The following is a 144,179-nucleotide window of genomic DNA, read 5'->3' as shown; positions in this document are numbered from 1 at the left end:
CATCTGAATTAAATTTGCCCACTCCTGTCCGTTTTAGTTTACTGATTCATATGATGTTGATGTTCATTCTTGCTATCTCCTGTTTGACCAAGTCCAATTTACCTTGATTCGTGGACTTAATATTCCAAGGTCCTATCCAATATTGTTCTTTACAGCATCAGTCTTTACTTTCACCACCAGACACATCAACAACTGAAAATCATTTCCACTTTGGACCAGCTGCTTCATCTTTCTGGAGCTATTTGCAGTTGCCCTTTACTCTTCCTCAGTAGCATATTGGACACCTTTTAACCTGTGGGGGTCATCTTCTGGTGTCACATCTTCTGGTCTTTTCATACTTTTCATGGAGTTGTGTGGCAAGAATACTGGAGTGGTTTTCCTTTCCCTTCTCCAGTAGACCATGTTTTGTCAGAACTCTTCACTATGACCTATCTGTCTTGGGTGGCCCTGCATGGCATGACTCATATCTTCACTGAGTTATGCAAAACCCTTCACCGTGACAAGGCTGTGATCCATGAAGCAGTGCATTTGGTTAAGTACTCATTTATAAATACCAGTCTAATGGATGATGGGAATAATAGAATCTGCTTTCATTCCCAGTCATTGTGCAAAAATGAAGAGTGTATACCATGTGTAAAATAGATAGCCAGTGGGAAGCTGCTATAAATCACAGGAAGTTCAGCTCAGTGCTGTTTTGATCGAGAGGGATGGCCTGGGGAGGGAGAGGGAAGGTCAAGAGAGAGGGTACGGGTATTCATATGGCTGATTCATTTTCCTGAACAGCAGAGACTAACACAACATGGTAGAGCAATTATATTACAATTAAAAAATGAACCCTGTAGACAGATAAATGTGTATTTTGTGGTCCCTGGTTGAAGTATCTGTGGATAACTCTGAATGTCTAGTCACATATAACCAGCACACTGCTGATGAGAGTTACTGAGACAATATCAGTGGGAACTAGTCAGGAGAGAAAAACAGAAAACAGATGGATGACAGGTAAATCCAAGTTGAGACTCATTTTAGTTTTTTGATTGAAACTCCTTAAAGCAAAGAAGTATTATAAAATGAAAAGGACTGAAAATAAATTTTAAGAAACCATCTAACTTGAGGCTTTAAGCATGATCAGTAACATTTTTCTTTTCCTATTATTTTTCTTTTTAGAAATATTGGCTGTCACAAAATCAGAGAGCTTGAGTAGTGAGTGACTCACTCCAGGCACCATCTCTAATTTTTTAGGTCTTGTTTTTTTTTTTTTTTAAACCAGATTCAAAATTAGTGGGAAAGGCACAGGTATGAGTTAACTTAAATTCAGCGTGCATTGGCATTACTTACAGTGATTTGGAGAGCCTTTGAACAAAGGAGAAGAGATTACTTCACTGACAGTGAAATCAGAGAATTGTGCAAGCACATTGTGTGGAGTTGACAGGGAAATGTTTGTGCTACCCCTGTTTTATGCAAATGGTACAGTAGCAGGAGAAAATCAGTGAGGCAGGATTGTTCTCAGTTGTTTTAAAGGCAAGGGGTCATGGAGACAATGTAGATACAGGCTTGTTTTTAATGGATTTAAAATTCATTTCTAACCTATTGAAATCTTGCACAGCATGTGCAATGACTCACTGAGTTATTGCTGAGAAGGAGCCAGATAATGGAAAAAGCAGAAATATTCATGTTCTTTCTCCAAGGGGCCTCCCACTGCCCTTGACTGTTCACTATCTGTCCTGCAGAAACCTCATGATTGCCTAAATTAACAGCATCATCAAGGATTGAGCCTTAAACGTCAGCCAGAGAGGGTGTTCCATCCCCAAATCTGACTTCTGGCCCAATTTTTACAAGTTATACACTTGAATAATCCCTTTGTCATCCAGTTGCTATGAGGCCAGATGTTCTCCACTGAAACAGAATCATCTTTCTATGTTCTCCATAAACATGCTGGTTGGGAAGCAAGAGCAACTGCATTAAACCAGAAGGAATTCAGTGGGAAAATGATTGATTAGAAAGAGACCACTGCTCCCCGCCAAACTTGCATGGTTTCCATCAGATTGATTATTTCTAACTTTTGTTAGTAAAAAACTCAAAATGACCAGGAATATGAAGACAGTTGAGAAATTAAAGACTCTACGGCAAGATACATTTTTACGCTTTTCTGCTATTTTTTAAATGTTATGTATTAACATCAGCCCAAATTTTCCTTGTTGGGTGAATAGATTTTTTAAAATGTGGTATAGTCTGCGGTTCATGGGGTCGCAAAGAGTCAGACAAGACTGAGCGGCTGAATTTAACTGAACTGAACTGATAGTCTTACAGTAGAATACTACACAGCAAGAGAAGGAAATGAGCTATGGATAAATACAACATGGATGAATCTCAAATACATTATGGTAAGTGACTCCACATAGACCTTCTCTGAAAGATTATGGGGAAATGGGATCAGTGGTTGCCAAAGGCTGGAAATGGATGAAAAGAGCTGACTATAAAGGCACAGTAGATTATCATTTGAAGTGATGGGATTATTTTACAACTTAATTGTGGTAGTGGTTATCTGACCAGGATCATATATTTTAATTTGTCAAAAATCATAGAATGGCATATCAAGAAAGAGTGAATCTTACTGTATGTAAATTATACATTAATAAACTTATTGATAGGGCTTCCATGGTGACACAGGGGTAAAGAACTCAACCTGCCAATGCAGGAGACACCAGAGATGTGAATTTGATCCATGAGTTGGGAAGATGCCCTAGAGTAGGAAATGGCAACCCACTCCAGTATTCTTGCCTGGAAAATTCCATGGACAGAAGAGCCTGATGGGCTACAGTCAATGGGTTTGCAGAGTCAGACACAACTGAGCACACACAAACCTTATTTAAAAATTGCTCTTGGTTGAAAAGTACATTTTGTTTTCACTTTTTAGAAGAACAGCACACCACTCTTGTTTTCCATAGCATGCCACATGCACATGGTACATGCTATAAGGTGGTATGGGTCAATGGTCTTTCTGAGCTTACAGGTGTTACATGTTACTTTGACTTGCTGATGTGGGTAAGAGGAAATGAAGGTCATACATAGTCTTTTTCTTTCATCAGTAAAAGGCAATTTTGTTGAAGACCCTCCTGCTTGCTACTAACACAACCTACTTAGGATTCAATGTAACTAAAATTTTTGAAATATGTCCCTTATTGTTTAACTTTTTTAGAGCTTTTCTAACTATAACCAAAACCTGCTCCAAACTAGAATTATAAAAGAAAAGTTGAGAGCTAGGATTAATAGCACAATTTGCAAAAGAATCAATATGTCATGATGTTAGAAATGTATTTAAGCGGTTTGGATTCTTCAAAGAGATTAATGATATTCTGTTGGTTTAAAACATGGTGTAGATTCTTTGACACTATTCCCTTTAAAAGGTAATCTGTGTACCTTCTTCTGTTTTGATCAATACAGTAGAGCAGAAGTGACACTGTGGCTTCTGAGGCAAGGTCACTGAGGGCTTTGCAGCTTCTATGATGTTGTGCTAGAACACTGTGTATGAAGTCCAGAGCCTAACTCCTCTGAGGCTGTCATGTTGTAAGGGAGGCTAAGCAATATGGGAGGCTTGCCAATATGGCAAGGCCAATAAGGCAAGGTGTGCCAGTTGACAACCACAGCTGAGTCCAGTTTTTGAGTCAGAATAGTTCAAGTAGCAGATGTATGAGTGAAGAAGCCTTCAGATGATCCCAGCTTTTAACCATGTAACTGAAGAGACATCAGGCATCACAGAGCAAAGACAAGCCATCCTCACTATGCTCTGTCCATGATTCTGACCTGTAGTATCTGTGACCATAATTAAAGGATAGTGGTTGTTACTGGCATTAAACCACTAAGTTGTAGGGTAGCTTGTTGTGCAATAGTAGATAACTGTGACAAGGCATGGGACAAAAGGTCAAACAAAACAAAATAGCTTAAAATCAGAGACCATTTGTTTGGATTTAAGGAGACTTAAGTAAACTGAATACCAAGGAGAGATAAGACAGCCTTCTTAAGCAAACAGTGCAAAGAAAGAGGGAAACAATAGAATGGGAAAGACTAGAGATCTATTCAAGAAAATTATAGATACCAAGGGAAAATTTCATGTGAAGATGGGCACAAAAAGAACAGAAATGGTAAGGACCTAACAGAAGAAGATGAGATTAAGAAAAAAATGGGAACTGTGGCAGACTTTATTTTCTCGGGCTGCAAAATCACTGTGGATGGGGACTACAGCCATGAAATTAAAAGATGCTTGCTCCTTGGGAAAAAAAGATATGACAAACCCTGCTTGCTTGTGCTTGTGCTAGTGCTAAGTCGCTTCAGTCATGTCCAACCCTTTGTGACCCTATGAACGGTTGGCTCCTTTGTCCATGGGATTCTCCAGGCAAAAGTACTAGAGTTGGTTGCCATTTCCTCCTCCAGGAGATTGTCCCCACCCAGGGGACAATCCTGCATTGGCAGGCAGGTTCTTACAGGTAGCACCACCTAGGAAGCCCCTATGACAAGCCTAACAGTGTATTAAAAATCAGAGACATCACTATAGGGACCTTATAGTCAGTTCAGTTCAGTCACTCAGTTTTGTCTGACTCTGCCACACCATGAACCACAGCACGCCAGGTCTCCCTGTCCATCACCAACTCCCGGAGTCCACACAAACCCATGTCCATTGAGTTGGTGATGCCATCCAACCATCTGATCCTCTGTCATCCCCCTCTCCTCCCACCTTCAATCTTTCCCAGTATCAGTGTCTTTTGCAATGAGTCAGCTCTTCGCATCAGGTGACCAAAGTACAGGAGTTTCAGCTTCAACATCAGTCCTTCCAGTGAACACCCAGGACTGATCTCCTTTAAGGTAGATTGTTTGGATACTCTTGCAACCCAAGGGACTCTCAAGAGTCTATTCCAACACCACAGTTCAAAAGCATCAGTTCTTTGGTGCTCAGCTTTCTTTATAGTCCAACTCTCACACCATACATGACTACCATAGCCTTGACTAGACGGACCTTTGTTGGCAAAGTAATGTCTCTGCTTTCTAATATGCTGTCTAGGTTGGTCATAACTTTCCTTCTAAAGAGTAAGTGTCTTTTAATTTCATGGCTGCAATCACCGTCTGCAGTGATTTTGGAGCCCCCCAAAATAAAGTCAGCTATTATTTCCACTGTTTCCCCATCTATTTGCCATGAAGTGATAGGACTGGATGCCACGACCTTAGTTTTCTGAATGTTGAGCTTTAAGTCAACTTTTTCACTCTCCTCTTTCACTTTCATCAAGAGGCTCTTTAGTTCCTCTTCACTTTCTGCCATAAGGGTGGTGTCATCTGCATATCTGAGGTTATTGATATTTCTCCCGGCAATCTTAATTCCAGCTTGTGCTTCTGCCAGCCCAGTGTTTCTCATGATGTACTCTGCATATAAGTTAAATAAGCAGGGTGACAGTATACAGTCTTGACGTACTCCTTCTCCTATTTGAAACCAGTCTGTTGTTCCATGTCCAGTTCTAACTGTTGCTTCCTGACCTGCATACAGGTTTCTCAAGAGGCAGGTCAGGTGGTCTGGGATTCCCATCTCTTTCAGAATTTTCCACAGTTTATTGTGATCCACACAGTCAAAGGCTCTGGCATAGTCAATAAAGCAGAAGTAGATATTTTTCTGGAACTCTCTTGCTTTTTCGATAATCCGGATGTTGGCAAGTGGATGTTGGCAAGCGGAATTTGGCAATTTGATCTCTGGTTCCTCTGCCTTTTCTAAAACCAGCTTGAACATCTGGAAGTTCTCGGTTCACGTATTGCTGAAGCCTGGCTTGGAGAATTTTAAGCATTACTTTATTAAGCTGTGAGATGAGTGCAATTGTGCAGTAGTCTGAGCATTCTTTGGGATTGCCTTTCTTTGGGATTGGAATGAAAACTGACATTTTCCAGTCCTGTGGCCACTGCTGAGTTTTCCAAATTTGCTGGCATATTGAGTGCAGCACTTTCACAGCATCGTCTTTCAGGATTTGGAATAATCCAACTGGAATTCCATCACCTCCACTAGCATTGTTCATAGTGATGCTTCCTAAGGCCCACTTGACTTTGTATTCCAGGATGTCTGGCTCTAGGTGAATGATCACACTATCGTGATTATCTAGGTCATGAAGATCTTTTTTGTACAGTTCGTGTGTTCTTGCCACCTCTTCTTAATATCTTCTGCTTCTGTTAGGTTCATACTATTTCTGTCTTTTATTGAGCCCATCTTTGCATAAAATGTTCCCTTGGTATCTCTAATTTTCTTGAAGAGATCTCTAGTTTTTGCCATTCTGTTGTTTTCCTCTATTGCTTTGCATTGATCGCTGAGGAAGGCTTTCTTATCTCTCCTTGCTGTTCTTTGGAACTCTGAATTCAAACGGGTATATCTTTCCTTGTCTCCTTTGCCTTTCACTTCTCTTCTTTTCACAGCTATTTGTAAGGCCTCCTCAGACAACCATTTTGCCTTTTGGCATTTCTTTTTCTTGGGGATGGTCCTGATCCCTGTCTCCTGTACAATGTCACGAACCTCTGTCCATCGTTCATCAGGCACTCTGCCTATCAGATCTAGTCCTTTAAATCTATTTCTCACTTCCAGTGTATAATCATTAGGGATTTGATTTTGGTCATACCTGAATGGTCTAGTGGTTTTCTCCATTTTCTTCAATTTCAGTCTGAATTTGGCAATAAGGAGTTCATGATCTGAGCCACAGTCAGCTCCCGGTCTTGTTTTTGCTGACTGTATAGAGCTTCTACATCTTTGGCTGCAAAGAATATAATCAATCTGATTTTAGGGTCAACCATCTGCTGATGTCCATGTGTACAGTCTTCTCTTGTGTTGTTGGAAGAGGGTGTTTGCTATGACCAGTGCATTCTCTTGGCAAAACTCTATTAGCCTTTGTTTTGCCCTGCTTCATTTTGTACTCCAAGGTCAAATTTGCCTGTTACTCCAGGTGTTTCTTGACTTCCTACTTTTGCATTCCAGTCCCCTATGATGAAAAGGACATCTTTTTCGGGTGTTAGTTCTAGAAGGTTTTGTAGGTCTCCATAGAACCATTCAACTTCAGCTTCTTCAGCATTACTGGTCAGGGTATAGACTTGGATTACCATGATATTGAATGGTTTGCCTTGGAAATGAACAGAGATCATTCTGTCATTTTTGAGATTGGATCCACGTACTTATGGTCAAAGCTATGTTTTTTCCAGTAGTCATGCACAGATGTGAGAATCGGACCATAAATAAGGCTGAATGCCAAAGAATTGACGCTTTCCACCTGTGGTGTTAGAGAGGATTCTTGAGAGTCCTTTGGACAGCAAGGATATCAAACCAGTCAATCGTGAAAAAAATCATCCCTGAATATTCATTGGAAGGACTGCTGCTGAAGCTGAGACTCAATACTTTGGCTACCTGATGAAAAGAGCCAACTCTTTGAAAAAGACCCTGATGCTGGGAAAGATTAACAGCAGGAGGAGAAGGGGACAACAGAGGATGAGATGGTTGGGTGGCATCATCAACTCAATGGATAGGAGTTTGAGCAAACTCCAGGAGAGCGTGAAGGACAGGGAAACCCACTCTGCTGCAGTCAATGGGGTCACAAAGAGTCCAACATGACTTAGCTACTGAACTAAATTATACTGAAAGTAATCTGACAACTAAATGGAATTCATTATCTTCATTACATCTTTGGGGGCAAAAACAACCTAAAGAAAATATTAGGGACAAAGAAGGACTTTTCAAAATAAAAACTTGGGGGAAAGAATAGAACGAAAAGTTAAAAGTGAGAAAAAGAGACAGCACACTTAGGCTCTGGAGTCATTCACCTGGGTTAGAACTGTTGCTCTTCTCATTGGGAGCTCTGAGACCATACATAGACAAACTCTTTTTCCATTTGTTGGGTTGCTAAAAGTATTTTGTCATCTTATATTATGTGAATTGAAAGAGAGAGGACATTATGTGTAAAATAGTTAGAACAACTGCCAGCTCAGTATCACTACAGAAAGTGAAAGTGAAAGTGATAATGGCTCAGTCATGTACGACTCTTTGAGACCCCATGGACTGTAGCACACCAGGCTCCTCTGTCCATGGAATTCTCCAGGCAAGAATACTGGAGTGAGTTGCCATTCCCTTTTCCAAGGGATCTTCCTGACCCAGGTATTGCACTCAAATCTCTTGCACCTCCTGCATTGCAGGCAGATCTTTACCATCTGAGCCACCAGGGAAGTCCAGTATCACTACTAATAGTGATTATTTCTAACACAAGGAAAGCCACTATGAACCCAGGCAACTGTTCCCTATTTCCCTCTCAGCCTCTCTCTGTGCATCCACTTTAATCTTACCTCTGTCTTTGCAGAATTGTTTGTCCTCCTTCTGAATGCACGTCTTACTTTGTTGTTTCTCTTGAGCTTCTCTATCCTCTGTTCAAGCAACTGGTCCAGAATCTCCTGTGTCCCTCAAGCTCACTCATGAAGACATAGTCTGATTATAGATCTTGGGTCATTCAGATTCAATCAACTTTAGAAACAGGTTGAACAGGATCCTGTAGTAAAAACATGATTGTGAGGCCCAGGATCTCTTAGAAAACAACTCTAGGAAAGGAGAAATGAGCTCTACAGACCCTTTGTAGCTAGAAGATGGTTTTAAGATAGATTGGCTGTCCATTTAAGGTCTATAGAAACTATTTTAATTGTAGAATTAGAGTTGTATCTGGTGTTTATTTTTTATTTTTTAATTGGAGAATAATTGCTTTGCAACGTTTACTGGTTTCTGCTGAACAACAATGGAAATCAGCCATAATTATACATATATCTGCTCCTTTTGAGCCTTCCTACTCCCTCCCATCCCACCCTTCTAGGTCATCACAGAGTGCCAGACTCGGCTTCCTCTGTTACATGGCAGCTTCCCATTAGCTATCTATTTTACATGTGATAGTGTATATACGTCATTGCTAATTTCTCAATTCATCCTACCCTCTCCTCACCTCACTGTGTCCACAGGTCTGTTCTTTGCATCTGTGTCTCCATTCCTTCCCTGCAAATACTTTCACTCGTACTGTTTTTGTAGATTCCATATATATATATATGAATTAATGTTTGATGTTTTTCTCTTTCTGACTTACTTCACTCTGTATTAGAGGCTCTAAGTTCATCCACTTCACCAAAATGGACTCAGATTCATTCTTTTTAATGGCTAAGTAATATTCCATTGTATATATGCATCACATCTTCTTTATTCATTTATCTGTTGATGGAAATCCAGGTTGCTTCCACATTCTAGCTATTGTAAATAGCGCTCCAATGAACACTGGGGTACACGTGTCTTTCTCAATTATGGTTTTCTCTGGGTATATATGCAGTAGTGGGATTGCTGAGTCATATGGTTGTTTTATTCCTAGTTTTTTAAGGAATCTCCATACTGTTGCCCATTGTGGCTATATCAATTTCTATTCCCACCATGAGCACAAGAGAGTGCCCTTTTCTCCACAGCTTCTCCAGCATTTATTGTTTGTAGATTTTTTTATGATGATGGTCATTCTGATTGACATGAGGTGATACCTCATTGTAGTTTTGACTTGCATTTGAATGATATTGAGCATTTTTTTCATGTGTTTATTGGCTATCTGTATCTGGTGTTTATAATCTTAAGACAATATAGGTAATAGCCAAGTGAAATTGGGAAACCTACTGGGCTTAAAGAAATGTCTTGCTTTTCTAATTCTGCCATTTTAAAAATCATTTGCCTGCAATAAAATGATTGTGAAAAAAGTGTTGTTTATCTTCTCTGAAGCCAGTAGCCTGGAAAAGAGCAAGAGAGTGTACTGATAACATCACTTTATGTCTTCTGAAATATGTGTTGAATTTGTTGCACTTAAGTTATTGTAAAACAATAATAAATTTTTATAATCTCTTAAAATATTTTAAGTACATAGTATTATAGGAATACATTCTTATAGAAACTTCAGTAAAGCATACACTACAGCTAGAACTTTGATAGTAACAAATTAGATATGTACCCTCAAAAAATTTCTTTTATGCTCTACATATTTTCCTGATCTCTGATAACCCATTTTCACTCATTATTGGGAAAGCTTAATACCGTCACTTCCAATATAGTTGCTGCATTTAAGAGTGTGAGAGCTGAAAATTTAAATAATATAATCAAATTATACTCCATATTTTAATAATTCTTGTCAGATTGACAATTCATCACTGGTATAGATGAGAATATTCATTCCCCTACATGTTTGTCAAGCTAGATGCTTTGAATTCCTTTGTTTCTGATAATCCAAGCATTAGTTGGGTTAACTTCTATTCTGGTGATTATCAGTGAGTTTGAGAACTTTTTCTTCCTTTAATTGTCCTTTTATATTTGTCTTCTGTAATTTGGTTGATTTGTAGATGGTCTTTATATGTTCTAGATTTAATCATTTTTCTATTATGTATTGTGAAGGGATGTTTTCAAGGAGAGTCCATTTTGAAACACACACACAACCTCATTCACAGGGGTTGAGAAGATGGGCAGAGGTTTGTAAGGGATTTCTTAGGAGAGCCTCTTATGTGAGCTCCATCCCTGCCCAACCCTGACCTTGGATAAATGGTCCTGTTTTCCCCTCACATCTAGTGAGCAATGCTGCCCATAAGGTTGCAGTTGGGGAAAAGCTGACTGCTGTTTGTCTCCTGCTCAAGATGTACAGAAGGTGAGAGATGGAAAAGAAAGAGAGTATAAAGGGCTGCATTGGAAGAATAACTTTTTCCCACTCACAGGTGTACAGGGAGGTGGGAGTTCACCTGGGTGACCCCTGGGGAGGGGTCTGCCAGTTACTGGAAGTATGGACCAGAGAGTCATAAAAGGTATGGTTGGGGTTGGGGAGGATCATCCTGGTTTCCAAAGACCACAATAAATTTCCCAGGAGGGTCTCCTTCAAACACACCAGGCCCAGAGTATGAGACATCAGCTGTGACAGAGGCCAACCCTAGCTAAACAGGAACTTCCCTGCTCTATCCTTTTACTGTTCCTTCCTTAATTGTACACTTTACCGTCAGGCAGGGTCTAAAGCTAAAACCATATTCCCTTCCCTAAGAGCTGGGGCTCCATAAAGGCAGAGGAGGAGCAGGAGAAATTTTATCTAAGTGAGAAGTTTGAAGTGTAAATTAATACCTTGGACCAAGATGATAATGTGTTTTTGACTTAACATGAACATAGTACAGAAAAGTCATGATACCCATTAAAGCTTCTCCTATTTCAAGCATCTTTAATATGTCCACTGGGAGACACAAGTAATGTTACTTTTTGTTACATCCTTTACACCATGCCTTCATTAAAATCCACTGCAGATGTTTTCCCCCAGTCTGTCCTTTGGTTTTCTTTGTGTTATAATGCATTTATAGACATTCTCGACTCTAAGTCAGCTAATCAGTCTATCATTAGAAAGACCTTCTTACCCTAGGATTATAAATATATTCTACTTAAAAAAAATTCACATTCCATATTTTAGTTTCCTACAGATAGTTTTTAGATACATCTGGAATTCATTTGTGAATATTGTGGTGTCAGCTCTCCGTGGAATACTTGCCCTCAGATGGGGAAAGTTGCCTTGCTCAGGGTCAGCATGCGTCCAATGACTGATCCCTGTGGACTGCAGTACACTTTCTTCCGACTTCAGTGCTGGATACTCAGCTTCAGAGGCTCCACTTAGGGTTGGCCAAAGCCACTGAGACTAAATTGCAGCCCAGTTTCTCTCTTGCCCACTGCTGCTTCGTTCTCATACCCCTCAGGTACTGATCCAGAAAGAAAATCTTTAATAAACTTCCTGCAAACAAGTCTGTCTTGAAAATTGCTTCCTAGGGAAACTGATCTCCAACAAATTTGAAAAAAATAACTGAAATTATTTTTCTTCCAAATGCAAAATTAACAATCTCAGTACCTTTTACTAAACAATTAATCCTTTTGATTTAAATGTCATATTTATTGTATATTAACTTTCCCATTGAAAACAGGTCTGCATTTCGATCATTCAGCTTATTTGATTTTGCTATTTGTATTTCCTGAAATTATTGTCACATTACTTTTATTCTGTAGATCCAGAGTAAACTTTGTTATCAGGTCAGACAAGTTACTAATTACTTTGTTTGTTTGTTTAAAGAAAATAATACATTGGCTTTATATCACTTTGTCAACAAAGGTTTATATAGTCAAAGGTATTGTTTTTCTAGTAGTCGTGTGCAGATGTGAGAGTTGGACCATAAAAAGGCTGAATGCTGAAGAAATGATGCTTTTGAATTGTGGAGCTGGAGAAGACTCTTGAGAGTCCCTTGGGTAGCAAGGAGATCAAACCAGTCAAACCAATGAACACCGAAGTTCACTGGAAGGACTGATGATAAGCCTGAAGCTCCAATTGTTTGGCCACCTGATGCAAAGAGCCAGCTCACTGAAGAATACCCTGGTGCTGGAAAAGATTGAAGGCAAGAGGAGAAGCGGGCAGCAAAGGATGAGATGGTTAGATAACATCACCGAATCAATGCACATAAACTTGAGCAAACTATGAGAGATAGTGGAAGACAGGGAAGCCTGACGTGCTGCAGTCCATGGGGTCACAAAGAGTTGGACACAATTTAACGACTGAACAACAACAACATATATTGGCTAGGACTTCCCTGGTGACTCAGTAATAAAGAGTCTGCCTGCCAATGCAGGACATGTGGGTTCAACTCCTGGATTGGGAAGATACCCTAGAGAAGGAAATGACAACCCACTCCAGCATTCTAGCATGGAAAATCCCACAGACAGTGGAGCCTGGTGGGCTACAGTCCATGGAGTAGCGAAAAGTCAGACATGATGTAGCAACTAAAAAACAGCAAATTATATTGGCTATATATTTTTTATTTGTTTGTTTTTTCCTCTTCTAGATGAAATTTAAATGTATTTTCTCAAGTTCATATAAAAATTCATATAAAAACACCAATATAGACTTTATTATTGCATTGAATTTAAGGAATAATGTGTAGAGTAGAATATCTACAACATTGAATTTTCTCTTCTAAAATTTGTGCATGTTCTTCTGTATATTCATGCACTTTTCATTTTGGTAGAGTTATCTTTTTATATACTGTATTGTTATCACCTGGCAGATTTATTTCTAGACATTTAATAATATTTATTACTGTTTGTGAATAGTATCTAAGATTTGTAAATTAATATTACATTTCACCACCTTGACAAATTCTCTTCTCAGTTGTAATGATATTTTGATTTCTATTCAAATTTTGGGGGCAGATGATATCATGTGTTAGTAATGCCAGTTTTGTCATTTTCTTTCTAATCAATGTGATTTAATTCCTTTCTTGTTTGATTACACTGGCTATTATCACCAATATAGTGACCTTGATAATGACCTTTTCTTTGTTTAAGATTTTGATAGGAATTCCTCTTACATTTCACTGATAAATATGATTTTTTGCTGGAAGCTTCTGATAGATACTAAATACATACTTAAAGCTGAGTCTTAAAAGTAAGAGATTCATGTCAATGCATCAGTGAAAGTCGCTCAGTCATATCCAACTCTTTGTGACCCCATGAACCCTACACTCCATGGAATTCTCCAGGCCAGAACACAGGTGTGGGTAGCCTTTCCCTTCTCCAGGGGATCTCCCCAACCCAGGGATCAAACCCAGGTCTCCTGCATTGCAGGTGGATTCTTTACCAGCTGAGCCACAAGGGAAGCCCAAGAATATGGAAGTGGGTAGCCTTTCCCTTCTCCAAGGGATCTTTCCAACCCAGGACTCAAACCTGAGTCTCCTCCATTGCAGGCAGATTCTTTACCAACTGAGCTATCAAGAAAGCCCTGATAAGAGATTCATGAGTAAGCGGCAAAAGAACAATAAAGTGTGGTGAACCCAGAAGTCAGAGAGAGAGTGATGGGTCTGATCACCCAAAATGGTAACTTTAATAAAAAAAGAGCTCCTTCAAGGAGCAGATGGCAACCTTAACTAACTAACTAACTAAATAAATGGGTGTAAAAGGATTTAATTATAAAACAGAAAGTTCTTTTGAGAACAAAATCAAACGATTTTCTATTTATGTTTCAGGAGAGATATTGAAAGGGAGAGTAGGCACAGCTGAGATCAGAAACAACCAGCAGGAAAACCCTGAGTAACAAATATCTCTACACACAAAAATTAATCATAAAGATTCGGAAATCATGATGAAACCCAAAGTCATTTGAGTACCACCCCAGACATTTTAGTGTGCAACTAGTAAGAACCCCAAATAGAGATAAAGAAAAGGGTGGAGAAGAGGTAACAATTCAATAATGGGAGAAATTTTCTCTCAGTGGAGGGAAGATAAATTCTTCACAGTTAAAGGGGTGAATAAGTTCCTCACAGAGCTGATAAGATGAGTCTTGACATATCCTGGAAAAATTCTTGAACTTTAAGCATAAGTAGCAATTTATATCAGATCTAAAAAAGAAAGAAAATAATTCCTTTAAAAAAAAGAGAATTGGCATGGTAGCTCCAAGGTAATCAAAACTAAAAAGAACTTAAATTTTGCAATGACAATGTAAAGAAGGAGAATTTAAGATTGAAAGTGCTAACAGGATAAAGGAACATTATGTAAAAGAAAAGGTACAGTTACTGATGAAGATAAAAAGTTATAAACCAATGAATATGACAGATAAATCTGCCAAACAAAACCAGTCAGAGGTGCAGAGAAATATTAATAAAATAGAACTATGGTGAGATATTATAATCATTTTAAGAATCAGTAAGCTCTTGAACAGGAAATGAAGGACAATCAAAAATGGATTTTATGATACAGCAAATATTTATATGTAGAGAATGTGCAATTTCCCCATATACATGGAACATTTATAAAAATTGATTATATAATTGACAATCCAGAACACAAAAAAATCAATTTTATAAGCTAAATCTTCTGATTAAAATATCTAAACATAATAAAATACACCCCAAAGTAAAGAATTCAAGCTATTAATATAATACCAAAGGACCATTGAGTTAATTAGAAAAACAAAGTTAACATGAGAAGCTACGTATAAATGACTATAAAGTTCACACCAGTTGAGACATAACTAAAGTGTAATCTCAGGAAAATATAGTTTGAATGTTTTTACTTAATAAAGAGAAAGAGAATAAAGAAGAAAACAGTACTTAAGATGCTTAGTATATGCTAGGTAATGTTTTGTGTTTTTTATCTGTATCACATTATTTAATTCTCACAAAATTTTATCAGGGAAATATTATCCCTATTATTTAGATGAGGAAACTGAGGCACAGGAAAGTTAAACAGCTTGATGAGTATAACATAGTAAGTGGTAGCATGCGTCTTCAAAACTAGAGAAGTCTGGTTCCATTGTACACCCTGAACCACCATGTTAAAACTCATCTTAAGAAGTCGAGGAAAGGAATTCTTGGTGTTCCAGTGGCTAGGACTAGCTCCATTCACTGCCCCAGTCAATCCCTGGTCTGGGAATAAGATCCTGAAAGCCACAAGGCACAGCAGAAAACAAAAATAAAAGTTGTTTAATATAAATGAAAATAGAAAGAGGTAATGGATAAAGATATATAGTGAAATTTTAATAATAGAAAATAAAAAAGTAACAATTGATAAATCCTTTGGCCTAAAATAGATAAAAAGTGGTTAGTGAAGGTAAAAAATGGTTAGAGAAAGTAAAAAAAAAAATATTCACTGATAAGAATGTAAAAGAAGATATAAAGGTGAAGAGATGAAACAAATGAAAAGAAATGATTATATGGAATTCTGTGACATAAAATAAGAAAGTTTAGAGAAAATATATACTTTCTTAGAAAAATAAGTATTTTCAAAATCAACCCCCAAATTTGTAAAAAATATGAAGAATTCATTTGCCTAAGAACAGAAGGAAAACAATTATTCTTTAAAAAAGTATATGAAAATAGCCCTAAAACCAAATGAATGATTGCTTTGTTTTTCAGAAAAGATAAGTTTAATATTAACTCCTTAGTAGAGGAAAAACTTGGAAAACTCCTCCACTTCATTATATAAAATCAGAATATCAAAAATAATACATTGGGAAAAATAATGTGGATACCAGGAATATTTTGACAATAAAATATCAGAAAAATCTTTCCATTTATGTTGTCAACAGATTATCAAATCTCGTAAGCTCTGGATGGACGTTCATAACATTGTACAAGAGGCAGTGACCAATACTATTCCATAGAAACAGAAATGCAAGAAGGCAAGGTCGTTGTAAAAGGAAGTCTTTCAAATAGCTGAGAAAAGAAGAGAAGCAAAAGCCAAAGGAGAAAGGGAAAGATATACACAACTGAATGCAGAGTTCAAGAGAATAGCAAGGAGAGATAAGAAAGTGAATAATGCGAAGAAATAGAGGGAAACAATAGAGTGGGAAAGACTTGAAATCCCTTTAAGAAATTGAAGGTATCAAGAGAATATTTCATGCAAAGATGGGCATAGCAAAGGACAGAAATGGTAAGGACCTAACAGAAGCAGAAAAGATTAAGAATGCATGGCAAAAATATGCAGAAGAACTATACAAAAAAGTCTTAATGACCTGGATAACCATGATGGTGTGGTCACTCACTTAAAGCCAGACATCCTAGAGTGTGAAGTCAACTGGGCCTTAGAAAGCATGATTATGAACAAAGCTAGAGGAGATGATGGAATTCCAGCTGAACTACTTAAAATCCTGAAAGATGATGCTGCACTCGATGTGCCAGAAAATTTGGAAAACTCAGCAATGTCCACAGGACTGGAAGAGGTCAGTTTTCATTTCATCCCAATCCCAAAGAAGGGCAATACCAAAGAATGTTCAAACTATTGTGCAGTTTTGTTCATTTCACATGCTAACAAGGTAATGCTCAAAGTCCTTCAAGCTAAGCTTCAACAGTACAGGAACCAAGAACTTCCAGAGGTACAAGTTGAATTTGGAAAAAGTAGAGGAACTAGAGATCAAATTGAAAACATTAGTTGGATCATAGAGAAGATACAGAGTTCCAGAAAAACATCTACTTCTGTAATAACTACATGCAAGCCTTTTACTGACAATCACAACAAACTTTGGAAAATTCTTAAAGACATAGGAATATCAGACCATCTTACCTGTCTCCTGAGAAACCTGTATGCAGGTCAAGAAGCAACAGTAAGAACCAGACATGGAACAACGGACTGGTTCAAAATTGGGAAAGGAGTAAGAAAAGGCTGTATATTGTCACCTTCTTATTTAACTTATATGCAGAATACATCTTGCAAAATACCAAGCTGGATGTATCAAAGCTAAAATCAAGATTCCTAGGAAAAGTATAAATAATCTCAAATACGCAGATGATACTACTCTAATGACAGAAAGTGAGGAGGAACTAAAGAGCCTCTTGATGAAGGTGAAAGGAGAGTGAAAAAGCTGGCTTAGAACTCAACATTAAAAAAAAAAAAAAAAAATCATGGCATCCTGTCCCAGGACTTCATGGCAAATAGAAGGGGCAAAGATGGAAGCAGTGACAAATTTGGTTTCCTTGGGCTTCAAAATCACTATGGATGGTGACTGTAACCATGAAATTAAAAGACGCTTACTCCTTGGAAGGAAAGCTATGACAAATCCATATGGAATATTAAAGTCAGAGACATAACTTTGCCAACAAAGGTCCACAGAGTCAAAGCTATGATTGATTTTTTTCCAATAGTTGTGTATGGATGTGAGAGTTGGGCCATAAAAAAGATTGAGTGCTGAAGAATTGATGTTATTGAATTGTGGTACTGGAGAAGACTCTTGAGTCCCCTGGACAGTAAGGAGACCAAACCAGTCAATGCTAAAGGAAATCAGCCCTGAATATTCACTGGGAGAACTGATGCTGAAGCTGAAGCTCCAATACTTTGGCCCCTGATGTGAAGAGCAGCTCACTGGAAAAGAACCTGACACTAGGAAAGATTGAGAGCAGGAGGAGAAGGGGCAAGAGAGGATGACATGGTTGGATGGCATCAGGGACTCAATGGACATGAATTTGAGCAAACCCCAGGAGATTTTGAATGACAAGAAGCCTGCTGGGAGGCAGTCATGGGGTTGTGAAAAACCTTAGGGACTAAAAAACAAGTTAAAGAGAAAGCAAAAACACAATATCAGTTCAGTTCAGTTCAGTCGCTCAGTCTTGTCCGACTCTGCGACCCCATGAATCTCAGCATTCCAGGCCTCCCTGTCCATTACCAACTCTCAGAGTTTACTTAAACTCATGTCCATCGAGTCGGTGATGCCATCCAAACAACTCATCTTCTGTTGTCCCCTTCTCCTCCTGCCCCCAATCCCTCCCAGCATCAGTGTCTTTTCAAATGAGTCAGGTCTTCGCATCAAGTGGCCAAAGTATTGGAGTTTCAGTTCAAAATCAATCCTTCCAATGAACACCCAGGACTGATCTCCTTTAGGATGGACTGGTTGGATCTCCTTGCAGTCCAAGGGACTCTCAAGAGTCTTCTCCAACATCACAGTTCAAAAGCATCAATTCTTCGATGGTCAGCTTTCTTCACAATCCAACTCTCACATCCGTACATGACCACTGGAAAAACCATAGCCTTGACTAAGCGGACCTTTGTTTGTAAAGCAATGTCTCTGCTTTTTAGTATGCTATCTAGGTTGGTCATAACTTTCCTTCCAAGGAGTAAGCGTCTTTTAATTTCACGGCTGCAATCACCATCTACAGTGATTTTGGAGCCCAAAAAAATAAAGTCAGTCACTGTTTCCACTGTCTCCCCATCTATTTCCCATGAAGTGATGGGGCAGAGGCCATGATCTTAGTTTTCTCAATGTTGAGCTTTAAGTCAAGTTTTTCACTCTCCTCTTTCACTTTCATCAAGAGGCATTTTAGTTCCTCTTCACTCTCTGCCATAAGGGTGGTGTCATCTACATATCTGAGGTTACTGATATTTCTCTCAGCAATCTTGATTCCAGCTTGTGCTTCATCCAGCCCAGTGTTTCTCATGAAACACTTATACTCTAGACATAAGTTAAATAAGCAGGGTGACAATGTACAGCCTTGACATACTCCTTTTCCTATTTGGAACAAGTCTGTTGTTCTATGTCCCGATCTAACGGTTGCTTCCTGACCTGCATACAGATTTCTCAAGAGGCAGGTCAGGTGGTCTGGTATTCCCATCTCTTTCAAAATTTCCCATAGTTTATCATGATCCACACAGTCAAAGGCTTTGGCATAGTCAATAAGACAGAAATAAATGTTTTCTGGACTCCTCTTGCTTTTTTGTTGATCCAGCAGATGTTGGCAGTTTGATCTCTAGTTCCTCTGCCTTTTCTAAAACCAGCTTGAACATCTGGAAGTTCACGGTTCACATATTGCTGAAGCCTGGCTTGGAGAATTTTACTTTACTAGCGTGTGAGATGAGTGCAATTGTGTGGTAGTTTGAACATTCTTTGGCATTGCCTTTCTTTGGGATTGGAATGAAAACTGACCTTTTCCAGTCCTGTGGCCACTGCTGAGTTTTCCAAATTTGCTGGCATATTGAGGGCAGCACTTTCACAGCATCATCTTTCAGGATTTGAAATAGCTCAACTGGAATTCCATCACCTCCACTAGCTTTGTTCATAGTGATGTTTCCTAAGGCCCACTTGACTTCAGACTCCAGGATGTCTGACTCTGGGTGAGTGATCACACCATCATGATTATCTGAGTCGTGAAGATCTTTTTTGTACAGTTCTTCTGTGTATTCTTGCCACCTCTTCTTAATATCTTCTGCTTCTGTTATCTCCATGCAATTTTTGTCCTTTAAGCCCATCTTTGCATTCAATGTTTCCTTGGTATCTCTATTTCCTTGAAGAGATCTCTAGTCTTTGCCATTATATTGTTTTCCTCTATTGCTTTGCCTTGATCACCAAGGAAGGCTTTCTTATCTCTCCTTGCTATTCTTTGGAACTCTGCATTCAGATGCTTATATCTTTCCTTGTCTCCTTTGCCTTTCACTTCTCTTCTTTTCACAGCTATTTGTAAGGCCTCCTAAGACAGCTGTTTTATCTTTTCTGCATTTCTTTCTCTTGGGGATGGTCTTGATCCCTGTCTCCTGTATGATGTCTCGATCTTCTGTCCATCGTTCATCAGGCACTCTGTCTATCAGATGTATTTCCTTAAATGTATTTCCCATATCCACTGTATAATCATAAGGGATTTCATTTTGGTCATACCTGAATGGTCCAGTTATTTCCCCCACTTTCTTCAATTTAAGTATGAATTTTGCAATAAGGAGTTCATGATCTGAGCCACAGTCAGCTCCTGGTATTATGTTTGCTAACTGTATAGAATTCTCCATCTTTGGCTGCAAACAATATAACCAATCTGATTTTAGTCTGGCTGTCTGGTGATGTCCATGTGTAAAGTCTTCTCTTGTGTTGTTGGAAGAGGGTGTTTGCTATGACCAGTGTGTTCTCTTGGCAAAATTCTATTGAGCTTTGCCCTGCTTCATTCTGTACTCCAAGGCCGAATTTGCCTGTTACTCCAGGTGTTTCTTGACTTCCTACTTTTGCATTCCAGCCCTCTATAATGAAAAGGACATCATGTTTGGGTGTTAGTTCTAAAGGGTCTTGTTGATCTTCATAGAACCGTTTAACTTCAGTTCTTCAGTGTTACTGGTCAGGGCATAGACTTGGATTACTGTAATATTGAGTGGTTTGCCTTGGAAATGAACAGAGATAATTCTATCATTTTGGGAATTGCATCCAAGAACTGCATTTTGGACTCTTTTTGTTGACTATGATGGCTACTCCATTTCTTCTCTGGGATTCCTGCCCACAGTAGTAGATATAATGGTCATCTGAGTGAAATTCACCCATTCTAGTCCATTTTAGTTTGCTGATACCTAGAATGTTGACATTCACTCCTGCCATCTCCTATTTGACCACTTCCAATTTGCCTTGATTCATGGACCTAACATTCCAGGTTCCTATGCAATATTGCTCTTTACAGCATCAGACCTTGCTTCTGTCACCAGTCACATTCACAACCGGGTGTTGTTTGTGCTTTGGTTCCATCCCTTCATTCTTTCTGTAGTTATTTCTCCACTGATCTCCAGTAGCATATTGGGCACCTACCGACCTGAGGAGTTCACCTTTTAGTGTCCTATCTTTTTGCCTTTCATACTGTTCATGGGGTTCTCAAAGCAAGAATACTGACGTGTTTTGTCATTCCCTTCTTCAGCGGACCACATTCTGTCAGACCTCTTCACCATGGCCCCACAGGACATGGTTTAGTTTCATTGAGTTAGACAAGGCTGTGGTCCATGTGATCAGATTGGCTAGTTGTCTGTGATTGTGGTTTCAGTCTGTCTGCCCTCTGATGGCCTCTTTCAGTGTCTAGGGAAATACAAATCAAGACCACAAGGAGATATCACCTTGCATGATTCAGAATGGCTATCATGAAGATGAACACAATAGCAACTGTTGGCAAGGATGTGGTTAAAAAAGGCCCTTTGTTCACTGTTGGTGGGTTTGTAAACTACTGCAGCCATTGTGTAAAACTGTATGGAGCTTTCTCAAAAAACTGAAAGCATAATTATTGTATGGACCACAATTCTACTTCTGGGTATATATATGTGCATATATATATATATATATATATATATATATAAACAACTGTGAACACTAATTTGAAAAGACAAAAGCATCCCAAAGCATTATTTATGATAGTTAAGATATGAGAGCTACCTATGTACCTATCAACAGATGAATGAATAAAATGATGTTAGATACACACACACACATATGCACAATGGAATATTGCAAAGCCATAAAAATTAAAGTTTTGTTATTTGTGACAACATAAAACTTGGAGGATATTATGCTATATGAAATAGACAGAGAAAGACAAATACTGCATGATATCACTTATGTGTGGAATCTAAAAGTTACAACAAGCTAGTGCATATTAAAAAAGAAAAAGAGTCACAGATATAGAGCACAAACTAGCTAGTGGTTACCAGTAGGGAGATGGTGGGGGGAGGGGCAAGATTGGCGTAGAAGATTAAGTGGCACAAACTATGTAATAAATAAGATGCAGAGTAACAAGATTAAGATTAAATAGAAGGCTCATCTTGCCAGAGAACCAAAATTGCAACTAGTTGTTGAATAGCCATCAACAGGAAGACACTGGAACCCAACAAAAAAAGATACCCTCATTCAAGGACTAAGAAGAAGCCACACCGAAATAGTAGGAGGAGAACAATTATGATAAAATCAAAACCTATATCCACTGAGTGGGTGACTCAAACTTGAAAACAATAATACCAAGGAAGTTCTCACATTGTTGTGAAAGTTATAGGCCCAACATCAGGCTCCCCAGCCTGCGAATTTGGCCAAGGAACTGGGAACCCCCAGGGAATCTGACTTTGAAGGCCATCAGGGTTTGATTACAGATCTTCCATAGGACTGGAAGAAACAGAGACCCTTAAAGGGCACAAACAAAATCTTGTGCACACCAGGACTCAGGAGAAAGGAGCAGTGATCCCCACAGGGGAAGGAGCCAGATCCACCTGTGAGTGCTTGGGGGTCTCCTGCAGAGGTGTGAACTGGGAGTGTCCTGCCCTGGGAGATGTGTCTCAGCATTAAGTCCTCTTGGAGCTCACCAATAACCATACTATAGAAGCCTACAGACTCAGGCCAAACAAATAACAGGGAGGGAGCACAGCCCTACCCATTAGAAGACAATTGGATTAAAGTTTTACTGAGCACAGCCCTTCCTACCAGAGCAAGACCCAGTTTACCCCATAGCCAGTCCCTCCCATCAGGAAACTTGCACAAGCCTCATCCACCAGAAAGCAGACAGAAGAAATAACCATAATCCAATCAGTCTCCAGAACTAATACTACAATCACAGAAAGCTACCCAAAATGAAAGAAATAGGATTGTGTCCCAGATGAAGATCAAGATAAATCCCCAGAAAAATAACTAAATGAAGTGGAGATAGGCAACCTCCCAGAAAAAGAATTCAGAATAATGATAGTGATGATGATTCAGGATCTCAGAAAAAGAACAGAGGCAAAGATTGAGAATATGCAGGAAATGTTTACCAAGGACCCAGAAGAACTAAAGAGCAAACAAACAGAGATGAACAATACACTAGAAGGAACCAACAGCAGAAAGCTGAGGCAGAAGACCAGATATATGACCTGGAAGATGGAATGGTGGAAATCAATGCTGCAAAACAGAATATAGAAAAAAGAATTAAAAGAAACGAAGACAACCTAACAGCCTAACCTCTGGGACAACATTAAATGCACCAATATTCACAGTATAGAAGCCCCAGAATGAGAAGAGAAAGAGAAAGGACCTGAGAAAATATTTGAAGAGATAATAGCTGAAAACTTCCCCAACATGAGAAAGGGAAGGCCAGGTCCAGGAAGCACAGAGATTCCCAGGAAGGATAAACCCAAGGAGCAACAGACCAAGACACATGGTAATATAATGGACAAAAATTAAAGACAAATATGTTATTAAGAGAAACAAGGGAAAAAATACAACATACAAGGGAAAACCCATAAGGTTATCAGTGGATTTCTCAACAGAAACCCTACAAACCAGAAGGGAATGGTATACTATATTCCAAGTGATGATAGGGAATAACCTATAACCAAGAATACTCTATTCAGCAAGACTCTCATTTGGATTTGATGGAGAAATCAAAAGCTGTCCAAACAAGCAAGAGTTAAGAGAAATCAACACCACTAGACCAGTTTTACAACAAATGCTAAATGAAGTTCTCTGGACAGGAAACACAAGAGAAGGAAAATATCTACAAAAAGTAAACCCAAAACAATGAACAAAATGGTAATAGAATCACACATATTGATAATTACCTTAAATGTAAATGGATTAAATGCACCAACCAAAAGGCATAGAATGGCTGGTGAATACTAAAACAAGACTCATATATATTGTCTACAAGAGATCCACTTCATACCTAGAGACACTTACAGACTGAAAGTAAGGACATGGGAGAAGGTATCTCATGCAAATGGAAATTATAAGAAAGTTAGAGCGGCAACACTCAAATAAGATAATATAGACTTTAAAACAAAAGAGGGACAAAGAAGGACACTACATAATGATCAAGTGTTCAATTCAAGAAGAAGATATAACAATTATAAACATATATGTGCCCAAAATAGGAGCACCTCAATATGTAAGGCAAATACTAACAAACATAAAGGGAGATATTGACAGTAACACAATAATAGTGGGGGACTTTTAATATCCCACTTTCATCAATAGACAGATCATCCAGACAGAAAATCAATAAGGAAACATAAGTCTTCAGAGACACTTTAAATGAATTGGACTTAATTGATATTTATAGAGCATTTCATCCAAAAGCAGCAGACTACATATTTTCCCCAATATTTTTGGAATATTCTCCAGGATTGACCACATGCTATGTCACAAGGCAAGCTTAAGAAAATGGAAATCATATCAAGCACATTTTCTGATTACTACGTTATGAGATTAGAAATAAACTACAAGAGAAAAGCTCTAAGAAACACAAATATGCAGTGGTTAAGCATTATGCTACTAAACAACCATTGGTCACTGAAGAAATCAAAGAATAAATAAGAAAAATATCTAGAGACAAATGAAAACAAAAGCACAATGATCCAAAACTTATGGGATGCAGCAAACGCAGTTCTAAGAGTGAAGTTTATAGCAATACAATCTTACCTCAAGAAACAAGAAAAATCTCAAATAAACAACCTAGCCTTATACCTAAAAAAATTAGAGAAAGAAGAACAAACAAAAAAGAATGGAAATCATAGACATCAGAGCAGAAATAAATGAAATAGAGACAAGAAAAAAAATTGCAAAGATCAATGAAACTAAAAGCTGGTTCTTTGGAAAGATAAGATTGATAAACCTTTAGCCAGACTCATCAGGGAAAAAAAAGGGAGAGGATTCAAATCAATAAAATTAGAAATGGAAAAGGGGAAGTTACAAACGACTCCACAGAAATACTAAGAATCATAAGAGACTACTATGAAAAACTGTGGGCTTCCCTGGTGGCTCAGATGGTAAAAAGTCTGCCTGCAGTGTTCGATCCCTGGGTCAGGAAGATCCCCTGGAGAAGGAAATGGCAACCCACTCCAGTATTCTTGCCTGGAAAATCCCATGGATGGAGGAGCCTGGCAGGCTATAGTCCATGGGGTCGCAAAGAGTCGGACACAACTGAGTGGCTTTGCTTTCACTATAAACAGCTGTATGCCAATAAAATGGCAACCTAGGAGAAATGGACAAATTATTACAAAGGTGCAGTCTCCCCAGACTGAACCAGGAAGAATAGAAAATAGGTACAGACCAATCACAAGCACTGAAATTGAAACCATGATTAAAAACCTTCTAACAAACCAAGGTCCAGTGTCCGACGGTGTCACAGGCGAATTTTATCAAACATGTAGAGAAGAGTTAACACCTATCTGCCTGAAACTGTTCCAAAAAGTCGCATGTGAAGGAAAACTTCCCAACTCATTTTATGAGGCCACCATCACCCTGACAGAAAAACCAGATAAAGATACCACAAAAAGAAAATTACAGACCAACATCACTGATAAACATAGATGCAAATGTCCTCAACAAAATACTAGCCATCTGTATCCAACAATACATTAAAAAGATTATACCTCCCAGGGATGCAAGGATTTTTCAACATCTTCCAATCAGTCAGTGTAACACACCATATCAACAAATTGGAGAATAAAAACCATATAATCATTTCAATAGATGCAGAAATAGCTTTTGACAAAATTCAGCACTCATTTATGATTAAAAAGAAAAAAGAAAACACTCACCAGAAAGTGGGCATAGAGAGTACAAACCTCAACTTAATAAAAGCCATATATGATAAACCTACAGCTAGCATCATAATCAATTGTGGAAAACTGAAAGCATTCCCTCTAAAATCAGGAAAAAGAGAAGGATGTCCACTCTCACCACTTTTATTCAGCAGAGTTCTGGAAGTCCTAAGAACAACAATCGGAAAAGAAAAAGAAATAAAGGGAATTGGAAAATTGGAAAAAAAGTTAAACTATGACTTTTTGCAGATCACATGATACTATACATAAAATAATTAGCCTCCAATCAAAATAAACTAATTTAAGAAATAAAAATTAAAAAAGAAGATCCTAAAGATGCTACCAGAAAACTACTAGAACTCATCAATGAATTTGGTAAATTTGCAGATTAGAAAATTAATACACAGAAGTCTGTTGCATTTTTATACACTAACAATGAAAGATCAGAAAGAGAAATTCAAAAGCAATTCCGTTTACCATTGCATCAAAAAGAACAAAATACCTAGGAATAAACCTACCTAAGGAGACAAAAGACCTGTACTCTGAAAACTATAAGATACTGATGAGAGAAATAAAAAAAGACAAACAGATGGAAAGATATACCATGTTCATGGATTGGAAGACTCAAAATTGTAAAAATGACTGTACTACCCAAGGCAACCTGCTGATTCAATGCAATCCTTATCAAGTTACCAATGACATTTCTCACAGAACCAGAACAAAAAATCTCAAAATTTGTATGGATATACCAAAGACCCCGAATAGCCAAAGCAATCTTGAAAAAGAAAAATGGAGCTGGAGGAATGAGGCTCCCTGACTTCAGACTATACTAAAAAGCTACAGTCATCAAAACAGTATGGAACCAGCACAAAAACAGAAATTAGATCAATGGAGCAGGATAAAAACCCCAGAAATAAGCCCACGCACCTGTGGTCAATAATCTGTGACCAAGGAGAAATGGACACCACCACTTCAACAAATGATGCTGGGAAAACTGGACAGCACATGTAAAAAAATGAAAGTAGATCATTCCTTAACACCATACACAAAATAAGCTTAAAATGGATTAAAGATCTAAATGTTAAACCAGACACTATAAAACTCTTAGAGAAAAACTTAGGCAGAACACTCTCTGACATAAATCACAGCAACATCTTTTAAAATCCATCTCCAAGAATAATGGAATAAAAGCAAAAATAAATGAATGAGACCTACTTAAAGTCAAATGCTTTTGCACAGTATAGGAAACAATAAACATAGGAAAAAGATAACCCACAAGTTGGGAGAAAATATTTGCAAATGATCTGACTGATAAGGGATTAGTTACCAAAATTTGCAAACAGCTTATGACACCTAATAGAATCAAAATGAACAACCCACTCAAAAAATGGGCAGAAGACCTGAATAGACATTTCTCTAAAGAGAACGTACAGATGGCCAAAAAGCACTTGAAAAGATGTTCAACATTACTAGTTATTAGAGAAATGCAAATCAAAACTACAATGAGATATCACCTCACACTAGTCAGAATGTCTATCATTAAAAAATACACAATAAATGCTGGAGAGGGTATTGAGAGAATGGAATCCTCCTGTACTGGTGGTGAGAACTGGTACACTCAGGAAGCAACAGTTAGAACTGGACATGGAACAACAGACTGGTTCCAAATAGGAAAAGGAGTACATCAAGGCTGTATATTGTTACCCTGCTAATTTAACTTATATGCAGAGTACATCATGAGAAACACTGGGCTGGAGGAAGCACAAGCTGGAATCAAGATTGCCGGGAGAAATATCAATAACCTCAGATATGCAGATGACACCACCCTTATGGCAGAAAGTGAAGAGGAACTAAAAAGCCTCTTGATGAAAGTGAAAGAGGACAGTGAAAAAGTTGGCTTAAAGCTCAACATTCAGAAAACTAAGATCATGGCCTCTAGTCCCATCACTTCATGGGAAATAGATGGGGAAACAGTGGAAACAGTGTCAGACTTTATTTTTCTGGGCTCCAAAATCACTGCAGATAGTGATTGCAGCCATGAAATTAAAAGAGGCTTACTCCTTGGAAGGAAAGCTATGACCAACCTAGGATGCATATTAAAAAGTACAGACATTACTTTGTCAACACAGGTCCGTCTAGTCAAGGCTATGGTTTTTCCAGTGGTCATGTAGGGATGTGAGAGTTGGACTATAAAGAAAGGTGAGCACCGAAGAATTGATGCTTTTGAACTGTGGTGTTGGAGAAGACTCTTGAGAGTCCATTGGACTGCAAGGAGATCCAACCAGTCCATCCTAAAGGAGATCAGTCCTGGGTGTTCATTGGAAGGACTGATGTTGAAGCTGAAACTCCAATACTTTGGCCACTTGATGCTAAGAGCTGACTCATTTGAAAAGACCCTGATGCTGGGTAAATTTGAGGGCAGGAGGAGAAGGGGATGACAGAGGATGAGATGATTGGATGGCATCATCGACTCAATGGGCATGGGCTTGGGTGGACTCCGGGAGTTGGTGATGGATGGGGAGGCCTGGCGTTCTGCGGTTCATGGGGTTGCAAAGAGTCAGACACGACTGAGCGACTGAACTGAACTGAACACTCACTATGGATAACAGTATGGAGGTTGCTTTAAAAACTAAAATTAAAGCTACCATATGACCCTGCAGACCTACTCCTGGGCAGAGAAAACATAGCCTGAAAAGATACATGCACCCCAATGTTCATTGCAGTACTGTTTATAATGGCAGCAACTAAATGCTGGAAACATTGGACATGGAAACAACCTAAATGTCTATTGACAGAAGAATGGATAAAGAAGATGTGATATATATATATACAATGAAATATTACTCAGCCATTAGAAAGAATGAAATAAGGCCATTTGCAGCAAAATGGATGGACATAGAGAGTGTCATAGAATGACATAAGTCAGACAGAGAAGGAGAAATATCATACAATATCCCTTTTATGTGGAATCTAAAAAGAAATGATACAAATGAACTTATAAAACAGAAAAAGACACACAGAGTTAGACAATGAATTCATGGTTTGCGGGGGGGCAGGGATAGCTAAGGACTCTGGGAAGATCATGTACACTGCTATATTTAAAATGGATAACCAACAAAAGCCTATTGTATAGCACATGGAACTCAGATCGACGTCATGTGCCTGCCTGGATGGGAGGGCTGTTTTGGGGAGAAAGGATGCATGTGTGTGTATAGCTGAGTCCCTTCACTGTTCACCTGAAACCATCACAACGTTGTCAATTGGCTATGTCCCAATACAAAATGTTTTTGTGTTATAAAAAACAAAATTTAAATAAAATAAAATAAGATACAAAGATATATTGTATACCACAGGGAATATAGTCAATATTTTTATAATAACTTTAAATGGAGTATAATCTATAAGAATATTGAATCACCATGTTATCCACCTGAAACTAACATAATATTGTGAATCAACTGCACTTTAATTAAAAAAATAAAATGTATGTAGTTATACTACATAATACTCAAAGAGCTATAACAGATTAAAGAATTATAGGAAAATTAGACTATATAAAAAGTTGGTCTATAGAGGAAAAAATACAAATAAGCAATAAACATGTGGAAATAATGCTCAGTTTCCCCAGTCCCTTAAAAAGTAGAATTATCAGTAACAGCAGATAAAGCTTTATGTCTTTCATATTGGAAAAGAATCACTACACCTGCTTATGGCATAGTTGTGGAGGAAGGGTATCCTCTCCCCTGGCCGATGAGAATGTGTACTGTATAAGTGACTTTTGGAATGCAATCTGCAATACTTGTTCAAATTCAAAATATGCATGTTCATACTTCCTGAAGTTCTTTGAAAATATATCCCATTGAAATAAAAGTTTGGTACATCTGTGTATATACAATGTGCATTATATATGCAAGTATTTTTATTGCAGCACTCTTTGAAATGCTGAATGATTGAAAACAAAAATTCCCATAACAGGAGCAACTGATCAACTGAGGGACATCTATGCCAGTAAATGTTGTGCAGCCATTAAAATAACAAGTTAAATCTCTAAGGTGGACTTGGAGCCAGAGCCATACTATCTTAAGTGGCAGAAGCAAATGAATAGAATTATATGTGATACCATCATAGCTTTTAAACAACACTAAACCTTCTAATGTGTGCCTTTGTATAAAATTGGATCAGTTGGAGAAAATAAATATTTTTTTTCTGTCCACTGGGAAAGAGATGTTGAGATGGGCTTAAGAGTGCAAGAAGTTTTGTGGTGGATAGTGTCTGTGAAAGACTGAAGTGGGGGGAATGCAGGATAGGATAAAGCAAGCTATAGATTATAATTAAGCTCTGTCAAAGCCTTGACCAGTCCAATGGGAAGCCCTGAAACTAAAATTGCCCACTGAAGAAGTACCACATAGGGCACAAATGGCCAGTTATTGGCTGACTTCTGTCCCAAGCTGTGCATCATCAACTCAAAAGCTGAGGGGGAACTTGAACTTCATGGCTTTTAACTGACTGTATTCCTTGCAGCTCAATGTCTAGTTCTTTCTTGAAAGGAGATCCAAGCAGCACATTTCCAAGGCTGCACATATACTGGGACTTTGGTAGGGGTGAAAACATAAGACTAGAGGGTGAAGGTGAGGTAGAGGTGATGAAACAGGAGAAGACTGTGGTGCTTTATCGTTCTCTTGCTTTTCTTCACAGATTAACCACATATTCCTAGATAAAGTTGAGTTTCATTTGCTTATTATCTTCATAAGAATGGAATTATGTGCATTCTTTTGTAACTTACATTTTTTCCTTTAAAAATTATATTCTAAAATTCATGCATATGAAGAGTCTAGTCTATTCATTTTCACTGCTACATAATCTCTTAGTTATGCTGCTGCTGCTGCTAAGTCACTTCAGTCATGTCCGACTCTGTGTGACCCCATAGACGGCAGCCCACCAGGCTCCCCCGTCCCTGGGATTCTCCAGGCAAGAACGCTGGAGTGGGTTGCCATTTTCTTCTCCAATGCATGAATGTGAAAAGTGAAAGTGAAGTCGCTCAGTTGTGTCCGACTCTTCGCGACCCCATGGACTGCAGCCTACCTGGCTCCTCCGTCCATGGGATTTCCCAGGCAAGCGTACTGGAGTGGGGTGCCATTGCCCTCTCCTCTTAGCTATGAGTATACCACAATTTATTTTTTCTACCTCTGCGATGAACAAGCGTTCATCATGTTGCTTTCTCTCTTTGGGAGTCTTTTACAATCATCCCAGTCTATGTCTGCTGAACTTCCCCATCATGTATATACCTAAGGCTTGAATTGCCAGGCTATGCATATGGTTAGCTTTACAAGATAATGACAAATAGTTTTTTTTTTTTTTTTTTTGACAAATAGTTTTATAAAGTGGTATTTTAAAAGTTTTTATCATAGATTTTACATAAAAGTATGTAAATTAATAGTGAGGGAGAGTGGTGAGATTTCAGATGGTCTTTACTTTTCTCCATGTAATTTGATGTATCTTCTGAATTTTTCTAAAGCAAGCATTATTTACATAATCTGGGAGGAAAGCTCAAAAGGTATCTGCTTGAGAAAAACCTTAAATCTTCAAAAATATAGTAGCCATGGTAACACATACTGTAATAAGAAAAGCAAGCCAGGACACCTCATTAAGAAAACTAAACAAAACTGAGCCAGCTCTCCTAGTCCATTATCTGGGAAATGTTACAGATAAACAAAAGCTATCAAAACAGATAAGAAATCATAATCCTTGCATCTTAATCCAGCTCATTTAACTTTCCTTTGACAGAATTCCTTCCCAATTAAACTGGGGCTGCCCTTTGAGAAAGGCATGCTGTTGAATGAAAATGAAATATCTGAATGGTGTCTTTTGACTCTGAGAAGCAAGAAGATGTATAAAACACAACGGGTTGAGGTAACTTTGTAGACAATGTAAAAGCCAGAATTACAAACATATCCAGTTTTCTTTTACTGTTTTACGGATACTGATGTTTCTGTTTCAGGGTCAAAGTATCTTTCCCATTTTTGAAGTTGTTGAACTGTAATTTTCCAGTCAGTTTAAGTAATAATCACATTTTCAAAGATGCTTTTGTTGTAGAATCCAAGCACATACTCTGCAAAAATAGCATCTTTGCTAGACGCCTCTTTGGATTTTTTTCTATATTGTCATAAGCAATATCTCTCATTTTCATTTTAGAATACAGATGAAAGTTTCCTAAGTGTTAATTCATGTCTCATTAGCCTGGATGAGAAATTTACCAAATTTTCAACAGGGAAGATTTGAAATATGCTTCCAACTGACAAAAGGGTTATTGGTCAGTGTCTATTCAGGGGACCGAAACTATGCCAGTTTTGTTGACAGTGAGAAATCAGCGCAAAGAATGATTAATGCAGCAGTGAAGAAAGAATAGCAAAAAGAGAGAGAGAGAAAAGAAAAAAACTATTACTCAACTGAAAATTGCAGGAAACAACTAGCACTCATAGGGCTAAGGGAAGAAAATGGAAAGTGTTGGACTCATCAAAACTAGACATTTAAAGAAGGGTTCTGCAGACCTGAACCTCAGATCTCTGCATAGAAGAGGCTGATGAATTGCACTTGGAGGAGGGGCGCTGTGGGCCTGCCACCCAGACTTGTGTGGGGGAACAGGGCAGCTGGTGGTGGGTTCTCTGGGCTCAGAAGAGGGGCCTCAGGAAGTGAGAAAAACCTGGGTGCATATTACAGTTCACTCTAAAATTCAGGAATGGATCAGTAATGACCTGGTCTCTGGGGTGGGGAAGACAATGTAGGGAAAATATAGCCATTGACTGAACATATTCTGTACATCTCTCATCTCATTTAGTGGACCTATTCTATTATATGGCTATTATGTGACATGGAGTGACTTTTTCAAGTTACACAGAAAGAGCCAAGCAGATGTGGAATTCACTCTGCCTTTCGGCAGAGTCGGTTTCAGCTGCATTTGATTTTAGACCCTCAAAGAAGGATAGTTCCCCCCCCCACCCACCCACCCCGTGTGTTGATTACTGTAACAGGGAAACTTTTAAAATAAGCATAGGAAACACGATTTTTTTAGGAGATGCCACCAAGCGTTGTTTCACTGTAGTAACTGTCCACTGTCAAATTCAATAGTCATTTGTGATTTTAAAGAAATAGCATATTTTTGAAGTGATATTTATTAGTTTAGGTAGAGTGAAGAAGATGAGAGCCAAGTGACTACATTCATTCATTCGACAAGTATTTATTAGGTTCTTGCTGTTTTCAGACTGAATAAACAGTGTGAACAAAAAAATTTCTTCTTCACATATGAAAGCCAGCAAGTCCTTATTTACATGACAGTAACAAAGGAGCATGGGCTTCTCTGGAGGCTCAGTGGTAAAGAATCCATCTGCCAACGCAGGAGAGGTGGGTTTGATCTCTGGGTCAGGAAGATCCCTTGGAGAAGGAAATGGCAACCCACTCCAGTATTTTTCCATAGGAAATGCCATAGACAGAGAAGCCTGGTGGGCGACAGTCCATGGGGTCACAAAAAGGTTGGATGTGACTTACAACTAAAGCAACACAACAAAGGAGTATATACTGCTATTTAACACCTGCTATATGTTACAGGTTATATATTTATATAATATATGGCATATATAATTTACATACTAAATATTTTGTTTTGTTTGTTTAATCACACAGTCATGTCTGACTCTTTGCAACCCCATGGACTGTAGCCCACCAGGCTCCTTTGTCTATGGGATTTCTCATGCAAGATTATTGGAGTGGGTTGCCATTTCTTTCTCCAAGGAAATCTTCCTGGACCAGGGATGGAATCCAAATCTTCTGCATTGGAGCTGGATTCTTTACTCCTGGACCACCAGAAAAGCCCATAGTAAATATTGTTGTTCAGTTGCTCAGTCATAGCCGACTCTTTGTGGTCCCATGGACTGAAGCACACCAGGCTTCCCTGTCCTTCACCATCTCCTGGAGCTTACTCAAACTCATGCCCGTTGAGTTGGACTGCAAGGAGATCAAACCAGTCAACCCTAAAGAAAATCAATCCTGAATATTCATTGGAGGGACGATGCTGAGACTGAAACTCCAATATCTTGGCCACCTGATTCAAAGGACTGACTTATCAATCTGATTTTGGTATTGAGCATCTGGTAATGTTCATACGTAGAGTCATCTCTTATGTTGTTGGAAAAGGGTGCTTGCTATGACCAGTGCATTCTCTTGGCAAAACTCTGTTAGCGTTTGCCCTGCTTCATTTTGTTTTCCAAAGCCAAATTTGCCTGTTACTCCAGGTATCTCTTGACTTCCTAGGTTCCAGTCCCTTAAGATGAAAAGGACATCTTTTTTGCTGTTAGTTCCAGAAGCTCCTGTAGGTCTTCATAGAACGATTCAACTTCAGCTTCTTTGGCATTAGTGGTTGGGGCATAGGCTTGTATTACAGTGATGTTGAATGGTTTGCCTTGGAAGCGAACCGAGATCATTCTATTGTTTTTAAGACTGCACCCATGTACTGCATTTCAGACTCTTTTGTTGACTATGAGAGCTACTCCATTTCTTCTAACGGATTCCTACTAAATATGTTATTTTAAAAAATATATACTACCAAGGTGAAGTATTAAAGATTACACAAAGCTATAGAGACAAGGCTTCTGTCATCTAGAAATTCAAGTATCTGAGTAACAATTATGTTTGTATTATAAAGAATAAGTTAAAATAAATAAATCAAATGCACGAATAATGGAGCATTGTCAAGATCCCACAGCAGCCAAGAAAGGACTGTGTACTTATAGACTCTATTGCCATCTTGTGGCACAAATTTTAAACGCTAGCTAGAACAAAGCCACAGAACAGTTAGGTTGCCACCTGCCTGGAAGCACAGGGCACTGCCCTCAAGAACCAAATGCCCTAGAATGTGATCTTCTCGTTTGTTCCCAGCCAGCATGCAGATTTGGAGAGTTACCATATGAACTATAGTTTCCTTATTTAGATTCTAAAAGAAGGGTTCAGAAGGAAATTGTATCAATGGAACACAAAACATGCTTGCACCATTTCACTTAGCATAAAAACTAAGTTATCATTTTAGGAAAATTTTTATTTTTCCTCTTTTATGAAAGGTACATGTGGCTTCAGAAATAGTGCCTATAGTATTTCCTTTTAAATAAAGATATGAGAATTATCCATGATTTTTATTTAAACTGCTTGAAGGTATGGCTTTTTCTAAACTTTGTTTTCCTGATTTTGATAACAGATGAAAATCAGATTCAGGGAAATGATCAACTTGAAAAAATAAAGGTAAACTCTTTGTTTAAAAGGTTAGTGTAACATTGTATTAAGAAACCAATTAAGCTTTGGAAGACCCATAACTTGACCTTGGGGGAAAGGCCATGTGCGTGACTAAATAAATATGTCTCAACCGGGGTTTCCTAATTTATGTAAAAATGACAAACATTTGAATCAATGATTATAGTAAAAATGATTTAAATTTTTTTCTGAGTGTAAAAACAGGAGATGTATAAGATATAAACTTGTTTCGGTTGGGCTATGACTTTAATGTTTCTCTATCATGTGGTGGTGGTGATTTATTTCTAATTCATGTCCGGCTCTCGGACACGACTCTAAGTCATGTCCCAAGGACTGTAGCCAGCCAGGCTCCTATATCCATGGGGTTTCCCAAGCAAGAATATTGGAGTGGGTTGCCATTTCCTTCTCCAGGGGATCTTTCCAATCCTAGGATTGATCCCAAGTCTCCTGCATTGCAGGCAGATTCTTAAACCAACTGAACCCCAGATAAGCCTGTTATCTATCATGTAGACAGTGGATGAAATAAGATAGGTTACGTATCTGTAGTGGAGAAAACTTCAGAAATGTTTGCTTTTGCTTAGCTAGTTGCACAAGCACACAGTTCTTAGGATGCTATCATTTCATGCAAAACTTCTTTCTCATTTTATTTTACTTTCCCCTCTCCTCGCACCACAAGTATTGTGCTCCAGATATCATTCAGTTCTTCTTTTCACCCCCAAGCTCTTTTTAGAATCCTCCTTTTGCCATTTCTGCTCTAGCTCTTTGCATTTAATTACACAGAATCCATCACTTTTTTATCTCCCTGTGTTTCTAATGGTAGCCAATAGGATTGCCTCTGTGCTTGGTACCACAAGTAAGACATCGCTGAGACCTTAGATAAGCATCCTTTCATATGACATTTATGTAGGTTTTTCTCTGATTTGTATTTGCAAAGGTATTTTATAAGGATTTTGCAAAAATAATTTCAGAAAATAATTATCTTTCTTCTGAATGTTGCACTGTCCGAGGCTGTACCTGAAGTCCAATATGACTCACATTTTCCTGTAGCTTTGCTATCACTTGGTATATCACTGGTGGTTTTTATTTTTTTTTCCAAAAGATAGGGTCATTATTGTAACGTTGCATTAATCTGATCTCTAGGGTGATAAATTATCTGTTCGTAGTCTTTCTAGTCATTTTTGTTTCTACTAAGAATGGCTCAGTCTTATTTTTTGCTTATTTTTCTATGGGTTGCCCATTCATTTTTTAGTGTCCTTGTATATTACTGATATTAATAACTTATAGATTTTAGTGCATTTCACTTCTCCCAGACTTTGTTTATGATTCCTACACTGAACAGGAATTCTGAATTGTGTTTGTAAGGCTAATCCATCCATAGTTTTGCCTTATGATTTGTGCTTTTTTTAGTGTGTTTTTTAAGACATTTTTACCCACCCCAACACTTGTTGAAGGTATAGTGTGAGCAAGGTTTATTTTTATTTGTTTATCCAGTTTTCTCAACACTACACCTTCTAGTAAACAAGTCTTCATTTCCCTACTGATTAGAAGTCCCACCTCTATATTATGCCAAGTCTCCATATACACATGTGTTTGTTTTCTGACTTTTCTATATGGTACCAGAATTTTGCCTTTAGTACAATGGCTTTGTAGCATTTCTTCATTTCTGCTGAAACAGCATTTTGCTCACAGACCAGTGTCCTAGCCCTTGGGAGACCTTTAGTCTAGAATGGGACTCTTTTTGAAGTTTTGACATATGGCTTGTTTGGCAAACTCTCCCTAATATATCATATCAACATAATCATTTACATGTGTCAGTTCCCAAGGCTGGGAAGAGAATGTCAACACCTGTGTCATCAGTTCCTGGTGACAGGGGATCAATACCAGCTCTAGAGCCTAGAACTAGAATGTCAAGGATAGACTGAAAGAGAAATGGGGGGAGGGTGGCAGCTAACCAAGCTTAGTTTTGCAACTGATAAGAAAGAAATTTTGTCCCCTCCATCATGTTTTTATGAAAAAATTTAAAAAGTAAAAAAAGGAATCAAAGTATGTTCTATCTCAGAGAAGAAACTATCCACAGATTTAATAAATCTTATACCAAAAGAGCTTGGGAATAAAAGACTGGAAATTTAGTTTCCTAAATTTTCATAAGAATTTTATGCAAAGTATTTAATTTTAATATTATAAAGGGATGAAGTGTTATATAAAATCAAATACAAATTACTTTTTTTTTTCAAATTACTTTTTTAAAAAAACATCATTACACCTTATTTTCATTTACTTTCTCCCCATTTACTGTGCTTTAGAGTCATTTAAATTTTTTTAAAAGTCTTCCTCTTTTTTCCACTCACTTTGTTTCTCTTCTCAAGTTTATCTGTTTTCTTAATGTATCATTTATATTACTCTTCTGCATTTTCCTTCCTTCCTTTTCTCTTACAACCTACCATCTTTCTTCTGTATGGAGATTAAATCACTTTTCTTCAGGATAATTATTTGGCTTTTGTAAATCCCAGTCATTTTTATTAACTGCATGAAAATTGTTTTTATTTTAAATGAAAAGCAGGAGAAGTTCTCATTTTAAAATTACAAAATTACAAAATGAGCCAAGAATCTCCTTTGGTGCTAAAAAATAAGAAAGTGATCAGAAAAGGATGTGGACATGCTGAGAGGACCTAGGCTTCAATGGAAAGAGGCCAAAAGTTACATCATTTTGAGCAAAAAATAAATGATGAGAATATGTATTGGCTTCTAACACACAGAATAAAGGAAATATCCATGTATTCCTCCTAATAGAACAAATAGCTGAATAAATAAATATGTGGGAGAGAACAGAAAGCTCTATCTATAGAGAGACTCTAATATAGAAGGAATGAAGGAATAGATCATGACAAGGCAAATGCCAGAGAAATAATTTTTGCAGGGAAGAGTCACCAACTTAAATTATGAAAGTAGTAGGCAAAGTTTGAGAAGCAGGCTTTGTGCATAGTTTCAGAGTCTTCCCCAGGATATTAATTCTAAAAGGAAAATGGTAACTTTATGGAGCAGAAACCTAACAGACAACACCTCAACCAAGAGAACAGGGATAACTGATAATAAGACATATTTTCATCTCACCCTCCTGATAAGATGCTCTGAGCAGGGTACAGCATCTCTTGTGTGCTCTTCTAGCCACAGATGCAGAACTTCAAGATAATCCTGAGAAAAGACCAAGTCAACCCAAATCAAGGAATATTCTTCCTGCCAAGGTCATGAAAAACAAAGAGAGACTGCAGTATGGTTATAGATTGGAGAACAAGCAGACATGACAGCTAAATAAACATATTCTAGTGTTTTGAATTAGATCTTGTAACAGAAAAATGGACATACGTGGGAAAAGTGGTGAACTTCAAATAAAGCAGCATAGCAAATAATATTGTACCAATTGTTTATATCCTGGTTTTGATGGAGGCCCAGGGGAAAGCTTGCTTGCCTCCCACATCCACAAGTGTCCATTTCTGCAAGTGTCCAGCCCCTGGTTTGGACACTGCCAAAGTCAGGGTATCTGGAGTCCCATCAGCTGTTGAGGTGGCGAGGACAGAATCATCTATGATGGGCTTCAAGTATGAAAGGCCCAGGGGTGGGAGGACCCGTTCAGGTCTGGGAGCCTAGGGATGTCATCAGGCTCAGTGCCCCCCTCCACCTCTGGTTCAGCTTTCCTGGAGTGGCCTCCTTCTCAGGGGACCCCAGAACCTTTAGACTCCTTCCCTCCTTCCCCCAGCTCAGCTGCAGAAAAGAATTGTCTCGTAACCAAGTTCCATCCAAGGGGCTTCCCTGGTAGCTCAGATGGTAAAGAATCTGCTTGCAATGCAGGCTACAGGGAGTCAGACATGACTGAGTGACTAACAGACAAGTTTGATCATTGCTAGGTGTTAACACCAGGGAAATCTGGGTAAGGGGTGAATGGGAACTGTGTTCTTTTTATCATTTTTCTGCAAATCTAAAAACTTTTCAAAATTAAAAGTTATACATTTTGATGTACTATACGTATGTGTCTAATTTAAACATTAGTTTTCTCTTTCTCGGACTTACATTCTGTGCTTGTGTTCGCTTATATTATTTTTATTTACTAAAACTAAAAGGCTCCTCAGTTTTCTATGTACCTTAAGCTGAACTCCACATTTGTACTTTAAAAGCAATAGCAACAAAACACAGACTTTCTAAATAGCTTATATATTATCCATAAATGCGCAGTATGCTATTTTGCTTACACCAGAGAACCAAGAGGTTATTGTTTAGAATTTTTATGACTGCCTTGATGTTCTATTGACTTCTCAGAAACTGATAAGAGAAATAATGAAAGAAATTACCCATCTCTCCCTGAGCAGGGCAAACTGCATTCTCTAAGGTGATTTATTCTGTGACACTGGTACTGTTGTGTTGGTGGCTATGATGGGAGAGGGATGGGACTAAGAAAGTGAAGCTAGAAATTAAAGTACGAAAGCCTCTGGGGAAGGGAGAAAATCTTCACCTAATCACTATTCAGTGGCTCCAAAGGCTGCCTGTGTTGTCAGGCACATGGTATCTACCACTGCACCTAGGATAACTCCTTTGTTCCCAGTAGTTAAGCATCTCTCCTTAGCATTTCTCAAAGGCAGTAGTTCAATTATGTAATGATGAGAGCTCTGTTGTGAATACTATGTGCATTTATTATTATAAATGAGTTAAGATGTAAATACCTGTATATACAAGTAGGGGTTCTCAAGCAGAGGCAATTTTGGCTCCCAGGGAACTTTTGACAAATTTGGAAATATTGATGATTGTCAGCACTGGGGGAGGTGGTACCAGCATCTAGTGGATAGAGGACGTGGATGTTGCTAAATGACCTACAGTGCATAGAACAACTCCGTTCCCCCCTCCACCACCAAAAGAATTGTCTGGCCCAAAATGTCAATACTGTTGAATATACTAAATGTATGTTTTTTTTAAGGAACTGCTTGAAGTACCAAATCAGAGTTCTTAAGTCATAAACCCAGCTAGTTTTACACACATTAAAAAAAAAAAAAAAAAAAAAAAAAAATCATCATACTGCTTCCTTCTTAACATGTTTATACTAATGATGTAAGCTGATTGACTCTCAGCCTTATTGTATCATCATCATAATAATAATGAATAATTTTTATACAGAACTTTAAACTATCTCAAGATTTTTTTCACACATTACACCATTTGAATCTTGGCTTCGGGGTTCTATAATGTGAAGTCATTCTGAGAGGGTAACAGGCAGGAAGGCCAGGGGTCTCCAAACGGAGGAAAGAGGCTGCAAGTGCCAGACATTTTTCTCTCTCTTAAGCGGCAGGAGGAAAAAAACCAGCGATATATTTTTCTTCTCTATACAAATTTAAAAGGAGATTTCTCTTAAAATGCTGTGTTGCCATGACACCTGGTTTCACCTGAAGCTAACTACTCTCAAACCTTGAGTTAACCAATACATTTCTTTTTCTTATGGAAATGTTGTCTTAAGCTATGTTAATGTACCCCAGACGCTGTCTTCAAGTTGGTTCCGCCAAACGGCCTAACTTACTTACTCAGATATTGTTCCCCTAATCTATGTAAACGAAACTATTTGCTGGTATTCTGCCCTTCTACAAGATTCAAGTCAATCGTTTTATGGCCAGGGATGAATTATCTGGTGCCATTCTAAATTTTATGACATTTCTTTCTTTTCATTAACAGACTGTGAGTGACTATATAACATACAGCTAAAGACTAGGAGGGGGGTACTCTTTTGCCCCCTTCTGATGCCTATGTTAGAAGCTTTCTCTATCTCCTTTATACTTTAATAAAACTTTATTACACAAAAGCTCTGAGCGATCCAGCCTCATCTCTGGCCCCGGATTGAATTAGTCTCCTCTGGAGGCCAAGAATCCCGCGTCTTATCATTCAGCAACAACCTTTCAATTCCAGGATAGAGTCCATTAATCTTTGCTGGCAATATCCAAATTCATATATCTAGGGGGTCTTAGCAACAGTCTATGCTACCACAGAGGGCACGGGGGTATCTAAGTAAGATAGTTCTCACAATCAACCTCCAAAAGCCCATGGTGTCTTAGAATAAATAGACTATTAATGATCATGGATTACGTATCTAATTAAATTTTTGGCAGTAATCAAAAGGAAATCAAATAAAGGTTGTTGCTATGAAGTAGTATAATAATATTCACTCTGATTTTTTCCATTCTGAGAATAGCCGAGAAAAGAATTATGATTGCCATTAAGAAAGGTGTTTTCTATTAGTTTTTTTTCCCAGTAAAATGTAATAATATTTATTAGACTAAAAGAGAAGCTTAAATTTTCCTGAAACTGTCTCACATTTTAATTATCATATGCTATTTTTCTCAGCTACCACTAAATGATAATGATTTCCAAATACTCATTTCTCCACTGGACCATCTCATATTCAGAACCATCAAAATGCCAGATTCCTTCTCATTTTCACAATCCCATCCCTCTTCTTTCTATGGGTTCAGTTTTGATAGAATGAGTAACCTCACATCCCATGAAATCTTAGGGTGATCACCAATTCTTTCCCTTTATTCACTTGCTAAAAACCAATTTTAAGAACAGTATTAATACTTTTTTGTTTTTTAATATATTTTTAAATTATGATAAAGTATATTTAAATTTTTTCTACTTTAATTGTTTTAAAGTGTATAATTCTATGCCATTAGTAACACCCACAATGTTGTACAATCACTACCATTATCTATTTCCAAAACTTTTCGTCATTGGAAATAGAAACTCTACCCATTAAACAGAAGGTTATGCACAAAATCCTCTAAGGTAGGCTTCAACAGGACGTAAACTGAGAACTTCCAGATGTACAAGCTGGATTTAGAAAAGGCAGAGGAACTGGAGATCAAATTGCCAACATCTGTAGGATCATAGAAAAAGCAAGGGGATTCCATAAAACATCCACTTCCGCTTCACTGACTATACTAAAGCCTTTGACTGTGTGGATCACAGCAAAATGTGGAAAATTCTTGAAGAGATGAGAATACCAGACTGCCCTACCTGCTTCCTGAGAAACTTGTATGCAGCTCAAGAAGCAATAGTTAGAACTGAACATAACCAACAACAGACTGATTCAAAACTGGGAAAGGAGTGTGTCAAGGATATATATTGTCACCCTGTGTATTTTACTTATAAGCAGAGTACATCATGTGAAATGCTGGGCTGGATGAAGCACAAGCTGGAATCAAGATTGCCAGGAGAACTGTCAATAACCTCAGATATGCAGATGACACCAACCTTATGGCAGAACATGAAGAGGAACGAAAGAGCCTCTTGATGAAGGTGAAAGAGGAGAGTGAAAAAGCTGGCTTAAAGCTCAACATTTGGGGGGAACAAGATGGCGGAGGAGTAGGTGGACATGGAGTACATCTCTCTCCACAGATACATCAGGAACACACCGTCAGGCACAGAAGTGCACGCAGGACACCGGCTGAGAGCAGACAGGAGGACCTGACCAGTGGAAAAGAATACATAGAATCCCGCAAAACAGTAGAATGAAGGAACTAGGGGGAGAAACAGGGGTGTTAGTAGGACTGGACCTGCCCTCAGCGGGTGGGGGAACTGAAGCAGGGGTCCGATCCCCACATCGGGGCAATTGTCTGAGTCAGAGGAGAAACACTTAAGGCTGAGAGTGAAACAGCTGATCTGTGGCAGCCTAAACAGAATGAGAATCAGACAGTCCTTGCCGCAGCCATACATACTCCAGACAGGAATGCAGGTCCCCTGGAAGGTGCAGTGGCTGGGAGCTGGAGTTTGGGGATTGTGGAGCAATCCTAGGGCAAGGGCTGCTATTGACTGTGGAAAGACGGATGGAGGGGAGGTGAGGGAGGAGACTGTGGTGGGAAATGCCTGTGGAGGAAAGCCCGGCAGCCACGGAAGCCAGGCGATACTGCAGAGTCACGCATAGGGGGTGGAGCCATCACCATAGCCTCTCTCCCCACGCGCCAGCATCAGCAGCTGAACAGTAGAGAGGCTGGCCCATCAAATGCCTGATGTATTGAACTACAGAGTAAGACCCCACCCAGGGTGCCCTTTTAAGTGCCTGACACGCTGATCTACAGAGCAGGACCCCAGCCAGGGTGCCCCTTTAAGTGCCTGATGCACCGATCTGAATGGTAGGAGCCCAGCCAGGGGGCAGGCCTCTATGTTCTTGATGGACTGAACAACAGAGAAGGACTCCAGGCAAGGGAGCCCTCTAACTGCCCGAACTGGCAGAGCTATGGAGAAAGACTGGCCAAAGAGGCCTTCTGATTGCCAGCAATAAGAGGCTCGAAAAAAGACCCTGATAGGGCCACAAGTCCTGCGGTGGAGGCGTCCGTGTCCCTGCACACTTGGCGCCGCCAGGGTCCCCACAAGCCACGCAGCTGTGCCACCTTCAGACTCAACCCTCACTGGGGCAGAGCTGCCACAGGCAAAAAAAGTCTTGCATCTATGTGCACAGGGTCGCTTCAGTCGTGTCTGACTCTCTGCGACCCTGTGGACTGTGGCCTGCCTGGATTCTCTGTCAGGGAGGGGGGTTCTCCAGGCAAGAAGACTGGAGCATATTGGCCAATACCAGTTGCCATACCCTTCTAGAACACTATATTTCCTGCTACCCTAGCCGCCAACTCCTCTGAGTACCCAGTGTTGCCAGAACCACCCAAGTAGCTGCACCACCTCCACACCAGGCCTTCACAGAGGCAAGCCCAAGCCCTCAAGGGCAGCCTCAGGAGCAAACTCCAGTGGACGACCCACATAAAGAGGTGGAAATAAAACCACAATTGAAACCCACTCCTGTGGTCGTGCTGTGGGAGGGGCGGCTTGACACCCCCAAACCTGGCCAAGGCCAAGGAACACCCACATGCCCCCGTGGTGAATGCCCCTTAGTGGGCACCCTGCAGGAGTGGGCGCCAGGAGTAGGGAAAGCTTGGTGACAGAACTGGCTCCCTCAGCCCCAGGATTCCACAAGTGCTGCTGCTGGGGGCTGTAACACCCGCGGGTGGGCCCGCCCCCACGGTACCCCACCTCCACCCCTCCGGAGAGAGAGGGGGGCGAGGGGATGGTGGGGCCCCCCAAGCCACCTTCCCTGCCGGCCTTAACAGCCGTCCTGAAGTATGGCTAAGGAAGAAGACCCAAAATCCTCCCACCAGCTGCGCAAGCTACAGATTAAATCCACATAATCAACTAGGCAGATTCTGTGTCTATGGAATATATAAAAGGTTATTGAGAGCACCCACAAAAGAAAACTCACTAGTTCTGATAGCTGTGGACATTGAAGGCAAGAACACAGAGGAGCAGGACCAGATTAGAATCTAAGCTGCCCCCAGAGCAGGTCCAGAGACCATCACAGTGTTGTAGGCCATCCTAGGGAGGTGAGGTGGACTGTGACTCCCCGACAGGGAAAGAACTCTGACAGCAGTGACTCAAGAAAACCACTTTATTATTCTTATGTTTTGACTTGTCCTGTATTTCATGCTCAATAAGGGACAGAAATGGTAGGGACCTAACAGAAGCAGAAGACATTAAGAAGAGGTGGCAAGAATACACAGAATACGTGTACAAAAAAGACCTTCACGACACAGATAATCACAATGGTGTGATCACTCACCTGGAGCCAGACATCCTGGAATGTGAAGTAAAGTGGGCCTTAGGAAGCATCACTATGAACAAAGCTAGTGGAGGTGATGGAATTCCAGTTGAGCTATTTCAAATCCTGAAAGACGATGCTGTGAAAGTGCTGCAGTCAATATGCCAGCAAATTTGGAAAACTCAGCAGTGCCCACTGGACTGGAAAAGAGCAGTTTTCATTCCAATCCCAAAGAAAGGCAATCCCAAAGAGTGCTCAAACTACTGCACAATTGCACTCATCTCACACGCTAGTAAAGTAATGTCCAAAATTCTCCAAGCCAGGCTTCAGCAATACATGAACCGTGAACTTCCAGAATGTCAAGCTCATTTTAGAAATGGCAGAGGAACCAGAGATCAAGTTGTCAACATCTGCTGGATCATCAAAAAAGCAAGAGAGTTCCAGGAAAACATCTATTTCTGCTTTATTGACTATGCCAAAGCGTTTGACTGTGTGGATCACAGCAAACTGTGAAAAATTCTTAAAGAGATGGGAATATCAGACCACCTGATCTGCCTCTTGAGAAACCTGTATGTAGGTCAGGAAGCAACAGTTAGAATTGGACATGGAACAACAGACTGGTTCCAAATAGGAAAAGGAGCACGTCAAGGCTGTATATTATCACCCTGCTTATTTAACTTATATGCAGAGTACATCATGAGAAAGGCTGGGTTGGAGGAAGCATAAGCTGGAATCAAGATTGCTGGGAGACATATCAATAACCTCAGATATGCAGATGACACCACCCTTATGGAAGAACGTGAAGAACTAAGGAGCCTCTTGATGAAAATGGAAGAGGAGAGTGAAAACGTTGGCTTAAAGCTCAAAATTCAGAAAACTAAGATCATGGCCTCTGGTCCCATCACTTCATAGCAAGTAGATGGGGAAACAGTAGCTGATTTATTTTTCTGGGCTCCAAAATCACTGCAGATGGTGATTGCAGCCATGAAATTGCAGCCATGAGACTAAAAGATGCTTACTCCTTGGAAGGAAAGTTATGACCAACCTAGACAGCATATTAAAAAGCAGAGACATTACTTTGTCAACAGAAGTCCTTTTAGTCAAGGCTATCATTTTTCCAATGGTCATGTATGGATGTGAGAGTTGGACTATAAAGAAAGCTGAGCGCCAAGGAATTGATGCTTTTGAACTGTGGTGTTGCAGAAGACTCTTGAGAGTCCCTTGGCCTGCAAGGAGATCCAACCAGTCCGTGCTAAAGGAGATCAGTCCTGGGTGTTCATTGGAAGGACTGATGTTCAAGCCGAAACTCCAATACTTTGGCCACTTGATGCGAAGAGCTGACTCATTTGAAAAGACCTTGATGCTGGGAACGATTGAGGGCAGGAAAAGAAGGGAACGACAGAGGATGAGATGGTTGGATGGCATCACTGACTCAATGGACATGGATTTGGGTGGAGTCCGGGAGTTGGAGATGGACAGGGAGGCCTGACGTGCTGTGGTTCATGGGGTAGCAAAGAGTTGGACATGACTGAGTGACTGAACAGACTGTATATTCTTTTGCATTCCCCCCCTCCACGCCATTTATTCCCCCTCTGTTGTAGTTGTCGATTTTATTGGCACTATGAAATCCAATTAAGCTTTTAAGCTTTTTTTTTTTTTTCCCGTCAGTCACATTTTTTACACATTGTTGTTGTAAACCTCTGCCTCTACGTTGGGCTTTTGCAGTTCTGTGAAATTTTCCTTTTCTTTTTTTTTTTCTTTTAACTTTAATTTTTTTAACCTATTATTATTTTTTCTACATTTATTCCTTTGCTTTTCCTACTCTTCTTTTCCCCTTGCAGTTAATTTTTGATGGATATAAATCTTCTTTATCTATCTCTATTTAACTTTGCATATCTATTCTTTCTTTCATTTGTTTCCTTTCCTCTCAACATATTTGTTACTTTTATTTTCATTGCTTTATTACCCACTTGGCACCTTGCTTTAGTTTTCTTTTCCAGTTTGTACTTTATTTATTCTTGTTCTGGTTGGTATAATTTTTGCTCTCCTTTTTTTGCTGGGTCAATCTACTGTACTTTATTTTTGTTGGGCTGTTTTGATTTTGCTTATGGGTGTATATGTGTATGTGTATATTCGGTCACAATTTCTATTCTTGTTATAAACCTCTGCCTCTACATTGGGCTTTTGCAGATCTGTGGCATTTTCCTTTTTTTTTTTTTCCTCCATTTTTTCTTTTCTCCCTTTTATAATTTTAATTTTTAAAATTCTATTATTTTTCTACATTTATTCCTTTGCTTGCTTTTCCTACTGTTCTTTTCCCCTTACAGTTAATTTTTAGTGTATGTAAATCTTTTTTATCTAACTTTATTTAACTTTGCATATCTACTCTTTCTTTCTTTTCTTTCTTTCCTTTCCTCTCAACATATTTGTTAGTTTTGTTTTCAGTGCTTTATACCCCACTTGGTATTTTGCTTCATTTTTGCTTTCCCATTTGTGCTTTAGTTAGTTTTGCTCTTAACTGGTAAATATAATTTTTACTTCCTTTGTTTGCTGAGTCAATCTACTGTACTTTGTTTTTGTTGGGCTGTTTTTACCTTGCTCATTGGTGTATATGCATTTGTGTATATTCCATTATTTTAATTATTATTTGCCTGATTTTGTAACTGCTGTTTGTCTGGGGTTCATCTTTGATTATTTGCTTTAATCTCACTTAATGCCATAACAAACCACTTGTAGCATCTTTGTTCTTGACCAGAGATCAAGGTCTGAGCCTTTGGAGTGGAAGCACTGACTCCAAGACCCTAGACTACCAGAGAACTAACCCTAGAGTGTATCAAATAGTGAGAACTCACACAAAGGAAACCACTTGAACACAAAACCCAGCATCACCCAACCACCAGTAGTACCCTGTGCAGGATGCCTCACCTAAACAACAAACAAAACAAAAATACAAGTCCAGTCATCAGCAGACAGGATTACCACCTCACTCAGCCTTGCCCATCTGAGGAAAAACAAACAAACAAAAACTCAGCACAAATCTTACCCTACACAAAGTTTACACAAACCACTGGACCAACCTTAGGAAGGCAGAAGCCAAAAGGAAGAAAGAATTCAACCTTCTTCAAGGAGAGAATTCAACTTTTCTTAAAGCCTGGGAGAAGGAGACCTCAAACACAATAAGTCAAACAAAAAAAATTAAAAGGCAGAGAAATAGTACACAAATGAAGAAACAAACTAAAAACATAGAAGTCCAAATAAATGAAGAGGAAACAGGCAAACCACCTGGAAAAGGACTCAGAATAAGGACAGTAAAGATGATCGAAAACCTTGAAAACAGAATGGAGAAAATGCAAGAATCGAATAACAAAGACCTAGAAGAATTAAGGAATAAACATACAAGCAACATAATTACTAAAATTAAAAATACTCTAGGGGGAATCAATAGCAGAATATCTGAAGCAAAAGAATGAATCAGTGAGATGGAAGATAAAATGGTGGAAATGACTTCTGAAGAGCAGAATAAAGTAAAAAGAATGAAAAGAACTGAGGATAGTCTCAGAGACCTCTGGGAAAATATCAAGCACACCAACATTCAAATTATAGGGCTTCTCTTGTGGCTCAGATGGTAAAAAAAAATCTACCTGTAATGCAGGAGACCTGGGTTGGGAAGTTCCCCTGAATAAGGGAAAGGCTACCCACTCTGGTATTCTGGCCTAGAGAATTACATGGACTATATAGTCCATGGGGTCGCAAACAGGCAGACACAACTGAGTGACTTTCACTTCCCTTTCACATTCAGAAGAAGAAAAGAAAAATAAAGGGTATGAGAAAATTTTTGAAGAGATTATAGCTGAAAATTTTCCCAGCATGGAACAGGAAATAGTCAATTAAGTCCAAGAGGCACAAAGAGTCCCACACAGGATAAACCCAAGGAGAAACACACCAAGACAGATACTAGTCAAACTAACAAGGACTAGACACAAAGAAAGAATATTAAAAGCAACAAGGGAGAAACAACAAGTAGCATTCAAGGGAAACCCCATATGTTTAACAGCTGATCTTTCAGCAGAAACTCTGCAGGGCAGAAGGTAATGGTAGGATATAATTAAAATACTGAAAGGGAAAAATCTGCAACCAATGTTACTGTACCTGGAAAGGACCTCATTCAAAGTTGATGGAGAAATAGAAAGCTATTCAGACAAGCAAAAATTAAGAGAATTCAGTACCAACAAAACGTCTTTACAACAAATGTTAAAGGACTTATATAGTCAAGAAATACAACAGAAGAAAAACGATCTACAAAATCAACCCCAAACAATTAAGAAACTGGCAATAGGAACATGTATATCAATAATTACTTTAAATGTAAATGGATTAAATGGTCCAACCAAAAGACACAGACTGGCTGAATTGATGCAAAAACAAGACCCTTATGTATGCTATCTACAAGAAACCCACTTCAGACCTAAAGACACATAGACTGAAACTGAGAGGATGGAAAGATATATTCCATGCAAACAGGAAGCAAAAGAAAGCTGGTGTATCAATCTTCATATCAGACAAAATAGAGCTTAAAATAAAGAATATTACAAGAGATAAGGAAGGACACTACATAATGATCAAGGGATCAATCCAAGAGGAAGACAACAATTGTCAATATCTATACACCCAACATTGAAGCACCTCGATACATAAGACAAACACTAATAGACATAAAAGGAGAAACTGACAGTAACACAATAATAGTAGGAGATTTTAACACCCACTCACACCAATGGACAGATCATCAAAACAGAAAATTAAAAAGGAAACACAAGTCTTAAATGATACATTAGATGAAATGAATCTCATTTTTATCTTCAGAACCTTCCATCCAAATGCAGAAGAATACACCTTCTTCTCAAGTGAGTTCTCCAGGAGAGACAATATCTTGGGTCACAAATCAAACCTCAGTAACTTCAAGAAAATTGAAATCATATAAAGCATCTTCTCTGACAACAGTGATCTGAGACTGGATAGCAATTATTTGAAAAAACCTGTAAGAATCACAAACACATGGAGATTAAACAACATATTTCTAAATAACCAACAAGTTACTGAAGAAATCAAAAGGAAAATAAAAAATTTATAGAAACAAATGACAACAGAAACACTACAACTCAAAACCTATGGGATGCAGCAAAAGCAGTTCCAGGAGGGAAGTTTATAGTAATACAAGCCTACCTCAAGAAACAAGAAAAACATCAGATAGACAACCTAACTTTACACCTAAAACAATTGGAAAAAGAACAAAACCCCCCAAAATTAGTAGAAGGAAAGAAATCATAAAGATCCGAGCAAAAATAATGAAAAAGAAATGAAAGAAACAATAGTAAAGATTAATAAAACTAAAAGCTGGTTCTTTGAGAAGATAAACAAAACTGACAAACCTATAGCCAAACTCATCAAGAAAAAAATAAGAGAAGAATCAAATCAACAAAATTAGAAATGAAAAGGGAGAGGTTACAACAGGCAATGCAGAAATACAAAGGATTATAAGAGACTATTATGAACAACTATATGGCAATTAAGTAGATAACCTGAAAGAAACGGACAGATTCTTAGAAAAGGTCAATCTTCCAAGACTGAACCAAGATCAAATAGAAATTATGAACCCCCCCAAAAGAAACTCAGAAAGAGAGAGAAATTAAGGGATCAATCCCATTCACCATTGCAAAAAAAGAATTAAATATCTAGGAATAAACTTACATGAAGAGACAAAAGAACTGTACAAAGAAAATTATAAGACACTAATGAAAGAAATAAAAAATGACATAAACAGATGGAGAGATATTCCATATTCCTGGGTAGGAAGAATCAATATTGTGAAAATCATTATACTACCAAATGCAATCTACAGATTCAATGTGATCCCTATCAAATTGCCAATGGCATTTTTCACAGAACTAGAAGAAAAAAAATTCACAATTCTTTTGGAAACACAAAGACCCTGAATAGCTAAAGCAGTCTTGAGAAAGATGAATGAAGCTGGAGCAATGAACCTTCCTGACTTCAGACTATACTACAAAGCTACAGTCATCAAAACAGTATGGTACTGGCACAAAAGCAGAAATATAGACCAATGGAACAAAATAGAAAGTCCAGAAATAAACCCATGCACCTATGGGTACCTTATTTATTAGGCAAGAATATGCAATGGGGCAAAAAAGGCCTTTTCAATAAATGGTGATGGGAAAACTGGACAGGTACAAGTAAAAGAATGAAATTAGAACACTTCCTAACACCATACACAAAGATAAACTCAAAATGGATTAAAGACATAAGTGTAAGACCAGAAACTATAAAGCTCTTAAAGGAAAACATAGGCAGAACATTCAATGACATAAATCAAAGCAAGATACTCTATGACCCACCTCCTAGAGTAACGGAAATAAAAACAAAAGTAAACAAGTGGGAGCTGGTTAAACATAAAGCTTTTGTACAGCAAAGGAAATTGCAAGCAAGGTGAAAAGACAACCCACAGAAGGGGAGAAAATAATGCCAAATAAAACAACTGACAAAGAATTAATTTCCAAAATATACAAGCACCTCATACAACTCAATACCAGAAAAACAAATAACCCAGACAAAAAGTGCAAAAAACAGTAACTGACATTTTTTCAAAGACATACAGATGGCTAACAAACACAGGAAAATATGTTCAACATCACTCATTATTCAGTTCAGTTCAGTTCAGTCACTCAGTCGTGTCCAACTCTTTGCGATCCCATGAATTGCAGCACACCAGGCCTCCCTGTCCATCACAAACTCCCGGAGTTTACTCAAACTCATGTCCATCAAGTCGGTGATGCCATCCAGCCATCTCATCCTCTGTCGTCCCCTTCTCCTCCTGCCCCCAATCCCTCCCAGCATCAGGGTCTTTTCCAATGAGTCAACTCTTCTCATGAGGTGGCCAAAGTTTTGGAGTTTTACCTTCAACATCAGTCCTTCCAGTGAACACCCAGGACTGGTCTCCTTTAGCATGGACTGGTTGGATCTCCTTGCAGTCCAAGGGACTCTCAAGAGTCTTCTCCAACACGATAGTTCAAAAGCATCAATTTTTCGGTGCTCAGCTTTCTTCACAATCCAACTCTCACATCCATACATGGCCACTGGAAAAACCATAGCCTTGACTAGATGGACCTTTGTTGGCAAAGTAATGTCTCTGCTTTTTAATATGCTATCTAGGTTGGTCATAGCTTTACTTAGAGAAATGCAAATCAAAACTACAATGAGACGTTACTTCACACCAGTCAGAATGGTCATCATCAAAAAGTCTACAAACAAAAAATGCTGGAGAGGTTGTGGAGAAAAAGGAATGCTCTTGCATTGTTGGTGGGAATGTAAACTGATACAGCCACTATGGAAGACTGTACGGAGATCCCTTGAAAAGTAGGAATAAAACCACCATATGAGCCAGCAATCCCACTCCTAGGCATATAACCCGAGGAAACCAAAATTGAAAACAACACATGTATCCCATTGTTCATTGCAGCACTATATGCAATAGCTAGAACATGGAAGCAACCTAGATGTCCATCAACAGATGAATGGATAAAGAAGTTGTGGCACATATACACAATGGAACATTACTCAGCCATGAAAAGGAATGCATTTGAGTCAGTTCTGATGAGGTGGGTGAACCTAGAACTTGTTATACAAAGTGAAGTAAGTCAGAAAGGGAAAGATAAATATCATATTCTAATGCATGCATTTGAAATCTAGAAAAATGGTACTGAAAAATTTATTTACAGGGAAGTAATGGAGAAACTAAACAAAGTCTCCTGATGAAAGTGAAAGAGGAGAGTGAAAAAGTTGGCTTAAAGCTCAACATTGAGAAAACTAAGATCATGGCATCTGGCCCCATCACTTCATGGCAGATAGTTGGGGAAACAGTGGAAACAGTGTCAGAGTTTATTTTCTTGGGCTCCAAAATCACTGCAGTTGGTGATTGCAGCCATGAAATTAAAAGATGCTTACTCCTTGGAAGGAAAATTATGACCAACCTAGATAGCATACTAAAAAGCAAAGACATTACTTTGCCAACAAAGGTCCATCTAGTCAAGGCTATGGTTTTTCCAGTGGCCATGTATGGATGTGAGAGTTGAACTGTGAAGAAAGCTGAGCACCAAAAAATTGGTGCTTTTGAATTGTGATGTTGGAGAAGACTCTTGAGAGTCCCTTGGACTGCAAGGAGATCCAACCAGTCCATGCTAAAGGAGACCAGTCCTGGGTGTTCACTGGAAGGACTGATGTTGAAGGTAAAACTCCAAAACTTTGGCCACCTCATGGGAAGAGTTGACTCATTGGAAAATACCCTGATGCTGGGAGGGATTGGGGGCAGGAGAAGAAAGGGAAGACAGAGGATGAGATGGCTGGATGGCATCACCGACTTGATGGACATGAGTTTGAGTAAACTCTGGGAGTTTGTGATGGACAGGGAGGCCTGGCGTGCTGCAAATTCATGGAATCACAAAGAGTCAGACACAACTGAGCAACTGAACTGAACTGAACTGACTGAATGGAGAAACAGATATAGAGAGTAGACTATGGACATGGGGAGAGGGTGAGATATGTGGAAAGAGTAACATGGAAACTTTTGGAAACATGGAAATCTATTTTACATTATGTAAAATAGATAGCCAACATGAATTTGCCATACGGCTCAGGAAACTCAAACAGGGGTGGCACGGTAGCAACCTAAAGGGTGGGATGGGGAGGGAGATGGAGGGGAGGTTGAAAAGGGAGGGGATATATGTATAAATATGGCTGAGTCATGTTGAGGATTGATAGAAAACAACAAAATTCTGTAAAGCAATTATCCTTCAATAAAAAATTAATTAATTAAAATTAAAAAAAAACCCTCAACATTCAAAGCCTAAGATCATGGCATGCAGTCTGATTACTTCATGGCATATAGATGGGGAAACAGTGAAAGACATTAGTTTCTTGGGCTCCAAAATCGCTGAGGACGGTGACTGCAGCCATGAAATTAAAAAATGCTTGCTCCTTGGAAGAAAAGCTATAACAAACCTAGGAATGATAGTGACTCAGTCATGTCCAACTATTTGCAACCACATGGACTATACAGTCCATGGAATTCTCCAGGCCAAAATACTGGAGTGGGTAGGCTTTCCTTTCTCCAGGGATCTTCCAAACCCAGGGATTGAACCCAGGTCTCCCACATTGCAGGTGGATTCATTACCAGCTGAGCCACCAGGGAAGCCTGATGACAAACTTAAACAGTTTATTAAAAAGCAGAGACATTACCTTGCCAACAAAGGTCCATCTAGTCAAAGCTATGGTTTTTCCAGTTTTTCCAGGAGTCATGTATGGATGTGAGAACTGAACCTCAGAAAGATAAGCGCTGAAGAATTAATGCTTTTGAACTGTGGTGTTGGAGAAAACTCTTGAGAGTCCCTTGAACTGCAAGATCAAACCCAGTCAATCCTAAAGGAAATCAACCCTGAATATTATAGTAAGGAGTGTTGCTGAAGCTGAAGCTCCAATACTTTGGCCACCTTATGTGAAGAGTTGACTCATTGGAAAAGACCCTGATGCTGGGAAAGATAGAAGGAAGGAGATGGGGACGACAGATTACAAGATGGTTGGATGGCAACATTGACTCAATAGACATGAGTTTGAGCTATCTTCGGGAGATGGCGAAGGACAGCAAAGCCTGGCATTCTTCAATCCGTCGGGTTGCAAAGAGTCAGACATGACTGAGTGACTGAAAAACAACGACAAGCCATTAGACAATAACTTCCTTCCTTCCTCCTCTGCTTCTGGTAACTTCTAATGAATTTTCCCACGTAGATATTTCATAAAAGTGAAATCTTTCAATATTTGTCTTTTTATGTCTGGGTTATTTCACTTGTGTATCCATGCTCGGTTGTTCAATCACATCTGACTCTTTGCAACACCATTTACTGTACCTTGCCAGGCTCTTCTGTCCCTGGGATTTTCCAGCCAAGAATACTGGAGTGGGTTGCCATTTCCTTCTCCTGGATATCTTCCCGACACAGGGATCCAACCCCCATCTCTTGCATTGGCAGACAGATTTTTTTTTTTTTTTTTTTTTTTTACCACTGAGCCACTCGGGACGTTTATTGCTTTTCAAGTTCACAGAACTGCATTCCTTTTAAGGCTGGAGAATATTCTATTGTATGTAAATGCCATCTTTTGATTATCTATTTCTGTTGATGGACAGTTGGGTTGTTTCTATCTGTTGATTATTTGAATAGTGTTTTTGTGATAATTTTCATAAATACCTATTTTAGTCCCTGTTTTAAAATCATTTGAGTATATACCTATGACTGTAATTGAGTCATCTGATAACTTTATATTTAACTTACTGAGAAACCACCCAACTGTTTCTCAAAGCAACTGCATTATTTTACATTCTCAACCACAATGTACATGTGTTCCAATTTCTTGGAAATTGCATTTGTATTTATTTCATATAATTATTTAAATTGAGATAAAATACATAGAACATAAAAGTCATCATTTAAAAATTTTAAGTATGCAGTCCTGTGCATTAACTAGAGAATTTTCATCTTGCAAAACTGAAACTATGCAGCCTTAAACAATAACCTCTTTTTTCATTCTTCCCCTAGCATGGACAATTGCCATGCTACTTTCTTACTCTATGAATTTTTCTGCTCTAGGTACCTCATATAACTAGAATCATACCAATTTGCCATTTTGTGACTAGATTATTATCACTCACACTCACCTAGAGCCAGACATGCTGGAATGTTAAGTCAAGTGGGCCTTAGGAAGCATCACTACCAACAAAGCTAGTGGAGGTGAAGGAATTCCAGTTGAGCTATTTCAAAAACTAAAAGATGATGCTGTGAAAGTGCTGTACTCAATGTATCAGCAAATCTGGAAAACTCAGCAGTGGCCACAGGACTGGAAAAGGTCAGGTTTCATTCCAATCCCAAAGAAAGGCAATGCCAAGGAATGCTCAAACTACCGCACAATTGCACTCATCTCACACACTAGTAAAGTAATGCTGAAAATTCTCCAAGCCAGGCTTCAGCAATATGTAAACCATGAACTTCCAGATATTCAAGCTGGTTTTAGAAAAGGCAGAGGAACAAGAGATCAAACTGCCAACATCTGCTGGATCATTGAAAAAGCAAGAGAGTTCCAGAAAAACATCTATTTCTGCTTTATTGACTATGCCAAAGCCTTTGACTGTGGACCACAAAAAACTGTGGAAAATTCTGAAAGAGATGGGAACACCAGACCACCTGACTTGCCTCTTGAGAAACCTGTATGCAGGTCAGGAAGCAATAGTTAGAACTGGACATGGAACAGCAGACTGGTTCCAAATAGAAAAAAGAGTACATCAAAGCTGTATATTGTCACCCTGTTTCTTTAACTTATATGCAGAGTACATCATGAGAAACACTGGGCTGGAGGAAGCACAAGCTGGAATCAAGATTGCGGGGAGAAATATCAATAACCTTAGATATGCAGATGACACCACCCTTATGGCAGAGAGTGAAGAAGCCTCTTGATGAAAGTGAGAGAGGAGAGTGAAAAAGTTGGCTTAAAGCTTAACATTCAGAAAACTAAGATCATGGCCTCCGGTCCTATCACTTCATGGCAAATAGATGGGGAAGCAGTGGAAACAGTGGCTGACATTTTTCTGGGCTCCATATTCACTGCAGATGGTGATTGCAGCCATGAAATTAAAAGATGCTTACTCCTTGGAAGGAAAGTTATGACCAACCTAGATAGCATATTAAAAAGCAGAGATATTACTTTGCCAACAAAGGCGCATCTAGTCAAGGCTATGGTTTTTCCAGTAGTCATGTATGGATGTGAGAGTTGGACTATAAAGAAAACCATGTGCCGAAGAATTGATGCTTTTGAACTGTGGTGTTGGAGAAGACTCTTGAGAGTCCCCTGGACTGCAAGGAGATCCAACCAGTCCATCCTAAAGGAGATCAGTCCTGGGTGTTCATTGGAAGGACTGATGTTCAAGCTGAAACTCCAATACTTTGGTCACCTGATATGAACAGCTGACTCATTGGAAAAGATCTTGATGCTGGTAAAGATTGAGGGCAGGAAGAGGAGGGGATGATAGAGGAGGAGATGGTTGGATGGCATCACCGACTCAATGGACATGGGTTTGAGTGGACTCTGGGCAGTTGGTGATGGACAGGGAGGCCTGGCGTGCTGCGGTTCATGGGGTTGCAAAGAGTCGGAGACGACTGAGTGACTGAACTGAACTATTTCACTTAGCATAATATCCTCAAGCTTCACCCACGCTGCATCTTGTGTCAGAATTTCCTTGTCATTTAAGGCTGAATAATGTTTCATTATACTTACACAATATACTTATGTTTATCCATTTATCCAGTTGAGGGACATTTGGGTTGTTGCCACCTCTTGGCTATTGTGAATAGTGATGCTATGAACGTGAGTGTACAAATATTTTTGTTTAAGACCTTGCTCTCAGTTATTTGGATATAGAGCTGGAAGTGAAATTACTGGATCATATATGGTAATTCTATTTTTAGTACTTTGTTGTTCAGTTGCTAAGTCTTGTCTGACTCTTTGTGACCCCATGGACTGCAGCTTGCAAGGTTCCTCTATCCTCCATTATCTCCCAGAATTTGTTCATATTCATGTCCACTGAGTTGGTGATGCTATCTAGTCATCTCAACTTCTGTTGATCCCTTCTCCTGCCTTCAATCTTTCCCAGCATCACAGTCCTTTCGAAAGAGCTGGCTCTTCACATCAGACGCCCAAAATATTGGAGCTTTAGCTTCAGGATCAGTCTTTTCAATGAATATTCAGGGTTGATTTCCTTTAGGATTGACTAGTTTGATCTCCTTGAGGTCCAAGGGACTCTCAAGAGTCTCCTCCAGCAGCACCATTTGAAAGCATCAATTCCTTGGTGCTCAGCCTCCTTTATGGTGCAACGCTCACATTCGTACATGACTACTTGAAAAACCCTAGCTTTGACTATATGGACCTCTGTCAGCCAAGTGATGTCTCTGCTTTTTAATATGCTGTCTAGGTTTGTCATAGCTTTTCTTCCAAGGAGCAAGTGTCTTTTAATTTCATGACTTCAGTCACTGTCTGCAGTGATTTTGGAGCCCAAGAAAATAAAATCTGTCACTATTTCCACTTTCCCCCCATCTATTTGCCATGAAATAATGGAACCAGATGCTGTGATCTTCGTTTTTGAATGTTGAGTTTTAAGCTAGCTTTTTCACTCTTTTCTTTCCCCCTCATCAAGATGCTCTTAGGTTCCTCTTTAGTTTTTTGAGGGGCTACCATACTTTTTTTCCACAGCATCTTCATCTTTCACATTCCCACAAATAGTGCCTAAAGGTTCCCATTTTCCCACATCTTTTCACCACTAGTTATTTTGTTTTCTTTGACAGTAGCCCATCCTAAAGGAATAAGATGCTATCTCCTTATAGTTTTGATTTGCATTCCCCTAATGATTAATGATCACTTCATGACAAATAGATGGGGAAACAATGGAAACAGTGACAGACTTTATTTGGCGGGGGCTCCAAAATTACTGCAGATGGTGATTGCAGCCATGAAATTAAAAGACGCTTGCTCCTTGGAGGAAAAGCTATGAACAACCTAGACAGCATATTAAAAAGCAGAGACATTACTTTGCCAACAAAGGTCCATCTAGTCAAACTCTGGTTTTTCCAGTAGTTATGTATGGATGTGAGAGTTAGACTATAAAGAAAGCTGAGCACCAAAGAATTGATGCTTTTGAACCGTGGTGTCCAAGAATATCTTGGGAGTCCTTTGGACTGCAAAGAGATTCAACCAGTCCATCCTAAAGGAAACCAGTCCTGAATATTCATTGGAAGGACTGATGCTGAAGCTGAAACTCCAATACTTTGGCCACCTGATGCAAAGAACTGATTCCCTGGAAAAGACCCTGATGCTGGGAAAGATTGAAGGCAAGAAGAGAAGGGGATAACAAAGGACAAGATGGTTGGATGGCATCACTGACTCGATGGACATGAGTTTGATCAAGCTCTAGGAGTTGATGATGGACAGGGAGGCCTAGCATGCTGCAGTCCATGGGGTCTCAAAGAGTCAGACAGACTGAGTGGCTTAACTAAACTGAACTGAACGATTAATGATGTCAAGCATCTTTTCTGTGCTTATTGTTCGCTTGTGTATCTTCATTGCACAGATGTCTATTAAAGTTCATTTTTCAGTCGGGTTGTTTCTTTTGTCATTAAGTTGTAGGCGTTGTTTATATATGTTTGATATTAACCCCTTACCAAATATATGACTTGTAAATATTTTCTCCCATCCTATTGGTTATCTTTTCTCTCTATTGATTGTGTCCTTTGTGGACAAATTTTAAATTTTGATGTAGTCCAATTTATCTGTTTTTTCTGTTGTTGACTATGCTTTTGGTATCATATTCAAGATATTATTGCCAAATCCACTATCATGAAGCTGCCTCTGTATTCTTTTAAGGCTTTAATAGTTTCATCCCTATGTTTAGTTCTTTTTAATTTGTTTTGAATTAAAAAACAGTGTAAGGTAAGAGTCCAAGTTCATTCCCTTGCATATTATGTATCCAGTTTTCCCAATGTCATTTGTTGAAAAGATTTTCTTTTTCCTATTGAACGGGCTTGGTCTTACTGTTGCATTTAAACCTTTTAAAAATATCATTTCCTCTTCATCTTTTCTTACTGTTCTTCTGCTGAATTAGTCTTGAAACATAGCTATATGACTTGGGCTACCTCAAATGTTTAGAAAGAAATGCTATGTGTATATATAAATGGTATTTTAGAGACAGAGAGATTGAACTTCTCAGCATTCTCAGTCGGTTCAATTCAGTCTCTCAGTCGTGTTCAACTCTTTGCGATCCCATGAATTGCAGCACGCCAGGCCTCCCTGTCCGTCGCCAACTCCCAGAGTCCACCCAAACCCACGTCCATAGAGTCGATGATGCCATCCAGCCATCCCATCCTCCGTCCTCCCCTTCTTCTCCTGCCCTCAATCTTTCCCAGCCTCAGGTTCTTTTCCAATGAGTCAGCTCTTTGCGTCAGGTGGCCAAAGTACTGGAGCTTCAGCTTCAGCATCATTTCTTCCAATGAACACCCAGACCCGATCTCCTTTAGGATGGACTGGTTGGATCTCCTTGCAGTCCAAGGGACTCTCAAGAGTCTTCTCCAACAACACAGTTCAAAATCCTCAATTCTTCAGTGCTCAGCTTTCTTTGTAGTCCAACTCTCACATCCATACATGACTACTGGAAAAAGCATAGCCTTGACTAGATGGATCTTTGTTGACAAAGTCATGTCTCTGCTTTTTAATATGCTGTCTAGGTTGGTCATAACTTTCCTCCCAAGGAGCAAGCGTCTTTTAATTTCATGGCTGCAGTCACCGTCTGCAGTGATTTTCGAGCCCAGAAAAATAACGTCAGCCACTATTTCCACTGTTTCCCCTCTAATGGGATGAAATCTATTTTAGAGAAACAAGAAAAATGTGTATTCAGTCAGCTATTTCAAAATAGCTTGAAAATATAGCAAAGTATTTATGAACTGTTGAGAATTCTTATTTTTAAATGATTTTACTATTTTAAAATAAATCATAGCAGACATTTCTCCTTCTTCCAAGAAAACTAAGTTAATGGATAGACAAATCATTGAAAGAATTACATCAAAGGCCTACAGAAAAATTCGAAAGAGATATTAATTTTCATTATTCATAGATTATTTTTTATAGAACACAGCTAGGCTCTGACAATGTATAGATTATGGGCATAATTATGATGGTAAAGCTGTAGGGTTTTTTGATATAATTAAATAATATTTCTCTCACAAAACATTGAATTTCATATCTTATCTGACTTGATATAGGAGAATTGAGAATAGATATCTCCAAAAAATATAACCTGTGATGAAATATATAATTTGTAGCCAGGCAGGCCATCTAAAGTTCTGATTCCTCCAGACACTTGAGGATTTTGATAAAATATTACACCACAGGACTTGGGCTACAGCATCCCAAGAGGCAGCTGAAAGAGCCAAATGATGCTACCTGGCAGTGAAGGGGATTGAAGTCCATTTGATGAGAAATTTTTCCAGTGCAAAAGAGGAGATATGTGACACCTAGACAAAACATTCCCTGTTTTTCCTGCTTGTGAAGAACTGATCTGGTGCAATGATACTTTTTTCTGTTATTCAGGATATCTGTGCCAGGTGGACACATCTGCTGATGACCATGACTCCGTACCTCCTGACTCTGTACTGCCTCAGACTTTCATGCACCCTGCACATTAAGCATCATTGCTTTCAATCCAGCCTCAGGCTCTGTTTTCTAGGGATTTGGGCTGAAACAGTTGTCATTGACTTCCCCATTTTACAGATGGGAAGAATATTAGTGAAACCTGTAGAAGCTGAATAACTTTGAAGTCACATAAATAAGAAGTGGCCCAAATTCTAGGTCTGTAACATATTACATCTGCATCTAAGACAAAAAAGTTTTGCCTTGCTAAGGCAATAAAGTGACAAGGACAGGGCTAGTACAACATCCTGAAACCTCACCATTACTTAAGAAAGCACAATAAAATACAACGGTCACCCCTAAAAATCGAAATGTCATTAATTCACCAGAGCACCCGTAAAATCCACTAATATAGTTTAAGATGAAAAAGTAGGCTATTATTAGGCAAAGCTTCAAATCCAAAGACAAGGATCTGTACTGTTCTTAGCCAAAAGAGTTTAATCTTATTACACTTTCTTTCTCATTCTCAAATTTTCCTGTGCCAAATATTCCATTACCAGAATTAAATTAGTGATGTTTAAACATAACATAGAAATATTTTCCATAAGTACAGACAAAATAAAGATCCAGAAATATCATATTCTCATGGTTATAAACTGGATGTTTCTAATTTACTATTTTTGCTATTTGTATTCATATGATCATTTAACAGGTAATACATTTATATGGACAAAAAAGATATTCAGTTTAAAACCTCCATCTCACCCCATTCCCAGCTATTCAACTTTTTAAAGACACAGTACTGTATCCTTTAGGAAGAAAGGGTTAAATCAGTTGCCTGAGATCTGCTCATGCCTTTACAGAGGATTTACCCCCATTGGAAATGCAGGTAAGGGACCTCCTTTCCTGGACCTCCAGGTAAGCAGAGTTACTGATTCCTATTGGAAGGTAGAGGCACTGTTTCTTAAAGGCCCTTGGGGAATGGTCCTGGCTAAGGAAAGTCTATAGTAGGTGTAACCCAGCTTCATAGAGGTGGGCATTTAGGGAGGTTGTCAGGTAGGCTATATCTAGGTATAAAATGGAGATGCTTTCTAATTAAATGCTCCCACTGTGGGAGAGGATCCCACAGTGAAATGAAGCTCCAGCTGATGCGGGGTAAAAGGAGAGGCTCCGTAACTTCATAGACCTCTATCTGCTTCATCTCAGCATTTTGGTTGTGTAGGCCCTTGACGTACTTAACAAAGCTCAGGACTGGGAAATAACTCTTTGATTCATGGGAATACATGAACTATTTCAACTTCTAGAGAACTTCTCTGAACATACATAAATACATACTAATATCATTTTTCTAATATTTTTATACACATGGTAGTATATTATGCATACTCTTCTGTAGCTTGACTTTTTTCTTATTAATTTGAAAATCTAAGAAAAAAGCAAAGCAAAAAAATGGGGGGTAGGTGATCATTTTTAATACCATCCAAAGTATTTATTTGTTGTGTAGCTTTAATATTTTATGTGTTAAGCTAATTTCAGGGAGTGGGGAACAGAATACAAACAAATGGCATTAACAGCAAAGTACTTTCATACATAGTGTGATGTGGAAACAGGTACTTTCGTGTATTGCTTATGGGAGCATAAAATTGAAACTATCTCTTTGAAAGACCATTGGGCCATGGCTGTTAAAAATACAAATGCATATATCCTTAAGTCAGCAATTCTATTTCTAGGAAACTCTTCTATAGATAGACTTGCACTTGGGCAATACATTGGGTGTAAAAGATTATTCACTGCAACAATGTTAGGAGGGTAAAGTCTAGAAATAAACTAAATGTCATCAACAGAAAACTGAAACTATACATAAATACTGAAGTGGTAAAAAATCAAGGAACTCTTGATTGTTCCTATATACTAATATATCACTATCTATAACTAGGCCAGTTGTAACTACACACTATTCATTAACAGCTAGAAAATCATTGGTGAAAATATATTCAGTTTTTTATGAGTGCATGAACATGCTTGTGTATTTTTCCAACATGGAATACTACTGTGGTATTTTATAACCTACCTAATGTATTGATTTTCCAACATGGTCAACATTGTCATATGTTAAACATATTCAAGAATATGAAAATTTCCAATACTTCAGGTACAGTAATATATGCATATATAAAAGTATACAGGGACTTTCCTGGAGGTCCAGGGGTTAAGATTCTGCATTTCCAATGCAGGAGAACGAGTTTGATTCCTGGTCAGGGAATTAAGATCCTGCATGCCACATGGCATGGCCTAAAAATAAACAAACAAATAAAACAACAACAACAAAAATGCCAAGAAAAAATAAAGGGGGCAGAAAATGCAAGTAGATACTTAAATAAACACTAAACATTACATATATATATACAAAAGCACACAAAACAGAAGTGTATAGCCCAATGAATTACCACAAAATGAACAAACTCACTTTACAAACCCTGTGGCAATCTCTACATCCTCTCTCCTGACTTGCTTATGAATTCACAGTTAGTCATTTTGGTATAAAATCCCATTTTAACAAATAGAAGTGTTTGTACATATTACAAATTTTGTATTTTAAGTGTTGCAAAATATTTCCCATCTGCAATATAGGGTCAGGAATAACTTTCTGATAACAAACTAACTGAAAATTACTTCACTGTGTCCTTACTAAAACATCAGCTGCTCACTTACAAATCTGAGCTTGTGAAGGGTTTATAATGTAATATGTGTGAGGTTGAAACTATTCTATAAATGCTTATGGCTCAATGTGACAATGGCCTCTAATAAATTAAAGCCACAAACTGTTTCTAAGTGTCTTTCAGATGGTTGACAACAGGCTATATGCTACACCTACTGATTTTAGTATTTAGTACAGTTTAAACAAGAACATGTTGTTGATGGACAGGGAGTGTGCTCTAATTCATGGGATCACAAAGAGTCAGACATGACTGAGTGACTGAACTGAACTGAACTGACTGAAACAAGAACATGCCCTTCATGGAACACAGTCTTGTCATGGCAGAGGGGCTTGCATAACTCAATGAAACTATGAGCCATGCCTAGCAGAGCCACCCAGACAGATTGGTCATAGTTAAGAATTCTGACAAAATTTGGTCTACTGGGGGAGGGAATGGAAAATCTCTCCAGCATTCTTGCCTGGAGAACCCCATGAAAGTATGATAAGGCAAAAATATATGGCACCAGAAGATCTGCCTTCCAGGTCCAAAAGTGTCTAATATGCTACTGAGGAGGAGCTGAGGGCAACTACTAATAGCTCCAGAAAAATGAAGCAGCTGGGTCAAAGTGGAAACAATGCTGAGTTGTGGATGTCTCTGGTGGTGAAAATAAAGTCTGATGCTATAAAGAACAGTATTTTGCAGGAACCTGGAATGTTAGCTCCATGAACATGGTCAAGCAGGAGAAGGCAAGAATGAACATCAACATCATAGGAATCAGTGAACTAAAATGGACAGGAATGGGATAATTTAATTCAGAGGACCATTATATCTACTACTGTGGGCAAGAATCCTTAGGAAGAAATGGAGAAGCTCTTATAGTCAACAAAAGAGTTTGAAATGCACTACTTAGGTGCAATTTCAAAAATGACAGAATGATTGCAGTTTGTTTCCAAGGCAAGCTATTCAACATCACAATAATCCAGGTCTGTACCCCAACCACTGATGATGAAGAAGCTGAAGTTGAATGGTTCTATGAAGACCTACAAGATCTTCTAGAACTAACAACAAAAACAGATGTCCTTTTCATCATAGGAAACTGGAATGGAAAAGCAGGAAGTCAAGGAATACCTAGAGTGACAGGCAGGTTTGGCCTTAGAGTACAAAACGACTCAGGGCAAAGAGTTTTGTCATGAGAATATACGGGTCACAGCAAACACCCTTTTTCAACAACACCAGAAGCTACTGTACACATGAACACACCAAATGGTCAATAGTAAAATCAGATTGATTATATTCTTTGTAGCTGTAGATGAAGAAGCTCATACAGTCAGCAAAATCAAGACATGGAGCTGACTGTGGCTCAGAGCATGAACTCCTTATTGCAAAATTCAGGCTTAAGTTGAAGAAAGTAGGCAAAATCACTAGGCCATTCAGGTATGACCTAGATAAAATCCCTTATGATTATAGAGTAGAGGTGACAAATAGATTTAAAATATTTGACCTGATAGAGTACTTGAAGAAATATGAACAGGGTTCATAACATTATACAGAAGTCAGTGATGAAAACCATGCCAATGAAAAACAAATGCAAGTGGTGGTCTGAGGAGGCTTTACACATAGCTGAGGAAAGAAGAGAAGCAAAAAGCAAGGGAGAAAGGAAAAGATATACCCAAATGAATGCAGAGTTCCAGAGATAGCAGGGAGAGATAAGAAGGTCTTCTTAAACAAACAGTGCAAAGAAATAGAGGAAAATAATAGAATGAGAAAAGCTAGAGATCACTTCAAGAAAATTGGAGATACCAAGGGAACATTTCATGCAAAGATGAGCATGATAGAGGACAGAAACTGTAAGGACCTAACAGAAGCAGAGAGATTAAAAAGAGGTGTCAAGAATAAACACACACACACACAAAGCAATACGAAAAAGATCTTACTGACCCAGATAATCATGATGGTGTGATCACTCACTTAAAGCCTGGCATCCTGAAGTCTGAAGCCTTAGGAAGCAGTAATAGTTCCAAGCCTAATGGAGATGATGTAATTCCAGCTGAGCTCTTTCAAATCCTAAAAGATGATGCTGTTAAGGTTTTGCACTCAATATTCCAGTAAATTTGGAAAACTCAGAAGTGGCCACAGGACTGGAAAAGTTCAGTTTTCATTCCAGTACCAAAGACAGGCAATGCCAAAGAATGTTCAAACTACCTGTATAGTTGCTCTCATTTTGCATGCTAGTAAGGTTATGCTCAAAATCCTTCAAGCTAGGCTTCAGCACTACATGAACTGAAACTTCCAGATGTTCAAGTTTGAACTTTAGAAAAGGCAGAGGAACCAGAAATCAAATTGCCAACATTTGTTGGATAATAGAGAAAGCAAGCGAATTCCAGAAACACATCAACTTCTGCTTCATTGACTACACTAAAGCCTTTGATTGTGTGGATCACAACAAACTGTGGAAAATTATTAAAGACATGGGAATGACAGACCAACTTACCTGTCTCCTGAGAAATCTGTATGTGGGACAAGAAACAACAGTGAGAACCTTACATGAAACAATGGACTGGTTCAAAATTGGGAAAGAAATATGACAAGGCTATATATTGTCACCCTGTTTATTAAGCTTATATTCAGAGTCCATTATGACAAATGATGGCCTGGCTGAATCATTGACTGAAATCAACACTGCCAGGAGAAAGATAAATAATCTCAGATATGCAGATGATACCACTCTAATAGCAGAAAGTGAAGATGAACTAAAGAACCTTTTGATGAGGGTGAAAGAGGAGAGTGAAAAAGCTGGCTTAAAACAACATTCAACTGATTCATATCAATGTATGACAAAACCCACTGGAAAAAAAAATAAAAAAAAAAAAACAACATTCAAAAAACTAAGATCATGGCATCCAGTCCCATCATTTCATGGCAAATAGATGAGGAAAATGTGAAAGCAGTAGAGATTATTTTCTTGGGCTCAAAAATCACTGTGGACAGTGACTGCAACCATGAAATTAAAAGACGCTTGCTCTTTGGAAGAAAAACTATGACAAACCTAGATAGAATATTAAAAAGCAGAGATATCACTTTCCTTGCAAAGTTACAAAGTCAAAGCTATGGTTTTTCCAGTTGGAGAAGGCAATGGCACCCCACTCCAGTACTCTTGCCTGGAAAATCCCATGGACGGAGGAGCCTGGTAGGCTGCAGTCCATGGGATTGCAAAGAGTCGGACACAACTGAGCGACTTGACTTTCACTGTTCACTTTCGTGCTTTGGAGAAGGAAATGGCAGCCCACTCCAGTGTTCTTGCCTGGAAAATCCCAGAGATGGGGGAGCCTGGTGGGCTGCCATCTATGGGGTCGCACAGAGTCGGACACGACTGAAGCGACTTAGCAGCAGCATGGTTTTTCCAGTAGTCATGTATGGATGTGAGAGTTGGACCATAAAGGAGGCTGAGTGCCAAAGAATTGATGCCTTCGAATTATAGTGCTGGAGAAAACTCTTGAGAGTCCCTTGGACTACAGGGAGATCAAGCCAGTCAATCCTAAAGGAAACCAACCCTGAATATTCATTGAAAAGACATGCTGAAGCTGAAGCTCCAATACTTTGGCCACCTTATGCAAAGAGCTGACTCATTGGAAAAGACCCTGATACTGGAAAAGATTGAGGGCAAGAGGAGAAGTGGATGACAGAAGATGAGATGTTTGGATGGCATCACCAACTCAATGGACAAGAGTTTGAGCAAACTCTGGGAGATGGTGAAGGACAGGGAAGACTAGGGCGCTGCAGTCCATGGAGTCAGTCACAAGGAGTCAGACAGGACTTGGCCTCTGGTCAACAACAACAACAGACAAGGACATATGTAAGTCACTCAAAGGTGGTGTTTAAAAAAAAAAATTATTAGAAAGGTATTTAAATACTAAATGAAACTTTAAAAACCAGTCTATTTTGTAAAAATTTTGTTTCTTGGAAACAGTATTCCATAGAAAACTGATAGGTGTACCACTGAAAGAAAACAAATCAAACATTGGAAATTTTTTCTTAGAAAATTTCAAAAATGTAAATGAAAATTACTACATATGTACATATAGTTGCTCTTGTTAGCAGACTGCCATTGACTTTTATAAATGGCAGGGTCTCTCAATACATATCAGGAAGCCCACAGTTTATCACTGACTCTCTATTTTTCTCCCCCTTTTTTGCTGCTGTGAAGTCAGCCATGTCTCCTCCAGTCTTACTTTCTTTCTCATCTTTGACTGAATCTGTAACTGTAGGGGCTCTTGTTGAAGGAAGAGAGGAATAGGAGGCCTAAATAAAAGATAGCTCTCCTGAAGAATGAAAGGTTGCTTTCACATTCACATGTCAGTTAATACAATGCAGCATGATAATTTTTGAGGAAAAATATTCTGTGATATTTTTAAAAGGTGAAGAACACATATTTGATAAAATTCAGCCTCTATTTCTTTTAGTTTTCTTTTTAATTTATTTTTTAATTGAAAGATAATTGCTTTACAAAACTTTGTGGTTTTCTGTCATACATCAACGAGAATCAGCCATAGGTACACCCACGTCCCCTCCCTCTGGAACCTACCTCCAATCTCCCTCCCCATTCCACCCTTTTAGATTACCACAGAAACTCTGTTTGAGACCCCTAAGTCATACAGTAAATTCCCATATTTTACTTACATATGGTATTGTGTATTTCCATGTTACTCTCTCAATACATCTCACCCTTGGCTTCCTCCCCTCCCTCTGTGTCCATTAGTCTGTTCTCTATGTCTGTTTCTCCATTGCTGCCCTGAAATAAATTCATCAATACCATCTTTTTAGATTTTATATATATATGTAAATATACAATATTTATATTTCCCTTTCTGACTTACTTCACTCTGTATAATAGGCTCTAGGTTCATTCACCTTATTAGAACTGACTCAAATGTGTCCCTTTCTATGGCTGACTAGTATTCCATTGTATATATGTACCACAGCTTCATTATCCATTCATCTGTTGATGGACATCTAGATTGCTTCCATGTTCTAGCTATTGTGAATATTGCTGCAATGAACATCGTGGTACATGTGTCTTTTTTCAGTTTTGGTTTCCTGAGGGTATATGCCAAGGAATGGGATTGTTGGGTCAGTGAAGTGAAAGTGAAATTTGCTCAGTTGTGACTGACTATTTGTGACCCCATGGATTATACAGTCCATGGAATTTTCCAGCCCAGATTACTGGAGTGGGTTGCCTTTCCCTTCTCCAGGGGATCTTTGCAACCCAGGGGTCGAATCCAAGTCTCCCGCATTGCAGGCGGATTCTTTACCATCTGAGCCATAAGGGAAGCCCAAGAATACTGGAGTGGGTAGGCTAACCCTTCACCAGCGGATCTTCCTGACCCAGGAATCAAACTGGGGTCTCCTGCATTGCAGGCAGATTCTTTACCAACTGAGCTACCAGGAAAGCTGCTGGGTCAGATGGTGGTTTTATTCCTAGATTTTTAAGGAATCTCCATACCATCTTCTATAGTGATTGTATCAGTTTACATTCCCACCAGCAATGCAAGAAGATTCTCTTTTCTCCACACCCTCTCCAGCATATATTGTGTGTAGACTTTTTGATGATGGCCATTCTAACTGGTGTGAGGTGGTATCTCATTGAAGTTTTGATTTGTATTTCTCTAATAATGAGGGATGTTGAGCATCTTTCCATGTGTTTCTTAGCCACCTGTATGTCTTTGGAGAAATGTCTTTTTAGATCTTCACCCCACTTTTTGACTGGGCTATTTGTTTCTCTGGTATTGAGTTGTATGAGCTGCTTGTAGATTTTGGAAATTAATTCTTTGTCAGTTGTTTCATTTGCAATTATTTTCTCCCATTCTGAGGGTTGTCTTTTCACCTTGTTTGTAGTTTCCTTTGCTGTGCAAAGCTTTTAAGTTTAATTAGTTCCCTATTTTTTTTTAAATTTCCATTTCTCTAGGAGGTGGGTCATAGAAGATCTTGCTATGATTTATGACATCAAGTGTTCTGCTTATGTTTTCCTCTAAGAGTTTAATAGTTTCTGGTCTTAAACTTAGATCTTTAATCCATTTTGAGTTTATCTTTGTGTGTCATTAGGAAGTGTTCTAATTTTATTATTTTTCATGTAGTTGTCCAGTTTTCCCAGTACAACTTATTGCTGAGGTTATCTTTGCCCCATTGTATATTCTTGCATCCTTTGTCAAAAATAAGGTACCCATAGGCTTATGGGTGTATCTCTGGGTTTTCTATCTTGTTCCATTGGTCTATATTTCTGTTTTTGTGCCAGTACCACACTGTCTTGATGACTGTAGCTTTGTAGTATTAGAGACTACCTAACATCAAAGAGTCGGACACGAGTGAGCGACTTCCCTTTCCCTTTAATATGACACATAATATCTAAACTTGATTCATGACAGTTTTGCTTTTCCTTTTCATGTACAATTTGCCAGGTTTGTAGCACACAATTGTTTTGAATAAAATTTATGCCCCTCTCTTTTCCAGTTTCCACTTAACCCTACTTTAAAACTGACATGCTTGCTAGGTTCCCAAATATCATGTAAGGGGACAAACAGTGAGGGGACAAGTAGCTATAGAAAGGAAGCTATTATATTTAGAGCTCACAGAAGACTTTTTATAATTTTAGGGTGGCTGGTCTTAATCATAGCAGTTTGGACTCCAAGGGAAATCACAGGGAATCATCAAATAAATTGCATTTGCAGCTATAAAATGTCCTTTTTCTGACCTGCAGTATGTATCTACAGTTTTTCATATTCTTCTGGCATTTGGATTTCTTCTCTGTATTTATATTCTTTTCTATTTTCCTTATTGGGCTATATATCTTTTTCTTAATTATTTGTAGAATTTCTTGAATTTCAGGGATACCAAACCTTTGTGTGTTGTAAATATTTCAGGTCATTTTACAGTTTGGCTTTACTTAAAATTGTCTAACTGGGTAGTAGTTTACCAGAATTCCCTTATGGGTTGAGTGTTTCTTTTGTTACTTAGGAAGGCTTTCCCCATCAGATGATCATAAAAGTATCATCCCAAAACTTTTCCAAGAGCATTTATTATATTATGCTTTTTTACTAGAGGATCTGAAAATTATTTTGGTATATAGATTGAGACAGAGATATTTATTTTTTTCTCGAAGGAGAGGAAATTGCCCTAACACTATTGTGGATTCATCCAATTGCTCCCACAGATTTGAAATGCCATTTCTGGACATTATTAGTGTGCATCAATATTCAAGCTCTCATGCAAGACCACCTTGTATAAGTGCATGCTGACATGCTTCAGTCGTGTCTGACTCTATGTGACCCTAGGGACTGTAGCCCGCAAGGCTCCTCTGTCCATGGGATTCCCCAGGCAAGAATACTGGAGTGGGTTACCATGCCCTCCTCCAGGGCATCTTCCCGACCCAGGGATCGAACTTGCAATCTCTTACATGTCTTGCATTGGCAGGCAGATTCTTAACCACTAGCACCACCTGGGAAGCCCATCCTACAGGTGAGGCAGTCATAATTAATTCTGGCCAGTGACTCATGAGCTGAACCAGGATGTGCTACTTCTGGACTAAGGAAGCCAGAAGCTCCTTGCAGCCTTTTTCTTTCCCTTTTCCCTGCTGTAGTAACAGAGAAGGCCTTGCATTGAGATGGCAGAGCTGTGAGAGTGAAACAGCCTGGCTTGTGTAGAGCCTGCATCATGTTCAGTTTCCCCAGAGTCTCTTAGACAGAAGTGGACTTTACATGACATAGAATGGAGCTTTCTAGATCAAACCTCTGAAATTTGGGAGGCTTGCTATGTGTTAATGCAACCTAAGTCTACCTTATCCTGTCAACTATACAACTTTTAACATATATAAATATCAATATACATATAGTTTTGTTTCTTGAGTCTTTACTCTGATCCATTTATCTGTTTGCTTCTTCTTATACCAATACCTCCCTGCTTTACTGTAACTTTATAGCAGATTTAATACTCAGGCAAGACCTACATCACTGTTTTTCAAAAAATTCTATTAGCTTGACTTAAGCATTAGTTTTTTAAGATAAATTTCTAGAACGCTTTGTAAAAGAACTTGGTTGCATTTTGAATCCTATTGCGTTGGATTTATAGATTAATTTTGGAAAATTGACACCATCATACAAAATCCCCTAGCTTTCTTCACATGTCTTGCATGTTTCTCTCCTTCTTTCTTTAAGTAGTTTTATAGATTTTCTTGATGAGATCTTTGTCCATATTACATTTTAAAACTAATTCTTACTGGTATAGAAGAAGAGAACTGATCTGTGTCTATTTCTGTTGCATGCAGCTTTCTCTGAACTCACTTATTAGTTCTGAAAAAAAATTAACTGATTTCCCCAAGAGGTCATCCAGGAGTTGCTGTTTCTTAGAGGCCTATCAAGGCTCCTTAGGGATTCATTTCTAGTCACTAGCTTGGGACAACTCAGTTTATTTGAATCATGTATGGCTTCTTCTACCATCTGTTCTAGTAAGTGTCCTATTTAATAATTCTCCCTCTTGTTCCTATAAGGCATTTAGCAAATCTGTTTGTGCAATTAAATTCCTGTGATATTATACTTTGTGGACTAATTTTTACAGCACTATGTAGCTTATTTAATATTTCCATACCAGTTCCCCCATCCTCTTAGGAAAACCATTGTGCATTACTTCTATGCCCTATTATTACAGAGTTTACAATCTGAATACAATCTCCTCAACCCTTTTTGATTATCTTCATAATATTAAGCCTTATATTACCAACTTTACCTTTTACCAAGGTCTTTGTTCATTACCATGTATTTAAACTTTCTACCATTGGACTATTTGTTAACTCACTTTCTTTTGCTATTAGGAACCATGTGTTTCTGTATAACCATAGCTGCCTCATGGTGTCATAATTGAAAACTACCCTAGGGACAAAAACTCTTTTTCCCATTACCATGTACCAATCTTCTATAAACTGTGATCCCATACTTTAAATGCAAAGAAGGATTGAACACTGGCATTTTATTTATCTCATTTAATCTTAAAGCCACCATCTGCAGTAGGCTCTATTATTAGTGAAGTGAAGTCGCTCAGTCGTGTCCAACTCTTTGCGACCCCATGGACTGCAGCCTCCCAGGCTCCTCCGTCCATGGGATTTTCCAGGCAAGAGTACTGGAGTGGGTTGCCATTTCCTTCTCCAAGGCTCTATTATTACCTGCATTTAAACAGAAAATTGGTGTTAAATGATTTTAGCCCTAAGTCACAAAGGTAAGAAGTGTCAGGTCAGTGTCATCCCTCATCTATGCCACCCCACCACATTCACTTGCCCACATATTCTTGCTAGACACTTTCCTAATTACTCTAGCCTGAAGGCCATTTGTGTTAGAAATAAAGAAGAGCTTCAGCCATGATACTCTCTTTCACTTTGCAAATTTTCCAGCCTACACAAAGGTAGAGAGAATAGCAAAAATGAACTTAGATTCAGCTTTGATTGATGTGGTGCCACTTTTGTTTGACGCATCTTCCTTCCAACCCCCCAAATTTTATTTCTGGAGTATTTTAAAGTGAATTCTAGACATCATATCATTTCACTCATAAATAATTCACTATCTGTAACTAGTAAAGACTTTATAAAATACAGTCATATTATTAATAATATGATAATATTCACACTATTATCATACCCAACAAAATTAATAGTAATTTCCTAATTTCAGATTCTATTTTTAAGAAAAAAAATTTGCCAATCATATACATATACAAAAGAAAGAAAGTGAAGTCACTCACTCATGTCTGACTCTTTATGACCCCATGGACTATAGCCTGCCAGGCTCCACCTATGGACTTCCCAGCAAGAATACTGGAGTGGGTTCCATTTCATTATTCAGAGGATCTTCCCAACCCAGGGATTGAATTGGGTCTCCCGCACTGCAGGCAGACTCTTTACTGTCTGAGACACCAGTGAATCCCCTTATATATATAAAGTACACTGAAAAGAATGATAGAATTTCTGTGTATGCTATTTCTTTATAAAAACAAAATATTTTCCACTGAGTTTATAGGATTGATCTGCATAAAATAGCTGATTTTTGGTAACATTTACTTTCAAGGACTTACAATGGTTTGTAAATTTGGGTCCTATATTTTGAGGATAAGTACTGATTCCACATAGAATTGAGCAACTACAATTAACACCTAATTCAGGTATGATCTCTTGACTTCCTACTTTTGCATTCCAGTTCCCTACAATGAAAAAGACATCATTTCTTTGGTATTAGTTCTAGAAGGTCTTGTAGGTCTTCACAGAACCATTCAACTTCAGCTTCAGCATTACTTGTTAGGGCAGAGACTTGGATTACTGTGATATTGAATTGTTTGCCTTAGAAACGAACAGAGATCATTCTGTCATTTTTGAGATTGCATCCAAGTACTGCATTTTGGATGCTTTTGTTGACTATGAGAGCTACTCCATTTCTTCTAAGGGATTCTTGCCCACTGTAGTAGATATAACGGTCATCTAAATTAAATTCACCCATTCCAGTCCATTTTAGTTCACTGATTCCTAAAATGTTGATGTTCACTCTTGCCACCTCCTGTTTGACCACCTTTAATTTACCTTGATCCATGAACCTTACATTCCAGGTTCCTATGCAATATTGTTCTTTACTGCATTGGACTTTACTTCCATTACCAGTCACATCCACAACTGTGTGTTCTTTTCACTTTGGCTCCATCTCTTCATTCTTTCTGGAGTTATTCCTCCACCTTTCTCCAGTAGCATATTGGCACTTGCTTACTTGGGGAGTTCATCTTTCAGTGTCCTATCTTTTTGCCTTTTCATACAGTTCCTGGGGTTCTCAAGGCAAGAATACTGAAGTGGTTTGCCATTCCCTTCTCCAGTGGACCACGTTTTGTCAGAACTCTCCACCATGACCCATCTGTCTTGGGTGGCCCTAGCAGCATGACTCATAGTTTCACTAAGTTAGAGAAGGTTGTGATCCATATGATCAGTTTGGTTAGTTTTCTATGATTGTGGTTTTCAGTCTGTTTGCCCTCTAATGAATAAGGCTAAGAGGCTTATGGAAGCTTCCTAATGAGAGAGACTGACTATGGGGAAAACTGGGTCTTGTTCTGATGGGCAGGGCAATGTTCAGTAAATCTTTGATCCAAATTTCTTTGATGGGCGGGGCTGTTTCCTCCCTGTTCGTTGGCCTGAGGCCAAATAACCCAGATAACCACAATGGTGTGATCACTTACCTAAACCCAGACATCCTGGAGTCTGAAGTCAAGTGGGCCTTAGGAAGCATCACTAGGAACAAAGCTAGTGAAGGTGATGGAATTCCAGCTGAGCTCTTTGAAATCCTAAAAGATGATGCTCTGAAAGTGGTGCACTCAATATGTCAGCAAGTTTGGAAAACTCAGCAGTGGCTACAGGACTGGAAAGGGTCAGTTTTTATTCCAATCCCAAAGAAGGGCAATGCCAAAGAATGTTCAAAGTACTACACAATTGCACTCACCTTGAAGAAGAAAAGTTAAAATTTTACATAACGTCCTGCTGCTTCTGCCTCTATAACTCAGACTGCTCCTTGCAAAGTCTGGATCATGTAGGTCTCAGAAAATGGGGATTCACAATACTAGGAACTAGAGCTTATTTCACTCACCCTTGTCATGCTCTTTGCAATCACCCAGCCCCTGCAGACCCACAAGCCCTCTTAATTATGCCTGTCCGTGTGTAAAAACTCTCTAACTCCTTTGTTTGGGGCTCAGAGCTTGGAGTGGTAACTCCTCTGGGCCCGCCGGCATAATAAATCTGAGTTCTCCAACTCTCTGAGTGTGGTGTTTGGTTTCTCAAGTACTAGTTTCTGCAACAATCTCACATGATAGCAAAGTAATGCTCAAAATTCTCCAAGTGAGGCTTCAAAAGTCTGAATCAAAAATTTCCAGATGTTCAAGCTGGATTTAGAAAAAGCAGATGAACTAGAGATCAAATTGCCAACATCCATTGGATCATTGAAAACACAAGAGAGTTCCAGAAAAACATCTACTTCTGCTTTATTGACTACGCCAAAGACTTTTACCATGTGGATCACAACAAACTATGGAAAATTCTTCAAAAGATGGGAATACTAGACAACCTGCCTCCTGAAAAATCTGTATGCAGATTAAGAAGCAACAGTTAGAACCAGACGTAGAACAGTGGACTGGTTCCAAATTGAGAAAGAAGTACATCAAAGCTGTATTGTTGCTGTAAGGTGAGTGCAGAGAGAAAAAGAAAGAGCCGGGCAGTCAGGCAAGAAAGGGAAATTTATTAGAGGGAAATAGAGGGTGACTGGCTCTTAAGGAGAACCAGTGTTCTCCCTTTCTGATGGAGTCCTTATACCCCACCAATGAAAAATTCTCTGAAGGGATGGTCGCATAGCCCGAGGTCTGGAATCTGGTGCTCTCGCAGCTTTGAGAACTTAGGCACCAGTGAGGTAACATGATGCCATTTGGGCAATTTGGTCAGTCTCACAGAACACTGTGATTTATTATTTGTTTGCAAGGTTGACATAAAGAGCCATATTATCAGTGAGACCCCTTTCAGCCACCCTGCTTATTTAACTTATATGCAGAGTACATCATGAAAAATTCTAGGCTGGATGCAGCACAAGCTGGAATCAAGATTGCCAGGAGAAATATCAATAATCTCAAATACACAGATGACACCACCCTTATGGCAGAAAGTGAAGAGGAACTGAAGAGCATCTTGATGAAAAGTGAAAGAGGAGAGTGAAAAAGCTGGCTTAAAACTCAACATTCAAAAAATGAAGATTGTGGCATCCAGTCCCATCGCTTCATGGAAAATAGATGGGGAAACAACAGAAACAGTGACAGACTTTATTTCTTGGGCTCCAAAATCACTGCAGATGGTGACTGCAGCCATGAAATTAAAAGATGCTTGCTCCTTGGAAGAAAAGCTATGACCAAAATAGACAGCATAATAAAAAAAAAGAGACATTACTTTACCAACAAATGTCCATCTAGTGAAAGCTTTGGTTTTTCCACTAGTCATGTATGGATGTGAGAGCCGGACTGCAAATAAAGCTAAGCACTGCAGAATGGATGCGTTTGAACTATGTTTTTGGAGAAGACTGTTGAGAGTCTCTGTAAGGAGATCAAGCCAGTCCATCCTGAAGGAAATCAGTCCTGAATATTCATTGGAAGGACTGATGCTGAAGCTGAAGCTCCAGTACTTTGGCCACTTAATGTGAAGAATTCAGTCATTGGAAAAGATTCTGATTCTGGGAAAGATTGAAGGCAGGAGAAGGGGATGACGGAATGAGATGGTTGTATGGCATCACTGACTCGATGGACATGAGTTTGAGCAAGCTCCAGGAATTGGTGATGGACAGGGAAGCCTGATGTGCTGCAGTCCATTGGGTTGCAAAGAGTCAGACACAACTGAACAAGTCAGCGGAACTGAACTAAGGTATGATTGTCTCTGCAGGCAAAATTCACCTTTCTCTTTCTCACCTGTAAGTACAGATTGAATATTGATCTCATGTTCCTTTCAATACTCTTAGTTGTATAGTTGTCCTTAAGCCCAGGACAGAAATTACTGTTTTTCATGATAAGTGGACCACACTATGCTTTACATATGTAATAAATTCTTTTAAACCACACATTTTAAAAGCACACCCGGCCTCTAATGGTAATTTTCATACATTCTTGTGTGTGGTGATCTCAAGGTACAGACGCATCAAACGTGTATCTGGAAAGAGATTTGGAAATAATTTAAGGTTACTTTCATTTTCAATCTGACAAATGTGTAACCAAGAGGAGCTCGAGGTCCATTTTATTGTAACCGGCACTATTCCTATAAACTGATTCATTTTATCTGTTAGTATCCATGCTTTAAACAATTTATTTTTTGTGAAATTAAATTCATTTTTGTAAAAATTAAAACTGCACGGTCTGGTTTCATTATTTACTATTAGGCAGTGCTATTTCATTATACACATGCAAAGAGTACTTAAAGTTTCCTCTCCTTTTCAGTAAGGGAAGCCCAACGCATCCCTTCTTTTTTCTTTACAGTAAAACAGTTTACTTGCAGTCCACTGTTGCTATTTTGCTATCATTGAATAGAGGATGCATAGTTTAATTACTGGCCACTTTTCTCTTTAGAAAGAAACCACATGTGCCAACCCATTACTTGGCACTAGCCAGTCAGGCTCTAATTATGCAACATTAGGTCACTGCTTATCTTTAACACTGCCATCCGGAAGGAAGGACGGCCGTTGCCAAGGCAGCCAACGCCCCGGGCAACGGCGAGTCTAGGCGGAAGGGGGCGTGGCCTCGGTGGCCCAGACCTGTAAGAGGCGGGCCGCCGCCGGCGCAGCGGGCCGGGCAGGTCTGCGGGCCAGGCGGGCCTCTCCGCGCACCACCTGGGAGGGCCAGGTCGGCGGGCCGCCGCGTCCTTCTTCTTAACCCGGGGAGGAGCCCGGCTCCGCGTCCCGGTATGGCGGGCGGGCGCCGCGGCCCGCTGTTCGCGGCGCTCCTGGCCGCCTGGGTCGTGGCGGTGGCGGAGGCGGAGGCCGACCAGGAGCAGGCCGCGCGGCCGCCGGAGCGGAGCCTGGTGCGGCCCATGACCGCTTCAAACTGGACGCTGGTGATGGAGGGCGAGTGGATGCTGAAATTGTGAGTGTGCCTGCCCGCCCCCCGCCGCACGGTCCTTGCAGGCGCCGCTCCCGCGCCAGCGCCGCCCTAGTCTCGACCTGAGCCCGGGCCGCGCAGCTAGGGACTTGCGTGGCCTGGCTGAGCCCAACCTCCCCGCCATGCAGGCGTGTTTGGCCTGCCCCAAGTCACCCTGCCTGGCTTCTCCGCTGCTTTGGGAAGAAGTGTTTTAGGAATGGGGTGGGTAAGCGGTTTACCCATGGGGTGAAGGGGAACAGTAATCCTAAGGGATTAGATTTAGGTCCTACCTGAATTGTCTAGTGGTTTTCCTACTTTTTTCAATTTAAATCTGAATTTGGCAATAAGGAGTTCATGGACTGAACCACAGTCAGCTCCCATTCTTGTTTTGGCTGACTGTATAGAGCTTCTCTATCTTTGGCTGCAAAGAATATAAGCAATCTGATTTCTTTATTGACCATCTGGTGATGTCCATGTGTAGCGTCTTCGCTTGTGTTGTTGGAAGAAGGTGTTTGCTATGACCAGTGCGTTCTCTTGGCAGAACTCTATTAGCCTTTGCCCTGCTTCATTCTGTACTCCAAGGCTTTGCCTGTTACTCCATGTATTTCTTGACTTCCTACTTTTGCATTCCAGTCCCCTGTAATGAAAAGGACATCTTTTGGGGGGGTTGGTTTTAGAAGGTCTGGTAGGTCTTCATAGAACCATTCAACTTCAGCTTCAGCATTACTTGTTGGGGCATAGACTTGGATTACTGTGATATTGAATGGTTTGCCTTGGAAACAAACAGAGCTCATTCTGTCATTTTTGAGATTGCATCCAAGTACTGCATTTTGGACTCTTTTGTTGACTATGAGGGCTACTCCAGTTCTTCTAAGGGATTCTTGCCCACAGTACCTGAAGAACTATGGATGGAGGTTTGTGACATTATACAGGAGGCAGTGATCAAGACCATCCCCAAGAAAAAGAAAAGTAAAATGGGTGTCTGAGGAGGCCTTACAAATAGCTGTGAAAAGAAGAGAAGTGAAAGACAAAGGAGAAAAGGAAAGATACACCCCTTTGAATGCAGAGTTCCAAAGAATAGCAAGGAGAGATAAGAAAGCATTCCTCAGTGATCAGTGCAAAGAAAGAGGAAAACAATAGGATAGGAATGACTAAAGATCTTTTCAAGAAAATTAGAGATACCAAGGAAACATTTCATGCACAAATGGGCACAATAGAGGACAGAAACGGTATGGACCTAACAGAAGCAGAAAATATTAAAGAGATGGCAAAAATACACAGAAGAACTATACAAGAAAGATCTTCATGGCCTGGTAACCACAATGGTGTGATCACACATTTAGAACCAGACATCCTGGAATGTGGAGTCAAAAGGGTCTTCATCACTATGAACAAAGCTAGTGGAGGTGATGGAATTCCAGTTGAGCTGTTTCAAATCCTAAAAGATGATGCTGTGAAAGTGCTGCACTCATTATGCCAGCAAACTTGGAAAACTAAGCAGTGGCCACAGGACTGGAAAAGGTCAGTTTTCATTCCAATCCTAAAGAAAGGCAATGCCAAAGAATGCTCAAACTACCTCACAATTGCACTCATCTCACAGGCTAGTAAAGTAATGCTGCAAATTCTCCAAGCCAGGCTTCAACAGTACATGAATTGTGAACTTCCAGATGGTCAAGCTGGATTTAGAAAAGACAGAGGAACCAAAGATCAAGTTGCCAACATCTGTTGGTTCATCAAAGCAAGAGAGTTCCAGAAATATATCTAATTCTGCTTTATTGACTATGCCAAAGCCTTTGACTATGTGGATTACAGCAAACTGTGGAAAATTCTTAAAGAGATGGGAATACCAGACCACTTTACCTGCCTCCTGAGAAATCTGTATGCAGGTCAAGAAGCAACAGATAGAACTGAACATGGAGAATGTTTGGGCTCTGATTCAAGATGACACTTGTAAGCAGAAGTAAGCTATATAGACACTTGAGATCTTTTTAGAAGTTCTCTTCCCATCAAGTTCACTTCAGAATAGGTCAATACAAAGTGAGGCTTTTCCTTTAAAATCCTTTAAAGGAAAGAGGATTTAAACCATTATGTATATCCAAATTCAAGAATCTATGTGCTCATCCTGAAAAAAAATTTGGCTCTTTGTGATACTCCTTTGACAAAATTCAATACTTTAAAAAATAAAATTTATCTTCAGTACTATTATAGACCTACTATAAATTTCTAGGAATTTTTTCAAATATCCAATAAATTATCAGTTTGTTTAGATGAACTGGTCATAATAAATGGAGATTGTTAAGTATCCACTGGTGATATTTTTAATTTCTCTAAATAAGCAAATTAGGAAGCTTTCTGATAATGTTGGGTTGGTGAAAAAGCTTGTTCAGAATGGCCCAACCCAGTATTAAAATTTTAACATTACTTTAAATGACAGTTCTTCATTTGTTCATTTGTTTATATGCCACTTCTCCTCTGGGAATTTTTTCTTTTCTGTCCCAATTCATACTAAGCTCCTATAACACAATTCCTGGTTAGATCAGTGTCAATAATTTATTTTTAAGGACTTAGCAGTGTTTGTTTTCTCCAAGACCCAAAAAAACCCTATTGTAAAATTTAATTTGTTGTGTTTTCTTTGTCTTTCAAACACTCAACTTTTTGTATCCTTGCTGTTGAATTTTCAATTTTTAAAAAAGCACTTCTCTGTTAAAGAAAAATATCAACTAAAACTATATTTGTAGTAATTTACCGTTTCTGTTCTGTAACCTTTTTTAAAACCTGAAAATTTCTCCCATTAACGTTAACATTTTCTTTAATGCTGTGGACTTTTTGTACATTCAGTTTTTCTGTTCGTATTTGCTTTCATATTCTTTTATACATTTTACTCCTGTTTCTGCCATGTCTCTATGATTGGCTTGCTGTGCTTTCTTCCTCTTAACCTCTTTTGAAAAGTTTGTTCTTTCCTGGGTTAGGGAAGATTATCTAATCTTTAAATGGACTTCTGATGTTTTCTTTTCTCTATTCCCATTGTCTGAGGAGGCCTTACAAATAGCTATGAAAGGAGGAGAAGCTAAAAGCAAAGGAGAAAAGGAAAGATATTCTCATTTGAATGCAGAGTTCCAAAAAATAGCCAGGAGAGATAAGAAAGCCTTCCTCAGCGATCAATGCAAAGAAATAGAGTAAAACAACAGAAAGGGAAAGACTACAGATCTCTTCAAGAAAATTAGAGATACCAAGGGAACATTTCATGCAAAAATGGGCTCAATAAAGGACAGAAATGGTATGGACCTAACGGAAGCAGAAGATATTAAGAAGAGGTGGCAAGAATACACAGAAGAACTGTACAAAAAAAGATCTTCACGACCCAGATAATCACAATGGTGTGATCACTCACCTAGAACCCGACATCCTGGAATGTGAAGTCAAGTGGGCCTTAGAAAGCATCATTACGAACAAAGCTAGTGGATGTGATGGAATTCCAGTTGAGCTATTTCAAATCCTGAAAGATGATACTGTGAAAGTGCTGCACTCAGTATGCCAGCAAATTTGGAAAACTCAGCAGTGGCCTAAGGACTGGAAAAGGTCCATTTTCATTCCAATCCTTAAGAAAGGCAATCCAAAAGAATGCTCAAAGTACCACACAATTGCACTTATCTCACATGCTAGTAAAGTAATGCTGAAAATTCTCCAAGCCAGGCTTCAGCAATACATGAGCCGAGAACTTCAAGATGTTCAAGCCATTTAGAAAAGGCAGAGGAACCAGAGATCAAATTGCAAACATCCGCTGGATCATCGAAAAAGCAAGAGAGTTCCAGAAAAACATCTATTTCTCCTTTATTGACTACACCAAAGCCGTTGACTGTGTGGATCACAATAAACTGTGGAAAATTCTGAAGGAAATGGGAATACCAGACCACCTGACCTGCCTCTTGAGAAACCTGTATGCAGGTCAGGAAGCAGCAGTTAGAACTGGACATGGAACAACAGACTGGTTCCAAATAGGAAAAGGAGTACGTCAAGGCTGTATATTGTCACCCTGCTTATTTAACTTATGTGCAGAGTACATCATGAGAAACGCTGGGCTGGAAGAAGCACAAACTGGAATCAAGATTGCCGAGAGAAATATCAATAACCTCAGATATGCAGATGACACCACCCTTATGGCAGAGAGTGAAGAGGAACTAAAAAGCCTCTTGATGAAAGTGAGAGAGGAGAGTGAAAAAGTTGGCTTAAAGCTCAACATTCAGAAAACTAAGATCATGGCATCTGGTCCCATCACCTCATGGGAAATAGATGGGGAAACAGTGGAAACAGTGTCAGACTTTATTTTTGGGGGCTCCAAAATCACTGCAGATAGTGATTGCAGCCATGAAATTAAAAGAGGCTTACTCCTTGGAAGGAAAGTTATGACCAACCTAGATAGCATATTAAAAAGCAGAGACATTACTTTGCCAACAAAGGTCCGTCTGGTCAAGGCTTTGGTTTATCCAGTAGTCATGTATGGATGTGAGAGTTGGACTGTGAAGAAAGCTGAGCACCGAAAATTTGATGCTTTTGAACTATGGTGTTGGAGAAGACTCTTGAGAGTCCCTTGGGCTGTAAGGAGATCCAACCAGTCCATCCTAAAGGAGATCAGTCCTGGGTGTTTATTGGAAGGACTGATGCTGAAGCTGAAACTCCAGTGCTTTGGCCACCTCATGCAAAGAGTTGACTCATTGGAAAAGACCCTGTTGCTGGGAGGGATTGGGTGTAGGAGGAGAAGGGGATGACAGAGGATGAGATGGCTGGATGACATCACCGACTCGATGGGCATGAGTTTGAGTAAACTCCGGGAGTTTGTGATGGACAGGGAGGCCTGCATGCTGCGATTCATGGGGTCGCAAAGAGTCGGATACGACTGAGTGACTGAACTGAACTGAACTGATTTTTTCATACTATTATTCATTCAATTGCCTTGTAACCTTTTGCTGTTTTAAACACTTGCTTGGCCCCAATCACATAAGTTCTTGAGAATACTGCTTTTGTTCTTTTGAAGTATGAAAGTATGCAATATAATGCAATTTTATATACTGTTCTGGTGGCTTTTTCCCCAAAGACATCAATAGACATTTATAAAGCCTAATTTTGGCCGATATACTTTAAACGGATATCCAGAGGAAAAATAAGTCTTTGGGTTAAATTAATTTATGATCATGTTTCAGAATGGAAACTAGTGAGTCTGGTGGTGGAGGAAACCCTCATTTATTTCCCTAGGATCTCTTGGATTTACTGTTGTTTCTCCAGTATCCTTCTTATACTTGGACAGAACATCAGTGCCTTAACTTACCCATGTTATATAGTTACAATTTCTTCCAGTTTCATCGATTATCATGATTTGTTTATTGAATGTATAAGAGATAGTCATTAGATGCTTGTTATGTGTCAGATTCAAAGCTGGGGACTTGAGAACATGAAGATGAATGAATTACATGTCTCAATTTCAGGAGACTGGCAGTCTGCTGTGTGTAAAGGAGATAAGTAGCATAGGTAGCACTTGTTTAGCAAATATTTAATGGGTGCTTCCTTTCTGTTGAGTGTTCCTCAGCAGTTCTCACCAGATACTGTTGGCATTTTGGCTTGCACAGCTGTTTGATATGTGAGGATGGCTCACACACTGCAAAACCTTTGGTACCCCTGGTATCCCATGAAATCCTAGCAGGCATGTGACATCAACAAAGTTTTAGTCCATCCCCCATACAGCCTTCTAAACGCTTCTGATTAGAAACCACTTCCGTGGGTACTGTTACAGATAAACATGCATCATTGTCATCATTTTAATCATAGTAAACAGTTACATTGCTCACATCACATGTTCAGAATGCCCTGTCTCAGAATTTGAGCGTTACAGCAATCTGATGTAGAATCATTATTCTCATTCTCCTTAACTAGAGGAAATTAAAACTGGGAAGGTTAAAGCTTTAAGCTGTATTTTTAATAAGTGGTGGGTATGGCCAGGACTAGAATGCTGGCCCGAGCTTTGCAATCCCCGGTACAAGCTGAGGAGAGTAGCTATGCCGTGGGGAAACCTGGAGGAAGGCACAGAGCCTGGCTGACTTGTGCTTAGGCTCTCAGTACCTGACCCATGTAAGGGGAAGCCTTTTCCCTAAAGGATTCAGAGGCCTGCCTATGGATTTACCATCTCTCTAAATTCTGCAGATGAAGAAAGAACATTGCTTTGAGCTCATTTCTGACACCTCACCATTCAGACAGGTGCCTGCCTTCCCTGTATCCCCACCAACAGGAAACTTCTTTCTCACTGTGCCTTGTTTGTATCTATTGTGGCCTTATTTCACAATTCATAAATTTACATGTTTTTGTACTTGATTTTTGTCTTATTCCTCCTGTGGATGATAAGCTTTAAGTAGAGGAACAAAGTTTTTCTTCTTCCTGTTTATCTACAAAACCTTAATAACTGTCAAATTCTAGGTGTTCAGTAAATACTTTTGACTCAATGAATGAACAAATAATATATTTTAATCTTTAATCAAGAGCTAGTGTATCACTGAAGGAACAGTGGTTTCCTGGTATCCTTGGGTACCGAGGATACTCACTATCATCTCCCCTTTGTTGATTGATATAATACATAATTGTTGTGACCTGGAGTGTGCCAGGCTCTGTTCGAGGTTACAAGCAAGGCACCAGTTGTTGCCTTCTTGTAGTATTAATTCTAGTGAAATTATTAAATTTCTCTAGCAGGTGTCATGGTTTTCACAGAACTGTCAATTTTTATTTTTCCTCTACATTTTATGATAGCATGTCTTATAAATTATCTTCTAAGAAAGAGAATTGAGCATAATACTTGCAACTCTTGGCTATTAAGAGTTTATCCAGATTTTCCAGAAAGAAGAATAACACTTGTAGTTAAGGCATTATTTGTTGACATTGTGATTTGGTTTTATATAGTAAGTCATAGAAAGATGAACCTAGTATACTGATGTTTTCTTCATTGTTACAGATTCTTCTGAGTTTGTTGGTCAGAGTAAATTCTAAGTGAAAATTAACTGTATCTGTCATGGTTCATCTCATGTCTGCAAGGATCAGAAACGAGAGTGTACTGGGAAACACTGGTAAAGTTTTAAGTCAAGATAAAAGAAAAATTGACCATTATTGGGGAATAAAAATTATTTTTCATGAAATTTTATTTCTAAAAAATATATCAAATTCTTTCTCTTGAAATGTTTAGTATGCTTAATGAAATCTCATACAAAATTCAGTGAATTCATGCTGTCAGAGGCTCAAGGGCCTTCAACCACCTTACATGTAGCAGATGTACACGTACGATTTGTACGTGAATACCAGTGTAGAGAACAAAAGCTTGCTGTTGAATTCTGTTCCCCAGTAATGGTTAAAAACATTAGACTGACACCTAAGTTCATGGATTTAGCAATATTTTGCTTTCTGGAATATGTAATACTTCAAATGTCTTTATGAAGCGTACTAATTTTACATACCACTGTCATCTTCAAAAAGTTTAAAAATACTCTTACAGTTTCCATGACTATAAAGGTACTAATTCCTCTTGGAAATTTTTAAATCAAAGAAAGATTAATTTATATGTAAAAGACAAAATTAGAGCAGGTCAACTCTATTATAGTTCTTAGAAGACTACCACTATGAGCTGTTTTTTTTTTTTTTTTTTTTTTATGAGCTGTTTTTTAATGTAAATGTGTTCAGTCCATTGTAATTAGTCTTATTCATGTATATGTACTTAAACAAATTACATTTACCTATGCAAAATGAGGGAGACGGAGGGAGGGTGGGAAGGAGGAAGAGACACAGAAGAGAGGAGGGGAGAAGAAGGAGAGGGAGAGAAAGAGAAACATCATTAGGATCATGTGCTTTTCCTCCTTTGTATTCATTTGGGCCCTGGAGGAATTTTACTTATAGTTCCGTTCAGTCACTTGGTCGTGTCCGACTCTCTGTGACACCATGGACTGCAGCACGCCAGGTTTCCCTGTTCATCATCAACTCCCGGAGCTTGCTCAAACTCAAGTCCATGGAGTTGGTGATGCCGTCAAACCATCTCATCCTCTGTCGTCCCCTTCTTCTCCCACTTTCAATCTTTCCCAGAATCAGGGTCTTTTCCAATGAGTCAGCTCTTCACATCAGGTGGCCAAAGTAATGGCGTTTTAGCTTCAGCATCAGTGCTTCCAATGAATGTTCAGGACTGATTTCCTTTAGGATTGACTGGTGGGATCTCCTTGGAGTCCTAGGGACTCTCAAGGGTCTTCTCCAACATCACAGTTCAAAAGCATCAATTCTTCAGCACTCAGCTTCCTTTATCGTCCAGCTCTCACATTCATACATGACTACTGAAAAAACCATAGCTTTGACTAGACGCATCTTTGTTGGAAAAGTAATCTATCTGCTTTTTAACATGCTGTCTAGGTTGGTTATAGCTTTTCTTCCAAGGAGCAAGCCTCTTAATTTCATGGCTGAAGTCACCATCTGCAGTGATTTTAGAGCCCAAGAAAATAAAATCTTATAGAATCTTATAGTAGATTCTAAACTCAACATTCAGAAAGCTAAGATGATGGCATTGGACCCCATCACTCCATGGCAAATAGAAGAGGGAAAAGAGGAAACAGTGACAGATTTTATTTTCCTGGGCTCTAAAATCACTACAGATGGTGACTGCAGCCATGAAATTAAAAGACTCTTGGCTATGACAAACCTAGACAGCGTCTTAAAAAACAGAGACATCACTTTGACAGCAAAGGTCTGTATAATCAAAGCCATGGTTTTTCCAGTAGTCATGTATGAATTTGGGAGCTGGACCATCAAGAAAGCTGAGCACCAAAGGATTGGTGCTTTCAAATTGTGCTAGAGGAGACTCTTGAGAGTCCCTTTGACTGTAAGGACATGAAAACAGTCAATCCTAAAGGAAATCAGTCCTGAGTATTCATTGGAAGGACTGATGCTGAAGCTGAAGCTCCAATACTTTGGCCACCTGATGTGAAGAACTGACTCATTGGAAAAGACCCTAATGCTGGGGAAGACTGAGGGCAGGAGGAGATGGGGAAGACAGAGGATGAAATGGTTGGATGGCATCATGGACTCAGTGGTCGTGAGTTTGAGCAAACTCTGGGAGATAGTGAAGGACAGGGAAGCTTGGAGTACTGTAGACCCCACTGTGGTCCTTGAGGTGGCAAAGAGTTGGACACAACTTAGCAACTGAACAATGAACAACAGATTCTAAATGGGATCATTTAGATACAAAACAACATTAGTAACTTTAAAAGTTGCAACAACAGTAGACCAGTTCCCTCATGTAAGACTCAGGGCTGGTTTATCTCCATTAGCAAAGAATGCACTAGGTTAATGGATGACCTTGGTACATTCCAGCACAACAAACTGATTAAATCTAAGAAATAATAGCATTAAAGTGCCACAAACCACTGGGTAGGAGCTACAAAGAAAATGGAGGATCTAAAATTATCTCAATGGTATTTGTATATTTGAGGGTCAGTTTCACCCAAATCCTGGTTTGTAAAATAATTTATCTGGAGATTAGGCACTAGGATTTTGTTAGATGATGAAATTTGTATCATTTAATGATTACTGATATAGCAAAGGTGTCCATGAGTTGTATGCAAAAACAGGTCTAGGGAAATAAAGCGAAAAAAAAAAAAATCTAGAGTTCATTAAATTGTACTTCAGAATTTCATATATAATGTGTATATATATAAATGCATATGTTTAGTTGCTTAGTCATGTCCAACTCTGTGACCCTATGGACTGTAGCCTGCCAGACTCCTCTGTCAATGGAGTTTCTCAAGCAAGAGCAGTGGATTGGGTAGCCATTCCCTTCTCCAAGGGATCTTCCTGACCCAGGGATCAAACCTGGGTCACCTGCATTGCAGGCAGATTCTTTACTGTCTGAGCCACCAGGTATGTCTTATTCCTACTGTCTGTGTGTCTGTCTCTCTGTTGGATCTTATTTTCCTTGAACACTTTTATCACGGGAATACCTCCATCTGGGTTCTTGCTCTGTGTGGTCTTAGTTCAGCAAGTCAATCTAAGAAATAGCTTCAGCAAGTCTCTCTGAATCTGTCTTGTGGCCTTACAGCAGTGAGGTTGTAAAGTTCAGTGATTTCAGTCACTCAGTCGTGTCTGACTCTGCGACCTCACGGACTGCAACATGCCAGGCTTCCGTGTCCATCAACAACTCCTGGAGCTTGCTCAAACTCATGTATATCGAATCAGTGATGCCATCCAACTATCTCATCCTCTGTCATCCCCTTCTCCTCCTGCCTTCAAACTTTACTAGGATCAGGGTCTTTTCCAATGAGTCAGGTCTTCACATCAGGTGGCCAAAGTACTGGAGTTTCAGCTTCAGCACCAGTTCTTCCAATGAATATTCAGGACTGATTTCCTTTAGGATGGACTGGTTTGATCTCCTTGCAGTCCAAGGGACTCTCAAGAGTCTTCTCCAACACAACAGTTCAAAAGCATCAATTCTTTGGCCCTCAGCTGCCTTTATAGTCCAACTCTCATATCCATACATGGCTACTGGAAAAACCATAGCTTTGATTAGACAGACCTTTGTTGGCAAAGTAATGTCTCTGCTTTTTAATATGCTGTCTAGGTTGGTCATAGCTTTTCTTCCATGGAGTAAGCATCTTTTAATTTCATGGCTGCAGCCACCATCTATAGTGATTTTGGAGCCCCCCAAAATAAAGTCTGTCTCTGTTTCCATTGTTTCCCCATCCACTTGCCATGAAGTGATGAGACCAGATGACATGATCTTAGTTTATTGAACATTGAGTTTTAAGCCAGCTTTTTCCCTCGTCTCTTTCACTTTTATCAAGAGGCCCTTTAGTTCTTTGCTTTCTGCCATAAGAGTGGTATATTATCTGTGTATCTGAGGTTATTGATATTTCTCCTGGAAATCTTGATTCCAACTTGTGCTTCATCCAGCCTGGCAGTTCTCATGATGTGCATATCCGTTAAACAAGCAGTGTGACAATATACAGGCTTAACGTACTCCTTTTCCAATTTGGAACCAGTCTGTTGTTCCATGTCCAGTTCTAACGGTTGCTTCTTGACCTCCATACAGATTTCTCAGGAGGCAGGTAAGGTGGTCTGGTATTCCCATCTTTTGAAGAATTTTCCATAGTTTGTTGTGATCTACACAGTCAAAGGCTTTGGTGTAATCAATAAAGCAGATGTAGATGTTTTTCTGGAACTCTCTTGCTTTTTCTATGATCCAGCGGATGTTGGCAATTTGATCTCTGCTTCCTCTGCCTTTTCTAAATTCAGCTTGAACATCTGGAAGTTCACAATTCATGTACTGTTGAAGCCTGGCTTGGAGAATTTTGAGCATTACTTTGTGTGAGATGAGTGCAATTGTGCAGTAGTTTGAGCATTCTTTGGCATTGCCTTTTTTTGGGATTGGAATGAAAACTGACCTTTTCCAGTCCAGTGGCCACTGCTTAGTTTTCCAAGTTGCCCGGCATATTGAGTGCAGCACTTTCACAGCATTATCTTTTAGGATTTGAAATAGCTCAACTGGAATTCCATCACCTCCACTAACTTTGTTCATCATGATGCTTCCTAAGTCCCAGTTGACTTCGTATTCTAGAATGTCTGGCTCTAGGTGAGTGATCACACTATCATGGTTATCTGGGTCATGAAGATTTTTTTGTACAGTTCTTCTGTGTATTCTTGCCACCTCTTCTTAATATCTTCTGTTTCTGTTAGGTCCATACCATTTCTGTCTTTTATTGTGCTCATTTTTGCATGAAATGTTCTGTTGGTGTCTCTGATTTTCTTGAAGAGATCTGTAGTCTTTCCCATTCTATTGTTTTTCTCTTTCTCCTTCTATTGTAAGGTTCAGATGAGCTAGCTAATGCACCATAAAAATGTCTCTGAAACCAAACCATTTATTACAGATATCATTTCCTCAAATGATATTCTTAATATGTGTCTGCTTTACATGCATCATCTAATCTCTCAATAACCTTCTAAGGTAGCTGCTCTTACTATCTCATTTAACATTTGAGAAAGCTGAGGCATGGAAGGATTATTAACTTGCTCAAAGTCACATGGTTAATTTGTAGTTGGTCTTTCTGATTCCTCCAGCAGAATTCTTATCCAATATATTGAAATACCTCTTGAAATTGACTTAATAATAAAATGTTCCTCTTCACCCTAGAGTTTACCAATTCTTTACCCCAGTCTAGTCTGCCATTTGGATATTTAGAAAATATGTAGAAAATACCAAATTTTCTCAGATGAAGAATATAACTTTCTTTAAAATTGGCTCATTTACTTATTCTGTAAACATTTATTGAGTACTTCCTGTATACCAGGATGTATTTTGCCTTGGAAATATAGAGATAAAAGTGCTTATGGAAAAATCGACGTTCAAAGATGTCATGTCAGCAGATTGTTCTTGGACTATGTTCTCTGGTCCCTGTCGCCTGGACATGAGGGCTTGGACAGTGAGCTGTAATAGCATGATTAGTGACTTTTTAGAATTACCTTGGACTTGACTATACTAGTCTTTTTTTAAAGATGGAACTAGACAGGGCTGGCCTTCTACCTCTTTTCTTTGCTTCCATCTTATTCTTCCCTGATCCATTATCCACAGAACTGCTGGGTGAGTTTTACAAGATGTAAATATGATCATAATTCTCTTACCTCCTTAGGGCTAACCAGAGAGCTTCAAATAGAGTGCTGACCCCTTACACAACTCTTAAATGCTCATTACTCTGCACCTTCACATATATTGTTTTCTCTGCTTAGATGAGGATATTCCTGATCCCACTCTGGCTGTTAACTCCTACTTTAGCACAGATGTTCTTTTTCTTTGGGCCCTTCTGAGATCACCCAGCTTCTGAGGGTCTCTACAGCATCTTTTCTGTACTTACATTTGCCTCTTGGATTCTAATTACCTCTTTGGACTGTAAAATCCATAAGGAGAGGAGATGCATTAGTCTTGTCCAGAGTTGTAGCCTCAGCTTCTAAGGTGGTGCTCAGTTCATGTTTATTGAATGAAAAAAATAAATGTAAATAGCAGAGTTCTAATTAAAGACACATGTTTTTCTATCTCTTTAGTGTCAGAGTTGGTTCAGCTATAGCTTCTACTTTCTTTCTCAAAATGCTTTTCAGAACTGTCACAGAGCTTTGGAAGTGACTCACATTCTCACTAGCAACAAGTCTTATGGTCTTTGCTCATCACATTTATAGCTTTGATGAATTTGAAACTGGTTTGGCTAGTTTATGGGTTCAGTTCAGTTCAGTTCAGTCACTCAGTCGTGTCCGACTCTTTGCGACCCCATGAATTGCAGCACGCCAGGCCTCCCTGTCCATCACAAACTCCTGGAGTCTACCCAAACTCATGTCCATTGAGTCAGTGATGCCATCCAGCCATCTCATCTTCTGTCGTCCCCTTCTCCTCCTACACCCAATTCCTCCCAGCATCAGGATCTTTTCCAATGAGTCAACTCTTCGCATGAGGTGGCCAAAGTATTGGAGTTTCAGCTTCAGCATCAGTCCTTCCAATAAACACCCAGGACTGATCTCCTTTAGGATGGACTGGTTGGATCTCCTTGCAATCCAAGGCCCTTGTGAAAATTATCCTTCTTTAGTAGCACTTGAAAAACAGTGTTCAACCTCAAATATCAGAAAGTATCTGTAAAGTGATAAAATTTGGGTTGATTATCGCAATAACATTGAAATAAAGTATTTTAAGTCTATAGTAATTGTGAAAAATCTTAAACTTGGTGAATTTTTCCCTAGGAATTTGATATTCATAACATTAAATTCTAGGGGGGAAATATACTTCTGTATCAAGTAACTTTGGAAAAACTTGCCTTTGTGCCTCCTTTTAGTTAAGAATTTGTCAGTTTAAATACTCTATTTCTCTATTTTGTTTTATTGATGTTTTTATGTGTATTGAATAGCTGTTATTCTTTTATAGTTATGCCCCTTGGTGTCCCTCCTGTCAGCAGACTGATTCAGAATGGGAGACATTTGCAAAGAATGGTGAAATACTTCAGATCAGTGTGGGGAAGGTAGATGTCATTCAAGAACCAGGTACTGTAAATGTTGAACATTAAATACAAAAGTTTGTTGCTTTTAATTTGAATTTTTTCACACATGCAGAAAATTTGAAAGACTAGAATATTGATTACCATAAACTGACTACCTAAAATCAGCAAACAATATTTTAGCATGTATGTATCTGTTTGTGTATTCATATTTACACATAAAGATGTGTGTATATATTTTTATGATTTTTTTGCTAAGTCATTTGAATATAAGTTGCAAACATCGTGAGACTTCACCCTTCATTACTTCAGCATATTAATGTGTCTTTAATTATTTTCCATGTCGTTTTATAGTTTTTTAAACCGGATCCAATCAGGGTTCAGCAGTTACATTTAATTGTTAAGTGTTTTTAGTCTCTATCAATCTAGACTACTCCGTTTTTTCCATGCTGTTGTTATTCTGGAGAAAACAAGCTAGGGATTTTCCGAGATGTTTCTTTATGGTGACATTTAACTTGCTCTTATATTTTCTGCATTTTCTGTAAACTTGAACTTTTGTCTGAAGGGATGATTTGAGTTGAACACTTATGGAGGAGTGATGCTGTGATTTTGTATTGTATCCCATCAGAAGACATGTACTGTCACTATTAGTGGTGCTGAGTTTGAGCACTTGGTTAAGGTGATGATACTACACATCTCAATTATAAAGAAAAGGCCACACTTTATAGCTGGCAGGTAATCTGTGGGGCAATACTTTGGGGTTTTAAGATCTGTGATGATCTTACCTGAACAAGATATTTTATTAAGAGTTCCAGGATGGTGAATTTCTAATTCTTTCACCATCTCCATTTATTAGTTGTTAATGATGAAAATTAAGTAATAATGAAATAATGAATGAATAATGAAAATGAATACTAATGAAAAAATTATGATGATACAGGTTTTCAAAAGAGGGAGATAGAGACTTGAATTCTGAAAAAATACAATAAATTTGTATTTCTAGTTTAAAATTAACTGTGTAATAAATGTAAATTGAGAAAAGTTGGGTTTTTATTATTTAAATCTCAAATTTGACAATTTTCAAACTGTATAAGTAATTTTTTCCTATCTACATTTAATTTCTACCTGTTGCATGCTTTCATAGGAAAGAAAAAGATAGTAGACGTGGAAATGTAGCTATTCCTTCTCTGTAATAGCTGTGAGTCCAACAATCACAAAATAATGAATTACCAGTTACATGGACAACAAAATGAATGGTGTCAGTTAATATCTATGTGTTGACAAACCCATGGAGAGAGGTTTCTGCTACAAGCTGTGAGTCCTTAAGCCTCCGCCTTTTTAAGCATTTAAACCAAAACCAGTAATGCCTGTCTGCTATTTAGAGATGGGCAGTTACCGTTATTGGGCTCCCCTGGTGTCTCAGACAGTAAATAATCTGCCTGCAAGGCAGGAGACCCGGGTTTGATCCCTGGACCAGGAAGATCCCCTGGAGAACGGAATGGCTACTCACTCCAGTATTCTTGTCTGGAGAATTCCATGGATAAATTAGCTTGGCAGGCTACGGGTTTGCAAACAGCCAGCCACAACTGAGGGACTAACAGTTATCATTATTAGTTGATGATTTGGGCTATTATATCGGCTTCCCTGATAGCTCAGTTGGTAAAGAATCCCCCAGTTCCATTCCTAGGTCAGGAAGATCCGCTGGAGAAGGGAAAGGCTATCCGCTCCAGTTTTCTTGGGCTTCCCTTGTGACTCAGCTGGTAAAGAATCAGCCTGCAATGAGGGAGACCTGGGTTCGATCCCTCAGTTGGGAAGGTACCCTGGAGAAGGGAAAGGCTACCCACTTCAGTATTCTGGCCTGGAGAATTCCATGGACTGTATAGTCCATGGGGTCGCAGAGAGTCGGACATGACTTTCACTTTTGACTTTCTGCTGTTTTAATGAGCTTTTATATTTGGAGATCAAATCGTTACAGTTACTTATCTGCTGTAAGCTTGTTTGTTTTTAGAAGTTTGAGTCCAGTCAAGTCAGGTGTCAGCCTTGTTAACCAGACACGTTCTATGATGAGTTTTTTTAGAAATGAGGCATCTGGCCTATTCTCATTTCAGCCTTTTGGGTCACCTGCTGGAAATTCACAGCATAGTTTGAATTAAACAAATTAAACAGCTTTGTGATGAAGTCATAGATCTAAAACCTAACTATTAATAAATATAGTCTTTCCTTCTAAAATGTAGACTTATAGCTATTTTTCACTTGTGAATGGATTAAATGTATAATGAAATAAGAGAAATTGACTATGACAAAAATATTTTAAAAGCAAATTCATCATTGACTCATAGTATTAATATAAATATGATACAGGTTCAAAGAAGGAAAAAAGTCACTGGTTTAGTGTTCCATGAAAATAGGAAAGAAATAAAGACCAAAAAAATCAAAATGTGGTTCTTTTATGTCTTAGTTTTTTTAAAGTAGAAACTCTAGAATTTTTTTAAATGGTAGCTACTGAAAACCTGTAACTGATAAAAAAAAAAAAAAAACTAGGATACAAAATTCACACACATGACTGTGTGGCCTAGAGAATATTTCACTTTAGATTATATTATTTTATGCTTATAATTGTACTTTAAATTACAAATGTAATGCTTTCAAATAATATTTTAATAGAATTTAGAAATAATGTGTTTCTTCAACAAATTTTTGAGTTGGTATCATGCACAAGGCACTGTTCTGTATACCAGTGATAAGATCAATGATGCAGGTAAATAAAGATGCAAATGAATAAGAAGGGAAAAATGTGGTTCCGCATTGAGTTTACATTCTAGTGAAGGGGATAAACAGTCACAAAAGTAAAATGGGAAATAATGTCTGGTGGTGGTAAGGGCTGTAATGAAAAAGAAAACAAGGTAAAAATGTAAAAAATGGCGGGAGCCACTGTTTTAATAGGATGTCCAGGGAAGAACTTTTTAATTGTAGGTCTTGACAAATTAAGGAAATGAATTTCAATGAGGTTTAGGAGAGGATCTTTCCAGGTGGAGCAAACAGTATGTGCAGATAGGGGCATTTGGCTTATTTGAGAAAAAATATTGCCAGTGGGGTCCTTGAGACAAATGGGACTGGAGAGGTAGATAGAGACCAGATCGTGTAGGCTCTTGTTGGCCATGGCAGAGTGTTTAGGTTTTATACCAAGTATGATAGAAAGGAAGCTAACTGGAAGGTTTTTAGCGGGGGAGTTGCATGATTTGATTCATGTTTTAAAAGTATTCATTTGGCTGCTATGCAAAAATTTGTCTGTAGGAGGTCGGAAGTATAAGCCAGAAGAAAAGTTCAGAGGTCAGTTCAGTAGCCTAGAGTGGAGGGATGAGGGCTTGGATGAAAGCAGCAGTGTTACATGGGTGGATTGAAGATACGCATTTGGCTGGAATACCCAGAAGGATTTCCTGATAGATGGATTGCAGCACTTGTGAAAAGAGTGAAGATGGAAGAGACTAAAAGAGGATCAGGTTTGCAACAGGGTTTAGCTTTGAGATGTTTAGTAGAAATCCAAATAGAGATGAGATAGAGAAAGGCATTTAAGAATTATCAGGTAGATGGTATCTTGAGCAAAGGGACAAACTGAGATTACCTAGGGAATGTGTGCTTCCCTGGTGGCTCAGTAATAAAGAAGGAAACTCGAGTTTGATCCCTGGGTCGGGAAGATCCCCTGGAGAGGGAAATGGCAACCCACTCCAGTATTCCTGCCTGGGAAATCCCATGAACATACGGATCGCAAAGAGTCGGACACGACTGAGTGACTAGACACCAGCACCAGGGAATATGTGCAGAGAAGTGTTTTCAGAATTGGGGCACTCCAACATTTAGAAGCTGAAAAGGAGAAGCTAGTGAGGTAGGAAGGAGATGGAGAAGTAGGCAGTCCTGGAAGCCGAATGAAGAGAGAGTGTCTTATGTGGTACTGACTCATGGGCAAACCTCCGGGACATCTTGTCTGTATTCTTGGAAGCAAGTATTTGCTTTATTTTTACAAAATCTTACCTCCTGAATAAGCAGTGGAAAACCATCACAATGATATTATTTTTCCCACAGTTGAGATGTTCACTGGATATTTCTGTGTACAGTTGAAGGTTTGGATGCAAATCTGCATTACTGTAACTTTCATCAGGTTTGCCGTGTGCAGGAATGCTAGTAAGGGATAATTTCATTCTTTTTTAAAAAGAAGGGAAAGCAAGAATTTTTGAAGTGTTCATGCATACTCTTTAGTTATGCCTGTAACTCAACTGTTGTTGTTTCTAATGAGATTTTTTTTTAGGTAGTTTAAGTAGAAAGTAAGATTTCAGGATTATAAAGACTGGGGATTATAAACACATTGCATTTTTACATCTGAGATGTAGAAGTCAAAGAGAGCATAGGCCTTAGATTATATATGCTGCCTGTTTAATACTATGTAGATCAGGTGATGTTTCAGTTGAGTTGACTTTGGAAAATTAAATTTAATGACTGTCTACTTGAACCTTCTGTTCTATGTGGATGAGCTTAGTTGTCCAAGACAGAAAACAGCAGCTGCTCAGAAAACATCCATGGCTGTTGCACTAGATTAGAGATAAAACCATGGCCAAAAGTAAGCATTGTCCTCAAAGTCACTAATTTATTATAGAAACTAGTTTAATTTACTGCACTTCAGTTAGTGTTGACATTTTAGTTTTATAATAATAAAACTTAGTTATTTATATTCCATTATATTGACAACTTCATTTCAGTTTTGAAGGTAAGATTAGTTTTACTTTTTAAAATTTTTTCCTTCTACTTCTGTCTTTGGTGATAATAACTAACATTTAGTAAGCATTTACTTCAGCCTGTAATTGTGTTGAGCAACTTACATAAGTTTTAGCATCATTACAATCCTAGGAAGAACAAACTCTTTTTATATTACTCAGAAACAGGCTCAGCGAGGTTAATTAACAAAAGCTAATATCTGTCCCAATCTGATCACATGGACAACAGCCTTCTCTAACTCAGTGAAACTATGAGCTATGCCTTGTAGGGACACTCAAGAAGAATGGTCACGGTGGAGAGTTCTGGCAAAACGTGATCCACTGGGGAAGGGAATGGCAAACTACTTCAATATTCTTGCCTTCAGAACCCCATGAACAGTATGAAAAGGCAAAAAAATAGGACACTGAAAGATAAACTCCCCAGGTTGGTAGGTGCCCAATATGCTACTGGAGATCGGTGGAGAAATAACTCCAGAAAGAATGAAGAGATGGAGCCAAAGCAAAAACAATACCCAGTTGTGGATATGACTGGTGATGGAAGTAACGTCCAATGCTGTAAAGAGCAATATTGCATAGGAACCTGGAATGTTAGGCCCATGAATCAAGGCAAATTGGAAGTGGTCAAACAAGAGATGGCAAGAGTGAAAATCAACATTTTAGGAATCAGCGAACTAAAATGGACCAGAATGGGTGAATTTAACTCAGATGACTGTTATATCTACTACTGTGGGCAAGAATAATTCAGAAGAAATGAAGGAGCCCTCATAATCAACAAAAGAGTCCAAAATGAAGTACTTGGATACAATCTCAGAAACAACAGAATGATCTCTGTTCATTTCCAAAACAAACCATTCAGTATCACAGTAATCCAAGTCTGTTCCCTGACTAGTAATGCTGAAGAAGCTGAAGTTGAACGGTTCTCTGAAGACCTACAAGACCTTCTAGAACTAGCACCCAGAAAAGATGTCCTTTTCATTATACAGGACTGGAATACAAAAGTAGGAAGTCAAGAAATACCAGGAGTAACAGGAAAATTTGGCCTTGGAATATAGAATGAAGCAGGGCAAAGGCTAATAGAGTTTTGCCAAGAGAATGCACTGGTCATAGCAAACACCCTTTTCCAATAACACAAGAGATGACTCTACACATGGACATCAGCAGATGGTCAATACTGAAATCAGATAGAATATATTCTTTGCAGCCAAAGATGGAGAAGCTCTATACAGTCAGCAAAAACAAGACCAGAAGCTGACTGTGGCTCAAATCATGAACTCTTTATTGCCAAATTCAGACTTAAATTGAAGAAAGTAGGGAAAACCACTAGACTGTTCAGGTATGACTTAAATCAAATCCCTTATGATTATACACTGGAAGTGACAAATAGATTGAAGGGATTAGATCTGATAGAGTGCCTGAAGAACTATGGACGGAACATTGTGACATTGTACAGGAGACAGTGATCAAGCCCATCCCCAAGGAAAAGAAATGTAAAAGGCAAAATAGTTATTTGAGGAGGCCTTACAAATAGCTGTGAAAAGAAGAAAAGCAAAAGGCAAATGAGACAAGGAAAGATATACCCATTAGAATGCAGAGTTCCAAAGAATAGCAAGGAGAGATAAGAAAGCCTTCCTCAGTGATCAATGCAAAGAAAGAGAGGAACACAATAGAAAGGGAAAGACTACAGATCTCTTCAAGAAAATTAGAGATACCAATGCAAAGATGGACACAATAAAGGACAGAAATTGTATGGATCTAACAGAAGCAGAAGATATTAAGAGGAGGTGGAAAGAATACACAGAAGAACTATACAAAAAGATCTTCATGATGCAGATAATCATGATAGTGTGATCACTCACCTAGAGCCAGACATCCTTGAATGAGAAGTCAAGTGGGCCTTGGGAAGCATCACTACGAACAAAGCTAGTGGATGTGATGGAATTCCAGTTGAGCTATTTCAAATCCCAAAAGATGGATGCTGTGAAAGTGATGTACTCAATATGCCTGCAAACTTGGAAAACTCAGCAGTGGCCACTGGACTGGAAAAGGTCTGTTTTCATTCCAATCCCAAAGAAAGGCAATGCCAAAGAATGCTGAAATTACCACACAATTGCACTTATCTCACAGGCTAGCAAAGTAATGCTCAAAATTCTCCAAGCCAGGCTTCAACAGTACATGAACTGTGAAATTCCAGATGTTCAAGCTGGATTTAGAAAAGGCAGAGGAACCAGAGATGAAAATGCCAACATCAGTTGGGTCATTGAAAAAACGAGAGAGTTCCAGAAAAACACCTGTTTCTGCTTTATTGACTATGCCAAAGCCTTTGACTGTGTAGATCATAACAAACTGTGGAAAATTCTGAAAGAGATGGGCATACCAGGCCACCTAACCTGCCTTCTGAGAAATCTGTATGCAGGTCGAGAAGCAACGGTTAGAACTGGACATGGAACAACAGACTGGTTCCAAATCAGGAAAGGAGTACGTTAAGGTTGTCTATTGTCACCCTGCTTATTTAACTTATATGCAGAGTACATCATGAGAAATGCTGGACTGGATGAAGCACAAGCTGGAATCAAGATTGCTGGCAGAAATGTCAATAACCTCAGATATGCAGATGGCACCACCCTTATGGCAGAAAGTGAATAAGAACTAAAGAGCCTCTTGACAAAAGTAAAAGAGCAGAGTGAGAAAGGCTTAAAAGTCAACTTTCAGGAAACTAAGGTCATAGCCTCTGGTCCTTTTCACTTCATGGCACATAGATGGCAATGGAAATATTGACAGACTTTATTTCTTGGGCTCCAAAATCACTGCAGATGATGACTGCAGCCATGAACTTAAAAGACACCTGCTCCTTGGAAGAAAAGTTATGACCAACCTGGACGGCATATTAAAAAGTAGAGACATTACTTTGCCAACAAAGGTCCATCTGGTCAAAGCTATGGTTTTATGAGTAGTCATGTATGGATGTGAGAGTTGGACTATAAAGAAAGCTGAGTGCCGAAGAATTGATGCTTTTGAACTGTGGTGTTGGAGAAGACTCTTGAGAGTCGCTTGGACTGCAAAGAGATCCAGCCAGTCCATCCTAAAGGAGATCAGTCCTGAATATTCATTGGAAAGACTGATGCTGAAGCTGAAACTTCATTACTTTGGCCACCTGATGTGAAGAACTGACTCATTAGAAAAGACCCTGATGCTGAGAAAGATTGAAGGTGGGAGGAGAAGGGGATGACAGAGAATGAGATGGTTGGATGGCATCACCGACTTAATGGGCATGAGTTTGAGTAAACTCCAGGAGTTGGTGATGGACAGGGAGGCCTGGCATGCTGCAGTTCATGGGGAAGCAAAGAGTCAGACATGACTGAGTGATTGAACTAAAACTGAATAGCTATCCCTGTTTTCTTCATATTGAAATTAGGTAATTTCTGTTGTGTCTTTACATATGAAGTTCCCTGCTGTGTTTTTTACTTCCCTAATCTTTAATTCCTCTTTTTCTTTTGCTCTATGTGTTTAAGATAAGGTTGCTAATAAGAATTAATTGCTCAGTATTCATTTTAAAGTAGAAGTTATCTTTAAAGTATAAAATGTATGTCTAAGTTTTGGGACACCTTGTGGTCAGACTTTATCTCTTTAAGTATTTAAGAGGTGCATTTGTTTCTTCCATACTTTTCTGAAGTTTGTTTCAGTGAACCATTATGCACACTTGAAATGAGCTGCTTCCCTGTTATAATTCTTTAAAATCCATACTTGTTTTTTTTTTTTTTTTTTTTACTTTTTTTTTTCATTTATTTTTATTAGTTGGAGGCTAATGTCTTTACAGTATTGTAGTGGTTTTTGTCATACATTGACATGAATCAGCTATGGATTTACATGTATTCCCCATCCCGATCCCCCCTCCCACCTCCCTCTCCACCCGATTCCTCTGGGTCTTCCCAGTGCTCCAGGCCCGAGCACTTGTCTCATGCATCCAGCCTGGGCTGGTGATCTGTTTCACCCTAGATAATATACATGTTTCGATGCTGTCCTCTTGAAACATCCCACCCTCACCTTCTCCCACAGAGTCCAAAATTCTGTTCTATACATCTGTGTCTCTTTTTCTGTTTTGCATATAGGGTTATCGTTACCATCTTTCTAAATTCCATATATATGCATTAGTATACTGTATTGGTCTTTATCTTTCTGGCTTACTTCACTCTGTATAATGGGCTCCAGTTTCATCCATCTCATTAGAACTGATTCAAATGAATTCTTTTTAATGGCTGAGTAATATTCCATGGTGTATATATACCACATCTTCCTTATCCATTAGTTTTAAATCCCAAAGCCACAACCTGACAGGGTGCTTCTCTATTCCAGAGTGGTTATGGTTTAACTTTTCAGGTGATGAAAGTCTCCCTTAATGTTTCATAATACAGTATTAATAAATAGAAGACATTCATGTCAAAACTGTAAATTTTTTATAATCTTTAATCTAGCCATCTTGGGAACAAGTGTGCTGTTGTACCGTCTAATCTGAATGAGAAAGATGCAGAAATCTCAGAGACCATCTATCACTGTGTTTCTTTTTTCTTATTTTCTCTGTACTCTTTGATTTTCATGAGTGCATTTATTTATAAAGTTTTAAGTTATGTTATTCAAAATAATACACAATGTCCAAAGCACTCAACTAAATTAGTGTTTGTATATTCTCTTATTTTATTCTAACTTTGAATTAAAGATTTAAATAAAGAAAATAATAGCAGTCATTTAGTATTATTATATGGGTTTCCCTGGTGACTCAGTAGTAAAGAATCCTCCTGTAGTGCAGGAGCCAAAGGAGACCTGGGTTTGATCCCTGGGTCAGGAATCGACTTAGCAGCAGCAGCATATATGAGACACTCTTTTCTGTGTACTATGTAAATATAAGACCACTTAATATTACAATACTGCAAGATAAAAATTGTGATGCCCATTTATAATAAGACAACTAAGGCCTAGTGTGTTTAAATTAACTGTCTCATATTAAAAACTAATAAGAGGCAGAAGTGGAGTTTAGCCCAAGGTAAGTCACAAGCTGCTTGTGAATTTGGAAATTCATGTTATATAATTTAATGTGTTTTATGAACTACTTTTAAGGTTTATATATTTTTTATTTATTGCCATGGCCAATGATGACCAAGAGCACACGCTGCGGCTGCTGCTAAGTCGCTTCAGTCATGTCCGACTCTGTGACCCCATAGACGGTAGCCCACCAGGCTCCCCCGTCCCTGGGATTCTCCAGGCAAGAACACTGAAGTGGGTTGCTGTTTCCTTCTCCAATGCATGAAAGTGAAAATTGAAAGTGAAGTCGCTCAGTTGTGTCCAACTCTTCGCAACCCCAGGGACTGCAGCCTACCAGGCTCCTCTGTCCATGGGATTTTCCAGGCAAGAGTACTGGAGTGGGGTGCAGTTGCCTTCTCTGAAGAGCACATGAAGGATTTTAAAAAACAAGTTAAAAATATCTCTTTCAGTAATACCTAACATTTTTTAGACATTCTATTTATTCTATAAAAATCTAAATAGAAATGAGGTAGTGATGGGATGCTATTTGTTCATTCTGTTTTAAAAGGCCATATATGAACAAAGCATAATTCCTTAATACAGTAATTCCTTAGGAAAATTTGGATGGGTGTAAGAATCTCTAGCTAGGAGAAAAATGAGATATGAAACTGCAATAATTATTTGAAGCTTAAAGCATGTAATGATTTAGAATTACCAATGCTCTTTCCCCTAGTAATTTAGAGTTGGAAGGTTATTAAGAGATATCCTGGTTCCCCTTCTGGGCTGGATTTCCAAACAGTATTTGAGGTGAACATGCTTGTTACAGTCCTCAGTGGATTTCTCAGGTCACCTGAGGTTTTGTAAGTGCCAGTACAACCTTTATTTTTTTCCAGATATGTCATGAGAAGTGTTTGTAGTAAATGTTTCTTTTTGTAAATTGATTTTTATTACCTTCGGAATATTTTCTTTTAAGTGCCATAGGGATGTTTTAGAATCTACATAGTTTGATATCAGAAACAAATTTGGGAAGACTCACTATTAATTAATAAATTAGTTAATGAATATGGTTTAGTTGCTCAGTCATGTCTGACTCTTGTGACCCCATGGACTGTAGCCTGCCATGCTCCTCTGTCCATGGGATTTTCCAGGCCAGAATAGTGGAGTGGATTGCCATTCCCTTCTCCAGGGGATCTTCCCGACCCAGGAATTGAACCCAGGTCTCCTGTATTGCAGGCAGATTCTTTACCGACTGAGCTATGAGGGAAGCTGTTTACTGAATATAGCTTTAACAGAATGGGTATAAGCAAATTTCCCATTTTATTAAAAGTAAAGCTGCAGTGTTTCATATTGCAAGTGAGACCAGAAAGATGTAAAATTTGAGCCACTTTATTTGAATAGATACTTGATTTTGTCCAGCTAGTTCTTCAATGGGAAAAGCATAAGTGATGAGAGCTGGTCAGGGGCCTCCTTCAGCATTGCTTCACTTTTGCCAGAACCAGACTTACTCACTGTTTGTGCACACATGAGTTTTGTTTACTTCTAAACATTTAAAGAGCATTCTGTTCATTACTTCTAGTGTCATTCAGGTTTTTGTTGCATGCCTCTTTTCTTAATCCCATTGATCTCTGTTTATAGTCATAGTTGTGATTATTTGATTGTTTTTCCTTCTGCCGTTGGACTGTATGCTCTGTGAATGCAAAGCTTGGACGTGGTTTTGCTTATCTGTATCTTGAATAGTTATCATAGTTCCCAGAACAAAGAAGGTGCTTGGCAAATATTCGCTGAGTGACTAAGGGTTTTCTTTGTCTTTGTCTTTACATGTATCTGGCATAACAATTGATGTGTAAGTTGTGTTCAGTAAAGGTTTACTGAGACAAATTGAAAAAAAAAATCTGTTTAATGTACAGAGACAAAACATAGCTCAAACAAAACCTTGTGTACACCAGGATCCAGAGACCCCACAGAGACTGAGCCAGACCTGCTTTTGAGTGTGTGAGTGTCTCTTGCAGACGCAGGGGTCATCTGTAGCCTGCCACAGGGACAGGGTCTCTGACTGCAGCAGACTTGGGTCATGCAGCCTGTGGCATAAGCTGTCTTGGAGGAGGTCACTATTAGCCCAATCATAGAGCCACCAAGCAGATGGCCCACAAACTGTAGAGCAATTACACCAAGGAAATTCTCAGACTGTTAAGAAAGTTCTAGGGCCCACAGCAGATTTCCCAACCTGGGGGTCTGGCAAAGGGGCTGAGAACCCCCAGGGATTTGACTTTGGAGGCCAGTGGGATTTGATTCAGAACTTCGACAGGACTGGGGAAACAGGCTCTTGGAGGGCACAAACAAAACCTTCTGTGCACCAGGACCCAGGGGAAAGGAGCAGTGTCCCCACTAGAGACTGAGCCAGACTTTCTGTGAGCGCCCAGGAGTCTCTAGTGGAGGTGGGGGTCGACAGTGGCCTGCTGCAGGGTCAGGGGCACTGGATACAACAGTTTCTGCACAAATCCTTTGAAGGAGGTTGCCATTATCTTCATTGCCCTTGCCATAGTTTGGCCCAAGCCAAACAACAGGAGGGAACACAGCCCATCAAAAGAAAATTGGATTAAAGGTTTACTGAGCATGGCACTGCCCATCAGAACATGACCCAGTTTCCCCCATAGCCAGTCCCTCTCATCGGGAAGCTTCCATGAGCCTCTTATCCTTATCCACCAGAAGGCAGACAGAATGAAAACCACAATCACAGAAAACTAACCAAACTGATCACATGGACCACAGTCTTGTCAACTCAATGAAACTATGAGTCATGCCATGTAGGGCCACCCAGTACGGATGGGTCATGGTGGAGAGTTCTGACAAAACATGGTCCACTGGAGAAGGGAATGGCAAACCACTTCAGTATTCTTGCCTTGAGAACCCCAGGAACAGCATGAAAAGGCAAGAAGACATGACACTGAAAGATGAACTCCCCTGGTCAGCAAGTGCCAATATGCTACTGGAGAATGGTGGAGAAATAACTCCAGAAGGAATGAAGAGATGGAATCAAAGTGAAAAGAACACCCAGTTGTGGATGTGACTGGTGATGGAAATAAAGTCTGATGCTGTAAAGAGCAATATTGCATAGGGACCTGGAATGTTAGGTCCATGGATCAAGGTAATTTGAAGTGGTCAAACAGGAGATGGCAAGAGTGAGCATTGACATTTTAGGAATCAGTGAACTAAAACAGACTAGAATGGGTAAATTTAATTCAGATGACCATTATATCTATACTGTGGGCAAGAATCCTTTAGAAGAAATGGAGTAGTCCTCATAGTCAACAAAGAATCCTAAATGCAGTGCTTGGGTGCAATCTCGAAACTGACAGAATGATCTCTATTCGTTTCCAAGGCAAACTATTCAGTATCACAGTAATCCAGGTCTATGCCCCAACCACTAATGCTGAAGAAGCTGAGGTTGATCGGTTCTATGAGAACTTACAAGACCTTTTAGAACTAACACCAAAAAACATGCCCTTTTCATCATAGGGGACTGGAATGCAAAAGTAGGAAGTCAAGCAATACCTGGAGTAACTGGCAAGTTTGACCTTGGAGTACAGAATGAAGCAGGGCAAAGAATAACAGAGTTTTGCCAAGAGGATACATTGTTCATAGCAAACCCCATCTTCTAATAACACAAGAGATGACTCTACACATGGACATCACCAGATGGTCAATACTGAAATCAGCTTGGTTATATTCTTTGTAGCCGAAGATGGAGAAGCTCTATAGTCAGCAAAAATAAGACTGGGAGCTGACTGTGGCTCAGATCATGAACTCCTTAGTATGAAAGGAAAAGTAGCTCAGTTGTGTCCGACTCTCTGCAACCCCATGGACTATACAGTCCATGAAATTCTCCAGGGCATAATACTGGAGTGGGTAGCCTTTCCCTTCTCCAGGGGATTTTCCCAACCCAGGGATCGAACCCAGGTCTCCCGGGTGGAGTCTTTACCAGCTGAGTTATCAGGGAAGCCCCCTTATTGCAAAATTCAGACTTAAATTGAAGAAAGTGGGGAAAACCACTAGACCATTCAGGTATGACCTAAATCAAATCCTTTAAGATTATACAGTGGAAGTGAGAAATAGATTCAAGGGACTAGATTTGATAGCCAGAATGCCTGAAGAACTATGGATGGAGGTTTGTGACACTGTACAGGAGTCAGTGATCAAGACCACCCCAAGAAAAAGAAATGCAAAAAGGCAAAATGATTATGTGAGGAGGCCTTACAATTAGCTGAGAAAAGAAGAGAAGTGAAAGGCAAAGGAGACAAGGAAAGATATACCCATTTGAATGCAGAGTTCCAGAAACAGCAAGGAGAGATAAGAAAGCCTTCCTAAGTGATCAATGCAAAGAAATAGAGTAAAACAATAGAATGGGAAAGACTAGAGATCTCTTCAAGAAGTTTAAACATACCAAGGGAACGTTTCATGCAAAGATGGGCTCAATAAAGGACAGAAATGGTATGGACCTAACAGAAGCAGAAGATATTAAGAAGAGATGGCAAGAATACACAGAAGAACTATACAAAAAAGATCTTCATGACCCAGATAACCATGATGGTGTGATCACTCACCTAGAGTCAGACATCCTGAAATATGAAGTCAAGTAGGCCTTAGGAAGCATCACTATGAACAAAGCTAGTGGAGGTGATGGAATTCCAGCAGAGCTATTTCAAATCCTAAAAGATGATGCTGTGAAAGTGCTGCACTCAATATACCAGCAAACTTGGAAAACTCAGCAGTGGCCACAGGACTGGAAAAGGTTAGTTTTCATTCCAATCCCAAAGAAAGACAATGCCAAGGAATGTTCAAACTACCACACAATTGCACTCATCTCACATGCTAGCAAAGTAATGCTCAAAATTCTCTAAGTGAAGTCAGCAGTATGTGAAGTGAGAACTTGCTGGTGTTCAAGCTGGATTGATAAATGGCAGAGGAACCAGAGATCAAATTGCCAACATCTGCTGGATCATCAAAAAAGCAAGAGAGGTCCAGAAAAACACCTGCTTCTGCTTTATTGACTATGCCAAAGCCTTTGACTGTGTGGATCACAGCAAACTGTGGAAAATTCTTAAAGAGATGGGAATACCAGACCACCTTACCTGCCTTCTGAGAAATCTGTATGCAGGTCAAGAAGCAACAATGAGAACTTGACATGGAACAACAGACTGGTTCCAAATCGGGAAAGGAGTACGTTAAGGCTGTATATTGTCATCCTGCTTCTTTAACTTCTATGCAGAGTACATTGTGCAAACTGCTGGGCTTGATGAAGCACAAACTGGAAATAAGATTGCCGGTAGAAACATCAATAACCTCAGATATACAAATGACGCTGCCCTTATGGCAGAAAGCAAAGAGAAACTATAGAGCCTCTTGACAAAAGTGAAAGAGAAGAGTGAAAAAGCTGGCTTAAAACTTAACATTCAAAAAATGAAGATCATGGCATCTGATCCCTTCACTTCATGGCAAGTAGATGGGGAAACGATGGAAACAGTGACAGATTTTATTTTCTTGGGCTCCAAAATCACTGCAGATGGTGACTGCAGCCATGATATTAAAAGATGCTTTTTCCTTGGAAGAAAAGCTATGACCAACCTAGACAGCATATTAAAAAGCAGAGACATTACTTTGCCGATAAAGGTCCATCTAGTCAAAGCTGTGGTTTTTGCAGTAGTCATGAATGGATGTGAGAATTGGACCATAAAGAAAGCTGAGTGCCAGGAATTGATACTTTTGAACTGTGGTGTTGGAAAAGACTCTTGAGAGTCCCTTGGACTGCAAGGATATCCAACCAGTCAATCCTGAAAGAAATTAGTCCTGAATATTCATTGGAAGGACTGATTCTGAAGCTGAAACTGCAATACTTTGGCCACCTGATGTGAAGACTGACTCATTGGATGCTGGGAAAGATTGAAGGCAGGAGGAGAAGGGACGACAGAGGATGAGATGGTTGGATGGCATCACTGACTCAATGGACATGAGTTTGAGCAAGCTCCAGAAGTTGGTGATGGACAGGGCAGTCTGGAATGCTGCAGTCCATGTGATCACGAAGAGTCAGACACAACTGAGCAACTGAACTGAACTGAGCTGAATTGTACATGGAATTTCTGGACTGTACTTGCAAAGTTTATGAATGTGCAAAGATTATATATGATTTTATTATGTCATATTCATTGTTATTTTTAAATATATGGCTGATTTAATAATATGTATAATTTATTGAATAATTTAATATAGTGATCTAAGATAACTTCAGAACAGTTCAGTTAGGATTTTTATATCCCCATTTTATATATGAGGTAACTGATAATCAGAAAGATTAAGTCACTTATCTAAGGACACAATGTTAGTAAGTGGAGAATTTAGTTGTTTAACCCAGGTTGTGTGTCTTTACAACCTATCCTTTCAGCCACCAAACAGTCCTTAGCATTATATAAGCCGGAAAACTCCAGTTTAACACATTGAAGATAAGCAAGTTTTATGTCAGTGACTGGAAAGCATTGGGTAAATAAAGATGGTTAAAATTTTATTTTAAAAAATAGTAAATGTGATTCAGTAATGGGAGGGATTTTACTTATGTGGTTGTAATAACAAGATCAAGGTTGCTTGCCCTTATAGCCTGAGTTAGATGCTTGGGTTAGTCTGAGTTTGGCTTATAACTTTTTTGTTTCTGCTTCTTGTAGGTTTGAGTGGCCGCTTCTTTGTCACCACCCTCCCAGCATTTTTCCAGTAAGTTCAAATAATTTTCTGGTGTTGTAATGATTAGAAATTAGTAGGTGTGTGTGTAAAAAGTGTGTCCCGGGATTCTTAAGTTCTTGTCCATAGCCTTCATTTGTTCAGCTTAGCATGTGAAGGGAGAAAGACTGGTCTCCACTGAACGATAGTGATCAGAAGAGAGGGGTGCCCAGGTACTACAGAGAGTCTAATTTCAGGCAGCAGATAGGTGAGGAGGCCAAAGAGGGTTTTTCTGATGATATGAAAGGTGGGATGATTCTTAATAGATAACAGGAGTATGTGAAGCAGGTAAGGTAGACAAGATCTTTCCAAATAGAAGATGTATCATGGAAAAGCCTAGGAGAAAAGGAGATGCCTTCTGAGAACTATAGCTAGTTCTCTGTGGCTGGCCTGAGAGGTACAGTTGGATCATCCCAGGTGATGGTGCTAGAGAGGTTCAGGTAGTGAGGGGGAAGGAGACAGGCAGGGATGGTTTCCAGAGATGCTGAGGAGGTCGGATCATTGGTTACTGATTAGCCATAAGAAAGGGAGGGCCTGTGGTGACTTACTGACAGGCCTGTTTAACTAGCAAAGCTATTGAGAAGTTGCTGGAATAAAGTGCAGTTTGGAAGATAGAGACCAGAATGGAAAAGATAGTGTGAAGGGTTTATGCTAATTCCAAATGAGAAGTTTAGGTGATAGTTTAATTTCAGGATCATAAGAAAGGTCTAGACTGGAGGTACATACCAGGGATTAGATTACAGTTGAAATATATACAATGAGAGAATAGACACGGTGGGAAAAGAAGCACGCTGAGGATCAGTGACCCCCGTTAGGACATCTGCATCAGGATAGCCCCGGGAAAGGAGGGAGGAAGGGACAGTGTCCAGGACACACACAGGGGAAATGGCAGAAGAGGCTCCGGGGACACCGCACTGAAGAGTCCTCGGAGGCCCAGTATGAGCAGTTTCCACGCAGTCATGGAACCAGGACCCCCGCTGGCAGGAGCAGTGCATGAGTTAGTATGAGGAGAAAGTGTAGACTCCTCCCTTAGGAAGCTTAGCTAGACAGAAGGTGAGAGGGAGGGAAGACCGAAGGCATTTGCTGTTTAGTCGCTAAGTCGTGTCCGACTGTTTTGCAACCCGATGGACTATAGCCTGCCAGCCTCCTCTGTCCATGGAATTCTCCAGGCAAGAACACTAGGGTGGGTTGCCATTTCCTTCTCCAGGGGATCTTCCCAGCCCAGGGGTCAAATCCAGGTCTCCTGCCTTGGCAGGCGGATTCTTTACCACTGAGCCACCAGGGAGACCCGGTTTTCAGGAGAGGGACTTGGATGATATCAATTTGGAAATGTGGATAGAGTTTTTTAAAACTTGATAACAACTGCAGTTTTGCTGATGTAAGAGAAAAATTGAAATAATTTGTAGCAAAAATAATAAAAAGTAACTTGACAGATTAGCCACTGCCAAGGACTTTGCTTATAGTCGCAAATTGTGCAGTGATAAAATAGAATGTTTAATTCTCTCTGCTTTGGAATTTCTCATTTGTAATAAGTATTTGTGTATGCTTTCTTATTTATGCCTAACTATAATATTTCTTTTTTTTTTTTCATTTTGAGTGAAGTTAAAATTCAGAGTGGAGTTCACATGTAAAACCAGTACTTATTTTCATTTTTATTATCTGTAACACTTGTTATCTTAATTGGTTTATTTTTTGTTTTTATAATTTATAGTGCAAAAGATGGGATATTCCGCCGTTACCGTGGCCCAGGAGTCTACGAAGACCTGCAGAACTATATCTTAGAGAAGAAGTGGCAATCTGTTGAGCCTCTGACTGGCTGGAAATCCCCAGCTTCTCTAACGTAACTTGTTTTTTTAATGACAGAGTGTTACTAATAGAACAGATAGTCTCAACTTAACAACCCATAGACCTTGAAAGTCTACATTTCTTTTCATATTCACTTCTGATTTCCCAGATGACACATGCCCCTGCTTGGCCCATGTTGTGTTTCTGGCTTTGTGACCCCGTGTGTTTCAGCTGGTTGTTAGGATGCTAGGGTTTAGTATCCAGATTCAGGTGGGTTACAGAGAGCTCTCCTCCAACTTTTGCACCGTCACCTCTTTTCTCTTTACTAAATATGGTATTGAACACCATTTACCATACCTCCTTCCTTATAAATTATTGAGAAGGTAGAGGAGAACCTTTTTCTTGAATTTAGAGTTCATGAAGGAATTGCTAAAGTATCTGTCTGTGTGGAGAGTAAGACCTATGGTGTCTTTGGCTGCTTAACAGAATACTGCTGGGGTAACCTTTGGCCATGATGGTAAATTGTATAATGCTTGGTGAGGCAGATAAGGTCAAGCAATAATACCTTGTTCACAGTTTTCATTTGGAATGAACTGTGGTATTTGTAGTTGATTTTGTGTTGCTATATATAAGCATAAGGAATATCCCTGCTGAAATAGGATCAAATCATGTTACATTTTAGGAATAAGTGATCTGATAGCATCTATAGGAAATACATGGCTTATTCTAAAAGCAGCTCACCTCTGATGTTTCATTCTACAAATTTTCATTCTTTAAAATCAGTGAGCATTGATTTTATGCAGATACTATTCTTGGTGCTAGATGTTCAGCAGTCAACATGATAAATGTGACCCCTGTGGTCTCCTAGGGTGACTTACAGTAAGACAGATGATAAAAAAATTAGGGATGTAAAGAATCACGAAACAAAACAGAAAACAAACCCTTACTAAGTCAGGGCTTGACTGGGAGCGCGGGCCTCTGTTAGATGGGTACTAGGAGAGCTGGCTCTGAGGGGTCACTGCAGATCGGGTCTGCAGGACCGCAGGGCCTGGCCGGGCGAGGAGCAGGTGAGGACTGTTCCAGGAACGGAGGTAGCATTCGCACATGCCCCACAGTGGAAAGAGCTCAGTGTATTGAGGAAGAGTCAGGTGGCCAGGGTTAGGCACAGCGAAAGAGAAGGGGGAGCAGTGTAAACAGAGGGCAAAGAGGGCAGGAGGCAGACGGTCAGGCCTGTGGCTGGTGAGGACCCGGGGTGTGAGCAGTGCAGGCCGTGACCAGAGGCTCAGGGGGACTGTGTGGAGCGGCCTCGCCCAGGGAAGGTGGTATGGACCAGCCTGATGGCAGTGGGGATGCAGAGCATGGGTGGACTTAAAATACGTTTAAACCTCAGTCCCGCATGCTGGAAGCCAGCTTGTGCCGATGGCAGGGCCCTGCCACTCTGTGTCCCACCCTTGGCTCCCCTGCGGGGTCATCGTGAGACCAGCTCACCTAAACTTTGAGGGAAATTTTGAGTTACTGTATTTTGCAGAACTTGCTGAAAAGCAGCCATGGTGGCACAAGGTGTTTGGACAGGAATCTGGGTCTTCAGCCGAAAAGTATACATGGCAACCTAGCTGTTACCTGGAGGTGTCGTCACTGGATGATGTACAGGTTTCATACCGCGGGAGGTTGGAAAGTGAGCTGGAAAAGGGACTGATCCACAGGATTTTTGAGACTTTATGAATTCTGAGGATGCAAAGAACTTAGAATTAATTCTTAAACTTGCAGGTGATCCCTTGCAAAATTTATGTTTTTAAGGCACTCCTTTTAAAATGTTTGTCTTTTAACTTATCTTGGGAGTGACATATTCAATTTGGAAATTGTAGCTACTAGTGGATGTGTGGAAATTTTAGAAATTCATCCATTTGCATTTTTTCCTTATTACAGTAGTATTTTAAGGCAGCATGTTATTTTGCTTGTAATATGTATAAATCATATGAAAATCATAATGGTATGAGCCACTTTGTTCCAAATTTTTGTACAAGAACTCAAATTTTTTTTCACTTTTTATTACAGAAACTTTCAAATATACATAAAAATACAGAAAATAGTACAGTAAACCCCCATGTACGTATCACACACCTATAATGACCATCAAATTATAGCTTGTTTTATCAGTTGTTTTGAAACAAATAACAAATGGGTCATTTTATTATATTTTGGTATGTGTCTATAAAAGGTAAGAACTCTTTTAAAAATCGTAAATATAATACCGTATTATTATGCAGTCTGACCCTACCCACGCCAATGGAATGAGGGCGCAAAACCTAGCTGAAGCGCCCTGTGCCCCTCTGGGTTGCAGGCGGAAGGGTGTGGCCTCTCTCGTGCAGTGGGCGTGGCCTCTCTCGTGCAGTGGGCGTGGCTTTTCTCCTTCAGTCCTTCCTGTGATTGTTGGTGATGACAACAAAGATTAGAGGTTGCTTTAAGCTGCTTTGAGTGGGTTATAGTAGACATTAATACTAGACTGAAATAGGATTCTAGCTTCTTCCTCAGGGACACGGTTGAGGGCAGTAATGCAGGTTGGCCTCGTCCTGTTGCAGTGAGAGTGGCTTTGCGTTCTGCCTGCCGAGCAGGGCCACCGCTGGTGTCCGTGCAGAGTGGGTGCTGAGTGTAACAGTGGCAGTACTCTGCTGCACAGCACTGGTGGCACCTAGGACAGCTCCCTCAGGCATTAGGGGAGCCTCCTAATGGAGGCCCTGTTGCAACTTTGCTTCAGGTGCTGAAATGAGAGAGATTCCCCACAGAGCAGTTGCTGCCGTTCCTGCAAACCCGAGACACCAGGAGCAAGCCCCGCACCCGTGTGTGCGTCATTCTCTGACGGAGAGGCACACATTTAGCAAGGAAGCTGTGCATTTCTTTTTCCAGTGCCGAGAATCCAGTAACATACTGGGCCTCCTTCTTAGTCATGGAGGCTGAAGAGACAGAGACTTTTCTCGGATGGAGGGATTAAGTGTCTTTAGTCCTCACTCTGACTGTGTTCGGGGGTCAGCTTCCCTTGCTCAGGGCTTGGTACCTGTGGTTTGGCCTGGAGACCTCTGACAGCTGCTTGTCAGAGCGCCTGTGAGGCTCTTCTGCATTTTCACTCCGCACCCAGAGCCTTCCTGTGCTGCTCCGGGGCCCTCCCAGCGTCCCTGCCACTCCGAACCCTTGGATCCAGTGTCTTCCCACCACCCCGCTCCGTGATGCCCTGCTAAGGTGGGCGCTGTGAGCAGAGAAGCGGAGAGGGACCCAGGGCACTCTCACTTAACAGCTGCTGCGCGCTCAGGCCCACAGGCGGACTCTGGGTTTTTAGTCTTGCTGAGGCCGAAACGGTTCACACTGGAGCAGCCCCACTGTCAGGAGTGGCACTGCCATTATTATAACAAACTAGACTTCCCTGCCCTTGCCCTTATCTGCTCCCACCTCCCGCCGCAGCCTCACATCCCAGCCGCAGGGACGTTCATCAGTAAGTTGGGGGTGTGGAGTGTTGACTCTTGCACCTGACCTGCCGGCTGGGCGAGAGTCTGCCCTGCTGGACCCGCAGAACACAGGACTAGTTAAAGGCGTGAATCTTACATAATTCTAGTTGACATACCCTTGTGGTGTGGTTTTGAAATGCCTAACTATTGTAAAGATATTTGTTTGACATTGGCCAGAAAGATGGGCATGACTAATGCTTGGGCTTTTATTTGAAACTTTTACATTTGTAGTTTGGAAAATGGAATAAATTTCCGGTTGGAAAAAAAAATGGTATAGGGATATGTTTGAACTGAGTATCATTAGTGTTTCATGATGATGTCGGTTTCTTCTCTGAGGGAAATTTACTTAAGGCCAGTTTTAGACCCTGTAGGCCAAACTAGAGCTGTCTCTGCTCCCTCCACAAACTAATCAGCTTTATTTCTTAGTCATGGATTCCAGGTCTTGGGCCTTCTTATTCACTTATACAATATTAGTGTGATCGCTTTGAGAACTGGGCAGAAAATATACCCTATTGTGGACCTGATTTCCCAGAAATCATACAGTGTGGCTTACATCTGTGATGTTTGATTCTTCTTAAGGAGGCGTGAGTATCAAGAGCACTAAGTTTTCTAGTGAAAACTGACAGTGTTGCACTTTCTTCACATTTTCAGAAAACTGTAGTCAGCTTATTGACTCGCAAAAATTGCACCTTTCTGAATTTGAAATGGTGTGCGTGTGTGCACATGCTAAGTCACTTCAGTCATGTCCCAGTCTTTGCAACCCTATGGACTGTGGCCCGCCAGGCTCCTCTGTCTATGGGATTCTCCAGGGAAGAATACTGGAGTAGGTTGCTGTGCTTTCCTCCAGGGGATCTTCTCAACCCAGGGATCAAACCCGTGTCCCTTATGTCTCCTGCTTGGCAGGCAGGTTCTTTGTTACTAGCACCACTTGGGAAGCCTTTTGAAATGGTAAGAATTGCCGTTATGATGATTGAGAGCAGTGATTTGCATCCTCACTTGCCCAGGGGAATCACCTGTGGACTTTTGAAAACTACCCACACATGGCTGCTGACCCAGAGACTGCGCTGCTACTGGGCAAGCAGCCTCAGGTGTTTCTGTGAAAGTCACTCAATCGTATCCGACACTTTGTGACCCCATGGGCTGTAGCCTGCCAGGTTCCTCCATCCCTGGAATTCTCTAGGCCAGAATACTGGAGTGGGTAAGCTGTTCCCTTCTCCAGGGGATCTTCTCAACCCAGGGATAGAACCCAGGTCTGCATTGCAGGCAGATTCTTTACCATCTGAACCACCAGGGAAGCCCCAGGTGTTTCTGAGAAGCAGCCAAAGTTGGGAACCACTGAACTACAGATTCAGAAGTGAAGTGAAATGAAAGTTTCTCAGTCGTGTCCAGCTCTTTGTGATTCCATGGAATGTACAGTCCATGGGGTTTTCCAGGCCAGAATACTGGAGTGGGTATCCTTTCCCTTCTCCAGAAACCAGTGAAGTTGTTCAGTCGGGTCTGACTCTTTGTGATCCCATGGACTATAGCCTACCAGGCTCTTTCATCCATGAAATCCCCTTCTCCAGGGGATCTTCCCAAACCAGGGATCGAACCCAGGTCTCCTGCATTGCAGGCAGATTCTTTTTTTTTTTTTTTTCAGGCAGATTCTTTACCAGCTGAACAAGCTCCTGCTAATAAAATTACAGTTTTACTGTTAACAAATAACTGCTGAACAGGCCTTTAAAGTTTTTAAAGTTAAGTGCCATACAACTTCAGATGCCTTCTGAATACTGAATATAAGTACAGTTTTACAGTTAAGTGTTATAGGAACTGTGTGGATTGACTGCATGAGAGTAACCTGATGCAGACCAGGGCCTTTGACATTATGGATGTAAAGCTCTTAGAAGATTGTGGAGTAATGGGGTATTCACATGGTGCCAACATTTCAGCCCAGAAATGACCTAGCCATTATCAAGGAAAAACCACCTTTCCAGTGGAGAGGTCTGTCTCAATCACTAGTTAACCAAGTGACTTAGCATCACTGAGAGCCCACTTACAGCAGGCTTCTTAGTCTCTATATGGAGATGAGGTCATAGTCCTCACCTTCCCAGATCTTTCCTGAAGACTGAAATTCAGTACTAATCATGGCCCCAAATAAAAAACACTTGGTAAGTGTTAGGCTTCTTTTATGGCTTTTATTTCCCTGTATATCATAATTATAGCTAAGAAGAAAAAGATTGAAATCAATGTTAATAAATGTTGAATTACACTGAGACAGGACTGAATTTAAAGATAGGAAGGAGCAACTGTTTGAAGCTTTAGGAGCCCTAAAGAAAGGAGTATACCTAGGGAAATTAAAGTATTCTGAAACTTGAGTAGTTAACTCAATAAAAATAATTTTGTAATAAAGTTCAAGAAAGCAGTCTCTTTGATCATGTATGTAGTGATTGCTAATGAGAATCCAACACCACTATCAGTTGATACTTTTAAATGAAATTTGGATTTGTATATGGTATAAATGTAGCTGTAAAATGTTTTAATAGTTTCCCTATTTAAAAATAAAATAGGTTTTAAAGGTAGACTCTACTAAGGTGAAGGAGAGGTAAGATTCATACGCAATCAGACATACACTGCAAACATGCACACACACACACACAACTCAACTCCTGGGTTTTTGGTTTGAGAACTTGATGATCTTGGTACCAGTTACTGGTTTGAGCAAGAGAAAATCAAGGGTTCAGCACTGGACATATTAAGTTTGAGATGCAGACTTCTTTATAGAGCTTCCGGGTTGGATGCATGGGGATTGGTCCACACAAAAGGCATATAGATGGTATTTTAAGTTTTAGAAGGAAGGGGGGTCACCTGGAGAGAGAAAAAGAAAAGTGCTTGGGACTGAGTCACAAGACACTCCAAAGTTAAGAAGCTGGGTAGAGAAGGAGTCAGCAAAAGGAAATTGAAAATGAATGCCAGGGAGGCAGGAGGGCAGGCAGGGGTGTGCGATTTCCTAAAAGGCAAGTAGAAAGTGCACGAAGGAGAGAGTAGTCCCTTGTGTCTCAGGTCTATGAGGGGTTAGGGGAGGTGAAGTCTGAGACGAGGACACTGAATGAAGCACTGCGATGCCATTTTGGCCTTAACAGGGAGTCAAGGAGTGCAGCAGGGAAGACAAAAGCCGGATTTGAGTGGATTAAAGGTAAGGCGAGGAGGAAGGAGCAGCAAGTGTAGGCTCCTCTTTGGAGTTTGGGAAGCTGAGTTGGAGGGCCTTCTGCGATCCAGTGATGTTCTTTTCAAAAGATGAGTGAGAGTAGAACGTGTTTTCATGCAGTGAAATGATCCATCAGAGAAGGAGAAATTGCTGATGCAGGAAATGGGATGAGGGGAAAAAACCAAGTCATTAGCAACAGGGAGGGGATGGGATCCAAGGCACAAGTGGAGAGTTTGGACTGTGGTTGGGGGGGTAGTTTCCTCCATTGGAACAGAAGAAGCTGGCTGCGGGGGTACACCAGGCTAGATGTACTGCTGGGATGGTGAGAGAGGCCACCTGAGAGCCGCAGGTTGCACAGTGACAGATGAGGGCAAGGGGTGGAGAGGGTGTGTACAGTTTGAAGGGAGAGAAAGGATATGAGTTCTCATCTCAGGTACGAGCCTAGAGGATTGCAGCCGGACGGCGCCTTCTCAGGTGCCCACTGAGCTTGTGACTGTGAGGGCAGAGCGTGTGACTTTCCCCCAGAGACCTGCAGCTGCTCAGTGTTAGGGATGTTGCCAGGCATGCACCATGCAGCGAGAAAGACCAGCGGACTTGACTGCGTTTACTTCTGACTAATCCAGAACACGGCCCTGGGGTCTAAGCTCTGTCAGAAGGGAAGAGAATCCAGGAGAGAGGATGATGTATTGCACAAAGTGGAGGAGTAGTCCTTGTGACTTGAGCTTTTTGTTTGTTTGTTTGTTTTTATGCTATCCATCACCAGTGATTCTCCTTGCCTTTATTTTTTTTTAGGATGTCTGGAATGGCTGGTCTTTTTAGCATCTCTGGCAAGATATGGGTGAGTAAATAAGGCCCTTTATGATTATGTCAGCAGAGGGGTTTTTAAGAGTGAGAAGGTAGTTTCTAAATAATAGGAAAATGAATACTTATAAATGGTTTTATAATTTCACTTTTCTTCTTAAGCCACACAACTACTTTTACCTGGAGTCGTAGTGGGAATGTGTCTTTGTGTAGAAGGACTTAAAATTGGACAGGGACCAAAAGACCAAACTCATATTTTCATAGATAAGTAGTGAATCCCTTTGTCAAAGCTGAAAGGGCTTCTGTGGTTTCACTTCCTCTTATTTCTCGTTGTCATAACCTCCCTGCAGATCAAAGATCTGTTAGGGACCAGCAGACTTCAGCTTGTGGGCAGGCTGGGCTGCCTGTTTTGTTTAATAATGTCTTGTTGGAACACAGTCACATTCACTTATTACCTATTTTCTGTGACTGCTTTCATACCACAGTGATAGAGATGAGTTGTTGTGACAGAGATCATATGGCCCACAAGCCTAAATATTCATGATGTAGCCCTTTAAGGAAAAATTTGCAAGCCCCTTTTGTGTGGCTCAGACAATGTCATGTCTGACTGTTTGTGACTCCGTGTACTGTAGTCCACCAGACTTCTCTTTCCATGGGATTCTTCCAGCAAGAATACTGGAGTGGGGTTCCATCACCTTCTCCAGGGGATCTTCCTGACCCAGGGATCAAACCCATGTCTCACGTCTCCTGCATTGGCAGGCAGGTTCTTTACCACTAGCGCCACCTGGGAAGCTGCTATGTGTGATTGTATCATTTCACTGAGTCTTAGCAACTTAGAACTGTTATTTAGGTTAAAATGCTGAACTTTTACATAATATTGAATGTGTCTTGTAACCTTTCCTCATCTCTACATGTAGGGTGATCTAAATCCTGCCAGATTTGACAAAATTGCCAGGGAATTAAGTATATATTTCTAAAGTATTTCAAAAGATCTTTAGATGTGATTACCTTCCTGTATTTGTCTTTTCTAAGTTATGATTATACATCATTTGTCATATTTGGAACTTAATATTCAAGGAAATGTTAACAAGACGTGGAAAGAATACACAGAAGAACTATACAAAAAAGATCTTACTGACCCAGATAACCATGACAGTGTGATCACTCACCTAGAGCCAGACATCTTGGATTGCAAAGTCAAGTGGACCTTAGGAAGCATCACTGCGAACAAAACTAGTAGAGGTGATGGAATTCCAGCTGAGCTATTTCAAATCCTAAAAGATGATGCTGTGAAAATACTGCACTCAATATGCCGGAAAATTTGGAAAACTCAGCGGTGGCCACAAGACTGGAAAAGGGCAGTTTTCATTCCAATCCCAAAGAAAGGCAATGCCAAAGAATGTTCAAACTATTGCACAATTGCACTCATTTCACATGCTAGCAAAGTAATGCTCAAAATTCTCCAAGCCAGGCTTCAACAGTCCATGAACCGAGAATTTCCAGATGTTCAAGCTGGATTTAGAAAAGACAGAAGAACCAGAGATCAAATTGCCAACATCCGTTGTGTCACAGAAAAAGTGAGGGAGTTCTAAAAAAACATCTACTTCTGCTTCACTGACTACGCTAAATCCTTGAACTGTGTGATCACAGCAAACTGGGGAAAATTCTTATAGAGATGGGAATACCAAATCACCTTACCTGCCTCCTAAGAAATCTGTATGTAAGTCAAGAGGCAACAGTTAAATCCAGACATGGAACAACAGAGTGGTTCCAAACTGGGAAAGGAGTACATCAAGGCTGTATATTGTCACCATGCTTCTTTAATTTATATGCAGAGTATATCATGTGAAATGCTGGGCTGGATGAACACAAGCTAGAATCAAGATTGCTGGGATAAATATCAATAACCTCAAGATATGCAGATGATGCCACCCATTTAGCAGAAAGCAAAGAGGAACTAAAGAGCCTCTTGATGAAGGAGAAAGAGGAGAGTGAAAAAGCTGGTTTAACACTTAACATTCAAAAAATGAAGATCATGGCATCTGGTCCCATCACTTCATGGCAAATAGACAGGGAAACAATCAAAACAAGTACAAAATCACTGCAGCCACAAAATTAAAAGATGCTTGCTCCTTGAAGGAAAAGCTGTGACCAACCTAGACAGCATATTAAAAAGGAGAGACATTACTTTGCCAACAAAGAGCTGTCTAGTCAAGGCTATGGTTTTTCCATACAAAGTCATGTATAGATGTGAGAGTTGGACTATAAAGAAAGCTGAGTGCTCAGGAATTGATGCTTTTGAGCTGTGATGTTGGAGAAGACTCTTGAGAGTCCCTTGGACTGCAAGGAGATCCAAACAGTCCGTCCTAAAGGAGATCAGTCCTGAATATTCATTAGAAGAACTCATGCTGAAGGTGAATATCCAATACTTTGACCACCTGATGCGAAGGGCCGATTCATTAGAAAAGACCCTGATGCTGGGAAGGTTTGAAAGCATGAGGAGAAGTGGATGACAGGGGATGAGATGGTTGGATGGCATCACAAACTCAATGGACATGAGTTTGAGCAAGCTCTAGAACTTGGTTAAAGACACAGAAGCCTGGTGTGCCACAGTCCATGGGGTCGCAGAGAGTCGGACATGACTGAACGACTGAACAACAACAGTTCATGGAGCTCATGAAAACTCTGCTTTTTGTTCATGTTGGTATATGCTTGGAGAAATTTGAAAAGAAATATTTTGCCTCTCAGTTTTCCAGTTGTATTATAATTTTTGCTTTTTGAGATATACCTACTTTAGGTTTTTTTTTTTTTCTTTAGCAACAGAAAATAAATTGGTGACTTGAACTTAATCTTTTTTGTTTAAATTCTGTTAATTGTCTTTTTTTGACATTTGTATATCATATTAAAAAATAACTAGCATTTTTCCTCTTTTCATGTAGTTTGAGTTTCATTTGGTTTTCTTCTGATATTTTCTTTCATTGGTGAGAAGTTTATTCAAAGGTTCAGAATTTTGAATTGCAAACCAGGAACTAAGAGTAAGGATTCAGCCTGTTGCAATATTTGACACTAAATATATTTAGGAGTCATATATTTTGATAGTTATCTGAAAACCTTATAGCCATATACTGTCTAAACCAACAGGATAATTGTAATAGGTGTCAGGAATCTTCAAAAGCTTAGTACAGAATCTGTTACAACTGCAGGTCAGGAGAGAATTTGTTCTGAGGGTTAAGAAGAGATTGTGAAAGTTGCTCAGTTGTGTCTGATTCTTTGTGACCTCATAGACTATACAGTCTGTGGAATTCTCCAGACCAGAATGCTGGAGTGGGTAGCCTTTCCCTTCTCCAGAGGATCTTCCCAACCAAGGGATTGAACCCAGGTCTCCAGCATTGCAGGCGGATTCTTTACCAGCTGAGCAACATGGGAAACCCAAGAATACTGGAACCTCTTCTCCAGCGGATCTTCCCGACCCAGGAATCAAACCGAGGTCTCCTGCATTGCAGGAGGATTCTTCACCAAGTGAGCTATCAGGGAAGCCTTAAAAAGAGATTAGATGGAAATTAATTGTGACCCTCACACATTGTTATAAAGTAGTTTTCTTTTCAAAGACAGTACAGGGAAAATAAATAATTGTTCAAACCTCTTATAGCTTGACTAGTAACAAGGAGTTGTCATTTTTCATTATGTCATGCAAATGATTTCAGTGTGTGGCATTTGGAGCACATCAAGGCCAGGAGTTGCTGTTTTATCTCTGTAGGCACAGGGCACAGCCTTGTTTAGGATGGATGGATTCTGTGTGAATGCACTGGACTGCAGAGAAAAGGCCGTTTAGGAACAGAACATGGTCCATCTCTGAATAACCAATAATATGTTCTTATTAGTGATTGAGAAGTACAGTATATATGTATATATACATATATGTATATATGTATATATTTGAACTTTCCAGACTTTTTTTAAAAGAACTAAAAGTTTAATTTTATAAGAAATTGTAAAATTTGACACATAGCAATTGCATTTACATTCTATAAGGTCATTTTGTCTAATATTAATACTGTAATTTTTTCTTTCTGGTTAGCGCCTACCTGGAATTATTTTTTTCAACTTTCAACCTTTTTGTTATATTTTGAGCGAATCTTATAAAATGCTCCACCTCTGAACCTTGGACACCTTATCCTGGCTCCATTCCTCAAATCCATCTGACCACTGGTTAGAATGTCCCCCTTTTTTTCTGCTGTAAACAGTGTCTTCATCTCGTCCTCTCATTCTAATCTGTTTATAGCTAAAAATTAGCTCTAATTCAGTCACCTATTACAAAAATATAATATTATAAGGTATTGGGCCCAGCAGGTGACATTTGCATGCATTTTAAGGAAATAATATGATGCTTCCTTATAATGAGCACATATAATATTGAACTTGGGTCAGTATTTTCCACAAGTGAAAAGTTACTTTGCCTGGCAAAGAAACAAACACAGAAATCTAAAATTGAAATAGGTCGTGTTTAATCAGTTATTACTTGGAAACATGTTTACAGAAAACTTCATGTGCCTAGTACAGGTACCCTAATAGTCTTAAAGGTACTCTGAAACCATTGTGGACTCAGACAAAGTAAACGATAAAGATTTGTGGCTACAGTTTTGAAAACACAACTTGATTGAGGCTTTAGTAATTTTTTAGTAATCACCTAGAAAGACCACAAGATGGCAGAGTTTCTCTAAGAAGCTCAAGCAAATCCCTTAAAGAGTATGCTGGTACAAGAAAATTGAAGTGGAATCTGTAAGAGAATGTTTCTGAATGCACTGAGAATATGACTCAATGCAGTGATTCAAAGGCACATCGTTTACTGAATTCTAGAAAATAACTGAGAAAATTTCTTAAGCATTTCTTAAATCATGTGTTTTGCAAAAGGGCTTAAGACACTGTCCAGATGGACTTATAACTGGATGTGTTATTCATTCCAACTATATGGGCAGATACTAATTAAGCAAGTTACAGAATTCATATGTCCATTGGTCAGCATAGATGCACCCTGGCTTTCAATGTCTTCTAATTCCTTGGCTCGTTTCAGAGTTTAATTTTGATGATGACATTGAATAATCAAGATAAGCATAAATAAGCTATGTTCAATATGCCAAATTTCCTATAGAACTGTACAATGCATCTTAAAACTTCCACTGAACAGAGTTTGAGCAAAACAACCTTTTATATCCTAAATATCTCTTTTGCCTACTTGGGCTAGAGAGAACTAGATTATTCTTAGATAGTTGCCCTGGTTGAAGATAGGGCAATGACCAGTGCCATCAACAGAAGACAGATGACAGTTTTATAAGTCAGGAGTTGTGTGCATTCCTGTGAATAGTTTAAAGATTTGCTAGTGTATTTTATGTATTCAATAACTGTTTATTGAACACTTTGATTACATGTGTCAGTATTTAAAAACTTGAGGAGTCTTCAGATGTGTATCTACTGCTGAGTGAACAGTCAGAGAGAAGAGATCTCAGACTGTTCTAGATCAGCTAACAGTCTGTTTTGTTCATTCTGAGTTAAGCCAGGATCAGATATATTATCTAATTGTATTGACAGTTACAAACTGAGAAGCCAGTGGGAGATACTTGAGTAACTTTGATTTTGGGAAATATTTAAATAGAATCTTGGGCCAGTTTTTGTTAACCTCATCAGTGCTGGGCAAGTCATTCAGTCATTACTTCTGTTTGCAGGTGGCATTTAGTTTGGAGCCATTTCATCCTGTGCCCAGTAATCCTGTAGATAACCTATCTATAGACATAAAAATATCATAAAACTATTGGCTTTTTAGTGAATTTTTTTGAAGCTAAAAGGGCCTAAAATAGATGATCACAAAGCCATCATGAGGCAACATAGCTCCTTCAAGTCCATGTCTAAATGGGCTTTGATTCCACACTAGCGGGTTCATGTCTGTAATTCCTGTATGATTTTGCATGTGGTACTTCTGGCTCACATTGTATCTCCTTACTCACTTTTACTGTTTGAGTGAAAGATAGAGTCCTGGGGATAGTAAACAAGAAGGGATGTGCACTTTCTTCAAAGACTGATAAAATCTTATTTGCTCATAATGAATTAACTGAAAAATGTCTTATATTATTACATTTAGGTTTTATGGCGATTAGGAAATTTGTAAAGGAGGGCTAGGTGTCGAGCAATAAGAATATGACTAGAAAAAGGAAGTATGGAAACATTTAAATGGTTGATGTTCCATAAGCAGTAATTTAGTTCTACTTAAAAATTGATAAAGGCCCAATTTTTAAAAAAAAAACTTTAAATTTTTTATGGATATCATATTATGAGTATTAAGGTATATAAGTTATTAGGGGATAGTGACCAAAAAAAAAATCTCATGATGGAAGAAGGATAAACAATCCTACCAGAGTTCCGTTTGGTCATTAGCTTCAAGGAAGTATAACTCTTACTAGATACGACCTTGATTTTTACTCTCAGATTCTCAGTGTTAAAAAATCTGATTTGCTCTTGAAAAATAATATAGATGCATAATCCCCTGGATGATCTTTGTGGGAGCTCATGTAAATAGAATTGTAGACTTGAGTAAAGTGGTAAAGAGGGAGATTCAAACATTTTTAGTTCTCTTTATAAATATGTGTTTTTTTTTTAACTTTTTTCTTCTGATTACAGCATCTTCACAACTATTTCACAGTGACCCTTGGAGTTCCTGCCTGGTGTTCTTACTTCTTTTTTGTGATAGCCACCTTGATTTTTGGCCTTTTCATGGGTCTGGTAAGAGATAATATGAATCTCTTTTCTTTCTTTAAAGCCAGTTGGTTTCATGCAAAACTAGAAAGCAGCCAAGAAAGAAAAAGCACATAAACAAACATCATTTTGTGTATAATCTAAGCAGCTAAATAACATTTGCTTGTATGATACTACTTTCAATGGAAATTTGAGATATAATGGAAAATTCATTAAGTTATTATCCCCCAATCCCCCCTCTTAAATATTCTGAAGATAAGTGCCACCCAAAATATAGGCAGTATTGAAGAGAGAAATAGAGACTTAACTTAATTTGATAAGTTAGTTTCCAAGACAACTGTGTCAGCTGTGAATTCATACATTGCCTACTTGATTAGAACACTGTTGTGATAAGACCAAAGCTGTGAATTTGTTCCTTGGGTGAGCAAATTGATTTTTCCTGTTTGTGTCCTCAAATTGAAAATCTAAATGTGACCAGCTTCTTATGCATATACTCCAGTTTTCCCAAGGTAGATTTGTAAGATAATGTGGATTAAAAAAAAAAATCACAATCATTATTATGTGAAAAAATGAGATGCAAACCACATCACTATGTTTTCTTTGGATTTGAAAATCCTTATCCATTAGGTATCTGTATACTTTTTTCGCAGAGTTTTAGATACTGCTTGGAATAATTTTATACTTTATAATTAATTATATGGGCAACTGTAAATGCTTGGGTGTGTTTTTCTCTTGGTTATATATTTTTGAAATCTTTTTGTTTACCTACTCGATCAATTTGAGCTTTTAAATTCGAGAAGTTCATAAAAGTTATTATACTATATACTAATCACATAGCCCTTAAACACTATATTATAGATAGGAATTGATGACTAAAAACTTATAGAAAAAGGAAAACCCTTTAGGTAAGATTGTCTTTTTTTTTTTTCCATTTATTTTTATTAGTTGGAGGCTAATTACTTTACAATATTGTAGTGGTTTTTGTCATACGTTGACATGAATCAGCCATGGATTTACATGTGTTCCCTATCCTGAACCCCCCTCCCACCTCCCTCCCTATCCCATCCCTCTGGGTCATCCCAGTGCACCAGCCCCGAGCACTTGTCTCATGCATCCAACTTGGATTGGTGATCTGTTTCACACTTGATAATATACATGTTTTGATGCTGTTCTCTCAGATCATCCCACCCTCGCCTTCTCCCATAGAGTCCAAAAGTCTGTTTTATACATCTGTGTCTCTTTTTCTGTTTTGCATATAGAGTTATCGTTACCATCTTTCTAAATTCCATATATATGCATTATTATACTGTATTGGTCTTTATCTTTCTGGCTTACTTCACTCTGTATAATGGACTCTGTATCATCCATGTATAATGGACTGTGTATAATCCATCTCATTAGAACTGATTAAAATGTATTATTTTTAATGGCTGACTAATATTCCATTGTGTATATGTACCACAGCTTTCTTATCCATTCGTCTGCTGATGGGCATCTAGGTTGCTTCCATGTCCTGGCTATTATAAACAGTGCTGCCATGAACATTGGGGTACACGTGTCTCTTTCAATTCTGGTTTCTTTGGTGCGTATGCCCAGGAGTGGGATTGCTGGGTCATATGGCAGTTCTATTTCCAGTTTTTTAAGGAATCTCCACACTGTTCTCCATAGTGGCTGTACTAGTTTGCATTCCCACCAACAGTGTAAGAGGATTCCCTTTTCTCCACACCCTCTCCAGCATTTATTGCTTGTAGACTTTTGGATAGCAGCCATCCTGACTGGCATGTAATGGTACCTTATTGAGGTTTTGATTTGCATTTCTTTGGTAATGAGTGATGTTGAGCATCTTTACATGTGTTTGTTAGCCATCTGTATGTCTTCTTTGGAGAAATGTCTGTTTAGATCTTTGGCCCATTTTTTGATTGGGTCATTTATTTTTCTGGAATTAAGCTTCAGGAGTTGCTTGTATATTTTCGAGATTAATCCTTTGTCTTTTGCTTCATTTGCTATTATTTTCTCCCATTCTGAAGGCTGTCTTTTCACCTTGCTTATAGGTTCCTTTGTTGTGCAAAAGCTTTTAAGGTTCATTAGGTCCCATTTGTTTATTTTTGCTTTTATTTCCAATATTCTGGGAGGTGGGTCATAGAGGATCTTGCTGTGATTTATGTTGGAGAATGTTTTGCCTATGTTTTCCTCTAGGAGTTTTATAGTTTCTGGTCTTAGATTTAGATCTTTAATCCATTTTGAGTTTATTTTTGTGTATGGTGTTAGGAAGTGTTCTAATTTCATTCTTTTACAAGTGGTTGACCAGTTTTCCCAGCACCACTTGTTAAAGAGATTGTCTTTTTTCCATTGTATATTCTTGCCTCCTTTGTTGAAGATAAGGTGTCCATAAGTACGTGGATTTATCTCTGGGCTTTCTATTATGTTCCATTGATCTATATTTCTGTCTTTGTGCCAGTACCATACTGTCTTGATGACTGTGGCTTTGTAGTAGAGCCTGAAGTCAGGCAGGTTGACTCCTCCAGTTCCATTCTTCTTTCTCAAAATTGCTTTGGTTATTCGAGGTTTTTTGTATTTCCATACAAATTGTGAAATTATTTGTTCTAGTTCTGTAATGAATACCATTGGTAGCTTGATAGGAATTGCATTGAATCTATAGATTGCTTTGGGTAGAATAGCCATTTTGACAATATTGATTCTTCCAATCCGTGAACATGGTATATTTCTCCATCTGTTTGTGTCCTCTTTGATTTCTTTCATCAGTGTTTTATAGTTTTCTATGTATAGGTCTTTTGTTTCTTTAGGTAGATATACTCCTAAGTATTTTATTCTTTTTGTTGCAATGGTGAATGGTATTTTTTCTTTAATTTCTCTTTCTGTTTTCTCATTGTCCATGTATAGGAATGCAAGGGATTTCTGTGTGTTAATTTTATATCCTGCAACTTTACTATATTCATTGATTAGCTCTAGTAATTTTCTGGTAGAGTCTTTAGGGTTTTCTATGTAGAAGATCATGTCATCTGCAAACAGCGAGAGTTTCACTTCTTCTTTTCCTATCTGGATTCCTTTTTTTTTTTTTTTTTTAATTAGTTGGAGGCCAATCACTTCACAACATTTCAGTGGGTTTTGTCATACATTGATATGAATCAGCCATGGATTTACACATATTCCCCATCCCGATCCCCGCTCCCACCTCCCTCTCCACCCGATTCCTCTGGGTCTTCCCAGTGCACCAGGCCGGAGCACTTGTCTCATGCATCCCACCTGGGCTGGTGATCTGTTTCACCATGGATTCCTTTTATTTCTTTTTCTGCTCTGATTGCTGTGGCCAACACTTCCAAAACTATGTTGAATAGTCCTGGTGAGAGTGGGCACCCTTGTCTTGTTTCTGATTTTAGGGGGAACTCTTTCAATTTTTCACCATTGAGGATACTGTTTGCTGTGGGTTTGTCATATATAGCTTTTATTATGTTGAGGTATGTTCCTCAAAGGTTATAGTGAAATGAAAATGAAAATTAAGCAGTAATAGAGGAGTGATAGAGGACTTTAAAAGAAAATGAAAGAAAAAAAATTTTTTTAAAGAAAAAAAATTTTAATTAAAAAATAATAAAAATATATGAAAATGAAAATTGAGGAGTAATAGAGGACTTTAAAAGAACATAAAAGAAAATGAAAATTAAGGAGTAATAGAGGAGTAATAGGGAATTTTAAAAGAAAACAAAAGAAAGAAAACAAAAAGAAAAATTTTTTTTTAATTACAAAAAAACAGTAAAAATATATCTAGGAATTTCTCTGGAGCTGTTGCGGGCAGTGTGGCTTCGGTTCAGTTTCAGATAGCTCCTTGTTCCAGCTTACACTTCTGGATATCCATAGGCCCCTTGCGGTGTAGTCGGTGTTAACTACAGGCATTTTAATCTGTTGCACCTGTCACTTCTGAAGCAGTTCCCTTTGTTTATTTGGCTTCTGTTTGCTGGTCTCTTCAGTGTCTAATTTCCGCCCTGACACAGGCAGGTGGAGGTGGTCTCTTGTTTAGGTTCGCTGTTCAGTGGTGCTGTGGGGAGGGAGGGGCGCTGCAGACAAATGTCACTGGCCTGTGGAGGGGGCACTCGCAGTGTTCCGGCAACACTGGGTTTGCCCCTGCTCCTGGTGTGTGTGCTTTCCCCGTCTACACTGCTCAGGCTCCAGGCTGCTCTTTAGGGAGTGGGCCCTGTGTTGCATGCGGTTCCAGTTTTCGAGTACTCCACAAAAGCGCAGACTCGGTTGGGCCTGCGTTTTGTGCCTTCCCCGGCCGGAGCTGCTCAGGCAGCCAGGAACTTGAGAGCTGGTCTTTAGCTGCGACCCTCCCAGCGGATGTCAACCATCCAGAATCTCAGGAAGTCTTTGGTTAGAAACTGGAAGCCTGTTTGCAGTTTGGTAGGGGGTGCCGTCTCTGGGGCCAAGTTTCCCCTTTCCCCTCCCCTCTGCCTCCTGCCTCCGCGGGGGATGGGCTGGCCCGCCCGCAGGCTAGCTCTTCTCTGGAATTGCTCAGTCTTTCTTTTGTTCTGCGAACAGCTGGCAGTGTGTTCCGTTAGCACGCTTTTTGCTGGTTAGTTTTCTCTCTCTCTTGCTATCCCACAGTTTAAGTTGCTGTCTCACGTCAGCTCCCTCCGAGTGCCCTCAGGGCATTCGGGCCCGGTCCTTACCCTAAGCAGTGCCGCCCGCTTGTCTCCGTTCAGCCCCCACTTGCTGGTGGCAGATGCGAGCGTCTGGGGGTACTTTTCTGCTGGGAGTTGCTTCTAGGCATGTAATCTGTGAATTTTATTTATTTTTCCTCCCAGTTAGGTTGCCCTCCGAGACTCGAAAACTTCCCCCAGACCCGCCAGTGAGAGGGTTTCCTGGTGTTTGGAAACTTATGACTCCCTTTCCGGGACGGGTCTCCATCCCTAGCTCTTTTGTCACTCTTTTTATCTTTTATGTTTTGTCCTACCTCCTTTTGAAGACAATGGTCTGCTTTTCTGGGTGCCTGATGTCCTCTGCTAGCGATCAGAAGTTGTTTTGTGGAGTTTGCTCAGCATTCAAATGTTCTTTCCATGAATTTGTAGGGGAGAAAGTGGTCTCCCTGTCCTATTCCTCTGCCATCTTAGCTCCTCCTCCCTAGGTAAGATTGTCTTAAAGTCTTATATTTTGTATTATATTTCAGGTCTTTTGCATAGTCTTTTAAAAAATAAACATAAGGAAAATGTTAGCAGTCACCTTTATAGCAAGCCATAACTTGGTGCTACAAAGTCATATTCCAGGGTGCCCAGGAGGCTTGATTTTATTTTGCCATGAATATGCTTACCTTATATTATGGTTTGTATTTATCATTTGACTGCTGATGTTAACTTCATGGGTAGGGATAGAACTTAAGTAGTCCTGGGTAATTCAGTAGCCCTGGGTATGTTCCATTCTGCTCTATTAATCTTATTGCTAATTAATGTGTCCTTAGTCCTCTGCCCTAAAATGATTTGACTGTGGATATAACTTTGTGGATATCAATGTATTTCTCCCATCTGCTGTCTACTATGGAGCTGCATGAGTGTGTGACTTCTGTAGGGGAAACAGTATGAGATCCTGGGTGATTCTGAGATAGAGTTATGCTGGATGTAGTTGAGTAAGGGCCTATTGGAAGTGAAAGTGAAGTCGCTCAGTGGTGTCCGACTCTTTGTGTCCCCAGGAACTGTAGCCTACCAGGTTCCTCCATCCATGGGATTTTCCAGGCAAGAATACTGGAGTGGGTTGCCATTTCCTTCTCCAGGAGACCTTCCCGACCCAGGGATTGAACCTGGGTCTCCCTCTTTATAGGCAGACGTTTTACCGTCTGAGCCACCAGGGAAGTCCAAACATTGAAAACTCTTCTCAGTATAAATAGTTTTAGAATTTTATTTTTGAGATTGACTTTAAGTTGAAAAAGTCAGGCCTGTCTGGGCCTAAGTTTATTTGGAAACTGAATCAAATTATCAGTGGAGGAAGGTTATTAGAGACTTGATCTGAAGAAGGGAGTTGATTCTAGACTATTCAAGTGACCAAGTGATACTGTTTCTTTAAAGAAGTTGGGAAGAGAACGTTATTTAAGGAAATAATAATTTCAAAGCAGTAATAGATTCATACGTTCTCTATTAATACATTTCCGTAAAACAGCAAGCATGTATCTCTGCTCAACGTGCATTTTCTGCACCTGTAATGTGTGTTGAAAGTGACAGAAGCTTTGCCTTCAATGAGGTCTCAGGCTCACTAATCCCTGTCACCTTTGCCTTTAACTGGGGACTGAAAGCAAGGCATGGGGTGTTGTCATGAGAAGCTTGATCTCGGTGGCCTCAGTGGGTCTCCTTCCTTCTGTGAGTCATCAGTTCAGTTCAGTTCAGTTGCTCAGTCATGTCTGACTCTTTGCAACCCCATGGACTGCAGAGCACCAGGCCTCCCTGTCCATCACAAACTCCTGGAGTTTACTCAAACTCATGCCCATCAAGTCATGCCCATCCAACCATCTCATCCTCTGTCGTCCCCTTCTTCTCCTGCCTTCAATCTTTCCCAGCTTCAGGGGCTTTTCTAACGAGACAGTTCTTCACGTCAGATGGTGAAAGTATTGGAGTTTCAGCTTCAGCATCAGTCCTTCCAATGAACACCCAGGACTGATCTCCTTTAGGATGGACTGGTTGGATCTCCTTGCAGTCCAAGGGACTCTCAAGAGTCTTCTCCAACACCACACTTCAAAAGCATCAATTCTTCAGTGCTCAGTTTTCTTTATAGTCCAAATCTCACATCCATACATGACCACTGGAAAAACCATAGCTTTGACTAGAAGGACCTTTATCCGCAAAGTAATGTCTCTGCTTTTTAATATGCTGTCTAGGTTGGTCATAGCTTTTTTTTCTAAGGAGCAAGCGTCTTTTAATTTCATGGCTGCAGTTACCATCTGCAGTGATTTTGGAGCCCAAGAAAATAAACTTTGTCACCGTTTCCATTGTTTCTCCATCTATTTGCCATGAATTGATGGGACTGGATGCCATGATCTTTGTTTTTTGAATGTTGAGTTTCAAGCCAGCTTTTTCACTCTCTTCTTTCACTTTCATCAAAAAGCTCTTTAGTTTTTCTTTGCTTTCTGCTGTAAGGGTGGTGTCATCTGCATACCTGAGGTTATTGATATTTCTCCCAGCAATCCTGATTTCAGCTTGTGCTTCATCCAGCCCAACATTTTATGTGATGTACTCTGCATGTAAATTAAATAAGCAGGGTGACAGTACACAGCCTTGACATACTCCTTTCCCAAATTGGAGCCAGTCTGTTGTTCCATGTCCAGTTCTAGCTGTTCTTTCTTGACCTGCATACAGATTTCTCAGGAGGTAGTTCAGGTGGTCTGGTATTCCCATCTCTTTAAGAATTTTCCATAGTTTATTGTGATCTACACAGTCAAAGGCTTTGATGTAATCAATAAAGGGGAAGTAGATGTTTTTCTGGTATTCTCTTGCATTTTCAATGATCCAATGGATGTCTGCAATTTGATCTCTGGTTCCTCTGCCTTTTCTAAATCCAGCTTGAACATCTGGAAGTTCACGGTTCATGTACTGTTGAAGGCTGGCTTGGAGAATTTTGGGCATTACTTTGCTAGTGTGTGAGATGAGTACAATTGTCTGGTAGTTTGAACATTCTTTGACATTGCCTTTCTTAGGGACTGGAATGAAAACAGACCGTTTCCAGTCCTGTGGCCACTGCTGAGTTTTCCAAGTTTGCTGGCATATTAAGTGCAACACATTCACAGCATCTTTTAGGATTTGAAATAGCTCACCTGGAATTCCATCACCTTCACTAGCTATGTTTGTAGTGACGCTTCCTAAGGCCCTCTTGACTTCGCATTCTAGGATGTCTGGCTCTAGGTGAGTGATCACACCATTGTGGTTATCTGGGTCATTAAGATCTTTTTTGTATAGTTCTGTGTATTCTTGCCACCTCTTCTTAATTTCTTCTGCTTCTGTTAGGCCCATACCATTTCTGTTCTTTATTGTGCCAGTCTTTTGCATGAAATGTTAATATACGCATTGGCCAGGAAGGGCATGACATTTCCCATAGAGAAGTGATTTCCTGATCAAGTCTTTGTTTCCCGTAAGCCTCACCATTACATCTTCCTTTTTTCCCATAATTTTAAAAGATGGGAAGTCAAAGCAAGACTGCTAGTTTGGTTTTTATTTGCTGTCTTTATTGAGCCTAGTAATGGTTGAAATATTTTACCAAGTGTTATTTTTTTTTTGTTAATTAATTAATTTATTTTAATTGGAGGCTAATTATTTTACAGTATTGTAGTGGTTTTTGACATACATTGACATGAATCAGCCAAGGGTGTACATGTGTTCCCCATCCTGACCCTCCCTTCCACCTCCCTCCCCATCCCATCCCTCAGGGTCATCCCAGTGCACCAGCCCTGAGCACCCTGTCTCATGCATCGAACTTGGACTGGCGATCTATTTCACATATGGTAATAAACACTCTTCAATGCTCTTCTCTCAAATCATCCCACCCTCACCTTCTCCCACAAAGTCCAAAAGTCTTTCTTTACATCTGTGTTTCTTTTGCTGTCTCACATATTGGGTCATCGTTACCATTTTTCTAAATTCCATATATATGTGTTAATATACTGTACTGGTATTTTTCTTTCTGACTTACTTCACTCTGTATAATAGGGTCCAGTCTCATCCACCTCATTAGAACTGATTCAAATGCATTCTTTTTAATAGCTGAGTAATATTCCATTTTATATATGTACCCACAGCTTTCTTTTCCATTCGTCAGCCGATGGACATCTAGGTTGCATCCATGTCCTGGCTATTGTAAATAGTGCTGTGATGAAAATTGGGGTACACGTGTCTCTTTCAATTCTGGTTTCCTCAGTGTGTGTGCCCAGCAGTGGGATTGCTGGGTTGTGTGGCAGTTCTATTTCCAGTTTTTTTTAAGGAATCTCCACAGTTTTCTCCATAGTGGCTGTATTAGTTTGCATTGTTATTTTTCACATGTAATCCAAGGACTCAGTTTTAGAAATCAAGTATATATTTTGCATTTTAAACCAATATGGGAAAGACCCATAAGTGTACATCAGATTACTCTGGCCTCATCACTTTCTGACATCAGCAACTGTGCTTTGAAGGATGGAAAACAGCGAAGCTGTGGACAGGCAGAAAAGCCATGGAATATACGGGCAGCAAAGTTTTCCTCTCTTATCTGGTCTCCATTTCAGTTGGTGTAGATACTGTCTGAATTTTGCAACTTGGGTGAACCATTTTTCTATTGGGTTGGCCAGTAGTTCATTTGGGTTTTCCCCAAGATCTTGTGGGAAAACTCGAATGAACTTTTTTGGTCAACCCAGTATATGCTGCTGACCGCTTCCCGGTGCAGAGCTTCCACAGAGAGGGTCTCCAGTATCAGGAAGTGTAGCTCTCACTCTCCATGAAAGATGGAAAATCTGTCTGCTCTCCTCTTTTAGATGCCTGGTCTGCTAAGCTGAAACCTGAAAATCTAACTGTTGGAGGGAAGAGGGAGAGGAGGGTACCATTCCTGTATAGGCCCTGTTTGTAAACAGTGCCATGGTTAGTGGCTCGGAAAGTGGCCCATCATGAGAGAGTGGTTCTTTAGACTGGAAAATAGATCCTGAACTGATGGAATGAGAGGATTTTCCTCCCAGTTTCTGGGAAGGATGACAGTGTAATGGAGTTATGTAGTGTTAGAGACATGAAACAGCCCTTTTTGGTAGACTGACTCCAGACTTGTCCTTTTGAGAGAATGCAAGTGAGAAAACAGTTAAGTGAGTTGCCCAGGGTTGAGGCTGGTGTCCCGTAAGTCTCTTGTAGGCCCCCTTACCTAGCACTTTAGATGGCCCAAGTGTCTCACGGGTGGGACTTACCCCCTTCCAAGCTCTGTTGTAAATGCCAGTTATTTGTTATTGGCAAGTGTTTCTTCTTTCCTTTGCAATGTGACCAAACCGAAACTTTCCGCTTCAGTTGGTATTAAGAAAGGAAAAAGGAAAAAGAAAATCAGGAAAAGCAGTGTGTGCAGTGAATGGCTCCTATAAGCATGTGCTGTCATTTGGCTTTCAGACTCTGTCTTTTCAGGTGGAAGTGTTCTCCTCTATGTTGTTCACATCAGTTTAACAGCTTGGAGCTTGCTCATCTCCAACCCACGGTGCTTCGTGCATCCCACTGCCCTGCACCTGGGTTTCCTCTGTCTGGCATTTAGGCATTTCTCTGGATCCAGGCTCTTAATACTTTGGCCAGCTGATGCAAAGAGCTGACCAATTGGAAAAGACCCTGATGCTGGGAAAGACTGATGGCAGGAGGAGAAGGGGATGACAGAGGATGAGATGGCTGGATGGCATCACCAACTCAATGGACATGAGTTTGAGTAAACCCCGGGAGATAGTGAAGGACAGGGAGGCCTGGCATTCTGTGGTCCATGGGGTCGCAGAGTCGGACATGAGTGAGCAACTGAACAGCAACTGGATCCAAGAGCCTCTGTGTGCAGCTTGGTGTTGCTTACACAAGTCAGACCGCTGGTGGTGCTCGTTCTCTCCCAACCATGTCCAGGGCCCCAAAGGCCACCTCTCTCAAGCAATCATTCTGGATCCTTCCCCACCCCCAGAACTGGTTATCGTCTCTGTATCTCTGAAGTATCTATCAAAGAGCTTTCTTCATTTTTTAATGAGTTCCCTGTTACATATTGCTTTACAATTTCCTTTTTTATCTTTTTCTGAACCCTTCCCCCCAGATTTTAGCATGATAGCTTAAATGTAATGAACCAAATATTAAGCAAAGTAATAAATGAATATGCAGGTGGTAATAGTCAAAGTGAGTTACCCATTTGATGTTTATAAAATTGAATCAAAAGGACCATGACTCTGGAGTTTTAAAATTTTTGAACCCCTTAAATTTATGAAGTATTGTTCCTGTTTTAAAGATTCGGTAGTTGTTCACGGTGAAGGCGAAGCTCAGCAGTTAGTTCGGTACAGGAGGACCCGTGCAGCCCTGCTCAGCAGGCGGCTCCCTCCCGCGCTGGTCTCTGTGCTGCGTGGTACGGTGTGGAGGCCGTGCGGAGGGTGTAGGGAGGAGGGACCCCGACTGCCTCAGCCCCATTTCATACGTCGTCCCATCAGTTTCATCACCGCAGCCCACAGTCTGGGTGTGGAACATGAGCCAGAATGAGCCTTCCTCTAGGAAGCTTGTAGTTTATCAAGGGAAACAGCTTATTAGTAGTAAGTAGAAAGTGAGTCAACGCTGCTCTCAAGGTTGGGGATGAGGCCAGTCAGTCACTCTTTAAAATAAGATCTAGTTCACATCATTGATGTGTTTTCTCACAGTTTGTCCCTCTAGTAATTTCTTCTTCTTATTATTATTATTATCGTCCCACTGCTTTTTTTTTTAATTGGAGGCTAATTACTTTACACTATTGTGGTTTTTGCCACACATTCTCATGAATCAGCCATGGGTGTACATGTGTTCCCCATCCTGACCCTCCGTCCCACCTCCCTCCCCACCCCATCCCTCAGGGTCCTCCCAATGCACTTCTAGTAATTTCTTGCAGCACTCTTAGTAATTCTACACCCTGAAATACTCTTCCACATAATCAGGAGTTTCCCACTGGTAAGGGACAACCCATATACAGACTCGTTTTACTTATCATACTGTTGTTCAGTCATCAAGTCAGGTCCGACTCGACACGACCCCATGGACCACAGCATGCTAGGCTTCCCTGTCCCTCACCATCTCCCACAGTTTCCCAAGTTCATGTCCATTGATTCAGTGATGCTATCCAACCATCTCATTCTCTGTTGCCCTTTTCTCCTTTTGCCTTCAGTCTTTCCCAGCATCAGGGTCTTTTCCAGTGAGTCAGCTGTTCGCATGGGGTGGCCAAAGTATTGGAGCTTCAGCTTCAGCATCAGTCCTTCCAAAGAGTGTTCAGGGTTGATTTCCTTTTAAGACTGACTGGTTTGATCTCCTTGCCGTCCAAGGGACTCTCATGAGTCTTCTCCAACACCACACTTCAAAAGCATCAATTCTTCAGTGCTCTGCCTTCTTTATTGTCCAGCTTTCACATCAGTACATGACTACTGGAAAGACCATAGCCTTGAGGTTTTGGACCTTTGTTGGCAAAATGATGTCTTTGCTTTTTAACACAATTATCTAGGTTTGTCATAGCTTCCCTGCCAAGAAGCAGTCATCTTCTGATTCCATGGCTGCAGTTACCATCCTCAGTGATTTTAGAGCCAAGAAGAGGAAATATGTCACTGCTTCCACCTTTTCCCCTTCTATTTGCCGTGTAGTAAAGGGGCCAGATGCCAGGGTCTTAGTTGTCTGAATGTGGGGTTTTAAGCTGGCTCTTTTACTCTCCTCCTCCATCTTCCCTCATCAAGAGGCTCTTTCGTTCCTCTTTGCTTTCTGCCATTAGAGTGGTATCATTTGTCACAGTAGGGTTTTTTAAAGGATCACTTCAGACTTGGCTGATAGAGTCTGTTTTCTTATACTTGCTTATTAATTCATCTTTTTTAGTGGACTGTGTGTATACATTTGACTTTGTGACTTCTGTTTGAAATTAGTAGTATATTCCAACATTATATCCACATTTGAAAAATAGAAAATTCTTAATTATACCCTTGCCTTGTTTTTTGAGGACTTCTGACCAATTGCTCTGTATTTATCTATGAATATCTGGTTATAGAAGCAAGGCCTAACTTTAAGGTTGTTTGGTAATGAATGTCCTGGTCACTCACTGTTAAATCACTGTTTTCCCTCCAGGTCTTGGTAGTAATATCAGAATGTTTGTACTTGCCACTTCCAAGAAATTTATCTGAACATTCTGGTAAGTATGACAAATTTATGAGATAGAGTATCTTTAGAAGTCTGTGGTATGCCTTTCTGTGCTCATAGTGAATTTCCCCGTGGTTTGCTGGTGAACAAACCATAACCACTACCAAATTCCTTGAAATGTGTTCTCTAGATAGATTTGAGCAAGCATTCCTTTATTTCCTCTCTTACATTGAGGGACATTTCATTTTGGCAATTACTTTTTCCGTTGAATTGTATGCCCTTCATTAATCAGTTGACATGCTCTCCTTCATTCAAACTGGGCTGAGCAAGGTGGGAGGGGAGCTGGCACTCACCAATAATGGCCCTGAGCCCTTTAAAGCAGTCTTCCCGAATCCTTTCACTACTGAACACTGTTTCTGGGACCAAATGCCCCTGGATTTCCATGCTTTTATTCCTGTTGTTTGCAGGAAGACTGTTTGTTTTCTGGGCCATACTTGGTCCTGTGGGATCTTAGTTTCCTGACGAGGATTGCACCTGCACTTCCTGAAGGGGAGGTGCAGGGTCCTAACCACTGGACCGCCAAGCAGGTCTCCGACTCATGAGACTTTGTAATTGTTGAATTTTATGTGAGTTTAACTAAATGAGCTTATAATTCTTTTTTAATTCTTATAGTTTTTAAGGCTTTCAGACTTCCATATATAATTATAAACTATATATATTCGAGTTATATTCCTTAGAATTCTTAAAAGTAACAGAATCCCAGTTTAAAGTAACCTACAGGAAAAAAGACAAATCCGTTAGTTTACAAAGCTGAAAAATCCAAGGATGTTCTGGTTTCATGCTTAGCCCAAAGATGATAGGTTTCTGTCTCTGTGAAGCTGATTCAGCGGCTTTCAACAGCCCCAACTCACATTTTATCAGTTTAACAATCCCTCTAGAAAGAGAGAAAACTTTTCCTCCTCACTCTGGCCAAAAATTCCTGGAAAGTACTCCAACTGGCTCTGCTTAAGTCAGAGTTTGAACCAATCACCATGACCAGTGAGTGTTTCACTGAGCATTCTACAAGTTACCTAACACAGAGCACAGAGGAAACTTTGCCCTCCATGCCCCTGGGCTGTGCCCAAGTCAGCTTGGTCAGCGAGTCTCCAGAGAGAGGTGGAGATGCCCTGGATGGGGCTAGGATGCCATCCAGAGATCTGTCCTTTGTGGTAACATAGTTTCAAGATAGAGAAAGCCATCCTATGCCCCATTGTTTCATTTCACAGCTAAATGCAATCGACTACTGAATGACCTTTTTAAAATTGAAGTATAGTTGATGTCCAACGTTGTATTTGTTTCAGGTGTTCAATAGAGTTGATTCATTACTTTTATAGGTTATACTCCATTTTAAGTTATGATACTGGTTATATCCCTATGCTGAATATTACATCCTTGTATCTTGTAGATTTTATACCTAGTAGCTTGTATCTCTTTTCCCCTTCCCCTCTCTTGCCCCTCTGTTTGGTCTCTTGCCCCTCCAGTTGGTAACCACTAGTTTGTTGAGTCTGTACAAGCCACTGGTTTGTATGAGTCTGTTTCTGTTTTATAATATTCGTTTGTTGGTTTTATTTTTTTAGATTCTACATACTAGTGAAAGCATTTTGAATGCCCATTGTTTAATCAGAGAATGTTACCCCTCTCTTTCTTCCACAGAGCAGAATCTCAGGTCAGAGAAGGTTCATATAACTGAACAGTTGCAGGATGTAGAGGAGGAAAAGGATGATTCAAATGAAGAAGAAAACAAGGACAACCTTGTAGATGACGAGGATGAGAAAGAGGACCTTGGTTACGAGGAGGAAGCAGAGGAAGAAGAGGAGGACGGCCCGGCTGCTGGTGTGGATGAGGAGAAGAATGATGCCCAGGACCCCGAGCCCCTGAGAGAGGCCCGGGAGGACGAGGGGCCTGGTGAGGTGGGAGATGACAGCCTGGAGCAGCCCCGCCCGGCTGCCACAGAGGCGGTGGGAGACTCGTTGAGACAGCGCAGAAGTCAGCATGCTGACAAGGGACCGTCGGCCTGAGGACAGTGTTTCAAGGAATACAAACCAAAAGAATATGTTAACTTCCCCTTTTGTCTGCAGTTTAAACCAAATTCTTATTTTCTGTTTGAATGAGCAAGCTTCTCTTGAACAATAGTCTTTAGCCATTTAGTCTCATGGCATTAAGCCTCATGTATGTTAGGGAGAATCTTTCAGGCATGACAATCAGGATACAGAAAAAGAAACATGGTGCTAGGGTCTGTCTGGGGCCGGGGGTGAGAACACGTTTGTTTACTCCGGGCTACAGAGCTCTGACCAGAGAAGGCAGTCCCCAGTGTCAGGAGCATTGTTACGGGCACATCCAAGGCTGCATGCCCTTTAAGTGAACGCAGGGCAAGCTGAGCACCCTCAGAGTGTAGCAGACATCTTGCTTCCTCTTGTTTGAGTGTTTATTTCTGTCAAACTGTGAGAAACATCAGGCACCATACACAGGGGTACTTTTTAGAGACAGAAGTTGAGAGGGCCTTGGAGATTATTGTAGAAAAAAGCTTGGAAATGTTCCTAACTCAGCCTCCCTTCTTGTGTTTAATTTCTTATCTTTAACATTTCCAGTTTTCCCACCATGGGCCTGTGGGCTCCCCACCCTCTGAACAATACTTCTTCAGTGAGAGGACTCAGGCAGCAGTCAGCTCGATATCAGCTATATTTATTTTGCCTTAACGGTTTAGATAATCAAGCAGCACAGCCCATGAAGCCATGACTACCAAGTGTCTCAAACAAAATGTTGTAACCTTTGGAGATTCAAAAGGAAGTAGCAGTTTTACAGGAGAGATTTTGGTTGTTTTTAGCCAAAATGTAGTCTTTTTTAAATTTTTTTCAAAAAGCTCCTTTAGCAATATTCTTTTATTGAAGAATATTGAAGTCAGAAGTCTCCTACGTCTTGCCAGTGCAAGGTAATCTTATGATGAAAACTTGAATACTGTGTTGTTTTGTTTCCATTTCAAGGGGTTCCCTGACTCTTGAACCAGTTTAATAATAACTGAAGAAACATTTCTGGTTTTCCTTCACTGATATGCTTTTGCTGAAAGAACTAACGAAAGTGTATATCTGAAAATGAAAGGTTTGATTTCGTTTGCTTTTTCCTTAATCTTGTAAAGAATTTTATTCCTGTAAATCTCAATGCTTAGTCTGCTAAAAGTACCCAGGGGGCTCAATGTCCTTTAAAAAATCCACCCATCTATCTGATTTATGTCTTAGAATAAATTCAGAATATTAGATTCCAAGCTTATGAAAGGTGTCTAAAGTTTATCATACACCCCTCGAGTCCAGATGGAATAATAAGTAGTACAGGTTTATGGAATTCAAAAAGCTTCTGTCATTTTTTTTCTTTTTAGTTTATTTTTTATTGAAGGATAATTGCTTTATAGAATTTTGCTGTTTTCTGTCAAACCTCAACATGAGTCAGCCATAGGTACACACATACCCCCTCCCTTTTGAACCTCCCTCCCCATCCCACCCCCAGGTTGATTCAGAGCCCCTGTTGGGGTTTCCTGAGCCATATGGCAAATTTCCCTTGGCTGTCTAGTTCACATATGGTAATGTAAGTTTCCATGTTACTCTTCATCTTTAAGGAGAAATATGCAGTACACTCCCATCTGCTGTTTAGATAACCCTTACCTTGTATTAACTTTGAACATGGGCTCACTGGAGGAGGGGGAGGTTCTGAAACTCTGCCCTGATGTGGCTGAATGAGCCTATTGCAAGCCTCACACAAAGGGAGTTTTTATTCTGACAGAGTCCAGTTGTTAGAGTTGGTTATTTTTCATCTTTCCCACTTAGTCACCTGATAGTCTCATCCCCCAGTGTGATGACAGTAAGAGTTGCCGATAATTTTTCTCTTTAGACAGCAATACAACCTCAAGTTTGAGGCCATCACAGAACTGACAGGCTGGGAAAACCTTGGCTTGTGCTCACTTCTTGCCCGCCCACCATCTGGGGCTCTGACACCTCCTCACCCGAAGCACCAGTACCAGTGGTGCCTCCGGGGAGGCAGCCCCATCTCCCTGACACCAGGAAGCCTTTCTGGAGCAGAGACAAGCTGAACCTGCCCTCCTGGCACTGGATTCTGTTTTCTTTTCTAATCAGCTGAAACAAAATTTTCAAAGATAATTCAAGTTCAACAGTATGGAATAAGAAAGTCTTCATAGTTTGGCTTTTCTGTATGATACTTACCCCCAATCCCCCTCCCCCATATTGAAATAATTCTTTTTCTGTGAGTGAAGTATTTTACTAAAGGAGACAGAATGAAGAAATAAAATCTACTTTGGCTTTTTATAAATGTAAGGCCAATTTCCAGCTAGACTTCTAATAGTATTTAATTATATAATAAAACTGAATTTTCTTTCTCAGCAATACTTTAAAAAAAAATAGAGGAAGAGGAGAAAACAGTTTGGAGATGTGGATTCATTAAAAGTTGAAGTATTTGCTATGGGGACTGTTTTTACAGGTTTTTTTTTTTTTTTTTTTTTTTATTCTGGTGAAAGATGTACACAATGGAATTTAATTTCTTTCCACTTGCAACTTTTAGGCTCATTTTAAGTACTTTCTGAATATAAAACTAAAGGAAAATATCAACTCAAAATAATTTAAAATTAGATTAACATTTCAATAAGATTTGATAGGTTTTTCCTGTAGGTAATATATTTAATCCAGAAGTCAAGTGCATAGAAATATGATTTTGATTCAAAAAATAAATTATCATACCTCCCTGTATTTCAGTATCAGTTACTTAGTTATAGAATATCAAAGTTAGGTAAATTAAACAGACTGTTCATTTGGGAATGGGGGCAGTGCCTTCTGTGTGAGAAGTGAGAGCAGCATGCCTGTTCACTGGTTAGAGGGAAAGTGAAACCTCCAGTTACTGTTTCCTTGATTTCTTCCTTTTATTGTTTATCTCTTGGCGAACGACCCCAGCTTGCTTAGAGTTCTCATTCTGAAGCAACATGTAGGCAGTCTACTTCTTTCTTTCCCTTTAAACTGTAAGTGTGAATGGATGGGAAGCTGGTTCATTCAACTCGCATGGCTTGACACTCATGAGCACACACCCACTGCTTTATCTTGGCACAAGATCCCAGTTAGCCACAAGCCTCTCTGACTACAAGAAGAAATCCGAAATTACTACTGTGATAAAAAGCAAGAAGCTTTGGTCAGGCTGACACTGCCAGTGGAGAAAGCCAAATTTTGACTCTCTTAGGGCCCAAATCCTTGTTGATAGCTGTGGTATTTCTACATGATTTGGGTGTGTGTGATTTGCGTAGATGATAGAAGTGTCTTTTAAGGCAAGTACTTGGCATGTAACTTTTTATTACCAAGTCCTTTAAGAGGGAAGCCTGATTTACAGAATGAGAAACATTAAAGAGTCCAAAGAAGGGTACAAATGATAAGACATACCTGAGCTTTTAGCCTAAAACGTTAAATTGGCATGAAGTAAGAAAAGGAAGGGGAGACTGGTGCTTTTGTTAAAGTGTATCAGTAGTTTCCTTATGTCCTTTATCTCAGTGTTAAAGTGTTATTTCTGCCAGTATTATAAATGTGTGGTTCATCCATCCTTTCAAATAATAGCATTTGGGAAAATAGTGATGTAAATCTTCTGTGCCAATAGAAAAGTTCCTTCTTGTTCAGTATCTGTTTATATCAGTCTACATTATGATCCCCTTTAGAAGATTATAGCTTATTTTGAAAACCAAAAGTGGAGTCAAGTCAGATCAATCTGGATGGGGCAGCTTTTTGAGCATCTTTCCTGAGCCAGGAGGTTTGCTTGAAAGGCCTTTGATAGTTTCAGATCAGGACACATGGCCTTCAGATGGCTTATTCTCAGTGAAACTTCGTGTGAACTGGGACACTGTACATATGTGACTCGCAACTTTAACGTGTTTCAGTGTATTTTAATAATTTGTTACTAAGCAGTGCAAATGTAGCTTCTTCATGCAAATGTAGCTTTATACTAAAAATACTATTTATTTGTATTGCAATACATTATAAATTTGTTATTTATATTCTTGTAATTGTCTTAATTTTTTAGCCTAGTGATACTTATTTTTCTCTTCATCTGTATTTTCCTCAAATGGCATCAGCAGCAACTGGAGTAGGAGATCAAGATATGAGCCTCAAGCAGTACATTGCCTGAATTACAGATCACCTTATCACAGAATTGTATGTGATCCTTGATGCTATTTGTTTTCATTTTATTGTAAATTTCCACTTGCATCAAAACCTAATGATGGTGATAACTAAGTAAAAAGAAAACAAAACAAAAGTTCTTTTTCATATAAGAAATTCACAGAAGTCATTTGCCTAGGCAGTGAAAAATATTACTTTGTTAA

The 144,179-nt window shown here is 39.6% G+C and overlaps 1 protein-coding gene across 1 annotated transcript; it reads left to right on the top strand.

Moving 5' to 3' along the window:
- Positions 1-78,131: 78,131 nt before the first annotated feature.
- Positions 78,132-143,855, top strand: TMX4 (thioredoxin related transmembrane protein 4). The gene is made up of 8 exons (XM_061125922.1): positions 78,132-78,400; positions 92,358-92,473; positions 108,917-108,962; positions 110,680-110,808; positions 118,227-118,272; positions 124,905-125,006; positions 137,771-137,834; positions 139,475-143,855. The coding sequence occupies exons 1-8, from the start codon at positions 78,222-78,224 to the stop codon at positions 139,837-139,839; spliced, it is 1,047 nt and encodes a 348-aa protein (XP_060981905.1). The 5' UTR covers positions 78,132-78,221; the 3' UTR covers positions 139,840-143,855.
- The last annotated feature ends 324 nt before the right edge of the window (positions 143,856-144,179 follow it).

The sequence above is a fragment of the Dama dama genome, chromosome 23, assembly GCF_033118175.1.
Source record: "Dama dama isolate Ldn47 chromosome 23, ASM3311817v1, whole genome shotgun sequence".
Classification (NCBI taxonomy): Eukaryota; Metazoa; Chordata; class Mammalia; order Artiodactyla; family Cervidae; genus Dama; species Dama dama.
The sequence above is the reverse complement of the archived record's forward strand: the minus strand, read 5'-3'. Positions and strand labels throughout refer to the sequence as shown.

Coding starts and splice junctions, on each gene's coding strand:
- TMX4 (XM_061125922.1), top strand. CDS start 78,222: ATGGCGGGCGGGCGCCGCGGCCCGCTGTTCGCGGCGCTCCTGGCCGCC. Junction 110,809..118,226: donor AAATCCCCAGCTTCTCTAAC/GTAACTTGTTTT, acceptor ATTTTTTTTTAG/GATGTCTGGAATGGCTGGTC. Junction 137,835..139,474: donor AAATTTATCTGAACATTCTG/GTAAGTATGACA, acceptor TTTCTTCCACAG/AGCAGAATCTCAGGTCAGAG.